The sequence below is a fragment of the Orcinus orca genome, chromosome 14 (genome assembly GCF_937001465.1).
Source record: "Orcinus orca chromosome 14, mOrcOrc1.1, whole genome shotgun sequence".
In the NCBI taxonomy this organism is placed as follows: Eukaryota; Metazoa; Chordata; class Mammalia; order Artiodactyla; family Delphinidae; genus Orcinus; species Orcinus orca.
In genome coordinates this window covers 83,974,573-84,118,751 of record NC_064572.1, presented here as the reverse complement: position 1 = coordinate 84,118,751, position 144,179 = coordinate 83,974,573, and the positions used below count along the sequence as shown (strand labels likewise).

Below are 144,179 nucleotides of genomic sequence, written 5' to 3'. Positions count from 1 at the left end.
CACCCTTTGAAATATCCTTTGTAATAAATCTGCAGTAGTTAGTAAACCATCTTCCTGAGTTCTGTGAGCTGTTCTAGCAAATGATCCAACCCAAGGAGTGGGTTGTGAGAACCTCCGATTTAGAGCTGGTCAGTCAGAAGCACAAGCAGAGACCTGGGTCTGAAGTGGGAGCAGTTTGTGGGACTGAGCCTTCCATCCTCGGGATATGACGCTACCTCCCAGTAGAGAGTGTCAGACTTGAGTTCACTTGTAGGACACCTAGCTGAGAACTGGAGAATTGCTTGGTGTGGAAAACCCACACATTGGGTAACCAGAGTGCAGACGTGTGGTGATGAGAGCAGAGGAGGAAAAGAGGAGGTTTCCTTCCACACTGACTTAGCTTTGTTCATTGAACACTATAGTTCAGTTTAAAACATGATTTTTTTCCTTTTTAAATTTACAAATAGTAATTAATTAGTTAACTATATAATGCTGCTGATAAGGGTGCGGTGAAACAAATGTATTCAAATATTGCTAAATGGCATTGAAATTTGGTTCACATCTTTTGAGAAGTACTTGGTTGGCATGTATTCAAAAGCTTTGCCAAAATAGTTGTACCCTTTGGCCCACTAATCCCTTTGCTGGTAAAATCTGTCCAAGCTGTTTCGAAGAAAACTTACAGAGAAGTTATAAATACAAGGCAAAGAACAATTCTTCCTGAACCTTTTGAGACTAAGTTGCTGATAATGATGCCTTACCATCCAAAGCCACAGGTCTAGGGAGGGCAGGGCTGGGACCCAGCTCCCTCTCGTCTCCCTACACCAGCCTCCAAGGGGCGACTTTCTCCATGTCATTTGTAAGGCATGTGCCTTTGTATTTGCACATTTTAAAAACAACACAGGAACCGGACTTCAATAACCATGTAAAGAAATATATTTTGTTGTTGTTGTTTTCCAGTGAATAAAATTGGCCTGCATACAGAAGGAGAAAACTGTGGAAATGCAGAAAAGCTTGCAGAGTACATTTGTTCTAGTAAGTAGAACAAGGTCGCCCCAAATAAAGCCCATTTATTTTTGTTGGTCGGTCTCACAACCAGCGCCTCGGGAAAGGGCCACCTCCTCGGTGATGATGCTGATACTGTGGCTGATGGGTGTGTGCCGCTCCAAGACCATGGCTGCCTTGTATCTGCATCTGTCTGTGCTGGTCTGAGATCCAGCCTACTGCCCTCCACCACCTCCACCCAAGGACTTGAGACAACTTGAACGTGACACAGAATAAAAGGGCTGGTGACAAAACCAGAAGCAAGACCCTCTGCAGGGATTGTAAGGGGAGTGGAAGCAGCAGAAGCTGCCGGCACCGTCCCTCTGTCTGCCGGCTCCCCGCCTTCCTGGTAGGAGTCTCTTCCCTGTCCGAATTCCCCCCCCACAAAGCCCGCTCCCCCTAAAGAGCCCACTCAGCCCCCCATAAGCTCATCACTGGGCAGCATATGGGCTGAGACTTAAAATGGCAAGGGTTCTGGGGATACTTGTATTTAAATAAGGATTAAGCTTTAACTATGAACGTTTCGGCTTCTGACGAAACATGGGCCAAGATTTTTGGAGCAGAACTCTCCGAGAGAGAGGACGGAGAGGCTCGATATGTACTTGCAGGGGAGCCCCACCTCCAAGTTGTGTGCCCCAGCCTCTCCCCTACACGTCTGATCCAACTGCACACACATGCTCTTGTGTCCTTGTCACTTGGATCCCTCCCTGAGAGATGTGTGACATCAGACCCCCATGTGAAAGATGACACAGAACCAGCTTGCCTTCTGTCACTGAGAGGGAATCAGAGCTTCGCTCCTCGGGGTCAGGGGGTGTGGAACTGTCTGCGAGGGCCAGATACGCCGTCTTTGCGGCCACATCCTCTGCCCGTCGTAGCACGAGAGCAGCCGTAGACCATGGGCTGGGTTCTGACCTGGGTTTGCGGTTTGCAGACCCTTTCTAGAGCTTGCTGAGCTAGAAGACAGGGCCAGGTTGGCTGCTGACGCCTGAGGTTTTGCTCTGAGGTGGTCCCAGGAGAGGGGTGTCTTCTCTGCCCCTGGGGTGGTGGTTTCAGGGTGGGCAGGGGGCAAGGACACCTTAACCAGGAATTTTTACGGCTTCTGGGGCCGTGGTGCGTGGTTTTGTGTCTGGGCGTGGTGTGTAAGGACATTTCTTCTCCAGGTAACGATCTCTAAGGTCTTAGGAGGCCTTCCTGTCACGAGCCAGTGCTGTTGATGAAGGTTCTCGAGCTCGTGTGTTTCTGTTGACCCCTAGGAGCTGGACCTGAAAAAGTCGCACATCCTCCACTTCCCCGTGGACCAGGCCCCCTGGAGCTCAGGCAGGGGATGGCAGAGGAACTTCCCAGGTTCCCAGTTGGCTCTCCTTTCTCCACTTTTCTTTTAAGAATAATTTTATTTCCTCTTTCCTGGGTCACTGTATGCGCTGTGTTAACATCGAGGACGAGACGTTCCTGGGTGGTCAGCGTGTTCCTGGCGCGCCCCCTGCCTCGCCTCATTGGGTCCTCACTACCGTCCACTGCAGGCTGCACAGTCCAGTATGGCAGCCAGGAGCCACATGTGCCTATTTAAATTTAAATTAATTTAAATTAATCGAAATAAAAATGTGGCTCCCCCGTCGCACCAGGCACAGGCCACAGCTCAGCCGTCACTGGCGGCTCAGGCACCGCAGGGGCAGCCTAGGGGCACCCAGCATCACCCAGCGCTCTTTTCGACGGTGCTGTTGTCCAGGCTACGGGGACCGAGTGACCATCCAAGGTCCCAGAGCTGGGAGGGGACAGGCGGGAGGGCAGACTCCACACGGCACGGCCCGTGTTCACCCCGTGGGTCCTAATGAGTCTTCAGTTCGCACTTGGAATAGCAACCACATGAGAGTCCGTCTGACGCTGGCAGGACGCTCTCCTCGGTTCTCCCCAGGCGTTAATGATTTTCTCCCCCAGTCAGCTCTGAAGCTTGATCTTTAAAAGCCAAGAATCTACTTCCAGTGCTTGGAGTAAACAGGCCAGTTCATAGTTATTGCTCATTTATTTTACTTAAACACTTATTTATTCTGTCACAGGCACTGTTATAAGCACCTAAAGCCATTAGCTCATTTAATCTGAAAGCTCGTCGTTCTGACAGACAGTTCTTCCCTCCTGGGATATCTCCGCCAAGGGAAAAGGAAGTATCAATACAAGTTAAGTGGTCCAAGGTAGAAGACAATTTCAACATTTTGAGAGAGAGCGAAAGAGGGGGAGGGTGTCAGAGGCAGACAGATCGTGCGGGTTATTTGAACTGTCCCCCTGGACTTGCGCTGAGCTGACCAAGGGCTCGTCCCTGCAGCCTCGCCCACTTGCTGGGCTCTCCTTCTGTCGCCCAGTCAGTCTCGTGGTCCTAATTACCTACGTTAGGTGCCCACCGCCTGCACAACTGGACCCTCCCTCACAGCAGGCCTGAGAGGGCGCGGTCATCGCAGTCCTGGAGGGTGTGAGAGTTCTACAGACACTCACATCTCCTCCAGCGAAATGACATTTACGTGCTCAGTCTAGTTCTTAATCACCAGTAGTGACTGTGTACAGAGCTCCCGCTCCAGCTGCATAACATCCTCTTAGGACTTTCAACACAGCTGCTGTCCTCAGCCCGACAGCCCAGCGGGCCAGGCCCCCTTCCCGTTAAAGGAACGCGGAGCAGAGCGTCTGAGCCCCGTGGTTCACCATCCCGCGTCGGGTTAGACCCCTGCCGGGCCCCTGTCGCTCCCTGTCGTCCTGGGGACACCTCATCTCTCACCCCTGTGTAATCAACCGGCTTTTACATTGGCCTATTTAGCTTTGGCCTGTTTGGGTTAAAAATCAGTAGGCAGTGAGGTCATCCCAAAAAGGAAATTTTTTAAAAATAATGAATCATTTATTTTCCATAAACGATCTTATGACAAAGAGGAAGGGTTGGGTGGTTGAGCTATGCCGTTTTCGGAGATGCTGTCAGTTCACATGGTGATGAGATGGGCCAGAGAGGTCCTCATCCACCAGAGTTTGTTTCCCGTAAATGTACCCAGTAATCTGCTCCATTGTTCAGTCATGGAAGAGTCCCGCGAGGAGTTCTGCTCAGGACATAATCCATTCGGGAGTGCTTTGGCTTCTTGGAGGAGGTTAGCACCCAGGAAGTACAGTCACGGGATGTCTCTCCTCTCCTGCGGCAGGTCTCAACCAGGACATTTTCAGGTTTTCCTCCCTTGTGCTGCTATGGTGGTGCTTTGCCATGAAGCCAGCTGAGCTGGTTGGTCCTGCTCGGCCTGCCTCTCCCCCAGGCACTGGGGGTGCAGTGGGAAAAAGATGCCTGCCCTGCACCAGGATGTGCGTCCAACTCCCCATCTCCCTAGTAGTGACCAGCAATCAGAGAACACAGATGAGCAGCTCAGTGCTCTGCTGGACCCGCAGAAGAAAGGCTGTGAAGGGCCGATTCTGGAATCTTCCGGAAGCCCCTTGCACACCCCTGGGGTTGAGGCTGCAGGAAAATAGGCCCCTGGTTTGGCTGCTGTCCTACAGCTGCCCCACAGCAGGTGCTGGGAAGGGTCTGTGGGAGCCGCTTTGGCCCCTAGGCTCCTGGACACCCCACCACCAAACACACACACGGACACGCAGACACTGGAGGGACACCTGGGCTCTGGTTCAGAATAGCACCTGGTCATGGGTTTGAAAGTGTGTCACAAGGGATGGCACCTATACTGCGTGAAAACATTTCCTCACACTGGAAAAGAGAAAGCGGTGAGCATCTATTATCTACAGTATATTTAAAAGTTTTCCAATTGCTTGTGTTCTTTTATGTCGGTACTGATACTTACAGAGCCGTTTAAATAAAGCACTCGCCGGTTTGTAATTATTGGACAACTTGAAATAAGGACGCCTACAGTCATTCCTGTTGTTTAGCTGGGCCTTCGTGGAGATGGTGCCGGAGGGGGAGAGCTTGCCTTGTTCCCCGCTCTGATTGCAGGCACCGAAAGGGGATGTGTTCAGAGAGATCTTCCAGATGTGAGGAAATGCGTCTTTGTGCCTGACCAGCACTCGCTCCAGCTCCTTACATCTGATGGACAGACGGAAGGGGAGAGCGGTCGCCTCCACTAAAGTGCTTTGTTCTCACAGTGCGGAGGATTCCCATCTGACCGCCCATCAGTTTTGCTGGGAGGTGGTGTCTCACACGCTGTCTCCACGGCTCTGCAGAGTGAGGCCTGCGGCTGAGTCTCCCAGGGCGGAGATGCGCGCGGGGACAAGAGGCTGGGGCCCTGCGCGGCCGGCCCTCGGCCCTCGGGCTCCTGGCCTGGCGGCCGAGAAGCGTCCTTACAGCTTGTCTTCGCTGCGGCGGCTGCTGTTTCCTGCCTCCTTGCAGCGGGAGCCCAGGCTCCAAACGCCTCCCGGCCCATCCGGGCTCCTCCAGAAGCAGAAACGGTTGCTCCAAGGCCACCACCAGGCCTGACCTCTAACCTGACTCTGGTCACTGCACTCTAAGTGGTGACTGCTGCCCGGAGCCGCCACGACGGGAGGGGCTTAGGGAGCAGGGGTGACAGCAGCCCCGGGCTCTTGCGGATGTTAGTAGTCTAGCGCTGTTGCCCACGTGTCCCCCCTGAGCTTCCTCCCGCTCACGGTCCTGGAACCAAAGACGCAGGGCAGGGCCCGGGGCTGTGTCTCCATCTACAGAGTCTGCCTGTTTATTCGCAGGGGAGTCGTCAGCACTGCCTCTTCTGTTTCCCTGTGGAACCCTCAAAAGAGAAATCCTGCCGAAAATGCTCAAGGACAAAGGTGACTCCCCCTCCTCTCTGGGGTCCACCGAGAGCCTTCGCGGTGGCGGAGTGTCAGCCCTGGGGACCTACAGGGAGAGCAGGCCTGGGATGGACCGGCCAGGCCAGAAGGTGCAGGGTGCAGTCCTCCCTCCTGCTTCAGATCCGCTCCCATCCACCCGCTCAGCTCAGCTGGCAGCATGCAGAGGGGCACGGAGCCTTCCCCGGGAGGACGGGTGGGCAGTGACATGGTGGCGACCCTGGGGCGGGCACTTGTGGAAACCAGTCCAAGCGTGGAGCTGATCTCATCACGCACTCAAAGCAGCGTCTGCCAGCCCAGCCAACCTAGGCTCGCTCCAAGTCCATCGCCCCGGGCTCCATCCCAAGGTGCCAGGGACCAAGGTGTCCAGGCCCTAGTAGGCTCGTGGCTTCAGCCTGCAGGCTGGTAAAACTCCCTCCAAGCTCTGCCTGCAGCCCTGGCCCTCAGTGTGGGATTCCACACGGACAGCATCCGTGGGGGAGCGTCCCGGGCCAATCCCGCGGGCAACCCACACAAACACGGGAACAAAAGACGTCTGTGGTATGAAGGAAGGCTGAGTTTTCGGGATCCTCATCCTTCCTCTGCCATCTCAGCCTCCTCTACCGCGTGAGCCACTCCGCAGTGTTAAGCAGGGTGCAGAGGGCCGGCCGAGTCTGCTGGCACTGAGCCCACACCTCTCAGCTCCCGGCGGCTTGTTCCGGGAGGGTCCTGCAGCACCGGGCGGTCTCCACTACCTGTGCCCCGCAGTGTGTTCCCAGGGCAGTGAAGTCTGTCTTCTGGCTTGTGTCCCGATTGTGTCCAGGGATTCCCGTGGAGAGCTTAACCGTCTACCAGACGATCCCACACCCAGGGATCCAGGGGAACCTCAACAGCTACTATTCCCAGCAGGTGTGTGGGGTTTCCAGGGAGCTGGGCGGGCAGGGCAGAGGGGCGCAGGCCTCCCGACGCTGGTTCTGCCATCCCCAGCTGTGCCACTTTGAGGAGGCCATCTGTTGGCTCCATCTCTGTATCTGGGAAGTCGGAATAGACCCATCTCTAAGGTTTTTACAAGGATTAAGGGAGATAATTTACACAAAGCCCTTTGCACAGCCTGGGGTCAACAGTGGCTTGATGTCATTCTTCATGGTGTGGGGCACTGGTGGAGCTGCAGGGCAGAGGCTGGAGAGGGGCTGGGCCCACGCTGGGAAGGCCTTCAGGGCCCACGGGGGAGTCTGGATTGAATTTGGGAGGCCGCGGGAACCTTTGGAGGCTTCAGTCAGAAGGGTGCACGGTTCTTGTTTGGGCTGATTGAGGTTTTCCACATCTGTATCCAGTAAGACGCCTCCCCTTCCTCTCCCAGGACAGGCTTCTGAATGCCTGGCTGGTACTCGGAGACCCTGTTAGCACAAACCAAAGCTTTCAGAAAGGCCAAGTGGGCCAGTCTGTCTGCTGTCTGCTCCATTTCCGGAAGGGATGGGGCATTGATGGGGAGCGGGGCTGCTGCCTTACTTGATCAGCGCGCTTTGGCCACACAAGCTAGAGGCATTGTCCACTCTCCTGGGCGCTGGGTCCACGGTGCCTGTGTCCTCTGATCTGGGGGCCTGCAGAGCGACCAAGGAACAGCACCCAGCCTCTCCCATCACACCCCTCTCTAAACAGTTCCCGACCTGAACTCCGCCTCCGTGGAGCCCAGAACGCCAGCATCAGTGGGGACCCTCCTGCTGTGAATGTACCTGGGCTGCCTGGGGCTGCTTCCTGGGGCTCTGGGGGCTGATGGTGCCGGGTAGAGGAGCATCTCTTTGCTCTGCCCCAAGGCAAGGGATTGACCTTGTTCTCTCTGCCTGCAGGGCATTCCCGCCAGCATCACGTTTTTCAGTCCCTCTGGCCTGACACACAGTCTCAAGCATATTCAAGAGTTATCTGGTGACAACATTGACCAGATTAAGGTGAGGTATTCAGTGGGCTTTTGATCTTTTTCAGATGCTCTTTTTTTTTTTTTTTTTAACTTTTACTAACTAGCCTAGAGTTTCCATGTGAAGTCAAAGCACTCCTGACCTCACAGACACCCTGATAGAAGCTCTGTAGAAAAGGCAGGGCTGGACTACCCTGGTGGTCCACTGGTTAACACTCTGCACTTCCATTGCAGAGGGCTCGGGTTCCATCCCTGGTCCGGGAAGTTCCACATGCTGCACGGAATGGCCAAAAAAAAAAAAAAAGGCCGGGCTTTAGGAGTCCCAGGCCCCGCTTGCAGCTCAGCAGTGCCACTTCCTGGCTGGTGCTCTTGGACTAGTTGCTTAACCTCTCTGAGCCTGTCTCCTCATTTGTAGCATGAGGATAATTATCCCTTTGTGGCTTTTATAGACATGTGTATGGTCTTCCCTGATAGGTTATTCTCAGGATTAGATGGAAGAATTCAGGCAAAGTCCTTAGCTCAGGGCCTGGCACAGGTATTAGCATCCTTTCCCTTTTTCCCCATCTAACCGTCTTGAAATTGTTCTAAAAGTGATTCCCCTTTTCATGTCTTTTAATTCAAAGGATTTCCATTCGCACCTTTAGGGACTGTTTGTTAGGAGTCTACAAGTAGTCACAGCGCTGTGGTGCCTGTGATGGGGATGTTCTTAAAGGGCTCAAGGGGGACTGAGGAGGGGGCGTGGGTATGACTGGGAGTGCCCAGGACAGGCCGCTAGCATTGCGGGCACTCACACAGCCAGGAGTGAAGGCCCTTACCTTTCATGACAGGTGCAGCTCACAGCACCCCTGGGGGGGGTCAGGACTGTCTCAGTAGTATACACACTGCCGGCCCCTCCCTCCACCCCGGCTGGCACGCTCACTCCGGTCAGTGCCCAAGGACGGAGCACGGGCATCAGCACTGAGCTATCGGGGGCATTTCTCAGGGACACTGTCTGCAGCCCGGGTCCAGCCCTGCAGGCAGGCTGCATGGGCCCAACCAGGCCCGTGGTGGTGAGTCCGAGAGCGGAGCTCTCCAGACGCCCTCTCTCCTGTGACCAGACGATTTCAGAGGGAATAAAAGGCTCACGGGGAAAAGTCATTTTGTGACCAAGCTGCTTCTCCTGAAATTATGTCTGCTGTTTGCTGGTTCCCAATCTCAGGGAGTTTCTTTCCTCCTTCCTTCCTTCCTCCTTCCTTCCTTCCTTCTTTCTTCCTTCCCTCCCCTCCCCTCCCCTCCCTCCCCTCCCCTCCCCTCCCTCCCCTCCCCTCCCCTCCCTCCCCTCCCCTCCCCTCCCTCCCCTCCCCTCCCCTCCCTCCCCTCCCCTCCCTCCCCTCCCCTCCCCCCTCCCCCTCCCCTCCCCCCTTTCCCCTCCCCTCCCCTCCCCTCCCCCCCTCCCCTCCCCCCTTTCCCCTCCCCTCCCCTCCCCTCCCCTCCCTTCCCTTCCCTTCCCTTCCCTTCTTTCTTTCCTTTCTTTCTTTCTTTCCTTTTTTTTTTAAACATCTTTATTGGAGTATAATTGCTTTACATTGTTGTGTTAGTTTCTGCTGTATAACAAAGTGAATCAGCTATATATACATATGTCCCCATATCTTCTCCCTCTTGCATCTCCCTCCCTCCCACCCTCCCTATCCCACCCCTCTAGGTGGTCACAGAGCACCAAGCTGATCTCCCTGTGCCATGCGGCTGCTTCCCACTAGCTATCTGTTTTACATTTGGTAGTGTATATATGTCCATGCCACTCTCTCACTTTGTCCCAGCTTACCCTTCCCCCTCCCTGTGTCCTCAAGTCCATTCTCTACATCTGCATCTTTATTCCTGTCCTGCCCCCCTAGGTTCTTCAGAACCTTTTTTTTTTTTTTAGATTCCATATATATGTGGTAGCATATGGTATTTGTTTTTCTCTTTCTGACTTCACTCTGTATGACAGACTCTAGGTCCATCCACCTCACTACAAATAACTCAATTTCGTTTCTTTTTATGGCTGAGTAATATTCCATTGTATATATGTGCCACATCTTCTTTATCCATTCATCTGTTGATGGACACTTAGGTTGCTTCCATGTCCTGGCTATTGTAATTAGAGCTGCAGTGAACACTGTGGTACATGACTCTTTGAATTATGGTTTTTTCAGGGTATATGCCCAGTAGTGGGATTGCTGGGTCATATGGTAATTCTATTTTTAGTTTTTTAAGGAACCTCCCTACTGTTCTCCATAGTGGCTGTATCAGTTTACATTCCCACCAACAGTGCAAGAGGGTTCCCTTTTCTCCACACCCTCTCCAGCATTTATTGTTTGTAGATTTTTTGATGATGGCCATTCTGACTGGTATGAGGTGATACCTCATTGTAGTTTTGATCTGCATTTCTCTAATGATTAGTGACGTTGAGCATCCTTTCGTGTGTTTGTTGGCAATCTGTATCTCTCCTTTGGAGAAATGTCTATTTAGGTCTTCTGCCCATTTTTGGATTGGGTGGTTTGTATTTTTGATATTGAGCTGCATGAGCTGCTTATAAATTTTGGAGAGTAATCCTTTGTCAGTTGCTTAATTTGCAAATATTTTCTCCCATTCTGAGGGTTGTCTTTTCGTCTTGTTTATGGTTTCCTTTGCTGTGCAAAAGCTTTTAAGTTTCATTAGGTCCCATTTGTTTATTTTTGTTTTTATTTCCATTTCTCTAGGAGGTGGGTCAAAAAGGATCTTGCTGTGATTTATGTGATAACAGTGTTCTGCCTATGTTTTCCTCTAAGAGTTTTATAGTGTCTGGCCTTACATTTAGGTCTTTAATCCATTTTGAGTTTATATTTGTGTATGGTGTTAGGGAGTGTTCTAATTTCATTCTTTTACATGCAGCTGTCCAGTTTTCCCCCAAGCTACAGTAATCAAGACAGTATGGTACTGGCACAAAAACAGAACTATCGATCAATGGAACAGGATAGAAAGCCCAGAGATAAACGCACGCACATATGGTCACCTTATCTTTGATAAAGGAGGCAAGAATATACAAGGGAGAAAAGACCACCTTTCTTTCTTTTTTAATGTTTCTTTTTTAAAAACACAGCCTTTTTTTTTTTGGCCGTGCTGCAGGGCTTTGTGGGATTTTAGTTCCCCAACCAGGGGGCGAACCTGGGCCCTCAGCAGTGGGAGCGCAGAGTCCTAACCACTGGACCACCAGGGAATTCCCTAAAAAATAGCTTTATTGAGATATAATTCACATACGATAAAACTCACTTTTTATGAATTACATATGTACCCTTTTAAAGTGTACAATTCAGTGGTTTTTTGTAAATTCACAGAGGCGCGCCACCATCACCCTCTCGGTGCAGAACATTTCAGAGCCACGAAAGAAACCGCATATCCATTAGAGTCACTCCCCAGCCCCCTAGCAACCACTAATCCAATCTCTGTCTCTGCAGATCTGCCTATTCTGGACTTTTCATATAAATGGAATCATACCGTATATAGCCTTTTGAGACTGGCTTTTTTCAGTTGGCATAATGGTTTCAGGATTTACCCATACCGTCATGTGTCAGTACTTCCTTCCTCTGTATTGCCAGGTAACAGTCCATTCTATGAATATACCAGAAGGAGTTTCTTGTGGTTTTGGTTTGGATTCCCCTAATGGCCAGTGATGTTGAGCATCTTTTCATGTGCTGTTGGCCATTTTTATATCTTCTTTAGAGAAATGTCTACTCACATCCTTGCCACTTTTTAACTAGGTTGCCTTTTTGTTCAGTTGTAAGAGTTCTTTTTTTCTGGATACAAGTCCCTTATCAGATATGTGATTTGCAGAAACGTTCTCCCATTCTGTGAGTTGTCGTTTCACTTTTTTAACGGTGTTCTTTGAAGCACAAAAGTTTTCTTTATCTAGTTTTTATTTTATTATTTGTGCTTTTCATCATGTATCTAAGAAAACATTGCCTAATGCAAGGTCATTGAAGATTCACTCCTATGTTTTCTTCTAGTTTTATGGTTTTAGCTCTTACATTTAGGTCTTTGATCCATTTGGAGTTAATTTTTGTTTATGATGTGAGGTAGGGGTCCAGCTTCATTTTTTTTCCTCAGGGAGTTTCTTGAGGGGTGGCTGCTTCATGGGGGGGAGCGTGGGAGCTACAGGAGCCCGAGCTTCTGTGAGACAGCAGCCTCCTTCCCCTCATTCCCACACGCGCTGGGGAGGAGTGTCAGGCCACAGCGTCCTGAGGTTGTGCAAGGGCGGTATCTTGTTCACACTACCGCCAGCCTGCCTGGGGAGGGGGGCAGGGGGGTGCTGGGCAGGGGCTGCCATTGTCGGGGGGCTCACCTTCACAGACCACTCCCAGGCGGGTCCATGTCCACGGTGCTAGTCCAGAGGGGCGTGGGGATGAGCACGTTCTCTGCCAGAAGCTGTCAATCTTCTCAGTTCACCCCTGCGCTGGCAACTGAGAGGCAGGGTAATTGTGCCCCTTTCACAGATGAGGAAACCGAGGATCAAAAAGGCTAAGTGATTTGTAATGACAGCTAGCGAGGGCCAGAGTCACAACGAAAAATCCTGTTCAGCACAAAGTGAGGCTCTGGATGGGACCTTCAGACACGAGCTTGTCTGGAGAGGGGCGTCCTGCTGACGAGGCCCAGGCCGTTGGAGCTTCTAATCTGGGATAACGATGGTCCTACAGGTAGCAGCCGCTGACGGTCGCTGGGCGTTTGTCTGTGCCAGGCACGGGGCCATGCAGGTGGTTACACGCATTGCTCAGCTAATCCTCAGGGCAGCCTGAGGAGGAAACCTCTTAACCTTTCTGCTTCACGGAGGAGGGGACGGAGGCCCAGAGAGGGCAGGTCACTTGCTGAGGCCACCGTCCTGTGGAGCTGCGATGTGAACCCGACCCTCTGGCTCCGGGCCCTGGTCCTGACCGCTCTGCTTTCCTAGGGCCCAGCCACCACCCCATGCTGCACGCAGAGCCCCTTTCAGACTGTGTTCAGTGCTCCACCCGGCCCCGCCCGTGGCAGGCGCTGATTGATTCCAGGCCTCTCCTGCCCGCCCCCCCCCCCCGCCCCCCCAAGCCCGGGCCGCAGGGCTAGCGAGAGCTCGCTCAGGCCGATGGTGAGGCTGTCAAGAGACGGAGGCTTTTTGCAGGCGGTAGAGCTGGGTTCACATCAGGAGGTGTCATCTCATTTATAAGCTCTCACGTGAGGAGCGATGTCCTAACAGACAGGAGGCAACAGGCCCTGATCCCGTCGCCCCCTGCGGGTGCACTGAGGCCCCTCTGTCTTCTCCCTGCAGTTCGTGGCCATTGGGCCCACCACAGCCCACGCCCTGGCCGCGCAGGGCCTGCCCGTGAGCTGCACCGCAGAGAGCCCCACGCCGCAAGCCCTGGCTGCGGGCATCAGGACGGCGCTCCAGTCCCATGGATGCTGAGTCAGAGGCCCCAGCGCCCTCCCTGGGCGGAGCTGCCCCTGTGGGTCCCGGGCCAGGTGCTACCGCGTCCCGGTGGAGCCGGGCATCAGGCAGGGGCTCCTGGGAAACCGCCCCCTCACACTTCTGCCTCACGCCCGGGGGAGCCCCCGCCAACACCGAGGCTGGGCCGGGACCCGGGGCCGCGTCAGGCCCACGTGCGCCTGACGTCCCTTCGTGGAGTCCAGCTCGGACCCCCGCCCAGCGCACGCGGCTCCTGTGGCAGCAGAAGGAAATCAAATAAAGTGCACTGGCCACTCCTGCTGACTGTGCCTTGTTACTTGCTGTCTGTGGTTTCAGTGCAAAGCTGTGTTTGGCGCCCACGTTCTGAGAACTGACAAACCTGGTATGAATAATAAAGTTTGCTGTGTGTGAAGGAGTTTTATTCATCTTACAGAAGGACCTCGAAATTCCTGCTTTGTGGACAACTGTAATTCGAATACAGAGAGGCTTTCTTTCCTTCAGAGACAGAAAAACCGCATCAGGCCGCCGGGCTTCCCAGAGGCTGGCGAGGGGGCTCCCGTACTTCGAGGGGCTCCCGTGCAGATGCAGGGCCTGCAGGGAGGTTTCGGGAATCCGTCCCCGAACCTTATTCCCATTTTTATAAGCTTGGCCTGGCTTCTGAGCTGGGTTGAATGAAACCCGTGTCTGTCTGTCAGTCACGTGAGCTTGTGGTAGGAAAGATCCCTGTGCTCCCCGCACATGGCGGGTCCCGTTGGAAGGCGTTTTCTGTTGAGCGACTCCAGCCCCGTGCAGGGGCTTTGCCTCTCTGATGTCCATTCCCGTTAACAGCCCTCGGGAGTAGATGTCACTAGTATTCCCATTTCTCTGGTGAAGAAGAGGAGACTCAAGAAGTTAAGTGACAGAACCAGGATGAATTTAGAAGGGGTTTGTGGACTCAGCACGTAGACCAGGACCGGTGACGTTCATACACCACCTCACGTCAGATGGACATTAGGTCGGGGGGGGGGGGGGGGGCGGCCGTCTGTTCCTGACGTGGGGGCAGGGGAGGGGTGTGTCAGGGGTCGGGCTGCAGGGCTGCCTTAGGTGGTCTGCCCACCACTTTGGTGGTGCTGAGTGCAGGGGGCATGTGCAATACCCTGTTTTTGCTCCCGGCTCTTCAGAAGTGGCAGTTGGGTTTTGGGGGTCTTTTTGTATCTCGTTGCCCAGAATTTGCCCCAACGGCACATGCACGCAGTTATTTTTAGTCCCTTATAGTTTCTTTGTATTTTGTTGCTCAAGGACACGTTTGTCCAGGTGCAAGCACTGCAGCAAAGGGTCCCAGGGCCCAGAGACCAGCCTGCCGGGTCCCATAAAAGACTGTCCTTTGGGGTCGATGATGCCCAGACTGGGTGAGCCGGTCCCCTGATCACGTGCTTGGGGGTCAGGGCAAGGTCAAGTTGCTATAGAAACGGTGGTTTCTGTACTTTTGGCTAAGGCAGAGTTGCAAGCACAAACCTTGAGCATTATGAGCAGAACTGAAAATTCTAAAGCTATGTATAAAAATCCTTTTAACAATGCTGAACCACGGGAGTCTGCTTTGTTACTTTGCTAAGTGCAATGAACATAGTTTTCCTTTCCTTTGTAATTGTTTCCGTTTCTTTCCATTATTCTCAAGGATTGAAGCCAGTGCCGTGGCCTCAGAACCCTTCTGAGACCAGGGGTGTGGCTGGCGCAGGAAGCAGAGGGAATCTGTTCTGACCTGGGGTGGAGCCCCGTGCGTGCCTCACCGTATCACTGAATATGTGCAGGACCGAGGGCGGGGGGGCTCATCCTCTCCAGTCGAAAGCAAAGGTGGAATTGGACAAAATGGTTACAAACAACCATTTCAGGGCTCTGGAATTTGACCTGAGTCAGACGACAAATCGAGAAGCGTTTATTCTTGAAAACCCGCCCTTTGGGCCAGACCAGCGGGAGTGGCCTCGTGGCCTAGAGATGCCCCTCACCCCTGTGCACCCACTGCTGGGACCCTAGATTCCAGCAGGAGGAGAAAACCAGGGTTTTTTCAGTGCAAGGTGGTGAACCCTGTAGGAAGGGAATTGGAAAACCTGCAGCGTTGCTAGTCTGAGCTTGTGGTCCCAGTTGGGATGAGCCACAGACCAATCAGAAATGGAACAGGGACCTCGTGGGGATGAGAGCTCCACAGAAGGACTGACTGGGTTAGCCGACTGGGAGGAGTGCTTGTGTGCAGTGCAGTGCCGGCCCGACACAGACCAGGGGGATGCAGGGTGCGGGCCAGAGGGAACTTGTGGGGCCACGGGTGTGTCCTATAACCGATCGTGGCGTTGGTCGCACAGGGAGGCCATTTGTCCCGGAGGATTGCGTAAAATAATTTGGAGAGCGCTGCGTTATACACACGTTTTTCTCTGTATTATCGAAGTGAAATAGGTTAGACCACGAATCAGGAACTCTGACTGCACATGAGAACCACGTGACATGCTTCTGCAAAGGGAGTTGCTTCGCCCACCCCCATTCTACTTAATTGTTTCCTAGGGCAAAGCCCAAGCAGCAGAAGTTTTAGAAGCCCTCCAGGTGGTTCCCATCTGCAACCACGTTTGAAAACCATCGCACCTGGCCAGGGGGCAGTCCCCGGGCGAGTCTAGAAGCTGGAGAAGTACGAAACAGGCGCCGGGCAGCGGGGCAGCGGAGGAGGAGACGAGAAACCCGGCTGGAGGCGGGCGGGGAGACAAAGGTGAGAAGGGGTGCGTGGGCTGCAGAAGAGGGGCCACATCACCCCACGGGGGCAGGGGCGGGAGGCGGCCCAGGGAGGGTGAGAGCGGGGCTGGGCACAGGCGACAAGGATTTGCTAAATGTCTTTCATCCGCATGGCAGCCTGAAGTGACCTTTTGGAGAGGAGGTGACCAGGGTTTAAGGAGAGGCGGGGCAGATTTGGAAAGATGGAGGTCAGTTTGGGATTTGGAAGGGTTGCTGCCGACTCAGTCCATCAGAGGGAGGTGAGCCGGGCATCGAGGGTGCAGGTTTCCTGGCCGTCGCTGTGAGTGGGGAACCTGGGCTTTGGCAGCTGGGCTGGGGGGCTCCTGTTAGCAGTTTAGAACGTGAGGGCTGGTAGGCAAACGTGAGTTTTAAAGTGACTGGGGAAGGACCCCCTGGTTCTGCAGATACTGGGGACGGCAGAAGGCAGCGTCTCAGTAACGTTCAGCTCCGGAAAGTTAAACCCAGAGAGGCCACACGTGGTTCTGCTCACCCCTTCCCAGAGGCTGACAGTTCCTCCTAATGCCCAGAGTTCTGCTGGTTCGTTGTCTGTGGGCTGGTAGGAGAGAGTGAATGGCAACCTCAGGACAGGAGCTCGACAGGCACAGGTCCAGCCTGGGAAGGGTTAGCTTTGAGGTTGTGGAGCCGGCATGAGGCACGAGTCCCACACGACCCTGATAGAGCCCCCAGCCCCAAGTTTCCTGTGTCCTTCCTGAAGATCAGAAGGGACAGAACATGAGGTGGGAGAGGACAGATCAGGGAGCAGACACTGAACAGAGGTGCTGTAGAGGGTTAGCCATGTTCTGCGTTCGCTCTTTACGTGGGCTCTTGTGCGCCCACCCCAGCCGGTGCCGCGGAGTGTTGGTGCAGGAAGACCTTTGGGAAGAGAGTAAAGCGTCGTGCGGGAATCTGCGCGCCAAACCAGTGCTGGGCCTCGGGCCTGGGGTGGTCAGCAGTGCGTTGAAGGTGTTCCCTTTGGACCTTAGAGCTGAGCTCATAATTATGGGATGCGTTCTCGGGCGCTGTTCCAAGTTTTAGATGCTTTAACTCATTAGTTACATGTAATAACTCACCTAACGAGTTAAAATAATGGCTCCGTGCCAACTATAGGTTAAATGTTGATGCAATTATGTTAATTGTGAATGGAAGGTAAAATAAAAACATTGCGATGTATATGGTTTTTTTAGAAAATAAACTAGCAGGAAATCATTTTACTAAAAATTCTAATGTGTAACATATTCTTAACAATAAGCCAAATAATGCCATTCAGGATTTACTGCTGTGTCTGAGAGGTTTATCCAGTGCAAAGGTGACGTCGGGTCACGACCTCTGACACCTAATGAGTCTGGGCCACGTGCTGGGAACCTGGGGGTCAGAGACAGCACGGCTCCTGCCGTCAAGGGGCTGCAAACACTGTGAAGGGACAAAGTCGGGAGGCAGCTGAGCTCAGCAGAGCTGGTCTGTACTTCACTCGGCAGGACTGTGGCCGGGAGAGGGGGGCGGTCCACGGCGTCACTCTCCGAGGCTCTGTCGCCAGGAGCCTGACAGTGGGGTCCCAGGATGGCCGTCTTCGAAACCGAGTCGCCTGCCTTTTGTGTCAGTGTCATTGATTGTCATATTTTCCTTCAGAGATTTTATTTAAAAAATTAGATTTCTTTTTTTTTTTCCTTAAATCCATTTCTTAGAATTGCCAGAGGTTCTTGGCTGGGCAATGGTATCATGTGACTTCAGCCCTCGATCATACCTCTCTGCCCCTCTCCCGAATCCTGACCCAATCCTTTCCTCCCCAAACATTTTATAAATGAGAAGGGACGTGGCACCAGGGCTGACCGGTCTGACCATCAGTGCCTGGTGTGCGCCAGCTCCAGGCAGGAGGTGCAGGCGAGAAGGGCAGGCAGCGTGCAGGCCGCCAGACTGGGCTCCTGGGGTCCCATCTCCCTCACAGGTTTAACTTCCCCAAACTGGAAACGTTCACTTTACCTCCTGGAAAATTGCTCCTCGGCGCCAGATAAAGTGAAAAACATTTTGGAAAGAGCTGCAAGTTAACGATGTTGACCTGCACCCCACGGCCAGGTCAGCCAGGAGCTCCACACAGCTCAGCTTCCCCAGTCCTGTAGGCCCCCCTCCCCGTCCCCGAGGACACCCCGAGAGCTCCCCAACTCAGGCAAGAGGAGGTCAGCTGGGCCCGTCCTCTGGGTGAACAGAGGCAGAGACTCGTTCACACAGTCTTCAGTCTGCAGTGTGTGGAATTAGCCAGCTGAGGGTAAACTCAATGAGGCCAAGTGACAGCAAAGCAGGACAGAGCCACCTGGCTGAGAACATTCTACTTATGAGCTCACAGCCCCAAACCAGAAGGGGAAGAAACCAGGATTCTACATGCACTGCCTCTGTCGTCTCAAACTCTCCCGCTGTTCCTGACCTCACCCGGGGTGCGGCCACGGGGCAAGGGATGACCCCGCTCAGCACAGAGCCCCAGGATCCCCTTTGGGGGGGCTGTTAGCCACTCTTACCCTCGTTGCTCACTTCAGTGCCCTAGTCACTCTGCAGCTAAGACACATGACACAGCACATCAGCAGGCTTGCAACGACCAGTAAGCCTCCGGCCATGGTGACCATAATCTTGAAGTCAAGCCTCTCAGTTATCCTGAGGTCAAGCACACACCCGGGCAGAGAAGCGCCGGGGGCAGTGAATGTGCCCTCACCGTGCCCCAGCCACTTAGCAACCTCAGCATGCCTCCTTCAGTGGAGGGAGCGTGAGCCCAAACCAGAGCCTTCTGCGTGTAAAACGTGGATAAATCTTCCTAAGCTGCTCCCAGGTGGGTAAAGGGTTTATTTGTGGATGAAAAGGGACTGAAATGCGAAGTCTAGAGAGAAGGAAGTCAGAAGGACACATGGTGGGAGGACTCTTTCTCCCCCTCTCACAGGCAGTAACGCGCAGTTGCAAATCAGACAGACCTACATTTGAGCCAGTGGCTTCGCTCCCAGACCCTGGGCCTCCTGAGATATGTTCACTTTCAGAGTCAGGCTTAAAAATCTCCTGTGGGAATAACTAAGGGAATGTCTTTTTTTTCAAAAATGTTGTGTGTGCAATGCTGAGAATGTGCAAACCCACTTTGTAAATGATACGTGTTTTAGGGGAAAAACAATGTCAGTTCTCCCAATGACAAGTAGGTCATGCCATCTTAGCATTTAAGGAAATTCTAGAAGCTCCCCGCCAAACCCTTCCCCTGGCTCCGAGGTGGAGAGTGTCCTGCACAGACAGACCAGGAGCCACCTTCGCCAGGAGCCCCTCTCCCTTATTCTCTCTTTATCGTAGGTCACACGCCTCCCTCAGCTATTTTTCTTCTGAAATCCAACTGATTTCCTCAAAATCCAGTTTACCTGGAATAAGCAATTTGGTTAATCAAACACCATGAACCTTGAGAAGCCAGTCCCTTCAAAGGCTCGGTAATCACTGGAGAGGAGAGAGGTAACTCCCTGAGAAAAGCCAACGATTGGAATGGTAAGCCACACCTCCCTGAGTCCAGGCGTCCTGAGCTGCGTGAAACCAAATAAAAATAAATTTAAAATAAAATGAATTGTAGGGAACAAGACCCTTCAGTAATAAATCCCCTGCTCCTATGATCCTAAGAAGGATCTCATTGTCATCTAGAGGGAGACCTGACTTCCAGATGTGCCGTCTTCCGCCAGAGCTCAAGGGAGGGACAGGCAGGTTCTGGGGCTTTGAGACCCGTCGGGACGCAGGCTGTGTGACATCAGCCTTCAGAACACCAGCTCCCAATCACAGACTTCTCAGTTCTGTCCTGCATTTAGGTTGATTTCCGCCTCCCAGGAAGTGCAGAATGTCCGGATGAAATTTGTGCATCATTTTGTTCTAAGTCTTGCAGCTTTGCAGGTTCTGGTTTCCCTCAGAGAAAATATTTAGGGTTTGTCTTCTAATCAAAACATAGTTTGAGATTTTGATAAAAAGATGGAAGAAAAACCTGCCACGTGGTGGGGAGTCAGTGTCCTTAGACCCAAGAGTTATGGCCACATGGTGGACACTATGTAGCCACTTATCACAACTCAGATCTGTGTTCACTGACATATATTGATCTGATTAAGTAAATTGATAAATATAGCTGACATATAGTTGATATATATAACTATATATTGATACATAATTTTTGTTTGGTTTTTTTGTTTGTTTGGTTTTTTGTTTTGGCTGTGCCACATGGCATGCGGGATCTTAGTTCCCTGACCAGGGATTGAACCCATGCTCCCTGCACTGGAAGCACAGAGTCTTAACCACTGGACCACCAGGGAAGTCCCTATAACTATATCCATAGTTTTATAAATGACTATATATATATACACAAAACATACAATTGACATATATGTCAGAGTTCTATATATGGTTATCTATGTTATACAGAGAGCATACAACTGACAGTATAGTTGAGAACTGTATACTGACATCGATAACGTACCATGCGGTGAGAAGAAGCTAGAGTTTGGTTCTGGTCACGTTTCTCCGATCACAAGGTATGGAGAGCCTGCCAAGCCAGTTCCACTAGACGAGGGGGTCCATTTAGCTACACGAGGGCTCCTTACGGAAGCCCAGGGGCAGGAGGGGAGCAAAGTGGACCTCACGGGCACAGGCGTGGGTCTCTCTCTGGCTCTGTGTAAATGTCGCATATCAGAGTCACATGGGAAGTACAAGATGCCGGCGCGACACCTTACGTAATTTTATTCTGCCCTTCATCTTCTTAGTTTTTGTTTTACAGAAAGTTTTTAGCTTCTGATCAAAAGCTAATTTCAAATTTAATAAAGAACGAGAACACAGCTGAAAGTGTGAATGCTGCCTGGGTAAATGTGATAAGATTAAAGGGTTATTGCTAAGTTTTCAGGCACAATAATGGTAGGTCAGATGCTTTTCTTTTTCTTCAGTCTGTCTTGGGAGGTGAGGCCAGGGTACAGACTCAGGAAGCAGAAGGAGGGCCTCAGAGCTGAGCAGGAATGAGGTGCGGCTGCGAGACAGCTGCGCCCTGGGAGGGGCGGCAGGGCCCTCACCCCGGCTGAGGCCGGGCTGGAGAGACCCGCCAGCCTGGGTGCATGGAACACCAGGGTCGGGGGGACTTCACTGACCAGGATCAGTGGCAGTTTCTGAGCAGGAAGGGGCAGTGTTTGGCCGGGAGACAGAAGCTGAGGTGGGGCCTGCGGTGACACAGAGAAGGCGGCCGGGGGCCTTCCCCGGCCTCCGTGCCGGGGGCGGAGGCTGGCCACCTGTGCAGACCAGATGCACACAGTCTAATCACACACACAGTTTTGTGGTTGCTGCTTTTCCTTCCTCTGGCCACCCAGAAATAAGTCGTGGGCCCTCCCTCGGCCTGAATCCTAGTAGTAGAACCACATTTCTTTAATTGCTCCGGAGCCAAGCTGAAAGAACTTTGCACACAACTGTTGCCATAAGAGACCTGTGCATGAATCCGGTTGTCCTTTTCCTTCACATCACACAGAGGAGGAATTAGTTCAGTGACATAAAGAAATGGCCTCAGAGCGGACTTTGATGGTTCGGATCTTTCGGAGTTGTAAGCACATCTTTCTGTGCCTTAAGAAGTCCAGAATTTATATTGGGAACACTCAAAGAATCTCAATTACAGAATTAGGTCATCACGGGGGTTTCTATAATTACAGCTGTATTTCATTCTTGGAGCTTTAAAAAACATCTTAAATTTAACTTGCTGTGAATACTCCAGATTCAAAAATCATTCCAGTTGGAGTGAATCATACCTTTAGCCAGACATGTCACACTCTTCTCAGTGGTAGACCTTTCAAATATATTGAATATTTGGTTGCTAAGGAATGTAACTGCTTGTGATGCTTTGTGCGTTGTGACCTCAAAAGTGTCTAACTCAGTGGATTTATTCTATTGCACACTGACAATATACCAGATACTCAGGGCAAGGAACAAATAAGGACCACTTAAAATAATCCTACGCTGTTTCAGAGCATGAAATTAGCATTTGGATCTTAAAATGAAACGAAGCAAAATTACAAAATATTCACAGGACAGTGGGTAAAGTCACCTGGGTAAAATTTGGGAGTCCCGGGCTGTATCACTGCTTCAACCTAGGCTTCTGAATCGGGGTGAATTGCTTCAACTCTATTCCAGTTTCCTCATTTGCAAAAATGGGGCTGGTGGTGGAACTAGATGACTCTAAAGCTCTGGAATAAAGAAGAATCCAATAATAAGCATCATGATGTTTTTCTTTAAAAAGAGAGGATATATTAACTAGGATAGGAAAATGATCTGGGACAATCCACGGGCCCCTAACATGTAAAAGGAAAATCTTGAGACTATAAAGGAAGGAGAAGAAAAATAAGATGCCGATGTGAAGAAGACTGCATGGTTTTTGTTGTTTTGTTTTTGCTTTTGATGAGCACCAGTGGGCTGGGAGCTGCAGCGAAGATGTGAAAGAGAAATCGACTCCTGGGGTTAAATCTAGAGGTGATTCAAGGCCTGGGGAGTCGTTGCTTTGAGCAGAGGCCACTCGGATGGATGCTGCAAGTCCTGCTTTCTCCTGGAATCAGAGAACAGCACGGATGGCTGGGGCCCACACTGAAAGCTGTCTCTCTCGTTTCCTGTGACTTAATGGTAATAGAACACATTAAAACTTGTTTGGCTCTCAGAAAATCAATACCAGAGATATGACAGTGACAAGGACCAGGCCCAGACAGAAGATGAACAGGGAAGAAGCTGCCCCAGATTGATTTCAGAAGGATTTCCTGGCATCCCAAGTCCCTGGACGATGCCTTTTATGACCGAAGAAAGCAGTTCATTTACTTCTTCAAAGGGTCCCTCGTAATAGAAGGCTTTCCAGCCTGGTATTGCTTCTGTCATCCTTGACTGAAATTTGTCAGATGACCAAGTTCTTAGTTAAAAGCTGTTTTCAATTACTGCAGACCTATATATACAGCCATGGCAGATCATCCCATCATACAGAAAATTATTAAGAACTTCAAGCCCAAAATATTTGGTGCAAAGCCACAGATTTGCTTACCTCATTGCTATAAATTAACCTAAAAATCAATGACTTCCAGAAAAGCCAGTCTTAACTTTGCTTTGCAAGTGTTTGCATCGATGTGAATAGAAGTCAAGTCCTTGACCCTTATCCGATGAAGATTATTAAGGTTTTTTCCAGAAACAGAGCCACAAAGCCATTCTGTCAATGTAGACTCAGCTGACTACTCCTGTACTCACCGCTCGCCTTCTGCAAAGGCAGCACGTGCTGGAAAGTTGTCAATAGCAGGGACAAACAACAGATTCCTGGCTGCCTTCAAGTGGCTTATTTCCCAAGCAGTCTAGCTCAGAGCAGTGGCTTGACGTCTGTGACGTTGATTCCTGCATCCTGAACTCGTAATGAGAAAAATAGGCAAATGGAGAGCCAGAGGATTTCTAAGAGAAAAAGTCCGATTTCTTTTACAAAGAAAACAAACCAGACTTTTAGTAACTGAAGCAAATATGCCTCCTTAACTTAAAACCCAATGGGAAAAGCATTACTTGAGCTTTTAAATTACTTGGAAAATCAAATTTCTCAGCAAATAATTTTACAAAAATTTTAGGAAAGGTTAGAAAAAGCATCCTGAGGAATACCTGTCTGCCTTCCACTCTGTCTAGGGCTCTGTAGCCGCGTTTCCCAACACCCACCGTCTGTCCCTCCACCCACCTCGGCCCCAATTTCACTGAGAGACAGGAAGGCAGCCATAGCCATGGGTCCAATCACGGGAGAGGCCACTCACCCCCTGAACCCCAAGGGCATGGAAATGATTTTACTGCACTAAAAACTCAGGGATTCAATGGAAAAGAGCACAGAATTTGAATTAACTACACTCCAAAATCCCTGTCCTAACAATTTATCTTTTTCTAATACTTGACAGTGTACAAAAGGTTTTCATGTGTATTTCTCTCTTGCTCTTCACAACTCTTGTCAGTGGCAGGACAGATACTGCTGTGCACGTTTCTAGATAAAGAAACTGAAGTTCCCCAGTTGTGTCTCTGGCCAAAGGTCGACCGCCAGTCGCTCCTGACCCTGCTTCTCCTCATCCCAGCCTAGTGCCCTTGCACTCTCTCCTTTCACGAGGTGCTCTTCTGTTTGAATATACACACCTGCATCCCAAATGGCCCTGAACAGAACAGCTTTCCAGCTCGCTGTAATTCCTATAATGTGCTCCTCCCTCTTCAAGGCAGGAAACACTTTATATGGCAGCTTATTTATGTTCCGAGGGGTTAGACTACCAAAATAAGACTCTTGAAGCTAATTGGATAACTTTATTTTTCCTGTATCAGTTATCTTAGCCATCATGCTCCTTTAACTTTACATAATACATTATATGGCCACCATTACCTGTTCTTAACATAAACAAACCCCCCCAAAATTAATGTAATAAGGACAAAATGTGGGCACTGAAGTTAAACTGAAAAAGAACTCTCAACGATCAGGCCACAAATACCCCATACTTCTAAAGACGCAGCTAAAACACAGGCACTTTAAAAAGCTTTAATTTAAATTAAAATCAGCAAGTGACAAAAACATTTTAAAAGGATCTTTTCTTCCCCTGTAGGAACTTGCATGTTATTGCTCTGACAAATGAAGAGAGCTGGAATTGATATCTTCTTGCTTAAAAGCACATCTTCCTCTTGACTGAAACGCTGTTTGCTAAGGAGAGAGGTAAGATGAGCGACTCTAATACCGTGAACTCCAGCTTCTTTCTGCCTAAGTAGAATATCCTTTGGAATTCATTAACCCCCAAATTAGATATAATCAATGGACATGTCCGGGTTTAACTAACAAGAGTTTTATTCTGTGTGTGCACTTGCCACAAGGGGAAACAGAATGACAGCTGTCCTGATATGAGACATCGTTGATTTTGTACAACTGCTTTACAATTTAGGCAAAACTTTGAATGCTTCAGTGATTAGCTGATGCAGATCTGTCCCGAGGACAATGCAAACTGCATAATTACAAGGAAGTGGACAAATGGCAAGTGATAATTCTGCCGGGCTATGAGAGCTGCCAACTCACCAGTGTAAACATCTGAAAATCTCAGTGTACGAAAAAGGAGTCTGTAAAAATTCAGCTTAAAACAAGTTTATTCCAGACAGTTTTCTAGTCTAGTTCATATTTCTTCAGAAGGGTGTGGCTAGTGAGTGGAGGGGGGCTGCACAGTGAAAATCATCTGCACGTAGCACCGAGGCGGGTCGGCAGCAGCATGTCTTCCCACACTCAGGCCAGGCCAGTGGACTTGGTGGCGGGGCAAGCTCTTGTCTACAGAGGCATCAGGCACGTAAATCCAAACCATCAACCCAACAGGACAGAGGATGCTGGATCTGTAGGTTACGGTATCTTTTGAAACTGAGATCAATTAACTGTGACAAGTACAGACAGCCTTGCATGCTGTAGGCACTGGAAAAAGAGAGTATGTTTTAAGCAACTGGACAAGAGCCATATAGCAGCAAGTAGTAAGTATAATATTCTAGTGAGAATTTAGTGGATGGCAGAATTTTATTTTTAATGATGTTTTAATCTTCACTTTGTAAAATTTATTAATTAAACCAGTTCACATCAAAACTCAATGTGAAGAATGTGAAATGGAAAAGTACAAAGACATTTTAAATAAATAATTTATTTATTCAAAATAGTTTTCTTACCTTATTCACAGTTTCAAGTTTAAAATGAAAAAAAAGGGGGGGAGAGTACCAATTCTTGATCAACTGTCATACAAAGTCAGAGAAAAGCAGATCCGTTCAGAACATGCACTGAAGAGAGAACTGTGCAATGGCTAGTCTTCGAAAAATCCTGTACTGAAGCTTAAAAAGGGCAGGCTTTTTCTGTGCAATTGAGAAGGGAACACTGTGGATGTACAGGAAGTTTCTTTAACTGACCTGAACCACTAAAATCATTGGATAAAAGTTCCCTTGACCAAAGTAACATTTATCCAAGATAATTATCTCTTAAACCCATGTAGCTTAACATACTTCAAAAATATTTAAAAGTGTTAACTGCCTCACAGCAAGTCTATTAATACTGAGGTACCACATGCTTCTCAGAGAAACGAAGGTGGGAGCTCTAGGTCTGATTCTGATGTTGGCACCTCCAACGAGGAAGCCAAAGAACTCAACCATGACTGTTTGCCACGGGAAATGAGAACTCTTTCCATGCCGTGCCTGTTTTAAGTGGATATTTCCCTCATGTTTAATGAAACGAAGCACCAAATGGACACATAGCTCCCGAGTGCAGAAGGCACTGACAGCATCTCTGCGGATGCAGCCCCAGGCGGGAGTCACTGAAGAGCACCACCGTCTCCGCCGCTGCCACGAGCCAGCTGGTCCAGCAAATGGACGAGAACATCAATTCTTTCCAGGAGAGATGCGTTTTTGTTCGCAGTAGCTCTTAGAAGCTGGGAGTAAATCTGCTTGTTGGTTTTGAGGACTACATCTTCTTCAAGGTTACTACTGGGTTAAAAAGAGAGGGAGATGAAGCAAAGAGTGATGCCCACCAACAGCTGTAAAAGAAATCCAAAAACTGAACACGGGCAGCCCTGTCATCACTTTTCAGGTGGAAGCAGGTGTTCTATTAATGCCGACTCCATTGACTGCTTATGGGCCTGTTTTTAAACATTTATTTCAAACATCAATTAAAGCCAATGATTATTCTTTTTATAAATATTCGACTACCTACTATGTACCAGGAACTACTCGTGGTCATGAACAAAACAGACCCAGAGCCCCTGCCTTCATGGAATCCACATTCTACTGAGGGAAGAGCTGGGGGAAGACATGTCGAGACGGTGAAGAGAACAGACTGTGAGATGACACATGCTGTGAAGAAAACACAGTGGGGCCAGGCCAGGGCGAGAAGCCACGCGGTACAGCTTCTGGGCACACACCTAGAGCGACTGTGGGACTGCTCCCCTGGAGCGAGCACTGCCGGAGACGGACGCACTGCCCCTCGTCTAGCTGAAATGATGTGCAGCTTCTGTGTGAAGAGTGCCCCTCAGCTGGAGAGTTCTAGAGGGAATTTCCATTTCAAAACTGTCTTAACAAAAATTTCTTAAGTTTGCAGTTTATTTTGAAAATATCTCCCCGGTAGGGTAGATCAATGGATTATATTTATGTTACTGAAAAAGACTAGTAATCACGGCAGTTCATTTCTAGCATCCTTTTTATTTTTTGAGTCCGGATATAATAAATGCAGAGCCCTGGCCACACATACAGAGAACAGCTGAGAGTGCGCACATGCACACGAGATCTGCCCGTGACCCTGTCCCCCCGGGAGAGCAAGGACTGGTATCCTTATTTTGTAATGAAAAACTAAATGATGTAAAAACTAAGCCCAGAAGGGTTAAATAATTTGGTTCAAGGTCAAAATGTTTTCTGACTTCAAATGCTATGTTCTTTCCACTCTCCAATATGCAAATCTTCCACCTTTGCCCTAGTGCCTGTTGGTCAGGCCTGCCGGAGAGCAAACCAGCAGCCTGGACCCTCCCTTCTGCTGCAGATCAAGGCTCAGGCTGTAGGGAGCCCCACTTCTCTCACAGCCCCACTACTGCTCTTCGACAGGACCCACCTCTTCCGCGCTGCGGCCGGCCTGACCACGGACGGGCCCAGGCTGGCAGCCAACGGGAGGCCGCCCACACCCCCCTCTTACAGACCCCTTTCTCCTTCCTGCTCGTTCTGACTTTCACCAGGCACATCTCCTCTCTCCACCCCACGCCCACCCAGCACCACCCACAGCACAGTAAAAATGACCGTTCAAAACATATTCACTGTCTGCAGTTCGGGCCTAAGATGGATATGTTTTAGGGTTTTTTTGGGTTTTTTGTGGGGGGCAGGTTAACATTCACAAACCTCTGATAACCTTATAAGACATTTAAACTCCTATCTGACAGTAATCAAGGCAATAGCACTTAACAATTAGAAACACTGTCTGAAATATGAATTGGTCTCTGTGGGCAATGACATCACACTGTCATTTCAGCTGATGCCTAAGGATAATTGATGGGCTTCTGAGATCGTAAATATAAAACCCTTTGATTTGTTCTGATCATAATTCTGAATGTTAAATCTTTATCTTCCAATTTCTACAAATCATTCTCTTCCTTAAGCAACTCTCATCAACAGTTAATGAAACCTGCCCAGGTCCACAAAATAAATAACTCCGGGAATAGTGATATTCATATTTATGAGAGGACCTCATACACTCGTCAGGGGAATGCACTGGGATGGCTCAGCCACCTGTTCACAACCTGGGTCTGATTGCTGATTGACTGCTACCTGATGTTAAATATTTTCAATATTACTTCTTTATCTCAGGGCTCATACAGAGCCCTGACAGAGCAGTGGAATAGCAGCTCCAAGACTCACATCCTTGGAGGACGATTATTGGGCTGTCTGTCCACCTGTCAGTGATCACTGTGCTGGTCGCCACTCTGTTCTGGCCTGCAGGGGTGAACCCTTGGACCCCGTTCCGCAGGGGCTCTGCCCTCACCCCGACACTGACTATGCTGGTTGGTCCAAGAGCAGGCGCTGCTCAAAGCCGCTTCTCTAGGAACCAGGTTCAGGCCCAGGACTAATTCAGTCTCTCTTCTCTATCATTTAGTCTCACTGTGCTTCCATTTCTCTATATCTTCTTTTCTCTCTTTCTCTCTCTATACTGCAAAAACTTAAGTATTGTCAACAGCCATATCGTTCAATCTAGAAACTGGGAAACTGAAAAAGGCAACCTGAAGTAAAAGAAAGGAATTTATCTTATGCCATTAAGTTCTCTATAATGTACTTCACATTTTATTGAACCGTATGTAATTGCCAGTATTTGACCATTTTAAAATTGACCATGCTTAATAAAAATTGACATGAAGTATAGTTCTAGCTGTGTTATTTAGGATTTACAATGGTATTGTCCTTTTCCATTTTATAATTGGTTTTTGTTCATGTTTATTTTTCCTGCAGAAATAAACATTATGGTATCTACACACACACACACACACACACACACACACACACACACACACACACACAAAGTTAATGAAACCATGAACTCTATTCTGAGCCGTCCTATCATTTCTTAGGGTTACCTTTTTCCCAAAAGAAGGTAACCTACATTCTTTTATTTTCCTTTTCACTATTCTTAACCAAATGTTAGACGGACATACGTGGCCAGGAAAACCCATAAATCTAAAGGGTCTGTTCTCTGACTATGGCAGAGGGCATCCAAACCCTCAGAGACTACTTCTATTTTTTATACTTTTTCATTATATTAAACCCCAAAGCCAGCAAAAGGTCAAGAGGCTAAAGCAGTGAATATTAAAATGCAGTACAAGCGCAAATAAATTCTTGATCCAAAAAGAAAAAAAAACCCAACAGACAAAACTAGTGTTTCTGGCAGGACAGTGCTGACACAGCCGTCGTAAGTACCTACACAATCTCAAAAGGAAAACAAAAATTGTTTTAAATTAAATGCATCTTAATTTTCTTAGATTTCTTTCCAATTCTTTAGGATTCTAAGAATTAAATTACCAAGCTCAGTTTATTCTATTCTTTTTTTTTTTGGTGGGAGGGAAGGGAAGAAACAGTCAAAATAAAAACATATGATTATTTCCTTTCTTTTAAAGGCTAATTTTGATTTCCCTTTACCCCAAAAAGGAATGTTCATTAATTCCTGGTGAAATAACTGGGCTTGCAGCACAGGATGTTCTCCTCTCCACAAAAAAATTATAGATGTTCACATGTGTATCAGTGAAACATGAGAGAAACAGTCATTGACTTACTAGTCAATATGTCTCTATGTTGTGCAACCTGTCAACATACTAACCGTATTAACACATGCAGCACATTTAAGTGTTTTATTTAATAAACCTTAAGAAACTAACAGAGACTAGCTAAATAGGACTTTATGCATCACGTGTAAAAAGTTTAGGTTAAAACTTTTTAACTAGAATAGTAATAACTTGAATAAACAGAACGTTAGAGGACCCTCCACTAAAATAAAAATGACTTAGGTCATATACATATGACTGTTAACGAGTATAAAGGATACTATAAGACTGAACTGTTACGTGTTAGCCAATTGCTTAAACCATGGATTTGTGAAAACCAATGAATCACTGTGTTTCTCACATCTCATATATATTTATACTGCCACTTTGTGGAAACCAGTAAAAAATTTCTCAAAATTTACCCACTGCTGTTAAAAAGGAAAAACCATGAGTTTTCCCAACTGTGCGTCACTACACGCACAGCTCCTTTGCCTTTTGGTTCTTCAGAAGATGGGTGTGTCGGCTACCCTTGCTGTGTACCAGTAACAGGACATGGAGTAGCCGCCCAGGGTTAACAATGGGGCTGAGACGGCAGTGCACCTAATACCCAGGGCTCCTCTCAAAACGAACGCTCTTCTTAGACCAGAGAGAACTACTCAAAAACAATTAGGAGAGGGAGTTTCTGCTTAGGATGTAGAGAGCTGGAAAAAGTATCATTCCCACCCTTACGAAAAAAACAGCAATAAACGCAGGACAACCTACAAGATCACGACTTTGCTTGAACCCATCAGAGAGCTGGGGTTGCAGGGCCACCAACCAGTCTGAAAACTAAGGACAGAGAGGCTAACACTGGGCGAGACAGGAAAGTTCTTTCTCACCTGGGGCGGACACAGCTGGACGCGGCAAGAAGAATTCAGCTAAAATCCTTAATGAGCTGGTAGAGGTCGAGAGAGGGCTGGTGAGGGAGGGGCTTGCAAGAGCCCCAGCAGGAGCTGACGTGAGAGCCTGATGAGAGTCCCAGGCCACGCTCCCGTGGTGCAGGCCTGGGCGAGGGGAACAGCTGCTGCAGCAGCGGTGGGAGGGGGCGGGGCAGGCAACCCAAACCCACCGGACCCTTCTCCGCAGGAACCAGAAGCCTGAATATGTGGGGCGGGGCTGGGGAGGGAGCAGCGCTGGTGGTGAAGGTCAGTGCAGACAGGGGAAGGGAAGGGAAGAAACACTAGCCCTGGGGGAGGGGCGGGAGCAGGGGGAAGGCCATACCCGACACTCAGGGACACAGGGTCTGCCCCAGACTGAGGCTTACCCCAAAACAAGTGCGAAGCCAGGCCAACTCCCCCTCCCCTCCCTAACAGCTACAAAGCACGGAGGGACCAGCGAGTGGAATACAGCTGGGAGCTGTTAAGAGCATGAAGACAGGCCCTCTCTGAGATGCTACAGGAAGAAAAAGACCAAACGTGAAGATGGAGAAGGCGGTACAAGAGGCCTCCACAGAGCTGCTCCACACCGACCCAGGCACTGCCAGAGGGGCACGGGAGGTAACCAAGGCAACAAGAAAATCTCAACCACAGCTGAACACCAGACCTGAAAAATGAACTCAAACTCCCCACACTGAAGGCCTAGCATGAGACAGGTGTACAAACTTGCCAGGCTTAATAATCATTTCCCTTAGTCTACTATCCTACAGGAGATGCCCAGTTTCCCACAAACAATTACAAGATGTAGAAAGGCAAGGAAACCACACACTGCCAGGAGTCAAAGAAGCAACAGAACCAGACTCAGACACGACACAGATGTTGGAACCATCTGATAGGGGATTTAAAATGACAATGATTAAAAGGCTCAAATGGAAAATGTGGACGACATGCAGCATCAGATTGGTAACTTCAGCAGAGAGAGGGAAACTATAAGAAAGAACCAAGGGAAATACTAGAAATGAGGAACACAGTGACAGAGACAAAGAATGCCTTCAACAAGTCCAACCGTATAGGACACAAAACTGAGTCAACAAACAGTGAACTTGCAGACAGGTCAAGAGAAATCGCCTAAGCTGAAACACAAAAAGAAAAAACCTGTAAAGAACAGAACACCTAAAAGCTGTGGAACACTATCAAACAGTTTAATATAGGTATAAGTGGAACCAAAGAAAAAGAGAAATTGGAGAAGATATAAAAACACTGAGGAGGGAAAAAAAAATCATACCACCTAGGCATATAATGCCCACACTGCTGGGGGAAGAGAAGGAAGAAATCTTGAGGGCAGCTAGAGCGAAAAAGGTACATGACATACAGAAGACCAAAGATCAGAACAGCAGACTTTGTCAGAAAATGGGCAAACCAGAAGGCAATGCAGCAACATCTCTGAAGTGTGGAAAGAACTCTACACCCAGCCAAAAGATCTTCTAAAACCTGAAGAAGTAATAAAGACTTTCACAAGAAAGGAGGAATTCCTTGCTAGCACACCTACACTATAAAAAATGATAAAGGAAGTTTTTCATGTAGAAAGAATATGATACCACACAAAAAAATGGTCTATCTACACAGAAGTTAAGAGCACTAGAAATGGAATAAATAAAGGCAAAAAAATTCCTTGTTCTCTTTATATAAACAAAAGGCATACTATCTAAGCAAAAACAGTAGAGTGTATTGTTTGTTTATTACATGTAAAAGTAAAATGAATGATAACAGTACAAATGATGGAAGGGAAAAACTGGGAGCATATTGTTTTAAAGTCTTCACACATGTGAAGCAGTATAATATTATCTGAAGGTGGCCTCCGATTAAGAATGTAAATGCTGGGTCAACCACCAAAACTTTACAAAGTGGTATAAATAATAAATCAATAGTGAAATAAAAAGGAATCATAGAAAATGTTCAATTAACTCAAGGAAGAAAAAGACAAACACAAAACAGCTAGCAAGATGATAGATTTAAATCTAACTACATCAATAATCACATTAAATGTGACTGGTCTAAAAATACCACCTATAGGGCTTCCCTGGTGGCACAGTGGTTGAGAGTCTGCCTGCCGATGCAGGGAACACGGGTTTGTGCCCCAGTCTGGGTAGATCCCACATGCCGCGGAGCGGCTGGGCCCGTAAGCCATGGCCGCTGGGTCTGCGCGTCCGGAGCCTGTGCCCCGCAACGGGAGAGGCCACAACAGTGAGAGGCCCGTGTACCACAAAAAAAAAAAAAACAATACCACCTATAAGTTTGGATTGAAAAAGCAAGACTCAACTATATGCGATCTATAAGAGACTCACATTTAAGTTAAAAGACATAGATAAGTCAAAAGCAAAAGATGGAAAAAGACATTAACCAAAAACACCTGAGCAGCTATATTAATATCAAAGATGGACATCACATGTTATATAAGGGGCTCAGTTCTCCAAGATATAACAGTCCTAAATGTGTATGTGACTAATAGAGCCTCAAAATATGTGAAACAAAACTGAAAGAATCGAAAGGAGAGACAGATGAATCCACACAATTGTCACTAAAAAATTCAACATGCTTCTCTCAGTAACTGACCGAACAAGTGGACAGAAAGTGTGAATACAGAAGACCTGAGCAACAGGCTGAACCAACTAAACCTAACCGACATTTACACAACACTCCACCAAACAGTAAGCTACTCATAATTTTCAAGTGCACATGGAACACCTGCCAAAGCAAACCATATTCTTGGCCATAAAACAAATCTAAACAACTGTGAAAGAAGAGAAATCATATGCAGTTATGATCTCAGCCCACAGTGCAATTAAAGTAAAGCAATCAATAATGGAAAGGTATCTGGAAAGCCCCAATATTCAGACAGTAAGCAGCATGCCTCTAAACAATACATGGATCAAGGAGGACATCTCAGGGGATATAAAAAAATTACTGTGAACTGAATGAAAAGGAAAATATATCAAAATTTGTGAGACACAGCAAACGCAGTGCTTAGAAGAAAATTTATAGTGGCAAATACTTATATTTAAAAAGAAAAAGGGTCTCAAATCAGTAATTTAGGCTTCCACTTTAAGAAACCAGAAAAAGGGACTTCCCTGGTGGCACAGTGGTTAAGAATCTGCCTGCCAATGCAGGGGACACAGGTTCAAGCCCTGGTCCAGGAAAATCCCACATGCCGTGGAGCAACTAAGCCTGTGCGCCACAACTACTGAGCCCATGCACCTAAAGCCTGTGCTCCAAGAGAAGCCACTGCATGAGAAGCCCATGCACCGCAAAGAAGAGTAGCCCCCGCTCGCCCAAACTAGAGAAAGCCTGCCCACAGCAACAAAGACCCAACACAGCAATAAATAAATAAATAAAGCAGATTAAACCCAAAATAAACAAAAGCAAGGAAATATAAGTGTAGAAATCGATGACATTGAAAATAAAAAAAAAATGGGGGAAGAGAAACCAAACCAAAAGCTAGTTCTTTGAAAAGATCAATAAAATTGGTAAACTTCTAACCAGACCAAAAAAAAAGAGAAGATAAAACTAATATCAGGAATGAGAGAAGGGCTATCACTAAAAACTCCTTTAGATATTAAAAGGCTAATACGGGAATACTGTGAACCTATATATTTGACAACAGATGAAACTCAAGAAGAAAAAAAGACAACTTGAATAATATTATATCTATGAAATGAAATTGAACTAATTGTTAAAACCTTTCATAAAGCCAACTCTACGTTAAAATGGTTTCACCAATAAATTCCAATCTCTTTCAAAAAACAGGAGAGGGAACACTTGCCAATTGATTTTATGAGGCCAGCATTGCTCAAATACCAAAACCAGATAAAACCATCACAAGAGAAGTATAGACTAATACCCCTTAGGAACAGACACAAAAATTCTCAACACAATATTAGCAAATGGAATCCAACAATACATAAAAAAAACAATACACCACAACAAAGTACTAGTTTATCCCGGGGATTCAAAGCTGGTTTAACATTAAAAAAAAAAAAAAAAAAAAATCAGGGCTTCCCTGGTGGCGCAGGGGTTGAGAGTTCGCCTGCCGATGCAGGGGACACGAGTTCGTGCCCCTGTCCAGGAAGATCCCACATGCCGCGGAGCGGCTGGGCCCGTGAGCCATGGCCGCTGAGACTGCGCGTTCGGAGCCTGTGCTCCGCAGCGGGAGAGGCCCCAACAGTGAGAGGCCCGCGTACCGCAAAAAAAAAAAAAAAAAAAAATCAATGTAATCCACTATATTAACAGATTAAAGATGGAAAATGATAGTCATTTCAATGTATATAGCACAAGCATCTGACAAAAATTTAACATTCATTCATGATAGAAACTCTCAGCAAACTAGGAATAGAAGGGAACATCCTCAACTTGATCTACAAACACCTGTAGCTGATGTCACACTTCATAGCAGGAGACAGAATGCTTTCTCCCTGAGATACTAAGGAACTGAAATCAGGAGAGGAATTAACTATAAAGAGGCAGCAAGAGGGAATTTTTGGATTGATGGAACTGCTCTGTGCCATGATTTTGTCAGCAGACATACATATCTATGCATCTGTCAAAGCTTGAAGAACTGTACACCACAAAGGATGAATTTTACTATATATAAATAAAACATAAAAAGAGACAAAAAATTATCTGTATCCCAATTTTATAAACTGGTAAAATACGCACAGGATAACTGATAAGAATGAATATATTAGGATAAATGATTCTCCTTTTTCTATTTTTCAAATTTTGTAATATGGCTGGATTATACTTATACTAAAAAAATGAAAGGCATATTGTTTATATTATTTTCCTGATCTAGTATTTACTACCAGAATTTCAAATTAAATTAATAATCCCAACATAATAACTCTGGAAAACAACATAATTGTATAAGATGTTATAGGTGTATTTGCTGAGATGCTCACTCTTCTCTTCACTAGTTTCTTGGGTAGAGAGACTTTGATGTTCTGTCACCTACTTTTAATGATGCGCTTGGCCCTGAGTATCTAAACTATAGTTCTGACTTCCCATTAAACACAATGCTCAGAAGAGTTACAAGAAACAGTCAAGGTCTTCATTCCAGGTCATTCATCTCTCTCAGGGAAAATATTACAACCTATAGGGTATTTATCCTTAGGCAGTAAGATTTCTTTGTTTCTATAATCTCAACACGTAGTAGGCCACATGGAGATGATTCTCACTCAATTTAACAAATCACAAAAGAGCACCACTTAAAACACACAACAAAGAATGGGGCCCATCCTTTTACAGTATCAGTAATAAAAAGTATATAGGTAAGGTGCTTGGAAAGAAATTTCCAAAAAATTTACCTTGTTTTCTTTTTAGTTGACGACAGCAGTTTGATGGACTGAAGAAGAAGGAATGACAAGCGAGATTCAAATATACCCAGGAGTTTTATCACTTCTTCTCGATTGAGACTAGGAGAAGAATCAGCAGCTGGAGGGGTCTCTTCACTCTTAGGCTAGAAACAACAAAACGTTATTTCACCTAAGCTACCTCACAGTTTCATACTAAAGTGATGGAACCGCCATTTCAATAATCCAGTAAACTTTTAAACCAAAAGCAAAAAAGAGCAAACCTGAGATGATTTTTCCCTCGGGGACAGCCTGCTGGCAGCCTCATCACGGCCTCCTCCTCCCTCCCCTGAGAACATTTTGATAGACTAAACCACATTAAAAAAATGTCTCAGACCTAAAAGGCACTTACGTAGTAGAAACTAATCCTGAACAAAAACCTCCTGACTTTCCAACGTCAGACGCTCAAGGAGCAAGATGGAAATGGGTACTGTATGGTTTGAGAACCAGAGTTTGGAAATAGGCTGGAGGCCACTGGGACTCAGGGAAGCTTTCAGCAGAAGGCAGCATGAATGTGGGAACACCTGGCAAACTGGAAAGGCCTTCCCAAGGAGCCTGCTTAAGCCCAATCACCGTTCAACTGCAGACAGTTTAGTGGAAATTATAAAAGAAGGCACAGACCTTTCTCTTAAAAAAACAAACAGGGCTTCCCTGGTGGCGCAGTGGTTGAGAGTCCGCCTGCCGATGCAGGGTACACGGGTTCGTGCCCCGGTCCAGGAAGATCCCACATGCCGCGGAGCGGCTAGGCCCGTGAGCTGTGGCCACTGGGCCTGCGCATCCGGAGCCTGTGCTCCGCAACGGGAGAGGCCACAACAGTGAGAGGCCCGTGTACCGCAAAAAAAAAAAAAAAAAAGCAAAACTTAATAGACTTTATACTCCCAGGGCCTTATTATTAACCAAGGTCTATGTGGTTATTTAAAGAAATAATTTTTTTTTAATAAATTTATTTATTTTATTTTTGGCTATGTTGGGTCTTCGTTGCTGCGTTCGGGCTTTCTCTAGTTGCGGCGAGCGGGGGCTAATCTTCGTTGCGGTGCGCGGGCTTCTCATTGTGGTGGCTTCTCTTGTTGTGGAACACCGGCTCTAGGCGCACAGGCCTCAGCAGTTGTGGCACGTGGACTCAGCAGTTGTGGCTTGCGGGCTCTAGAGCTCAGGCTCAGTAGTTGTGGCACACAGGCTTAGTTGCTCCGCGACATGTGGGATCTTCCCGGGCCAGGGCTCGAACACGTGTCCCTTGCATTTGGCAGGCAGATTCTTAACCACTGTGCCACCAGGGAAGCCCACAAGAAATAATTTTAAAATATAAAAGATGAACTTGTAAATTTGAGTTTAATAATTCCACCAAGAAAATGTAATAATCACTGTTAACAGGTTTTTATGCAGAGCATATGTATTTATGTATCTGTACACACACAATGCATATAGACACATATATACACATACACGCATCCCATATGCCCACTATACACATCATGTAGCATTTAGTTTAAGACACATAAAAAACAATGATAAATCTTGTTTCCATTTACCTGGTCAAATTCCTCTACAAGCTCCTTTCTGATGAGCTGGAATGCATGCTTAGTTCTCACCATTATATCAAGAGCCCCAGAAAGTGTTTTTAATTTTCCAATATTGCTATTCTGACCTAGAGTGTCAAACACAAAATGATCATTCCTTTAAATATAAATCTAGAAACCCATCCAATGTCAATGTATTAATGAAAATTCCGATTTTCAAATGCTGTAAAGGTAGCTCATGAGAATCCCAAGAAATCTTCTAAATCCGACTTTTGTCTAGTAATTATCCCTAAAGAAAAATAGTAAGACTTGACAAGGCAATAAACAATCATTGTTTCCCTGCCTCACTATCTGGTTTTACAGTCACAGTATTAAACATTTTTTAAAAAGGAAATTAAGCACACTTACCATCTTAGCAGATTTGTTCCCAGTATCTACTTTTTTTTTTTTTTTTAATAAAAACGATGCCTGCTCATTCTAAGGAATTCAAACATGGCAGAAAATTCAAAGATGCAAATTGGAAAAGAAGATCACCCCAGACTGCCCCCAGAAAGAGCTACTATTAATCCTGGGTGACCACCCAAGACATTCAGCTAGGCACTATATACTGGCAAAAAGTTTAAAAAGATGCTTTTAGTAAAAAGTATTTCTAAAAACTGTTCTGAATAGGTAATACACTGTCAAAATGTATAAGGTACAAATGGGCATACACTGAAAGCCACGGAAGTGACAGTGCCGTCAGTTTCTCGTCCATCCTTCCAGAGATACTATATAAAGAGTCATGCATATGTTAAATATTAAATTTATTTTAATTTTATAGAAGAAAACAACTGAAAAGAAACCAATGGAATTGCTGTACTTCAAATAAATGTCTCTTGTTTCTTTACCACACAAGAGATATTTCTCAAAAGATCCCTGTGCAGAGGGGAGCAGGTGAACAAGACCAAGGAGGGACTTTAGAAAAAATCACTCAGTGGTGGAGGGCCAGCTTACTCCGCCGTGGGAAATGATAAATGAAGCGCCTCGCTTTCGCCCTCCCTGCCCTCCCACTTCATCGCCACCTTGCTCAGGATCTGCAGTTAAAGTCTGTTCTAGAACCACAATCCAAAGCTGCCAGTCTTGGTTCTTCGTTCAAGGGGACTCAGTGAGGCCCACCACTTCTCCATCACCGCTTCTCCACTCCCATCTTGTTCATGATGCTTAAAATCTTTAATTGTCTAAACTAACTTGTCATAATTTTTTTTCAAGTAAGAAATCCTGGGCTATATTTCAGTATATCTACTCATTAAACATAAGCTAATGCATTTCTCTAAGTTTTAAAAAGCATTTCAAAAGATGTCCCTACCCAAAGACATTAACTACGGGCAAATTCAAAAGAAAACAACATTGCTTACATCCAAGAGAGATCCATAGGCTGCCTCACTCTAAGGCAACCCAACACTAAGCCAATGCATACAAACCTGCAAAATAAAGAAGTGAGACTTACTGGTCATCTGAAATTCTGCAAATGCTACTCTTTCTAACTGTACTCTAAGTAGTTCACATGGAGCATCTTTCAGAAGCTGAAAAAGCTTTACAGCTTTGCTGTAATGAAGATCTGCTAGCACCCGGTGCTGCTTCCTAAGATATTCATCACCAACCTAGAACCAAAAATAAAATAAATCCTAAGGCTTTGATTTCACAATAACTACTTAACCAAGTCTCTGGACCACTAAATACTTTTTAGTGTTTTGTTACAAGTCTTAGAGTTTTAGCTCTTACATTTAGGGTCTTTAATCCATTTTGTTTATTTTTATATGTTATGTGAGGGAGGAGTCCAACCCTATCCTTCTGCACGCAGATGTCCAGTTGTCCCAGCATGATTTGCTGAACAGACAATTCTTCCCCCAGTGAATTGTCTTCGAATTCTCTCAAGCTTGCTTTTGCCGTGAGGATATTAGGCCATCTGGACAAATGTGAATTTAGGTTGGGGGCCCTCTGTGGCAAGGGGAAAAGAGTCTAGGGCCTCCTCAGAGTGGAAAAAACCCTCTCCAGATTCAGCTGGACCTCAAAGGACAGTATTTCCAGGATAAAGGCATCCCAGAAGTAAACCCGCACCCAAGGAACTGCAAGATAATTTGTCTTGGTGCTGAGCTAAGAAAGGGACAACAACAAAACAATAAAAAAATATCCCTGAGAAACTATAAGCACAAGACTCCTAGCAGAAGCAAGGCAACCTCTCTGAAGGAGGGCACCTTCAGCTCAGGCCTCAAATTATCCTTAGAAATACATGCATTTGAGCACCAGGATTCAGGTACAAGACTGTTCATCATATTATTGCTAATAGCCTCAAACTAGAACAACCCCAAAGTTCACTAATCATAGAATGGATAAATAAACTGTGATATATTCATTTAATGAATACTATTGAGCTGAGAAAATGAACAGCTACGTGTATCAACCTGGAAGAATCTCCAAAACATGATGTTAACTAAAAAGCAGTAAGCCACAGAAGAATATGTACAGTATGACTTGTTCTATAAAGTTCACAACCAGGTAAAATGTAAACATGCTGTTTAAGTGGTAAAGCACAGAAAAGGTACAGACATAATAGAAAATCTGGGACAGTAGTTAATCTAGGTGGTAAAAGACAGAAAAGGTACAGACATAATAGAAAATCAGGGACAGTAGTTAATGTGGGTGGGTACTGAGAGAGACTCAACAGGGAGGGGTACACAGGGGATCCCTGAAGGAGTCTTCCATTTCTTAACCTCAAGGTGAGGTACACAGGGGTTTCCTTTGTTTTTCTTTAAACTGTATAAATGCTTCACATACATTTTCTATGTGCTTTTATATGCATGCTCTATTTCAAAATAAAAAGTTTTTTAAATGAGCAATGCATACTTTAAAATTGACATAGAACCGTTACTATAAAGTCTAACTACATTTTAAAAAAATCTAAATAATACACCCAGGCAAACACATAATTTTGCAAACTAAGACCCAATTATAATAAAAAAATACATAGCATAGGAGAGGGGGGAAAAATACCCACAGTCCAAGTTTTTCTCAAATGGCTAAAAGAATAGATGGCATTTTAAATGTCTACAGAAATGTAAGAAAAGCACCAGAACACCTTTAAATGGACTTGGCACTTAACTTGAATCGAAATGGCAATACCTGATTCCTCAGACAACTGTGGTACATGGACGCCAGCCTGTGATGGATGGTTGCAGCTCGGTACTGACAAAGAGGCTGTCGAGCAGACACCAAGTCCACGTCACAGTATTTCAGGGACTTCATCATAGCCTCACTGACTTCTTTTTCAATCTGTGTATTTTTTTTAAGGGGGAGGAAAAAAATGACAATCCCATAATCTTATGTAAGAATCTTAAAAACATTTAAATACTGCTTGTCAAGAAAAAGACTATAACAGATGCTCAATATGTGTCAAACAAAGGAATAAGTAAGGTTAAGACTTCTTTATAATCCAGCAAATATTACCTGCTCTTGAGCTTTTCTAGATAACGGAGCATAATCTTGCTGTAGAGTTGCCATAGTAAAATAAGTAGTGGACAATTCCCAATTCACTGAGTCCCAAACAGCTGAGTGTGTGTCTCGTGTTCCCAAGGATCTTAGAGCTTTCAAGTAGTAATCAACAGCCTGCAAGGGAGGAAAGAGGACCATTGTGACTCAGTTTAAATATACACCATAAAGTAAAACATGTCTCACAATCACCCCAACATTAATTTGAGAGAATTTATAAAAGACCAATATCATGAGGAAAGGAAAAAAGTAAATCAGTGACACAGTTTCAATGAAGAAAGTGATTTAAAGTGGACTACATGTTGCCCACATTTCCTCTCGAGTCTATCATCAGCCCAGCTGAGTGTCTTATGACTCATGTGAAGCATAAGGATGCATTTTTTTCATTTGTTTTCCTTTCTTTCTAAATGAGAATTACAGCTTATATAACTAGCAAACTAGAAAAAATAATCTGACAAGTCTATGGATAAAAAATTTGCTGGGTTTGATTGTATAAAGAAGCAACCCTTCCCACCTCTGTCACCACCATGCTGAAATACATGGTCATTGTATGTAATCAAATAAAATCACACTGAATTCCATCACCCAGCAATAATTTCTACATTTCTGGTGTATACTTATCCACTTTTTCTGTGTATATGTAGGCTTAAAGAAAAACAAGGTCACTTTTTTTTTTTAAGTTCTCTATGCAATGAACATTGCTCACTAATGTAATTTAAACAGCTTCAAAGTTCTCGACTAAATGAGTGTTCTTGTACCTCCCCCAACGCTGGATATTACCATTTGCCAAAAAATGTTCACAATTTGATTAAAAAAACTTGATTTTTAAATTTCATAAAAGTTTAAATTTTGAAATTTTTCTTACATATTAACCATTTACTTTTTTTTTTTTTTTTTTTACATGTATGACTTTTTTGTTCAAGGTTATTTGTTCTTCTATTGGGGCAGTTTATTTTCAATGATTCTTAATTGTTCTTTATATATTAAGGATTTATTAACCTCTGATCTGTCATGTATGCTCTAAGTATTTTCCCTGGATTGTGGACTGCTTCTCAATTTTGCTTTCTGTTGTGCATTTAAAAAATAATTTTTAGGGCTTCCCTGGTGGCGCAGTGGTTGAGAGTCCGCCTGCTGATGCAGGGGACACGGGTTCGTGCCCCGGTCTGGGAAGATCCCACATGCCACGGAGCGGCTGGGCCCGTGAGCCATGGCCACTGAGCCTGCGCGTCCGGAGCCTGTGCTCCGCAACGGGAGAGGCCACAACAGTGAGAGGCCCGCGTACCGCAAAAAAAAAAAAAAACAAAAAAACAATTTTTATGCATTTGAATTTATCCATCTTTTATGTCGCAATTTTTGCTCTTTGTGTTACGCTGCAAAAGTCCTTTCCCATCCTATCAGAGAACCGTCTACCTGTATTTTCCTCTGGGACTTCCAGAGTTTCACTTCTCTGTGTCGATCTTTAATCCATCTGACGTGCTCTCACTACACCCATGTAATTTACTGAACAATTATCTTTCCCTGCCTGTCATCTTCACTACTAAATTCTCAGTATTCTTCCAGTTTCTAAGTGTTTTAATGATCTGTCTAGTCCTGTGCCATCACCACAGCTGTTAATTATTTTAGTTTTATAACCTTTTAGTGGAGCTGTGGCAAAGTGTAAAGGACAATCAGGTGTGAATAGATGAGGTCCAACATGTAAGCAAGTTACCTTATTGTAATACAAGCCTTCTTCTGGAGAAAATTCACGTTTAAATTCATCACCTGCACCACAGTGAGCCTGTGCACAAATTCGCATGAGTCGTCCCGTGTTACATAATAAAAGGGCAGCATTTGTGACATCGTCAATTGACTCAAAGTTGTGAATTCCCTTTTCAAAACAAGAAAAGCTTTTTTTCCACAACTGCTGCTCTGCAGTAGACACAGTTTTGCTCACTTCACAAAAAAAGAAAGAAAACAATTGTGTAAGCAGATATCAGCGTAAACCCACCAGTGTCTCTCGATGAGATGATGAGAGCGTGGCAGTGACAGGATGTCTAGTGGACCACCAGCCACCTGGACCCACTGCAGCGCACTATTCTCATCACACCTGTGTCCCCCCCGCCCCCCGCCCCAAATTCATGTTGAGGCCCTAACCACAAATGTTGACTAAGGTCTCATTTATGAGGGCATAAGGTGGGACCCTGATCCAAAATGACTGGTGTTCTCATAAGAGAGAGAGACGTCAGGAACACACACACAGAAAAGACCAGGTGAGGACACAGCAAGAAAGTGGCCACCTGCAAGCCAAGAAGAGAAGTCTCAGAGAAATCCAACCTTGGACTTCCAGCTCCACATTGTGAGAAATAAATTTCTGTTGTTGAAACCACCTAGTCTATGGCAGCCGGGCAGACTGACACAACACTCGGAGTCCTCTTCTCTATTAACCAGATGATATTAAAGCAGGCATATAAAAACATCGAGCAAAGCACTATTGCATAAAGATTCAAAAGACATGGTCCCATGAATTTCAAGAGGCACAGTCTGTGTCTTCTCTAATTCTCCTAGGTTTCTGACAACCACTTTTCATACACCTTCACCAACTTCCTCCTCCAGAGGCACCTTAAAAGCATAGGTTCTTATATCTCAATTTGAAAAACGTATTATATACGTATAAATAACAACAACAAAAAAGCACAGGTTCTCCCACCAGCAATGACCTCTGTACCCCTGTGGCAAGTACAGCTCACAGATCAACAGGCACACAATAACTTATTCAACCTACCTGCTGTCCTCAGTTTTATCTCGGCCCTTTTGGTTTCCCATGCTGTGTGTACAGCCTCTACAGTTTCACCCATTCTCATGGCTTCAACTATCACGCCTATGTGAATGGTTCCCAACCTATGCCTTGCTAACCCAAAGAGCTCTAAGCACACATTTCTAACTGACTACTAAATCATACCATTCACGTACATGTCCACTGGCTTCTCAAACTCAACATGGGCGCAGATGAATCCATCCCCCTCTGCCTGAATCACTGAAGGCCACTCGCTGCTCCTCTAAACACCCACTGGACACTATATCTTTGGCTCCTTCCTAACGCTGCCTACTCCGGTCGAGACATCCCACCTTTCCCACATCTGCCTGCTGCAATCATATCATGTTGCAATCTGCCCAAACTACACCTTCTTCCCACAAGCCTTCCAAGAAAGCCACAACTTCAAGGAACGTCTTCCTTTCCCCACTCCTCTACTGTTCGGCATTTGTACTTATAGCATTTTTCAGAGATTTGTATTCATATCTGGCTTCCCAGCTTGGAGAACTATGTCTTAGCCAATTACATATCCAGTATAGAGCCTAGCACATGGCTGACTGTCCAACTCACTTCTGAAGTGATCAGATGGAGGACGGAGGACAGTGAAATGATGACTCCCAAGGGGAAATAATGTCTTTTCCTACTTTTATTCCTTGAGAATTTAATAATAAAAGATTCTTTAATAGTGCACCCCTTTATGACATAAAATCAAATGCCACAGTTCTTGGCTTGAACCATGTAAAATCAGCATGATTTTCTAAGAGAACGGGCAATAAAGACAGGACCCCAGAGACGTACTCACCTACTCTCTCACTCTGTAATGCGGCAGCCTGATTCATGTAAAAGACACCGATTTCATTTCTAATGTTACCCATTCTCTTCAATACTTGTATATACTGTTCTGGATTTTGACTTTTTAAGTCACTAAACTGCAAGATTTCATTAGCAGCCTCATAACATTTACAACTAACTGAAAGTTGACTTTCTAAGTCCGTAGACAAATCAGTTGCCCATGCAAATCCTTAAAAGAAAAAAAAGGAAACATCACCATGAATCATATGAACCCTTATTCCTTAGTATCTAAGTAATCTAATACTTTTAAGACAAAATAACATATAGTAAAATTATGCTTATACCATAATATGCAATATAGTATAAACATAGTAAGATTCAGTTAATACAACTAAAATTTTACATTTCAAAAGAAAAGATCTCTGAATTTATTTTAAAAACTATATTTTCTTGGGACATTAATGTTGGATTAAAAGAAATACTTTCCTGCCTAAAAACAACTCCCAAGACCCAGATTTTACCAGGTCCACTGCTTATTGGTACAGACCTAAAGTTGTCCACTGATACAAGGTAAACCAGTTTTTCCTTTTTAATTACTGGAAACAGTTCTTGAAATAAAGTTCGGATTGCTACAAAGGCTAGTTATGTACATTAGAGTTTGCCAATGTAAGTTTATGTCACTGAAGAAGCTGACAGATAAGCTCTCAAAGACTTAAACGTGCCCTCTAGTGGAGACTGGAGTAAACTCAGGTGCAGGGCCCAAAAATTCAAGGGAGAAAAAGGGTAGTACTCCTGCTGATAACTTTCAAGGAGCACATCACTCTTACAAAGAAGTAAATTATATGAAATTAACATGATGGGAATGGCAAAAACAAACTTAAGGATTTTATCACCATGTTTATTAAAATAAAATGATTATTTGAGAAACTCAGAAGGGGAGAAGGGGAGAAAGAGGGCAAAAAAAACCCACAATAATACATTTCCTCCGCCAGTATACCTCTCTAGATGTTAACAGTCCAAAGTTTTTTGGGATGTGGATATAAAGTGATATAAACGATTTAAGAGCATAATAAAACAACTCCATACATTACAAAAGCACCTAATGTCTCACTTACTGCCCTAATTGCAAGGTGCTTATATATAACTGTACTGAGCTAAGAGGGAGGGATACTGCTCTGCAGACTAAATTCTCCTATCTTCCAAAAACAGACAGCTGTGAACTACATTTAAAAAATAATGATCACTGGGGCTTCCCTGGTGGCGCAGTGGTTGAGAGTCCTCCTGCCGACGCAGGGGACACGGGTTCGTGCCCCGGTCCGGGAAGATCCCACATGCTGCGGAGTGGCTGGGCCCGTGAGCCATGGCCACTGATCCTGCGCGTCCGGAGCCTGTGCTCCGCAAGGGGAGAGGCCACAACAGTGAGAGCCCCACGTACCGCAAAAAAAAATAAAATAAAAAAATAATGATCACTGTATCTTAGCCCTCAGGAACCATTCAAAAGGTGAACCATTCAAAAAGTAATTCATCCACTTTTACCAACTGTTACTCCTTTTCAAAAGAAAATCATGGCTTGGTTAGCTGACTAAAGGGTTTCCCAGAAAAACCTTACAAAGAGAGAAGTGTAAAAAGTCAATACGATTGTCTCCAGAGACTATTTTTTAATTAGTTCTAGTTGTATAATTACTAATTATAAAATACTTCAAAACCACTTTATACACAAATACACAGGATCATGTTCAATTTAACATTAAGAAATGAAACAAAACAGCAATACCGAAACACTAACATTTCTGGCATTTTTCTGAATCAAACGATGAGTCTCACTGGCATACCTTGACAACTGGACTCCCTGTGGAGGCTGTGTAATATTTCCTGGTCTTCTTTTGTTTGGTAATTAAACTCTTCAAGGTGTGCCGCTCTATTATTTGCATTCTGGGCCAGCATTAGCTGGATATCACCACAGAGTGTTAAATATTGAGAAAGAAATAGCAGCACTTCAGAAAGCATATTGGTGCAGAGGCAGCAATAAGTATCTATGTGGAAAGGGTAGGAAGGAGAAAAAACACAGCACATTAAAAATGAAGGAATACAGTAAAAATTAAGAAAATCTGTTACCAGCTGAAAGCTTTGTACCAGTGTATCTAAGTTTATTTTATGTCACATATCACATATGACTTCATGTATTTCAAAATGAAGCGATGTTAAACCAAAGTGGAAAATACTAGGAAACATATACAAGATTAGAAAAAAAAATTTTAGTTAAATTTAAAACAGAAATAGGATTAAAATTTCACTGATTCAGATGCCTTCTCCGTTCTCTCCTCCCAATGCCTATTAAATATTTTCATTTATAGTAACTTACCATGGCTCTGCAAAGCTAATTTAATGTATCGTAACGCTCTTCCATATTTCTGAAGACTCATGGCAGCATCAGACAAAACATAATAGGCCTTTGATGACTTGAGAATCAGCTGGAGTTTCATTTTATGTTGCCAAGAACCAGGGATCATTCCAGACTGACTGGAATAATTACCCTTCTGAAGGGAGCCCACTACGACATGAGGGAAAAAAGGCAGCACATTTTATTTGAATATAAGTCTCACTGTAAAAAAATTTTGCTTCTTGATAAAAACCCTCCAGGCCTAGGTACTATTAATAGCTACAACAAAACTGGTAAATACTGTATCTTACTACTTAAATGCAATGAAGTAGAATAGCAGTGTTTTGACATTCTCACTTGGGACTTCCAAAGGCCTGCTTCTCCGTAGCTGTCAACTCTGTCACTCTTTCAGGGTCACTAACATAACTAAGCTCATGACTGACATCTACGTCCTTTCTCTAGTCTATGCGTCGACCTGCCAAAAAGTTCACCTTCCTAAAGCACAGCTTTAATCACAGTGGAACTCCTGTTCTAAAACATTAAAATGGCTTCTCACCACTTATTCAATCATGTCTCAGCATCTCAGCCCACTTCCTAAGCTCCATTTTGTTTAGCCTTACCTCCTTGTACTCCACGCCTACTCTCCACCAACCAAAATCAAGGTGCAGCTTGTTGCCTACATAGACCCTGTTTTCCCTGTATCCCATCTGGGTTTACTGCTTCCTCCACCAGGAATACTTTCTGAAGTCCAGCCCATTACTACCCTCTTCAGCCAACAAATGACCACTTCTGTGCCAAGCACCGTGCTAGGCACCAGAAACAGTGACATGAAGTTATATGGCCTCTGTCCTTGAAGACCCCACAGACCAAGGGTGGAGATGGGCCAATAACATAAACCACAACAAAATATATTAAGTGCAATGACAGAGAGAAGAGCAAAATGCTGTGGGAACCCACCCCCCATCATCTCCCAGCTTCAAGATGTCTCATTTTATTTTATTTTTTTTAAAGATGTCTCATTTTTTGATCAGCTCCAACACTTGAGTCTTTCAAAGCAATGAAAAGTACTTAGTCTCTTATGGTTTTATTTGTGCATGTATTTCTTTTTCCTCTGCTACTGTTATGCATTTTCTATATGCGAGGCATTGTGAGAAAACCAAAAATGAAGAAGATGAAGTTTTGCTCACAAGTGTGTTCGTGTGTGTGTGTGTAAAACCATTAGACACAGCTGATGATGACTGAGGCAGGCCTCAGTTAAGTGCTCACAGGACAGAGTGGTGAGGGAACCAAGTAATTCTGGGGATAGAGGTTAGGACGGAGACCTTAAACAAGAGCAGGATTTTCAACAGCTGAGATGCGGAGGAAGGAGGAGACAGAAAAGGCATTTCAGAGGAGAGAACACCATGAAGGAAGCACAGAGACAGGGGTCTCGAGTGCTGGTGTGGTCCTCCTCATTGTGGGTAGACTCAGGCTGGCACATAGGAAGCACTACATAAATGCTGGGGAAATGAATCCTGCCACGCACACTGCCCCCCGCCCCCTTATGTTCATGAAGGGAAGAAAAGACCTTTTAGAAAGCACTTGATACTATTTTAAACATACTGGCTTTCAAAACACTTTTTAAAATAACTGAAACTGATTTAAAAAAACAAAGGGAGGGGGATATGGTTGGAAAAAGAAATACAACTTAGATTAAAATAAATGAGAAATTCAGGACTTTGACTTCAAAGTCCACATGTTCCTCATGAAGTGATGTCCTTGAGGAACAAATCAGACCCTTTATAAGTGACTCCTGCAGCTTATCCAAGTGCCGTAAGGAGACAACGGCTACCACTCCTAAGGTGCTCATTATGTGCACTGTTCTAAGCACGTTACATACATTAACTCACTGAATCCGTGTAAGAGCCCTTTAAAGTAGGGACTATTATTGTCTCTACTTTGAGAGAAAACAAGGCTCAAAAAAGTCAAACAACCTGCCCTAGTGAAGCTGAGATCTGAAGCTGTGCGGTTTGGTTCCTAAGTCCTTGTGCTTAAACCCTTGACTGCATCTACTGAAGTGGGGCTTTCTCAGGAGAACCCCACCGTGCTGAAGGCATTAGTTCCTCACAGCAGGTAACAGGAGGAAGCAGGTTCCTTATGTTCTTCTTAGAACTATCTATAAAGGATCGAAATTATCCTGTTTTATTTTATATTTCAATTGAAAGGATATCTTCCCCCACTTTCCATTCACATGATATCCTTTTTCTGAATTCCTTTCAATGAATGCCTTAATTGACCTAAGTCTGCTGTTGAAAAGGCCTACTATATTATTCCGCTGAAAAGGCCTTATTTGCACTTCAATTCAACTTACTTTTGTCCAAAAACAAGGCCATCTGCTTCTCCAGACCCTCAGGACCCCCCCTTGTGGATTCATCTTCATATTTTAGTGGGATTGGGGTGTTGGGGTCAGCGGCAGGGAGGTCACTTTCTTTTTTGATGCTGCTGTCCACAGATTTTAAACCCTTTAAAAGAAAAGAAACATTTACTATACGTGTCACTGAACACCAACTGGAAACTAAATATAAGGCAATATCTGGACTACTAGATACATTTAGGAGAATTTAAATTTTGAAAACAGACTTTAAAAAACTACTACATTTGACCTGAAAATTAGGAGACATTAATTTTCAACTTATGCTTAAAGGGGGGGAAAATCACAGTAGAATATCATTCAGAATAACATGTAGGCACCAATAAACAAACACTATTTGCATATCAAGTACAAGTTTTACTGAAACGGTGCAGTCTACACTGAAACTTACCTCCAGAACGTAGGTAAGCACAAGTCTACAGCGCTCTTCTGTGTCATGGCAAACTGGAAATGCACAACTGGGCTTCAGAAACAAACATTTAAAATTATTAATATGCACTGATATGACAAATTCCATCTCCTGGGAATTACTAAAACTCTACAAGTCAATAATTTTGAAATTTTCTGTATATTCAGCTTAGTGAGGTATCTGACATTTTAAGGCTAATGCACTGTTTAATTGCAGAGTAAACTGATATAAGCATCAACAAAAATCTTGCTTAAAAAGATCTTCCAGCATACATGTTGCTTTAAGTACTTAAAATTCAAAAAAATAATTCTATTACAACAAAAAAAGCAAGAATGAAAGTAGTAATGTTTTAAATAAATGTATACCTAATCCGATGGGTGAGCTTGACTCCTAATCAGCACTAGTTCTTGGTAACACACAGTTAATAATATCATCAATTTAGCAATAAGTTAACAAGTATTGCCAATGATCTCACTGTATAATTTATATACTTAATTAGGAGGAGAACCAGTTAACAGCCTCCATCTACTAAGTGATATCATGTGTAAGAGCTTCTGCTAGGCATTCCATTTGGTGAATTTTATGAGGCTGGAATTACCATTCTCGTTATACAGAGAAATAAACACAGATGTTAAGTAATGTGTTCAAGCACTCAGTGAGCGAATGCTGAGGCCGGGGCTCTGGAGCCATGCTGTCTGTACTTCAAAAAGTACTGAGATAAGGCAAAGCTACCATGAAAGACATGTTTATATGAATACTATGACTGTATTTCTGAGTGCTTTCAATATTGATAGAAAGTGCTGTCTCTGTAAAAAACAAAAAAAAAAATCTGTAAGCATACCATTCTCCAAATGTAATCACATTCTGTTACAATGCAGTTTCCCAAATACAGGTACCTTTTATAATCAATGTTTTTGTTTATAATCAGAAACATTTTTTTACTGTACTGCGGGGTTCAAGCTGCAAGTGCACTAAAATTCAGAAAGACGGTTTATGAGAGACAGAAAAAAAGGCAGTGGGGCTAAGGTAAATGAGAGGAGAAATGAAGGAAGAGAAGGTCAGAAGGACAGGCAATGTTTTGGGGTGACACAGAGGTGTCCTCTAAAAACCTATTTGGATATAAAATTTCCACCTGAAAGTTAAACTCAGAGCTTAAATTAAGAGATTATCTATAAATATGACAGGAAATTATAATTTAGAAAAATGAAACGTAATTACACTGTCTAGAAAAAGATGGATGGTATGACAGTCAACACAATTGACACCAAGAGAAACCAAAAGGGCAGGAAGCTCTTTGGGTCTTTCGGGCTGTGACCAGAGAAGAGACATGTCCAATCCAGCTGACATGGCCACAGTCACTGAAAAGCACCATCCTGTAGCACAGGGACAATGTGCCAGATTTCTCCACATATGGATCAATAATGAGCCACCCATGTGCTCTGATTCTACGTGCACCAAGCAACCTACACATTCAGTCTCCCAGCAACACAGCAACCGGGAAGAAGTACCATGGTGAGCAGCCAGGGCTGCACACTGGTCACTGGAAAGGAAAATCTCCCACATAAAAATTAACATATTGATGTGGTTTACACATCAGCCCACCATAGGTCTGCACGTGGATCAGTTACCCTGGGACAACTATAAAACCAAGTTTCAGAATTCATAGAGCTAATGATTACTAGACCCTAGACCATAAAAGATTTACTGAAGTAATGCCACCTTTTGAGATGCTAACTGTATTCAATTAACGATTATTTGTTTTTCCATTGATGAAATTTTAATACAAATTTCAATATGCTTACTCTGATTTGATGAATGGATTTGTATTTTTCTGGAACTGACAATTCTCCAACAGACTTAATTATAGCTACTGCTTTGTTATCATCTGATGGATCAGAACAGGTGCTGTAGGATACGTTTTCATCGCTGTCTGGCATCTCCTCCTCCTCTTCACTATAACTTTCATCAGAATTCTCATTTAATGGAGATTCTGAACTTTCTTTTTTAGGTTCATCCAATTGGAAGAGTTCTGAAAGCATGTAATTGGCTGAAGCAATAATCTTATAAAAAGAAAAAAATATAAGTAACTCATCAAAATTGAGCATTCTAAAGTGGAATGAATTTTACTACTGTACTAACAAATTTTAAGAGACCTGCAGACAGGCTGTTTCCACCACAGACTGTTAATACACACTGAAATGTTCCTGTTTCAAAGTACCAATACTCTGAATGTACTCTGTAAAATCCTCATGGGTTGATATGTTTATTTCCTAAAATTATTCCATTCCCAGCCCTCTCTCTTAAGAAAAAGTGGCAAATGTATTTCACTGGAGACAAGTTTTCACGTATAAAGTGTCATAACTAAAATGTTAGCAACACATCACTCCATATCAACCAAGAAACAAGAATTTCTCTTTACAAGCTATGAACTAATTAGTTTATCTTTAATAGGCAACTAATATTTACTATACGACCTATGGTTCCAGGGGGAAAACCTCCACTAGCTTAATGAGGGAAAAGTCCAGAAAATCTGGTTTCTCTTAAAATTAGCATTTATATATTAGCATTTATTCTACTCTACTGTTTAGGTAATTCTTAGTCTCAGACATGCAATAATCTTAACACTATTTTTAACTTATTAACCACCATCACCTTAATCAGCAATTAGACATTTAAGCCAGAAATTGCTTTGCCATTTTTCTTCAAAAACAGTTTATCTTGGTTTGGGCTCTAGGATAATCTTTATCTCCAAACTGCACGTGGCCACAATTAAAAGGAACTTGGATCTTTAAAAAAAAAAAAATCACAGATACTACATATCTCTTCTGATTTAAACAGGACACAACTATCCTTACACTGAAACATACAGTTGTCAAATTCAGACACCTGAGGGTAATAAGGGTGGTGTAAAACCATGGGCACAGAACTGAGGTTGTTTTAGAAGATGCTTTTATATACTGAGGTACAGGATGTGGACCTTATTCATACTGACATTCATGTAAATGGATCTTTCAAGAGACTATAGTTTTCTACCTTTTAACAGTGATAATACAAAGGAAAAACAGCACTACTTTATTAAAATTGTGTGAATTGTAAATTTATAGAACAGTGCTATCCAAGAGAAATGTGAGCCAGACACAAAATTTAAAATTTTCTAGTGGCTACATTAAAAAAAAGTAAAAACTGGTTGAAATCAATTTTTTCTTTTCTTTTTTTTTTTTGCGGTACGTGGGCCTCACTGTTGTGGCCTCTCCCGTTGCGGAGCACACGCTCCGGACGCGCAGGCTCAGCAGCCATGGCTCACGGGCCCAGCCACTCCGCGGCATGTGGGATCTTCCCGGACCAGGGCACGAACCTGCATCGGCAGGCGGACTCTCAACCACTGCGCCACCAGGGAAGCCCGAAATCAATTTTTAATATTACACTTGATTCAATAAACAAAATATTTCATCATGTAATGTGTACACACATGCGCACACACACTCTTCAAGATTCAGTGTGTATTCTACATTGAAAGCACATCTCGATTCAGATGAAGCACACTTTAGTGCTCAAGAGCCACACGTGGTACCTGGCTACCAAACTGGATCCATTGGGCAGTTGCAGACTATGAATTAGGCAGTTTTAATGTCTAGGCAACAATTCTCTATCGGAATGCCAGAATTCTTTTAGAGAGCATATGTTAGTCTTACTTGAGGATGCCTGCCTTTGTCCAGCAATTTAACACAATTCAGAAGCAGGGTTCTAACAGTCCCATAGTGTTTCTTATTTTGATTCTTCTTCATCATCATGTTGCAAGCAACCCTAAAAGAAGTTCATATCAAATTTACTCCCCATTCATCGTTCTCTACAAGACTCAAGTCTAGGCACGCTCTTCTTTCCTTCCAGTGGAATAAGGGCCATAAGAAACAACTAAATGTTGTGTTTTATATACCTGCCCTCCCCCTTCCCCATTTATTTTGGAACAGTATATAGGTGTATATATACATACATACACACACTTTTTTTAAACTATGAAAATCTAAAAGGTATTTAAAACCTTGGCGTAGATAATGTGGCTATACACTTAAGAATTGTAAGTAAGGCTAATTCTTCATCTTAACTTCTTAAAGCACTCACTTATATAAGAGAATAGCCACTGGCATTGTGAATGGATTTTGGTATTTGTCTTCAGTTTCTTCACAAAGAGTAGTGAGATCATAGAGCTTCACTATATCACTGCCACTTGCTGGGAAAAAACAAAAAAACCAAAAAAACCAAATAAACCTCACTTTACAGTTGCCACTCAAATCAATTACTATTCATTCAAGAATTAGCTTACCTTTAAATAGCCAATAGGTATGTCCTTCTTTGGTACAATTAGATTTCAAAAATGATAAAATATTCTGTGCAATATCTTTTATGACTTTAGTAGAAAAATTAGAGTTTTCCAAATTGGGAATCTCTTCTGTCTTTATCATTTCATACTTCTGTAAAACAGATAGAAGATAGTTTAAGAGAAAACCTACACAGCAACACTTCGCTTATGAAAAAGCGACCAAACATACGAATCCCGCAACTAGAGACCTACGCAGCATGAGCGTTTAAGGCACTGGTTTTTGGTCTTTTTTCTGCCCTGATACTCCAAAGAAATCTGACCCATCCCTGCCAGCAATGTGGTGGTTTACCACAGGAATAATTCTCAAGGGGGAGTCATCACCTGATTTTGAACCACACACTTAGGCAGGATCTCATTTCTGTCCTAACCATGGAACAAGTCACACTGTACACTTTCTTCTATTCTACCCTAATGGTTTTCCACTGGGAAGGTGGTAAATGAAGGCAGACTTCGCCCAGTAAACTTTCTCAAAATATGTATTTCTGGCTTTTTCTTTCCCCTGACACTATAGTCATCTGGGCAGTGTCTCCAGTATATCCTCTTTTCCCCTTGAGCTATGGAGTCTATTCCTTTACAGAAATGGAGCATGGCGTGTGGAGGCAACAGTAAGAGTAAAGGCTGCAAGGCTATTACTATCACGATTTTTTTTTTTTTTTTCCCGGTATGTGGGCCTCTCACTGCTGTGGCCTCTCCCATTGCGAAGCACAGGCTTCGGATGCGCAGGCTCAGCGGCCATAGCTCATGGGCCCAGCCGCTCCACAGCATGTGGGATCTTCCCAGACCGGGGCATGAACCCGTGTCCCCTGCATCGGCAGGCGGACTCTCAACCACTGCGCCACCAGGGAAGACCACTATCACAATTTTTAAAGCGCCTCCGTAGCTTTAGCTTGTCTTCTGCTTACACTTCCCTAAAGGCCACTTACCATATTTTCTGAAGTACTCTAAGACTAGAAACTACAAATCAGTTGGAAAATTGACCAGATCAAAACAGAAGTGATCTCACCCTTCTCTGATCATCCAGACTCCTGTGTCACTACACTGTGAATCCTTCACCCACTGTCTCCAATTTTTCTCTTTGCACATTCTTATTTCCCATTAGGTTAAACCGTTCTGAGTAGTGACCAAACCTTATTGTTTTTCCTCCAACATTTCTGATGGGGACAAAGTCCCTCATAAATAGAATATGCTCAATAACAATTTGCTATATAAACTATTTACTTTTATGCAATGCTGGGGCCTTTCCTTAAAACTTTGCATAAACTGAGTAGGTATTTGTATACTGAATAAACACCTCTACTGTTAGGACACTTTCAGGTAATTACTGTGGGTTCCTGGCATTAAAATTACAGTTCTCTGGCTACAAATATAGATTTTAGTACTGTATTATGACCTGCCCACAAATTACCTGTAAAATTAGACTCCTATAACATCTAGAATTCTGATATCACCAACTCAAACGTGAAAACACTCAAATTTGAGTTTATCCATAGCTATCTTCCTTGCCAAAATACACCTTAGTATTTAACAGTCTTAAAAACTTTAGTGAGGTACTTTCTCCTCCAATCTGTATTTGAGAGATTATTTTAAAAGTCGCACTGTATCTATCTTACCTGTACAATTCCATTTACATGAAAACACATGACAAGCTCTGGTACATTGCATATCAAGTTGTCCAACCAATAGTCGATTCCAGTTAGCACATTAATTGGTTTGTTGTTATCCCTAAAAATACACATTTCTAGTGTTATTTGATTTAATTAAGCTGTTCCATAGTCAATCACCTGAGACTTATTTCCCCCATTAAAATATTTTAATCTATTCTCCCTAGTTGGAGAATGCCATTTATGCTTTCTCTTCTGATGAGACACGCACATGTAGCTTATGTGGTGTGTTGTACTTAACATCCTTCCACAAGCTTTTCTTGGACTTCTAATGGGTGTCCATCAGTTTTCAGTAAGAATAGGAGGAACTATGACAGTGGATGACGGGGAGCCTACTGCACGCTCTTCACACAACCTGAAGTGAAAGACTGACCAGCATGCATCATAGTGCCCAAGTCAGAATTCACATGGACTAGCATGAACACATACACCTGGAACATTAAAAAAATGCTCACAATTAGTTAACAGAAAGCTGGTAGACCATCTCCTTGACTAGTTAAATAGACTACATTATATTCTCACAAGTTGTAGATTCAGACTTAAGACTAGGTCAGCACAGCAGATCTCTGACTCCACTCACTGAGGACTAGAATGAAAAGCCATCCAGAGGGCTTTCAGCATTTGCTGAAACACTCCTTCCTCACTGCAGCCATTTCAACTGGTGGGGCAAGAAGGGAAGTGAAAACAACTAGAAAAGACAACGATGCTGGAATGGAGAGGCGAAAGCAGACGGAAGGCTGATCTAAAGGGACACGAGCCTGGTTACCTGAGGCGCAGGCTGACTGCTGGGTATCTGCCTCCTCCAAATATAGGCATGTTGGAGCCAACCAGCATATGTATGTCTTCAAACGTCCATAAAATATTCCGAGCAAAATCATTTTTAAGACCCTGTGATTTAAAATCAAATAGAAAGATTATATAATAAACAGGAGATCAGTAATCTCCCCCCATGATCCACAGAAAGACTAGAAAAAGGAAAAGACAAGGGAGACAAGGTAAATTAAAGCCACAGAGCTATAAGATCACAGAGATGCTTAGAAAGATTCAGGATCAAGTGGATTTCTTCCCCTATGAATCCAATTTAGACTAGTTTTTAAATGACGAAGTAGACTGGGGATTAGGTGTCTCACCTTGGACACCACGAAAAGCATACCTGACTGTTCTCCCCGTCATTGAATAAAGTAGTCAGGTTTTGTTCTTTAGGTGCTGAGGCCACATGCCCCACTATGTATGAGGGTTCAAGAGGCTCACCTCCCTGTGAAAAGTGCAAGGATAAGGAGTGATTCTGCTGCCGTAATTACTTTAAAATGGCCTACTGTTAAAGAGTATCACCTAAACATTCAAAGCACACACATCAAATCTACTCTTGTAAATCAGGGCTAATACAAATCATTAACTCTCATCACTGGGTGACATATTTGAGCTCCTAATTACCGGTTACTAGAATAAGCTAATCACATTTAGATCTTATTCAAATAACAATGAAAGATTATTTTAAGCTTTCCAAGCTTTTTTCCTCTTTTTTTGGGTGAATCAGAAGAGCACTGCTCTTTCAGCACACCCCATCCCTACTGGATTAAAAAATTCCTAAGAAACCTCAGCCGTATTTTTGAGACACTGGTCATCAGAACAGCCTCCAGTTTCACATTTCCTAGTGTGTGTTTCACAGAAGTCTAGTCCCTGGGTGAAAAATTTCTGGAGTCAGGTTTGAAAAACACTGCTTACCAACGATTTGCTTTTGGAGAGTAACAATTCTTATTACCATTAAAAAGCCCCTAAGAGGTCCTGCACTGGAAAAACCTACTTCGCCTCTGTATAATCCAATGTTCTCACATGTATCTGATCTCATAACACTTTCTTATTCTTATTAGATTCTGTGGAATATATTTTGAAAACACATAGGAAGAGGAATCTTTGACATGGGTAAACACAGTCCACCACTCAACTTTCCAACCATAAGGGCAGTTGCCATTAAAAAACATTACTTTAAACCTTTAAGAAACATTACTTTAAACCAAGATGAGCATGCATATGTGCATGCACATGTGAGTATGTGTGTGCATTGCTTATTCCTATGTGTGTGCTAACAGGCCTAGCACCTGCCTGCAAAGTACGTATAACTGCAAGCATGGGGGGGAATCTCCAGTGCTTCTGCTATGTCTTTTCTTCTTTTCAAAGGGTCCTTAAAGGATTTCCAACATTTATTATATTGTTTATTTACACAGACAAGTTATCAACCCCCCAAACTGTATTTGCCAGGTAGCTGCTTTAGTGGGAGTTTGGGCTCTAGTTTATAATGTCCTCAATAAAGGTTTGGCTCACGGCCATACCACAGAGACCTACTTAAACTCTATTAATGCTTAACACAGGCCTCAAACTAGCCGTTTTAGTGTTGGGAGCAAGAATTCATGAGGTGATAGCTTATGAACAAAAATACATCTCTAAATGTTGAAATTTAAAGATTTATATATGTTATAAAAAGTATTCTGTAAAAGATTATTTTTAGGCAGGGTAGCTCTACTTAGGAATATGCCATTGCTAAGACAACCCGACTGCTTACAGGGCCCTTCTAAATGTGGGGGATACATGGGCACACTGGAGTAATGCTGTGAGAACAGGCCTCTGAAGTCAGAAATATCAGGGTTTAAACCCTAGCTGGAACTTCATCAGCTCTGTGGCCACAGACAAACATCTACTTTTTATGAGCTTTATTTACTTATTTGTAAAATGATACCATCAACACAATACATATGCAGCTCCAAGGATGAAACAAATTTATACGCCACACGTGGAGTAAAGTACACGGCCTAAGAGGCATTAAGTAGATTCCAGTTCACTTCCTCCACATGCAGGTCTGCATATTCTCAAAAGCCTCCAAGGTTTTTCAAAGTAATCCTTAAAGGACAGATGATAACACTCATAAAGGAGGAAATGGGTGGTAGAAGACTAGTATTTCTATTATGTGGTCTTTTTATAATGTATTTTGAAGTCAAGGAATACTAAGTAATTTTTCAGAAACTCCTTTAGTGAAGTATAATCACATATAGGAAAGTACATAAAACAAATAATACAGAATATAGTATAATGACTAGTTAGAAAGCAAATTACCTATGTAACCACTACCCAAGTCATGACATGGGACCCTCCTAGCACCCAGCACCCATGTCCCTTCTCATTTATGTAACATACCCACCTCCTACAGTTATCACTAGATGGACTTGCATGGTAATTACTCCCTTCCTTTTCCTTCCAGTTTTCCCAACTTTGGAAAAAATTTAAGGTCACTACAGTTTAACGAGGCATCTCTATCTGAAAACCTACTAAAACTAAAATCAAGTTAAAGCTATTTGTCCCCTATAACCTTATAAGTTGTGAGGATAGATAGTATCTGGACAAATGCTGAATGTTCAACGTGTGAGAATACACAGCAAGAGGAAAAACACAATTTACCAAGTTAAAGATCTTATTTTTACCTTCCTCAAGCTTGTCAATATATTTTCCTAAAAATAAACATGCACAATTTACATCTATGGAGTTATTTTATTCTTTGATAGACACAATAAGGACAAAAACAAATGAACAATAAGAACCAAGAATATAAGAGACAAAAGAGGTAACAGTCTACTCTCTCTTCCTTTCTAAAAGCTTTATAACATTAATGTAGGTTAAGTCTTAGCAACTTCATCTAGAAAATCTGCAGGGCTATTTCAGGCCTACCAATCTGACTAAAAGTTAAGGTAGAAGATCAGTATTTAAATTACAAACAGGCCTGTGAGTCTCAATATCTGATAGGCATTTAATATTTCTACAGTTTAAATATACTGTATCTCCTTATGACTTTAAGGAGATAATCAGTATCGATAAGCATATTGATAAGCTATCTTAAATGTGGTAAAAACTTTTAAATGTTTTTGAATTATTTCTTAAAAAACATCAGATCTAGCCATTCACGATATCCCTTGTAAATTCCATATTGAAAAACTAAAGAAAGTACTTTTTGTAACTGTGAAGACATAAATTGATGGAATATTTTTCACTCCAGTTCGTCTATTTTTATTAACAGAATAATTGATTTTGTCTCCTTAAATGAGTTTGCTGAATTAGCATCTAAGTACTAACTAACCTGACTGGAAGCACTGGGGTCTTCAGAGACTGAAGAAGGCATTTCAAAGGGGGCAGGCCAAGAAGCCCCATCCGAATCATTTGTCTGATCTGCGCTGGATGATTTCTGCTGTTTTGCAGTAGATGGGACAGGCTGAGCAGCTCCATCACCATTGATACTGGCCAAATCAGAAAGAAAAAATACCACACTGTTACTAAGTTAACTTTATGTAACAGGCCACCGGTTTTTAAAAACCAGATTCTATAATCAAGCACAAATCTCGTTAAAAAAGCAATATAGGGCAAATGTCAACAATAATAGCGGCAAAACTTAAATTACTTTTGCTGGCTTCAAATTATGTTTTAGATCAGAATTTCATTTTTCCTCTTAAGATAAAAATAAACAAGTAGCCAAGTACCTGTAATATAAAAACTTCGAAAGAATAGCCTTCTGATACCAGTGTTCTTTGCTTTTTTTCTTCCTCTGCCACTTCTGATCAATAAGTCTTTGATAAAACTCTTTTAACCACGTCCAATCACCAGTCTAAATAACATAAGAAATTGATAAATTAACCAAGCTTGCAGTCAAAACAATTCCTTACCTATTGCCCTCTTATAGGAAATACTTTTTATTTTTTAAATTCCACTTCATAAACCTACACTCGTAAAACATCTACCTTTCTAGACTCAGTCCCTATCAACTCTTTTAGGAAATCTCCCTGTCCTCCTCCTCTCTTTAAGCCAGACAAGGAGAGGTGACTCTCTCTATAACATGTTCTTCAGTGCCTGGAATCAGTCCCACTATGCACACTGCATTAAAATTATCTGTGTGTTTATAACCCCCAAATTATAAGCTGTTAGGAAGCAAGGACTGTGATTCTCAAGATCCTGCCCAGTGGCTAACATATACAGACTGAACTGAACTGTGGTCTTTTCAAATGGAAAAACATTTATTTTAAATGTCAATTTAAATCACTGTAACTTATTTTCCTATATTAAAGCACTGCGGGAATATTCTTTAAAGAGTAGACTATGGGAGTGGCAAGACCATGAACTATTTGCAACCATGAACTATTTATAATGACAAGGTAAATACAGAAGTACAGAGTAAGCTTTCAGAAACTGCAATATTATTATATTATTATACTTTACAAAATAATGGGGGGAATAGTCATTTACCACATACAGTTTGAGAAGCTCTACTTTAAGAGAACCAATTAATTCTAATATTACTATATATTCATAGGAATAATTTTTTAAACATTTTTCACATTTCCTGGCAGCCATGTTTCATGAAAATGTCTTTAATGGAGACATCAAAGGACTTTTCAAAAATTTAACCAGTCCCTGAAATTTCAGATTTTTCACAACTTTCTTCATTCACTTCACCCTTTTCCTTGCAAGAATCCTGGCTGTTGGTTTCAATGAAGTAAGTTTCTTCACCGTTCTCTTTTCTATTTTTTCTTTATTAAAGCTTTTTTATCTTCAGTGAACCTTTTCACTTCTTGGTTGAAGTATTCAACCACATTTCCACTTTGGCCTTTCTTTTTCTTTTTCTTTTTTTTTTTTTTTTTTTTTTTTTGCGGTATGCGGGCCTCTCACTGCTGTGGCCTCTCCCGTCGCGGAGCACAGGCTCCGGACGCGCAGGCTCAGCAGCCATGGCTCACGGGCCCAGCCGCTCCGCGGCACGTGGGATCCTCCTGGACCGGGGCACGAACCCGTGTCCCGTGCATCGGCAGGCGGACTCTCAACCACTGCGCCACCAGGGAAGCCCCACTTTGGCCTTTCTTTGAAACAAAATCACATTTCTAGTTCCCTTAAGTTGTTAAAATAGTGTTTTCCTTGTTATTTTTCACGTATTACCTGAGATGATCTCATAAAGAGTTCTTGAATATCTAACTCGTCTAACAAGAGAGTCCTTCCTATGCGGTGCACTGCCATGCTCACGTGCGATTTGCTGTAGGGAATCTTCAGAAGCTTTTTTATGTTCTTGAAAAAAATCAAGAGGAAAAAACAATTTAGAAAGACCTTTGTAGTGTGATCTGGAATCTTTCAAATTTTAACTTCACTCAACTTTAAAGCATAATAAACCTTATTTCCTTAAGGTCATACAAACTGTATTTTACACAAAGAGCTACCTATAAACACATAGAAGACAGAGTTTTAGAACCAGAATCACCTACATTTTACCAGTCACCCTGTGTTAATGTAAATGACAGTCAAAGATTTATTTGTACACAATGGAATTTCATAAAGTATGTACAGGTCACACTGTTGCACTGACCCAGGCTTTTAGCATCTCAGATAAAATTGGCCAACTAAGGATCAACAGATTTTACCAAAAGTATCACATCTAATTCTCAACTAGTAACATTACATAACCCAACATTATAATTGCTATCATCAAAACTGCTATCATTAAAACACAACCATCAATACTAATATTAATTACCACTGCCACTATTTGGGGGGTTGCTCCCTCCTCTTTGAGGAAAGATGCAGTGAACAGTGTTACTTTAATAAAAAAGATATTCAATAATCAGATAGTTGTAGCTTATTTCATCACTAATTTTTCAAGACTGCAGACAAAGCAGGCTATAAATCCCCAGCACAAACATCCCAACTACATTTGCAATAAGAACACTTACTTCAGAGTCAGAGACAACATCCACATCGTTTCCCACTGAATCAATAAAGTCGTATGCCATCCCAAAGCTGAAGGAGAAAACAAAGGCCACAAAAATCACATTCAGGGTGGTGCAGGTATTGTTTATAATAGAATACTACATTTCATCGTTTCTTGGATACACGTTTTTCACATTCTAACACCTCCGAAATCAGTATGCCTATCACCATTACAGTTGGCTAGTTTTTCCTTCTTAATGGTACATAAAATAATGGGGTCACTTAACAGACATAGAAAACAGACTTGTGGTCCCCATGGGGGAGGGGGAGAGGGAGAGGGATGGATTGGGAGTTTGGGATTAGCAGATGCAACCTATTATATATAGAATGGATAAACAACAAGATCCTACTATAGAGCACAGGAACTAAATCAATATCCTGTGATAAACCACAATGAAAAAGAATATGTACATATGTGTGTGTACGTGTGTGTGTGTGTGTGTGTGTATACATATAACTGAATCACTCTGCTGTACACCAGAAACTAACATAACATTGTAAATCAACTATAGTTCAAGAAAAAATAAATTAAAAAAAATTAAAATAATGGGGTGACTTAAAAATCAATAGCATCTTGGATTTGATAAAAGATAGTAATAACAGAATAGTAATAGAAGCAATTAATAGTAAATATTTAGAATAAAAACAATTAACAATTATTTTTATTTTTGTAGTCATGAAGTCTAAAAAATATCCAATAGAAAACAGTCAGTTAGAGTTATTATTATTTTTAGGTGGGGAGATGAGAAAAATAGCAACAGAAACATTTATCAGAATTTTTGTCTCTGGGATTATGTTCCCAGTGATATACACTACTACCCTTTTAAAAAATATATGAGAAAAAAATGCACATGAAACCAATTCAACCAGAAAGAGAAAAAACAGCTAACTGAGCACCCAACTTGTGCCAGGTACCACATGAGGCACATCTATAATCTGCAAGCCTGAAAGGCAGCCGATGTCACCATTTTTCAGTTTGTAGGAGGCAGAGAGTCAAGATACTTATTTAGGACTGCCTCACTTCAAAGCATGCTGACGATTTACCATGTGGTCTAGGCAAGTTACTTAACCTTTCCAAGCTTCAGTTTTCTGCAGGAAAGTTAGTTAACAGTACCAAACTCAAAGGGTTGTTGTGAGAATGAAATGAGATAAACATATAAAGTACTCAGCACAGTGTCTGTACACAGTCAATATAATTATCATTTAAATCACTTTATAACATTTAATTCTGTTGACCTACAATTTATTAAGCCATTCTTCTAAAAGAAGATATGCAGACTATTTCCAATTTTTTTTTTGCTAGTATAAATAGTGCTACAAACAAGCAACATTTTACAAATATAACTTTTACCTTCTGAGACATTAGGATAATTTCCAAACTACTGGCACATAAGGTACTAATGTATTTATGGCTCTTGCTATATGTTATGCAGAAATATGTTAGGTTCAATCGCTGAGAGGAAAAAAGAGAACCCCATACATTAAACGGTCCACAAGAATATGGACATCATTATATTTTTCTCTGTAAGACCCAGGCCACTCTCTCAACTTTAAATACCACCACCAAGTGTCAAAGTCAAGGGGGTACATCACTCGACATGCTGTGTTTTTACATCACTGCTTTTTCAGCCCAGACAATCCACCACCATTTAATGAAAAATTCCACAAGACAGGTTAGGCAGTGTTAAGGGTTTTCCTCATCATGTGCCACCCTGATTCTCTGCATTCACACATTCAAAAGGTATGTAAATTGGCTAAAATTAAAATAGCTAATGGAATTTTAGTGGTCAAAACTCATCTTTGTTAATAACATGATGCAGACTTGAAAGAAGCATATGCGATTGATATCTTCTTATTTTAACAGAGTCCTATTATCAGGGGGATAAAGGACATTGAAAGTCAAATACAATCTTTTACCAAAGCGAAATCTTGGCACGTTGATGAGCATTACAAATTAAACTGAACAGCGAGTATTAAGAGTTTTAAGGTGGAGGGTTGAGGGACTGGTAAAAATGCCATCAGTTAATATTTACCTTGAAAATGGCTTGCTTTTCCTACTGTTGCCAAGAATGGTAGTTCCTGCTGGTCCTAGTTTGGCACTCTCTCGTAACCAGTTGGCAGGTGGGAGTTTCAAGTCTGTTTTCTCTTGGAGGCGTGCAAATGCTGTCCGAGGAGGGGCAGAAGAGTATTTCACCACAGCTCGGCTCTTCACTTCATTGCCTCCAAGAAATAAAGCTGATCCCTGATTAAAACATTAAATGAAATTTTAATATACACTACTAGGAATAAAAATACCCCACCTTAATAATAATAAAAACCCTACCACATCAGGCTTACAAGAACATATACTACATGTTACTAACAGCAGTTAATAAATGTGAGCGTAAATGTGTACCATTTACTTAGCTCTTTTTCACATAATTTCAAAGAAAAAAAGATGAGTCAAGGAGTGTGATGGGTTATTAGCTAGGAAACAGGCCAACCGAACTATCTTTTAAAACATTCATAAAAAAGTGTAGAAGCAGAAACCAAGGAGTCAAGAGTAGCACGTTAACTAAATGCAAAATTTAATAAAACCTCTGTTCAATATTAAAGATGTATTTCAATGTCAATAACATACATCATTTACAAAGTAGTTTGTGGTGAGATATCTGGGCCTTTTTTGTTTTTAAGTAAGCGTTTAGCAACTGATTAGTCAGTTTACGACACAAATACTCTGAATGTCTAACTTCATAGCAAGTCCCTGGGGGGTGCGCACAGATTTCACTTGCACATCCCCAAGAAAACTCAGGGTCTGAGTTAACTCTTCCAACCTTCCTTCACGTAGCCCCGCTTTGGCCTGGCAAACACTTTGCGCCCTTCTAACATTAATTAGCTCAGTGCCATCTCGGTGAGCTTGCTCTCTTCTCCCTTCGGCTCTGCAATGCTGTGCCGACTTGGGAACCACACATTTACACGTACGCTTCTTGAGAGCGGAGGTCGTGTCTAACTCACCTGTCGGTTATCTTCGACTGGGAAGCCAGGACTGCTTTTGATACAAATGATCTGCAAGTAAATGCCTGAGTACACCGACAGGCACAAGGACTTCCACTCCGTTTGGGGGGCCGTCGGGAAGGCGTGGAGAAGGCGCCAGAAGCCGCCGGGAACCGTGACATCCCTCCCGGGCCGAGCGGGCCCGCAGCCCACGGAGCCCTGCAGGTCCCGCCCCACCGCGGACTCACCTGTGCAGAAGGTTCCTCGGACTCTCCTTGGGACAAGAGGCTGAGCCCTCCCCGAGCAGCGGCCCCGGCCGGCGGAGCCTCGGTCCTGGCCTCCTTAGAGTCCCCCATCACCTCGGTCCAGGTGAGGCGAGGTGAGGCGACGCGAGGCGACGCAAGTCTCGACCCGAGAAGCCGTAACAAGTTGCCGGGCCCAGAGGCGCTGCTGGCCAGCAGAGCAGGAGCCAGATACGCCCCGCACTTCCGGCCTCTGACAGGAAGAACTGGAACGAACGCGTTCAAATCTCGCGACTTTTGCTCCAGAGGCCCGGCCCCGCCTCCCCCGGTAGATACCAGCTTCGCGGCGGGGGCGGGAACTGTCGTGCGCTGATGTCTGCCAGAGTTTCTGCGGGAAAGTACTTCTCGCGTTATCTGACTCCCAGGCTCCACCCCTTGCACGCCGGTCTTTGTTGGCCAACCTTCCTCGGAACTTGGGCTTTGGGCGGAGTCAAAGTCGCAGAGGTCTTCTCTGCGTGGGCGGGGAAGAGCGGCCGTAGTTGTAACCAGCGGCTCCTGTTATGTAAAGTAGTGAAGTGTCAGCGCTCTTCCCGCCACAGCTTTCAGTGCCCCTTCGGTTTGCAGTCGGGCTCACAGGCCCAGGAAGGGAAAGACATGCCCAGGTGAGGGGCCGTCCAGACTCAAGCCAGCCCGGCCTCGGCGTACTGTCCGCTCATCGTAGTGCGTGCCTGGGCCTCGCGGTCCCGAGTGTAGGAGCGGCGGGGCTCCGCGGGGAGAGGAGGCCCTCCGCCTTTGCTGAAGGAATGGATTTCAGAGGAGACGGCACCGCCAGAGGTGCAGAGTTTGCTGTTTAGTGACGCCTGGAGCATCTACGGAGAGCCCCGTATTTGTCGGGCCCCAGGGAACTAGCAAAGGGCATTCCGGTGGTCCAGGGACTTCTCGAGCGTTAAAGGGCTCAGGAAACACCTGGGGATCTAGTTGACATGCAGATTTTGATTCAGTTGGTCTGAGAGGGGCCTTAGATCTACATCTCTACCAGACCCCCAGGAGATGATGCCAGTGCTTTGAGTAGCAAAGAGGTAGAGAAATAGACAAGGTCTGTTTAAAGCTTCGAAGGTGCTCGGCTCTCTTAACCTCTGAGCCGAAACCCAGTATCGTATCATTACATGCAGCCACAGCCTTCATAAAACTGTTTTGTTTTGCAGTAAAATATTGAAAGTTTCTTGAAAAATTAGTTTTGCCTTGGCAATTATTTGGCTCTCTCAATTTGTAATTTACATCAGGTGCTGATAATACACTAATTATCTGCAGATTTAGAAGTCCTTGTAACTTAACGAACTCAATTTACAAATTGTTTTCAATTGTAACAAAACATTTTTATGATTTATATTTAACAGTGAATTTAATATCATAGTATATTTTGTAGAACTTAAATCAACATGTATTGGTTTTGATATCTATAATTTTCTGTTTGTATTTTGCAGTCAATTTTTTCATTTTTTGCAAGTAACACATTGTTATTTTACATTATAGTAAAAAGTTGAACACAACTTAAAGGTCTAAGGACATTAGGAGGATGGTTAAGTCTACTTTTGGTACATAATACCATTAACTTGTGCAACTATTATCAATAAATTGTTTTTAAAGAATATTCAAGAACATTTAAATTGCACATTGTATGTTAATATAAGTGTACCTGTACTGTAAGATCGTGTGCGATGTTGTGATAAAAAAAAAGTAAAGCAAACCTGTGATAAGATCTTAATTTCACAAACATGTTTATTTCTGTGTCAATGTCCATAAAAACATATCTCTACGGGGTAAAATGAAATGATTTAAAATTTATTCTTTAAAGCTTCATTTTCCTGTTTTTCTTTCTGATTATGCATTATTTTATAGTAAAATGTCATTTTATTAAGCTTTTATACATATATAATTTCGCTTCTAATCATCTTTGAATTCTGTTGTTTTATTGTATAATTCTGTGTTTGCAAGAAGGGATTTCCTGATGTAGCAGTGATTCTTTCTTCAGGACTCACATATACTGCAGGCCTCTTGAGAAGTAAGTGCCTGAACCCTTGTTGATAATGCTTCGGGAGAAAATGTGCTGGAAACAGCCTGTGAAAAGGCAGCGAGAAGAGTGAAACACAGAGAACCGGGAACGCAGCACAGAAAAAGAGAGGTCAGCGGCAGAGGGGACTATGGGAGCGGGCGTTGGGCTGGGGGAACCAGGGACGCCCAGGAACTGTTTGTGGAAGGAAACCTGAGGAGGGACCAGATATTCTGGGGCCTCTCACAGGGCAGGACTAGAGAGATTTAGGTAGTGAAGGAGGATGATCCCTGATGGCAGGAGAAACTGAGCACATCTGAATTACATAAAGTTTACACATTCTTCTAGCTCTAAGTGCTTATTAATTTTTTTCTTTTCCCTCTTCAGAAACGTTTATGTGCTGTGGGTTTAAGTTAATATAATTGTTTTTAATGTCTGTGATTGAAATATAATGTGGGAAAACATGGATCATTACTTCCAGAACTTCACATTTTAAGACACTTATTTATGTTCATTTTTATATTTTCCCAGTGTCTGCCTTCCCCTCCTTCCCTGCCCCCCAGGTCCCAGCGCCCGTCAAGGTGTACTTCATCATCTGTGGCTTGCTCTGCCCTGCAGGGGCAGTTATCCTGGATCTTGTAACCAATCAGTGCTCTCACATGTTTACCTGTCTTCCCAGTGCCTGACGCCATCACCACTAAAGAGATGTTTACTGAATGAATGAACTGCTTATAGTTTGATGCTTCCACAAGTTGTCCCATTACCTGTGTCTGCTGGTGCTTTTCCTTTGCCTAGAATACCTTTCCCTTCCTCACCTGGCTCATTCCTAAAGACTCATCCGTCACAGGTATCATCCCTAAAAAGTCTCTCCTGATACCTCCCTCTCCTTACCCCATAGGGTCCCTTTCTTTGTTCCCAAAACTTGTATGTAGCTTTTTCCTGCACTTGCCCCCTTATAGAAAAATTACGTACTTGTATCTACGTCCCTTGCTGACTGTGAGCTCCTCAAGGGCTAATGTTCTGTCTAATCATCTGTTTCACCAATGCCAACGCAGCACCAGCCCACAGAACTGTTTTAGCCCTCGGGCTAATGCAGCTAAAATGACTGGTGCCAACAGGCTTTTAAAATGCTTATCAAAATGTTCGAGACATAAAAACAATGTTGTTGGCTCCAAGATATACATATTTTTAATCTTGCAAAATGAAAGCTACAATGTTTAATGAAGTAGCTACAAAATTTGCAGTGTCAATGTCATTAATTATTAAAGTTAGTATTCACACAGTTTGTTCCATTCTAAAACTACTTGTATGTTAGATTTTCTCTGCTTACAAAAATCCTCCCAGAACCCAAGATGATTTCAGAGAAATGCCAATCAAAAATTCATTTAGTTGTAGCACACAGTACTTTCCAAAGCAAAATGAGAAATCTTTTCTAAAACTTTTACAGTTGCATGTAAGGCAGATATGCTTAGGGCCCTTGGAATTCCCGAACAGCCCCGCCTGCAGAGAAGGAAACTTCAGGGAGTGCTTAGACTGAGGCTTGGGCCCTTCGGTCTGTTTGCCACCATCCCCTCCATGACCTAGTGTCTTAACCTACTCAGCCTCGCTTGTGTACTTTGCCTGCTGGTCACTGAAAGTCCCTGGTTTTCTGATTCCTGGTCCTGGACTTTGAGCTGGAAGAGAGATTTGAGATTATCTGAGCCAATCCTGTCCCTCTTTAGATGAGAGCAGTGCAGTCCAGAAAGGAGGATAGAATTGACGTGTTGAATATCGTGCAAAGGTAGTTTAAATAGCAAAGGCAGGACTGGTACCCAGGTCCCGGAGTACTAGTAAGTACACTTAGTCTTTAAAACAGTCAAATTGCAAACACTGGCCAGTGGAACTTTAATTTGCTTCCGAATCACCTGAGGAACTTGTTAAGCGAGCAAATCCTCTAACCACCTCCAGATGCTAAGTCAGTATTGCTAGGCCAGTGCTGGGGAATCTATGTTTTTGGTGAGTTACTAGTGTCTGACCACCTTGGCCTGCAGACCACAACTTAGAACAGTGATCTCCAAGGATTATCCCCTGGGGTGCAGGAAGAACTGTGGCTTCTGTTTTGTTTTGTTTTTTTAATCTGGAAAGTAAAGGCAAAATTAAGCCTTACTAATGCTTAACATACAGGTTGACACAGGTGCCCTTCCTTGGGCCATGGTCAGCTGGTGTATCAGTCCAGTATGATTGGGTTATGCAGCCAAAACAAATGATTCCCAGATGTCAGTGACTTAAACTAGGGATGCCAAATAAAATAAATAAATTTAAGATAAACAGAAAAAATTGGGGGTAAGAATTTCCAAATATTTAGTAGCAGTATGTCACATGTGACATTTGGGACAGACTTTCACTGGTCCAGGTAATTTTTACTCCAGAACCCAGGTTGATGAAGCAACCTGCATCTGGAACTAGTAGGGGTGGTGGGGCAACAAAGAGATTGGTGAACCATGAACTAGCTCCTAAAGCTCCGGCTCAGAAGTGAAAAACATACTGCCTCTCACTTTTTTTGGCCAAAATGATACACGTGGCCAAGCTTAGCATCCAGGTGGTGGTGAAGACTAATGGCCCCCTAAGGAAGGACATTGGGTGTCTGTGGACCATTATGCAGTCTACCACGGCATTTAGTGGCTTGGATGGGCCACTGGATGCCATCCACAGGGTAAAATATGACAAAACAAGACCTTTAGGGACTTCACTGGCGGTCCAGTGATTAAGACTTTGCCTTCCAATGCAGGGGGTGTGGGTTCGATACCTGGTTGGGGAGCTAAGATCCCACGGGTCTCACAGCCAAAAAAACCAAAATGTAAAACAGAAGCAATATTGTAACAAATTCAATGAAGACTTAAAAAAAAAAAAAGACCTTTAGAAGAATCTTTTCAGAGTTTTGTAATAAGATGGGGGTGACCTTGAAAATCTCATGTACCACACAGATCACAGATCATCTTGTGACAAAGCACTTGAAAGAACTGTCAAGCTTAAAAAATGAGTTACTATATTTTGTTTTACAGAAAGTATTCCACATTTACTCATCTTTTCTGTGATGACAAGTAGCTGTCATTAGGATGGTGTAGGAGAGAGTTTCACAAAAATAAACAGACTTAATCTGTTCCTTCATGATAATGGTGATGTTTTTAACAATGAGTGAGAAACTCATTGGTTTTCAAAAGAACTGAATCCTATGGAGAGAGCATTTCTGAAAATAGAGGTTTGCAGATCTTTCCAGTGTTACATGATTTTGTTGCTAAGAGTGACATGTATCGCTTATTAAAAAAAAAAAAGGCAAATATCCACACAAAACTTAGAAACTGAAATTTCTCACCTCTTTAAAAAGCTCTCCCAGATGGAGAGTTTTGGGATCCACGTTGTAATTGTTTTCTTTGATACTGCTAGTTGGCCTACTCAGAACGCCCAGACTGATCTCTTTGTCAGTCTCCAACTGATTTGTTTACCCCCAAAATGTGCATGTAAGATTCACTGTTCCCAGCTGCCAGCAGGGTTTTTCCTCTCTCCTCTATTTTATACATCCTGTTTTTAATTGTGTTCCATGACAACAGTCAATTGACCTTTCTTCCTCATGTACAAATAAATGAATTGCATGTAAAACAACTAGCTAAGCATCTCTGAATTATTCCTTGACACCATTTAATTGGTTTGTAAAAGGAGGATTGGTGGACTTCAGAGACGATGGAGATTTAGCCAAATTTCATTTAAAACCTTTGCATGATTTGTGGAAACAATTGAAATGAGCAGTTTGACTTCGTAAGCGGTGTGATTCTTCCTAGTTAGTTTACTTATCTTTTGAGATACTTTAAGCAATGACAGCCATTAAAACCAAGTTTTAAAATAAACGGAACTTAGAAGCACACTTCAAATTGTTATATCACAGCGTTTTCAGCCAAGAGTCACAAAAATAAACCTATTTGACCACTTTACTCTCTTTAAAAAAATGCTAGCGAGAGCAGAACTAGTTTGCAATCAATAAATAAAATTAAAATATTTAAAATATTGTTTTAGACTTTGAACATTTTCTACTTTTGTATTTTTATGCTAATGTATTACTGCCAGTATATTATTTACAAATAAATTAAGATGCATATATTGGGGCTACATGTTCAGAATTTTTTTCAACTAATAATAGTATATGATAAGAGTTTATAGACCACTGCCTTTAGAACCAAAAACCACATGGTAGCTACTCTTTAGGTCAAGAACAGTTAGTAAATTAATAATCTATATTTTCCTTTACACTTTAATTTGACCAGAGTAGAAAAATTTTAGAGTATAAGGTAATGCAAACCTTGATGTGCCATTTACCAGTGTCATAGCAAGGAGCCCTTGGTTACAATTACAGGATACCTTACATACTTATTCTTGATAATTATTTAATTGTTGTTCTGTAGACTAATAACATTTAAGCAAAATACTTGAAACTATTTGGAAATCATTTCGACTGCATTTGAACTCAATGCAGATACTTTTCTAGATACACGATGAACTCAAATTCTTTTGCAAGCTATTAGCCTTGACTTTCAGAATCCAACACAGATGATCGTAGGGGCAGGTTGTCTCTGCTGGGTGTTACTTTCCCAGCAGAAACGTCCTTAGAGTCTTTGTGAGTTTTATCCTCCTAAGCTGATTATTACCCTAACCGAATCCTAGCAAAAGTTCCAAACTCACTAACGACTGCTCTCCAGGCACCTCAATGGTGGCTGGAGCACGAGTGGTGATTCATGCTGGGCACACACCTTAGGCTGAGGGTGAGAAGGAAAGAATTCTCAAATGAACCTTCAAATCAATCCCTCAGGCAGGCCTCTGCCTTTCCAGTTAAGGGCTTGGCCTTTGCAGACCCTAATGAATCATTTAGCCATTAAGCATTTCCAAGGAAGTTTCCAGTGGAGAGAACAAAAGGAAGGCATCACTTAGTGCAAAAGTGTCCAGTGTCAGAACTGGACCTTTTTACTAAACATTTCTATATTTGTCTTCCTGTGGGCGTTGAAGAGATCTATGTTACCTTGTCAGTGTAATGCAGTCACAAGGCTGCGCCCAGGAATGGAATCCGCTGCAGGAGCATGTTGGACAGAATGGTAACTACTGGATGGACCATGAGTGTTATCCACATATGACAGTTTTTTACATATTTATTTACATTTTGTTCTCTCCAGGAAATGAAGCCAGAATCCACAGATGTCATTATCCATCTGCACGCTTTTGTTTACTACCCAGAAGGCAAGAATATTGCATCTTAAAAGTGTCCGGACTTTTGTTCTTTCTTATCACAAATGACTTGAGAAGATCTGACCATTCACAGTTACCCAGAGTGGAAGTGCCAAAGACATGCTTCCTGGAGCGCTTTGAGATTCAGGTACAAAAGGCATTTTATAAGCACAGAGTGAAAAAGCATCATTTATATTCATTTGCTGCTGTGGCATTTCTCTCTGGAATCTTCCTCGTGTCTGTCCACATTGTGCAAAAGGACTGGGCTCATCTACATTACAAATATCTCTCCTTTAATGGTCTGGAAGTAGGAAAGGGACTGCGTAAGAGTGAGCTCTCATGTTGGAGGGTCTCCCGCTTGTTTATCCCTAAAACTGGTTGGACATGGTCGCTGTGGATGTCATGAATTATTTTGGAAAGACCTGAGTATGAACTCAGTACAGTGCTTTGTGCATCTTGGCTGCAGTGAATGTGTATTATCTGACTTCAGTGACTCATGGGAGAATCACAGCCTTAGGGAAGAGCTTCTGAGGGGTCATTTAGAATGGAGCCATTCTGGACAGACGGTGGTCAGTTCTCTACTAGCTTCCGGAGTGGAGAAGTTTCCACCATGATGGCTTCTTTGACCCGTGGCAGATCCTTTCTTGCAGGGTCCCTGCTTGGTATGATTTGAGAAGCATCAAGGACTTTCTGCCCCAGAAGATCTCGGTGTGTGACATCACACACATGGATGAGGGTTTGCCAACTGTATTAGTTAAAGTAGAGCCTGGCTTGGAGGGGCTCCCATGCCCCTCTGGGAATGTTCTAGAACATGGGGCATTACCCAAGAGACAGAGCCTGGGATGGTGTTACTCAGGTCAAAGGTCTGAGCGTGGGGGGCCATATAAATGAGTGGTGGGGCGGTGTGTATAGATGCAGGAGAGGTGCTTGGAGAGCAGGAGTGCTGCTACCAGGAGAGATGGTTCCCAAAGGGAGAGACCCATGTGCCAAGCCCTTCTCTTTTTCCTCTGCCCAGGGTCCCTTCTGAATCTGCAAATCAGCTGCTGCTTCTCCTCCTCCTTTGCCTTCTTCTTCAAATCTTTTCATCACAAAAATTTCAAATATATACCTAAGCAGAGAGAACAGTAAAATGAACCCCCATGTACCCATCACCATTATCCACCTTGAAAAATGACCAACACCATCCAGTCTCCTTCCACACACCCTCCCCTTCCTCAGATGATTATTGAAATTAGCTCATACTTTTTTTAAAAAAATAAATTTATTTGTTTATTTTTGCCTGCGTTGGGTCTTCGTTGCTGCGCACGGGATTTCTCTAGTTGCGGTGACCCGGAGCTACTCTTCGTTGCGGTGCGCAGACTTCTCATTGCGGTGGCTTCTCGTTGCAGAGCATGGGCGCTAGGTGCACAGGCTTCAGTAGTTGTGGCACATGGGCTCATTAGTTGTGGCTCGTGGTCTCTAGAGCACAGGCTCAGTAGTCGTGGCGCACAGGCCTAGTTGCTCCGTGGCATGTGGGATCTTCCCGGACCAGGGCTGGAACCCGTGTCCCCTGCATTGGCAGGCGGATTCTTAACCACTGGGCCACGAGGGAAGCCCTCCTTAATTATTTTTAATTTAATGCTCCCTGTTGCATTTTTCTGGCCATCACTGTCTTAAGTCAGTCTCCTGGATTGGCTATGAAAAGACACCTTTCTCAAGGGAGCCCTAAGCAGACACATTTCTCAAGGGAGAAATGTTGAGACTGGCCAAACGACATAGGCTTAATTCAGTTCCACCCGACAGGCACGCGTCTAGTCCTAGGCACAGTGCTGGGTTAAGGATGTCGGCAGAACAGGGTTCCTAACCTCAAGGGCATATGATCTAGTTCTGGGAAGAGGACAAGGGCTGTAGCAAGTAGTCAGCAATAGGAGGCGGGATGTCACCACTGAGGAAGGGAAAAGACCAGGTGTGGGGGACCTTCCAGGTTGAGATAGACACACTGGGCTGGGAGGGGTGAGGGTTCAGGGAGGTCAGCAAGGGCCATGGAGCCTGAGGTGTTGAGGAGGGACTTGGAGGGTTGAGTGTGGGGTGGAACAGTGAAGGAAAAACACTTGCCAAAACGTGGAGGTGGGAATAGCTGAGGGAGCTGTGGGAGTACCCCAGTTGGCTGGAACACAAGGTGCAAGGGGCTTGGTGGGAGGAATGGGGGAAGGAGGGGTGGTGGGGGGAGGGGGGCAATTGGTTCTTCCTAGGTTAAGAACTAGATAATACTTATTTCTAAGTAACAAAAACCAAAACTGGATTTTTAGGGCATGGCTATGAAAAACTTACTGCAGACCACACTTAGGAAACCGGAAGAAATCAAGGTGGGCTTAATGGAAGTTAGGCAGCAGGGGTGGTATAAGAAAACTCAGGTAGCTGCCTGAAATAAAGTGGACCCAGCTTCCACTAGCCAGGCGATGCATTTTTTAAACATATAAATGAGGCTTATTGTGATTCCCCACTACATAAAATGTAAGTATAACTGTGGTCTTTTTTTTGCTGCTGAGTTCTGAGAAAATATGGGGTTTTTTGTCTCTGCCAGTGAAATAAATACATGGACAGAAAATTCCTAGCATTGCTTCCATGTAAGGGAGGGCAAAGAAGATGGTGAGCTTTGGCAAAACGTTTGTGTTTTGCAAATGAAACAGAACAGTAACTTGATTTTTCAAAAGAATAAGGTTTTCATTACAAATGTGGGCCCGTTTATGTTGGAAAATTCAAATGTAGCAAAACGCAAAAAGGCAAGAAAATGCACCGTCCCACTATCCAAAGAACATAATTTTTAATGTTTTTGTGTCATATGACGATTTGGGAACATGTTTTTGATACTGAATGACTTCGGTAATTCACCCCGCCCCCCTCCCCACCCCATTCATTGTGCTTATCAAGTGTTGGCATTAGTATTTCTATCTCTGTTGACTTTAAGAGTCAATCCTCCTTTGAGCTCAGATTGCAGATGGAATACAGGGGATCATCTCGATACTGAATGAGAGAGAAAGTTTATTCTCAGATATGCATGAAACCAGCCCTGTGCTTGTGTTTTGGTTTTTGTTTTGTTTTTCATTTGTTTGGTTTGGTTTTTTTTTGCAGGGCCTGGGGAAGACTGTAAATGGAGTCTGCAGAGCGTATGGCTAAATATCTAAGTTATATATTAAGCCAACAAATTATTAAATAAAATATGTCCTATCCTCCTTCCTTGGCTAGTACAACTTCATCACAGCCACCCCTTGGAGACTATTAAAATGTTCTATCCTCTGACCCTTCTAACAGGTGCCCCCTGGCCACCCCTTGGGCATAGGGGTACAAACACCAGGTCCTCTGGGCGTCAGGCCTAGGAAGCACACTGTGTGGGCCCCGAAGCAGGCTTGGAGCCATTAGGGCAGGCTCTCAGCAGCTCCAGGTGGGCCTGTGTCCCTGTGTGTTGCAGGGGGGTTAGGGCAGGGGTGGCCAGAGGAAAGCCAGAGCAGGTGCCCCTCTGACTCTGATTTGAGTGAATTATTCCATGTGTCCATGTACAGGTGGTATGCTGGGTGCTGGGAACGCAAAGGTGAGTGCAAACAGTTTAGTGGGGGCATATGCAGAAGCTGTCAAGGAAGTTCCCCCTCTCAAATGTGAACTTGCAACTATGACTTGACCCAGGCAGTAAAGTCAGGGAGGAGGTAACTAGGCAAAAAGGGCAGAGAAGAGAATTCCAGGCAGAGGGAAAACATAGGTGAAGTCCAGGTATCAGCGGAGAGAGGCACAGCCATTGTGAGGCAGGGGAACACGGTGGTAAGGCTGGGATGGGAGCCACAGGAGCTTGAGATGGGAGGCGGGGCTGGAGAGGCAGGTGCACACTGACCAGGGGAGGTCTCCGTGACCTTGTTAAGGAATTTCTCAGGATCCTCAGTGAAAGGCTTTGAGCAAAGGGTCACAGGATCAGGGTAAACAAGGCTACACCATCTTGAATTGATCCTGGCTAGACATAATGGTTCTTTGGACCAGTGGGATAGTGATGGAGATGGAGAATGGCAGACAGGCTCCAGGGAGATTTGGAAAGTAAAATGGCCAGGACTTTGGGGGGATTGGATTAGGGGCAAGTGGGAAATACATATCAGGGGAAATTGGTCAAAAAAATGGGGTGGACGATCTGGGAACACTGAAAGGAGGTGAGGTTGGAGGGGTAGGTCATGAGTTGGCTCTGGGACATATAGGTTTGAGGTACCTTTGGGGCACCTAGGACGGTCCTCAGCAGGCAAGAGGATATACCGCTTGAGCAGTAAAAAGAGGTCAGGGCTGCAGACTTAGGTGTGCGAGTCATCTCCACAGAGGTGGTGAGCCAACCTTAACCTTAGGGTTAGGATTAGGGTCCACGGATGTGATGTCTGGGGAGAGACTGTCCACTCACCTGACAGAAATTAAACAACCCAAGCTTTCTGATGCAGATGAGAACCTTAAGAGTGGAATCACACCAACTGGAACAAAAATGACAAAAACCTTCTAGCAGCCTTGCTCATGACATTGGTCACTGTAAACAGGCTTGTCATGCACAAATCACCTGCAACAACAAAGAGGATTAGGGATGAGTTGGTCACTGTTGCATGGGGACTTGTTGTGCTTGTGAGTTTAAATCGGATTCCTGTTACTTGCACACCATTTTGCCATGTGTATTTGTAAATATATCTTGCTGGCATATTTTATGCTTCAGTTAATTTAGTTGACATCTAATTTAGTTGACATATAAAAATAAAATCAATTTTCAGACAAAATACCCATAAAATAAGTGGAATGCAATAATAGGTTTCAAGAAATTTAAATGTAATATATTTAGGCTTCTATTCTAAAGCAATTTCATCTAGAATGGTAGATATTGTAGATGTAATTTTTTCCTGAATCTCTGTCAATTATACAATAATAAATGTGGCTACTATATACCCAGAAATTTATTTTTTTAACATCTTTATTGGAGTATAATTGCTTTACAATGTTGTGGTAGTTTCTGCTGTATAACAAAGTGAATCAGCTATATGTATACATATATCCCCATATCTCCTCCCTCTTGGGTCTCCCTCCCACCCTCCCTATCCCTCCCTTCTAGGTGGTCACAAAGCACTGAGCTGATCTCCCTGTGCTATACAGCTGCTTCCCACTAGCTATCTGTTTTACATTTGGTAGTGTATATATGTCCATGCCACTCTCTCACCTTATCCAGCTTACCCTTCCCCCTCCCTGTGTCCTCAAGTCCATTCTCTACATCTGCATCTTTATTCCTGTTCTGCCCCTAGGTTCTTCAGAACCTTTTTTTTTTTTTTTTAAGATTCCATATATATGTGGTAGCATACGGTATTTGTTTTTCTCTTTCTGACTTCACTCTGTATGACAGACTCTAGGTCCATCCACCTTACTACAAATAACTCAATTTCGTTTCTTTTTATGGCGGAGTAATATTCCATTGTATATATGTGCCATGTCTTCTTTATCCATTCATCTGTCTATCGACACTTAGGTTGCTTCCATGTCCCGGCTATTGTAAATAAAGCTGGGATGAACATTGTGGTACTTGACTCTCTTTGAATTGTGGTTTTCTCAGGGTATATGACCAGTAGTGGGATTGCTGGGTCATACGGTAGTTCTATTTTTACATTTTTGAGGAACCTCCATACTGTTCTCCATAGTGGCTGTATCAATATACATTCCCACCAACAGTGCAAGAGGGTTCCCTTTCCTCCACACCCTCTCCAGCATTTATTGTTTGTAGATTTTTTTTTTTTTTCAGTATGCGGGCCTCTCACTGTCGTGGCCTCTCCCGTTGCGGAGCACAGGCTCCAGACGCGCAGGCCCAGCAGCCATGGCTCATGGGCCCAGCCGCTCCGCGGCATGTGGGATCTTCCCGGACCGGGGCACGAACCCGCGTCCCCTGCATCGGCAGGCAGACTCCCAACCACTGCGCCACCAGGGAAGCCCTGTTTGTAGATTTTTTGATGATGGCCATTCTGACTGGTGTGAGGTGATACCTCATTGTAGTTTTGATTTGCATTTCTCTAATTATTAGTGATGTTGAGCATCCTTTCATGTGTTTGTTGGTAATCTGTATCTCTTCTTTGGAGAAATGTCTATTTAGGCCTTCTGACCATTTTTGGATTGGGTTGATTCTTTTTTTGATATTGAGCTGCATGAGCTACTTGTAAATTTTGGAGATTAATCCTTTGTCAGTTGCTTCATTTGCAAATATTTTCTCCCATTCTGAGGGTTGTCTTTTCGTCTTGTTTATGGTTTCCTTTGCTGTGCAAAAGCTTTTAAGTTTCATTAGGTCCCATTTGTTTATTTTTGTTTTTATTTCCATTTCTCTAGGAGGTGGGTCAAAAAGGATCTTGCTGCGATTTATGTGATAGAGTGTTCTGCCTATGTTTTCCTCTGAGAGTTTTATAGTGTCTGGCCTTACATTTAGGTCTTTAATCCATTTTGAGTTTATTTTTGTGTATGGTGCTAGGGAGTGTTCTAATTTCATTCTTTTATATGTAGCTGTCCAGTTTTCCCAGCACCACTTATTGAAGAGGCTGTCTTTTCTCCATTGTATATTCTTGCCTCCTTTATCAAAAGTAAGGTGACCATATGTGCATGGGTTTATCTCTGGGCTTTCTATCCTGTTCCATTGATCGATGTTTCTGTTTTTTTGCCAGTACCATACTGGCTTGATTACTGTAGCTTTGTAGTATAGTCTGAAGTCAGGGAGTCTGATTCCTCCAGCTCCGTTTTTCTTTCTCAAGATTGCTTTGGCTATTCGGGGTCTTTTGTGTTTCCATACAAATTGTGAAATTTTTTGTTCCAGTTCTGTGAAAAATGCCATTGGTAGTTTGATAGGGATTGCATTGAATCTGTAGATTGCCTTGGGTAGTATAGTCATTTTCACAATGTTGATTCTTCCATTCCAAGAGCATGGTATATCTCTCCATCTGTTTGTATCATCTTTAATTTCTTTCATCAGTGTCTTATAGTTTTGTGCATACAGGTCTTTTGTCTCCTTAGGTAGGTTTATTCCTAGGTATTTTATTCTTTTTGTTGCAGTGGTAAATGGGAGTGTTTCCTTAATTTCTCTTCCAGTTTTTTCATCATTAGTGTATAGGAATGCAAGAGATTTCTGTGCATTAATTTTGTATCTTGCTACTTTACCAAATTCATTGATTAGCTCTAGTAGTTTTTTGGTGGCATCTTTAGGATTCTCTATGTATAATATCATGTCATCTGCAAACAGTAACAGCTTTACATCTTCTTTTCCGATTTGAATTCCTTTTATTTCTTTTTCTTCTTTGATTGCTATGGCTAAAATTTCCAAAACTATGTTGAATAATAGTGGTGAGAGTGGACAACCTTGTCTTGTTCCTCATCTTAGGGGAAATGGTTTCAGTTTTTCACCATTGAGAACGATGTTGGCTGTGGGTTTCTCACATATGGCCTTTTTTATGTTGAGGTAAGTTCCCTCTATGCCTACTTTCTGGAGGGTTTTTATCATAAATGAGTGTTGAATTATGTTGAAAGCTTTTTCTGCATCTATTGAGATTATCATGTGGTTTCTCTCCTTCATTTTGTTAATATGGTTTATCACATTGATTGATTTGCATGTATTGAAGAATCCTTGTATTCCTGGGATAAACCCCACTTGATCATGGTGGATGATGCTTTTAATGTGCTGTTGGAATCTGTTTGCTAGTATTTTGTTGAGGATTTTTGCATCTATGTTCATCAGTGATATCAGCCTGTAGTTTTATTTCTTTGTGACATCTTTGTCTAGTTTTGGTATCAGGGCGATGGTGGCCTCGTAGAAAGAGTTTGGGAGTGTTCCTCCCTCTGCTATATTTTGGAAGAGTTTGAGAAGTATAGGTGTTAGCTCTTCTCTAAATGTTTTATAGAATTCGCCTGTGAAGCCATCTGGTCCTGGGCTTTTATTTGTTGGAAGATTTTTAATCACTGTCTCAATTTCATTACTTGTGATTGGTCTGTTTATATTTTCTATTTCTTCCTGGTTCAGTCTCAGAGGTTGTACTTTTCTAAGAATTTGTCCATTTCTTCCAGTTGTCCATTTTATTGGCATATAGTTGGTTGTATTAATCTCCCATGATCCTTTGTATTTCTGCAGTGTCAGTTGTTACTTCTCCTTTTTCATCTCTAATTCTATTGATTTGAGTCTTCTCCCTTTTTTTCTTGATGAATCTGGCTAACAGTTTATCAATTTTGTTTATCTTCTCAAAAAAACGCGTTTAGTTTTATTGATCTTTGCTTTTGTTTCCCTCATTTCTTTTTCATTTATTTCTGATCTGATCTTTATGATTTCTTTCCTTCTGCTAACTTTGGGATTTTTTTGTTTTTCTTTCTCTAATTGCTTTAAGTGTAAGGTTAGGTTGTTTATTTGGGATGTTTCTTGTTTCTTGAGGTAGGATTGTATTGCTATAAACTTCCCTCTTACAAATGCTTTTGCTACATCCCATAGGTCTTGTGTCATCATGTTTTCATTGTCATTTCTTTCTTGGTGTTTTTTTATTTCCTCTTTGATTTCTTCACTGATCTCTTGGTTATTTAGTAGTGTATTGTTTAGCCTGCATGTGTTTGTATTTTATACAGATTTTTTCCTGTAATTGATATCTAGTCTCATAGCGTTGTGGTCAGAAAAGATACTTGATACAATTTCAATTTTCTTAAATTTACCAAGGCTTGATTTGTGACCCAAGATATAATCTATCCTAGAGAATGTTCCATGAGCACTTGAGAAAAAAGTGTATTCTGTTGTTTTTAGATGGAACGTCCTATAAATATCAGTTAAGTCCATCTTATTTAATGCATCATTTAAAGCTTGTGTTTCCTTATTTATTTTCATTTTGAATGATCTGTCCATTGGTGAAAGTGGGATGTTAAAGTCCCCTACTATGATTGTGTTACTGTCAATTTCCCCTTTTATGGTTGTTAGCATTTGCCTTACGTATTGAGGTGCTCCTATGTTGGGTGCATAATTATTTACAATTGTTATATCTTCTTATTGGATTGATCCCTTGATCATTAGGTAGTTTCCTTCTTTGTCTCTTGTAAGAGTTTTTATTTTAAAGTCTATTTTGTCTGATATGAGAATTGCTACTCCAGCTTTCTTTTGATTTCCATTTGCATGGAATATCTTTTTCCATCCCCTCACTTTCAGTCTGTATGTGTCCCTAGGTCTGAAGTGGGTCTCTTGTAGACAGCATATATACGGGTCTTGTTTTTGTTTCCATTCAGCCAGTCTGTGTCTTTTGGTTGGAGCATTTAATCCATTTACATTTAAGGTAGTTATCGATATGTATGTTCCTATTCCCATTTTCTTAACTGTTTTGGGTTTGTTATTGTAGGTCTTTTCCTTCTCTTGTGTTTCCTGTCTAGAGAAGTTCCTTTAGCATTTGTTGTAGAGCTGGTTTGGTGGTGCTGAATTCTCTTAGCTTTTGCTTATCTGTAAAGGTTTTCATTTCTCTGTCGAATCTGAATGAGATCCTTAATGGGTAGAGTAATCTTGGTTGTAGGTTTTTCCCTTTCATCACTTTAAATATGTCCTGCCACTCCCTTCTGGCTTGCAGAGTTTCTGCTGAAAGATCAGCTGTTAACCTTATGGGGATTCCCTTGTATGTTATTTGTTGCTTTTCCCTTGCTGCTTTTAATATTTTTTCTTTGTATTTAATTTTTGAGAATTTGATTAATATGTATCTTGGCGTGTTTCTCCTTGTGTTTATCCTGTATGGGACTGTCTACGCTTCCTGGACTTGACTGACTATTTCCTTTCCCATATTAGGGAAGTTTTCAACTATAATCTCTTCAGATATTTTCTCAGACCCTTTCTTTTTCTCTTCTTCTGGGACCCCTATAATTCAAATGTTGGTGCATTTAATGTTGTCCCAGAGGTCTCTGAGACTGTCCTCAATTATTTTAATTCTTTTCTCTTTATTCTGCTCTGTGGTAGTTATTTCCACTATTTTATCTTCCAGATCACTTATCTGTTCTTCTGCCTCAGTTATTCTGCTGTTGATTCCTTCTAGATAATTTTTATTTTCATTTATTGTGTTGTTCATCATTGTTTATTTGCTCTTTAGTTCTTATAGGTACTTGTTAAACGTTTCTTGTATTTTCTTCATTCTACTTCCAAGATTTTGGATCATGTTTACTATCATTACTGTGAATTCTTTTTCAGGTAGACTGCCTATTTCCTCTTCATTTGTTTGGTCTGATGAGTTTTTACCTTGCTACTTCATCTGCTGTGTGTTTCTCTGTTTTCTCATTTTGCTTAACTTACTGTGTTTGGCGTCTCCTTTTCCCAGGCTGCAGGTTTGTAGTTCCCGTTGTTTTTGGTGTCTGCCCCCGTGGCTAAGGTTGGTTCAGTGGGTTGTGTAGGGCTTCCTGGTGGAGAGGACTGGTGCCTGTGTTCTGGTGGATGAGGCTTGATCTTGTCTTTCTGGTGGGAAGGACTGCATCCGGTGGTGTGTTTTGGGGTGTCTGTGACCTTATGATTTTAGGTAGCCTCTCTGCTAATGGGTGGGGTTGTATTCCTGTCTTTCTAGTTGTTTGTCATAGGGTGTCCAGCACTATAGATTGCTGGTTGTTGAGTGGAGCTGGGTCTTAGCATTGAGATGGAGATCTCTGGAAGAGCTTTTGCTGTTTGATATTATGTGGAGCCGGGAGGTTTCTGGTGGACCAGTGTCCTGAACTCAGGTCTCCCACCTCAGAGACACAGGCCTGACTCCCAGCCGGAGCAGCAAGACCCTATCAGCCACATGGCTCAGAAGAAAAGGGAGATAAGAAGAAAGAAAGCAGAAAGAAAGGAAGAGAGAGAGAGAGAGAGGGAGGGAGGGAGGGAGGGGAAGGAAGGAAGGAAGAAAGAAAGAATAAAGTTAAATTACTAAAATAAAAAAAAAATTTAATTATTGAAAATAAAAAAAGTTCAAAGTAATTTAAAAGAGAAAAAGAAAGAAAGAAAGAAGAGAGCAACCAAACCAAAAAACAGATCCACTAATGATAACACGCGCTAAAAACTATACTAAAAACACCAAAAACAAACAAACAAAAAAACGGACAGACAAAACCCTAGGACAAATGGTAAAAGCAAACCTATGCAGACAAAATAACACAAAGAAGCATACACATACACACTCACAAAAAGAGAAAAAGGGAAAAAATATATCTATATATATAAAAAAAGGAAGAGAGCAACCAAATCAATAAACAAATCTACCAATGATAATAAACTCTAAATACTAAACTAAGACAGACATAAAACCAGAAACAAATTAGATGCAGAAAGCAAACCCCAAGTCTACAGTTGCTCCCAAAGTCCAGCGCCTCAAGTTTGGGATGATTTGTTGTCTATTCAGGTATTCCACAGATACAGGGTACATCAAGTTGATTGTGGAGATTTAATCCACTCCTCCTGAGGCTTCTGGGAGAGATTTCCCTTTCTTTTCTTTGTTCGCACAGCTCCCGGGGTTCAGCTGTGGATTTGGACCTGCCTCTGTGTGTAGGTCGCCTGAGGGCATCTGTTCTTCGCTCAGACAGGACGGGGTTAGAGTAGCACCTGATTCAGGGGCTCTGGCTTACTCAGGCCAGGGGGACGGAGGGGTATGGAATGTAGGGAGAGCCTGCGGCAGCAGAGGCTGGCATGACATTGCACCAGCCTGAGACGTGCTGTGTGTTCTCCCGGGGAAGTTACCCCTGGATCATGGGACCCTGGCAGTGGCGGGCTGCACAGGCTCCCAGGAGGGGAGGTGTGGATAGTGCCCTGTGCTTGCACACAGGCTTCTTGGTGGCGGCAGCAGCAGTAGCCTTAGCATTTCGTGTCCGTCTCTGGGGTCCGCGCTGATAGCCACAGTTTGCGCCCCTCTCTGGAGCCTGTTTAGGTGGTGCTCTGATACCCTCTCCTCACGTACCCTGAAACAATGGTCTCTTGCCTCTTAGGCAGGTCCAGACTTTTTCCTGGACTCCCTCCCGGCCAGCTGTGGCGCACTAGCCTCCTTCAGGTTGTGTTCACGCCAACCCCAGTCCTCTCCCTGGGATCCGACCTCCGAAGCCTGAGCCTCAGCTCCCAGCCCCTCCCCGCCCCGGCAGGGGAGCAGACAAGCCTCTCGGGCTGTTGAGTTCTGGTCGGCATGAATACTCTGTGCGGGAATATCTCTGCTTTGCCCTCTGCACCCCTGTTGCTGCGCTCTCCTCTGTGGCTCCGAAGCTTCCCTGCTGCTACCCCCCATCTCTGCCGGTGAAGGGGATCCCTAGCATGTGGAAACTTTTCCTCCTTCATGGCTCCCTCCCAGAGGTGCAGGTCCTGTCCCTATTCTTTTGTCTCTTTCTTTTTTCTTTTGCCCTATCCAGGTATGTGGGGAGTTTCTTGCCTTTTGGGAAGTCTGAGGTCTTCTGCCAGCATTCAGTAGGTGTTTTTTAGGAGTTGTTCCACATGTAGATGTATTTCTGATGTATTTGTGGGGAGGAAGGTGATCTCTACATCTCCTCCGCCATCTTGAAATTCTCTCTGAGAAATTTATTGCTTGGAGTAGTTTGTAATGAAACATGAAATTTTCTGTGGATGTTTCCTTTAAAATGTCAAAAAACCTAAATACAAATACTTTGTGTGTTGATGTTTGGCTGTATTTAAGCCATGACAATGATTATTACTTTGGATATAAACACTATCAAATTTTCATTGGGTGAGTTCTTTTTAAATTAATGTTGAGTTATGTTCTGTTTATTATCCTGTTTGCTTATGTTTCCTGCCATTTTCCATTTGTCTGTTTGAATCCTCTTTTTTAATAGTGAGTTAGCAACTGATAATGTGTATTGATTTCAGTTTTGCTTCTAATTTACATTTTTATCTCTTTGGTTGATGTGTTTGGCTTAATCATTTCATTTTTATAAGCAGCTGCACAATTTGTTAATTTAGCTAGATGATTAAATTTGGCTTTTAAAGAAAGTTTGTTTTAGAAAATGGTCCCTGAAGTAAATTAGCATTTGGTATTTCCAGCATGTCAAAGGGGCTGGTCTCTTGAAGATAACTAGACATGTAACTCTAAAATTTAAAAGTGGTATTATAATTTTGAAACCTCTAAATATATAGATCTATATTATCCAGTAGGTGGTGCAAATCGACTCCATTTCAAATGGAAATGTAATTTAAAATTGTGATGTAACTATTTTCACTGTAAAAATAATATTTCAACATGTTTTCTAACTGAAAAATTGTTTTCCTCTATTTCTAAAGGAAGCTTGATTTACTGTCTCAGTGCTCATTTTTTTTGTTTTATTCCACAGGTACCATTATGGTGATGATCACTGTGACAGGGGAGCTGAGAGGGAAAATTGGGGGGGGGAGCTGCAAAAACCAGGGAGACCTGTTAAAAATTATAATACAAGAGATATTTGGGAAACACTCCTGTTTACCACTGCAACAAAAAGAATAAAATACCTAGGAATAAACCTACCTAAGGAGACAAAAGACCTAGGAAACTATAAAACACTGTTGAAAGAAATTAAAGATGATACAAACAGATGGAGAGATATACCACGTTCTTGGATTGGAAGAGTTAACGTTGTGAAAGTGACTATACTACCCAAAGCAATCTGCAGATTCAATGCAATCCCTATCAAACTACCAATGGCAGTTTTCACAGAATTAGAACAAAAAATTTTACAATTCACATGGAAACACAAAAGACCCCGAATAGCCAAAGCAATCTTGAGAAAGAAAAACGGAGCTGGAGGAATCAGGCTTCCTGACTTCAGACTATACTACAAAGCTACAGTAATCAAGACAGTATGGTACTGGCACAAAAACAGAAATATCGATCAGCGGAACAGGATAGAAAGCCCAGAGATAAACCCATGCACATAAGGTCACCTTATTTTTGATGAAGGAGGCAAGAATATACAATGGAGAAAAGACAGCCTCTTCAATAAGTGGTGCTGGGAAAACTGGACAGCTACATGTAAAAGAATGAAATTAGAACACTCCCTAGCACCGTACACAAAAATAAACTCAAAATGGATTAAAGACCTAAATGTAAAGCCAGACACTATAAAACTCTTAGAGGCAAACATAGGCAGAACACTCTATCACATAAATCGCAGCAAGATCCTTTTTGACCCACCTCCTAGAGAAATGGAAATAAAAACAAAAATAAACAAATGGGACCTAATGAAACTTAAAAGCTTCTGCACAGCAAAGGAAACCATAAACAAGACGAAAAGACAACCCTCAGAATGGGAGAAAATATTTGCAAATGAAGCAACTGACAAAGGATTAATCTCCAAAATTTACAAGCAGCTCATGCAGCTCAATATCAAAAAAACAAACAACCCAATCCAAAATGGGCAGAAGACCTAAATAGACATTTCTCCAAAGAAGATGTACAGATTGCCAACAAACACGTGAAAGGATGCTCAACATCACTAATCATTAGAGAAATGCACATGAAAGCTACAATGAGGTATCACTTCACACCGGTCAGAATGGCCATCATCAAAAAATCTACAAAGAATAAATGCTGGAGAGGGTGTTGAGAAAGGGGAACGCTCTTGCACTGTTGGTGGGTATGTATATTGATACAGCCCCTATGGAGAACAACAGTATGGAGGTTCCTTAAAAAACTAAAAATAGAACTACCATACGACCCAGCAATCCCACTACTGAGCATATACCCTGAGAAAACCATAATTCAAAAAGAGTCATGTACCACATGGTTCCTTGCAGCTCTAATTACAATAGCCAGGACATGGAAGCAACCTAAGTGTCCATCGACAGATGAATGGATAAAGAAGACGTGGCACGTATATACAATGGAATATTACTCAGCCATAAAAAGAAATGAAATTGAGTTATTTGTAGTGAGGTGAATGGAGCTAGAGTCTGTCATACAGAGTGAAGTAAGTCAGAAAGAGAAAAATACCGTATGCTAACACATATATATGGAATCTAAAAAAATAATGGTTCTGAAGAACCTAGGTGCAGGACAGAAATAAAGATGCTGGCGTAGAGAGTGGACTTGAGGACACAGAGATGGGGAATGGTAAGCTGGGACGAAGTGAGAAAGTGGCATGGACATATGTACACTACCAAATATAAAGTAGATAGCTAGCGGGAAGCAGCCACATAGCGCAGGGAGATCAGCTTGGTGCCTTGTGACCACCTAGAGGGGAGGGATAGGGAGGTTGGCAGGGAGACGCAAGAGTGAGGAGATATGGGGATATATGTATACATATAGCTGATTCACTTTGTTATACAGCAGAAATTACCACAACATTGTAAAGCAATTATACTCCAATAAAGATGTTAAAAAAAATTATAATACAAAGACAAGTCATTTGCTTCTGTGATTCAGTTCCATAATAAAATGAGCATAATGTCAGTATCAGTGTTATTCCAGTAGCTTTTATGCCCACATGATGAACTGAATGCCATATTTCATCTTTTGTAGAAATTGGGGGTTTTCCACTCCCAGGAATCTGATATTCTCACACTAGCACATAAAATATGTATACAAGCATATTTTTAAAAGTAATTTTTTACTTGTATCACAGTAATACACATGCATTAAAGGCAGCAAAGTAGAATGATTAGGAGCAGGGATTCTGGAGCCAGCCCGCCTGGGTTGGAGCCCTCTCCACCTCCCTCGATCTGTTTTCTTCCTTTCAAAATGTGGAACAGACACCTACCTTGTAGTGGTATGAGAATTAAATGAGCATATACAGAAAGTGTTTAAAGCAGGCCTGTAGGAGTGTGAACACTGTACCTTTTAAAGTCAAACAGTGCAAAAAGGGCTGTAATAAAAAGGAGCAGTCTCTGGCCACATTCCTCCCGTCTCCCCATATCGCTTCCAGGTAAGTGCTCACAACTCCCGGCTGTTGCTCCTGTTGGTTACCACTGTAACTCCAAATATTATTCTTACACAAATATTTCTTTTAATCCATTTAATCCATTTTTAAGTGTGCAGTTCAGTGGCGTTAAGCACATCCACAATGTTGTGGGACCATCACCACCATCCAACTCCACAGCTTTTTTACCTTCCCAAACAGAAACTCTGTGCCCATTAAACAATAGCTCTCCACTCCCCCATCCCCTCAGCCCCTCATAACCTCTATTTTCTGTCTCTATGAATTTGCCTATTCTAGGTATCTCATAGAAGTGGAACCACAATATTTGTCCTTTTGTGACTGGCTTATCTCACCGAGCATAAAGTCTTCAGAACTCATCCATGTTGCAGCAGGTGTCAGAGCTTCCTTCCTTCTTAAGGTTGAGTAATATTCCATTCTATGTATATGCCACATTTTGTTTATGCATTCCTCTGCCTGTGAATTTAGGTTGTTTCCACCTTTGGGCTGCTGCAAATGCTGCTGTGAATGTGGATATCCAAATATCCGTCTGAGCCTCTGCTCCGTTGTTTGGGATGGCTGTTTCTTTTTTTTTTTTTTTTTTTTTTTTTTTTTTGCGGTACGCGGGCCTCTCACGGCTGTGGCCTCTCCCGTTGCGGAGCACAGGCTCCAGACGCGCAGGCTCAGCGGCCATGGCTCACGGGCCCAGCCCCAGCCGCTCCTCGGCATGTGGCATCCTCCTGGACTGGGGCACGAACCCGTGTCCCCTGGCTCGGCAGGCGGACCCTCAATCACTGCGCCACCAGGGAAGCCCTGGATGGCTCTTTCTTGGTTAATCATTTTTTAACATTATCTTTTAATTTCCAGACATGTTAAATCAGACATGTGAGGACTTAATTACAACAACTCCCTACTTTTCTACACACTCCCCACCCCCACCCTCGCATAGTTTTGGTTAAACAAACAACCAGTGTTTTGTCTGTTGTAACTTTACAAATGTTGTCAGCTGCTGAGCGAGACGTGCTCCAGTCCCTTGTCTATTTTCCAGAATACTTTTTTTTTTTTTCTGGAGTTAACAGTGACATCAACTTTACATTTGCTCAGTTTTCTATGTACTATCATCACTACATTTTCCTTAGTGCCCTGCTACATGTTTACTGATAACAAGCTCCACTGGGGCAGGCATAAGGTTCTTTTTTGTTTTGTTTTGTTTTTCTTCTTTTTGCAGAAGCCCAATATCCTCCTGCTCCAGTCTGGAGTGGATGTTTCTTTGCACCACTGCATCTTGTGTCTTCCCTTCTTTCTCCTGCTATTTCCCGCATCCCATCTGTGTAGTTCGAAGCACATATTTCAATAGTTTCCTGAGAAAATTTACATGGGATATAAAAATGTTGAGTTCTTGCATGTGTTAAAAATATATTTGTTTTACCCTTACTATTTGGGAAGATAGTTTGGCTGGGAATAGAAACCTGAATTGAAAAATCATTCAGAATAAGGCACCCTTGTTATTGGTTTTAGCTTTCAGTGCTGCTGCTGAGAAATGGTTATGCTACTTGGATTCCTTTTTTTTTTTTTCTCTGTTTTATTTTGAAAAATTTCAAGCCTACTATTAAAAAAACCTAAAGAACAGAACAATGAACACCTGAATACTCCACACCTAGCCTCATTATTATTAACATTTTGCCACATCAGCTTCCTCTGATTTTGTCTTTTTCTCTCCTGGTCAGTTGGTCTGTCATCCATCCATCCACTTATATTTCTATCTCTCTATGCATATATTCACATATATATCTATATGAGTATAATTTCCTTTGTTGAATATTTGGAAGGTACAGGTATTGTGATGCCTCCATCCTAAATACTTCAGCATAGCTCTTCTCAGAACAAGGACGTTCACCTATATTTGCATAATATTATTATCATAAAATAAAATCCAATATAGAGTCTGTATTTGAATTCCCCAATGGTCTCATGTCATCCTTTATAGCTGCCTTTCTTCTTTTGCTGATCCAGGATCAAATTGCGGCTGTCACATCACACGTGCTCATTGGAATGGACTCTATCTGTGCCCCGCCCCTGTCTGGAGACCATTCAGTGTGCTCTGGCCAACTTGTGGCTGCCAGAAGCTGTGTCCCTGTGCCTAAGGGCTTTTCTCCAGATTAGCTGTGATTATTAGCCTTTCACTGAATTGCCCATTTTTAGTCCTGTGCTCCTTCACCTCCATGTCTCATGTCTCACCTATGAAGGCTCTCGGGTTCATTTTATCTGGAGGATAAGCCTCTGCTCGCCTGCTGGTGATGTCAGAGTGGAGACGGGAGGAATAGTTGCTTGGCTACATAGGGTGGGAAAGGAGTGAGGGTTTAACCCTTCTGTCTACAACTTTTCAACCAATCCTCTGTTTTCAGCCCCTGACTTGCCCTGCCCCCACTTTCCACACTATTTGTGTCTCCCAGTTCTGTGTGTGTCACCTGGCTAACTTCCTAGTGGCACCTGAGATGTAGCAGCTGCTCTTTGCTGCATCCGCTACTGTCTCTCCACCTGCTTTGTATATTCCAAAAAAATCTGCTGCATCTTTCTTTCCTTATTGTCTCCTCTTTAGTGCTCTTCGCTCTTGTGGGTCTACACCTTTGAAAAATTCCTTTATTGGAGGGATTCCAGAAGGAGAGGAAATAGAAGCATGTGGTAAATTGGCCATGTTGACCCAGAAATTTGTCTGTAGCATATTTTTAGTAGAAAAATACCTGTCATTTATTCAAGAGTATTAAGCACCTGCCGTGTACCAGGATGTGGGGGTGAGAGCAAAACCAAAGGTAATTCCTGGGTTTATGAAGCTAGTAGAACACATGACATATTACAAACTGTGATGGGAGCTTTGAAGGAAGGTTCAGGTTTCTACACTTACCTGGGTGAACCGACTTGGTCTAGAGGATGTGATGTTTAAGATCTGAAGGATGAATAGGAGTCAGGGAGATAAAGGGGTAAAGGTGGGCATGGGGCAGAGCAGTGTACTAAGGTCAATGGGAGCAGATGGAGGTCTGTGGAGGGAATGCAGAAAGGGAGGGGAAGATGGTGCGAGATGCAGCCAGAGGCAAGGGCAGGGGCCAGAGCGGCCAGGGGTCCCTGGATCCAGGAAAGGCTGTCTTTGTGCTCAGCGTAGTGGAGACCTCTGAAGGGGCTTTAAGAGTTGACATGGTTTGATTTACATTTTCAAAGCCCACGGGGTGCAGGATGGCTTGGTGAGGAGGGCGGTGTGGATGTGGGGATTCCTGGAGGGAGGCAGCCACCCAGTTGAGAAGTCGTGTCACTTAAACCAGGGTGTTGGAAGCAGAGTTCGAGAGAGGTGGATGGATTAGAGAGATATGCCGAGACTCGGGGATGGCTTGGATTTGGGGAGTGGAGGAAAGGACGGTACGAGGATGACACCCAAGCCTTTGGTGTGTGGAACTGGACGAATGGTGGTGCCACTCACAGAGGCCAGAAGCTCTGCAATATAACTAGATGTTAGATCAGAAAAAACTGAATTGTCCAGCAATAGAACAAGCAAATGGATTGTCACAGAGGCAGAGTTGGAGCAGCTATGGCTTCAACCAATGGGAAGCCAGAAAGTTGAGCAGACTAAGGAGAAAGAACGCGGGTGGTGATTATAGAAGATAGGGTCAGGGTCAAGGTCAAAGAACTGGTGATCAATGAAAGAGCCTCTCAACCAATCCCAATCCCAGTTTTTAGAGGACACGATTAGAGAAGGGGGCTCAGAAGGAAAATTCAAGGATGTTGGGTAAGTCGCTCCTTTTATCTTTTTATTTTTTGATTGGGGTATAGTCGCTTTACAATGTTGTGTTAGTTTCTGCTGTACAATGAAGTGAATCAGCTATATGTGTACATATATCCCCTCCCCCTTGGACCTGCCTCCCCCCTCCCCCCATCTCACTCATCTAGGTTATCACAGAGCACCCACTGAGCTCCCTGTGCTATACAGCAGGTTCCCGCTAGCTATTTGTTTTACACACGGCAGTGTATATATGTCAATCCCAATTTCCCAATTCATCCCACCCTCCTTTCTCCTCTGCCCTGTGTCCACACATCCGTTCTCTACATCTGCGTCTCTATTCCTGCTCTGAAAATAGGTTCATCTGTACCATTTTTCTAGATTCCACATGTAAGTCTCTCCTTTTAAAACGTGATGTCTCCATTTCCGAGGGAAGTTGGTCATCCCAGATGGCCACAAGGAAGAGATGGCTTGGCCTCCAACACTGAATTATTCAGGTGGGTTGTACCTGATGCCACTTGTCTGGAATGGGGGGGCAGGCTAGGCAGAGCCAAGCGGCCTCTACACAGAGAGGGGCAATGGGCTTCAGTCAGATGCAGGGAGGGTCTGTGCTCTGAGCAGGTATTGAGGTGCCTCTCTGCTTCAGCCCTCCCAGGCTCTCAGCTCCAGCTCCAACTTCATCCCCATCCTGTACCACCCTCTGTCCGCCAGGGTTCAGCGGGAAACAGAGCTCGCTCCAGACGGTTTAGTGAAAATGCGTTAATGAAGGCATCACTCATGAACCCACGTGGGACTACAAGCCTTCATCCCTACCACCAGGGGACCAAAGGCATAAAGGAGGGAGTGGTGTTCTGGAGCTCAGTGAAGACTGGAACCAGGGCAGAGGTGGAAGGAAAATAGAGGTTACCAGGGAAATTATGCCAGAACAGGAAGGAAGTAGGGAAGAGATATCCCAGGTTTTCCCACCTTTCTCTTCTCCCGCGTCCTATCACTCAAACCTGCCAGAAAGCCAGAAGGCAAAGGAGCCCAGGTGATGCTGTTGGCAGGGTCAGCCCTCTGGACAAGTCAGACAAGGATGGAGAATGGACCAGGGAAGGGGGCAGGTGGAGAACCCCTACCCACATCCCATCCTGACCTGCCAGCAAAGCTGCCTGTGCTCTGCAGTGGCCACAGTCCACACAGCTGCTGCTGGGAGATGCCTCCCTCTGAGGGTAACCTCAGCTTGGGACCTGCCCAGACCTCAATGTGCGCCCCAGATCTGGCGGGGAGGCTCGCATATACCCACACTCAGAATGAGCACGGAAACTTCTCCCAAGGCCAAATGGAAATGGCTTTTGGATCACCCACCATTTGGCTGGATTATCTGTACCATTGCCTCCGTCCATTACTGAGGAGAGCCAGGAGGGTCTGGACTGTCCTTGGAGTTCCAGGATGACCTTGTGGAGAGCTGATTACAGTCTGTGTGCGGAAAAAGAAGATGTCTGACTGTCATTTTTTCCCTCTCTCTGGTTCAGCGAAGCTTGATCTTTGGCCTGTGGCTAGATCCCATATTGAAGAGCCTGTCACTGCTGGTGATTTTGCTTGGAAGACCTCAATTCAGACTGAAGCAAGCCTTTCCATTAGCAAAGCTGTACAGAATCCATATTTGCCTTTGAGACTTACAGGCTCCCCGTGTGGTGCTTGGGGGGCCCCTTCTGCACAGCACTGCTCCTCGCCCTCAACCCACTCACATGCCACCTGGCTGCACCCCACTACCTCCAAGTCATAAGAAGAACAGATGCCAACACAGCTGCAGGGGGTCTCATGTCTGAACCAGGAAGAGAATGAGAGGCAGAATCCAAGGTCAGGGCCTGGGAGAATCCTGGAGAAGCCATCTTTGAGAATTAGGATGTCTTCTTGGTGGGCTTTTCTGGTTGGCCCGGAGAGCATCTACCTCTGCCACAGCCTCCTTTACATCCCAAAGCCCCGACTCTATGGAGCGGCCTCCAGAGCCTCAGAACGGGTCCTTAGCTCTGGTCCTGCCCATCTCTGATTTCCTAGGCCCCCTCCTCGTTCTGCCCTCACCACCACTGAGTTCCCATGGGCCTCTTGACAAAATTCATGCACTTTGGGGGACCAGTAACATATAGTCAAAAGAGCTAACATTTATTTCCACCTAACTATGTGTCAGGCACTTTTTTGTGTGCATTTGACCTGCATCAACAGCTTCAATCCTTACAGTAACCCAAAGCGGTAGGTACTAGTTTTTTATTTCCATTTTACAGGTGATAAAACTGATGCACAAAGAGATTAAGTAACTTGCTCAAGGTCACACGCCAAGTAAGTGGCGGTGCTGGGCTGCAAGCACCCCATGCCGTGTTCTCACCCACCGGCCAGCGCTGCCTCCAGACGCCATCCCTGCGTGGGTTTCCCCAGGGTTTTTGCCACTGCTTATACATTTCTAAATGTTGGAAGTTTTGTCCTACAGAGAAATATTGAGAAATACAGAGAAATATTGAGGTACTAGCATTCAGGTGGCTTTTGCTTCACTGTACAACTTAGAGAACACACAACAGATAATTCAAGATACACTTTTAAAAACTCTGTTTTCCTCCACTGGATTGGGTTAGAACAGAGGTTGGCAATTTTTTCAGACCGAAGAGTCCAACTGCACTAAAATCCAGAAAACATGGTCAACAAAGATGCAGGATGAAAATGCCTATTTTGTTTAACAGAGAAATATGTTACTTTAAATGATATTGATAGGGTGATTAATAATGGAATGAATTAAATATGGAAGTTATCAACTCTGGTCCTTAAGACTGAGCCTTGGCCTTGATCACTTGGCCAGTGCCCTTGGGGCCTGCCTTAACCCCCTGTCAGGTGGAAGTCTGTCAGGTGATCTATTAACTATAAAAATTAACGCTTGTATCAAAGAAATCATGGCAAAAGCTTTTCAGTAGTGGAGAGGAGGGGTACCCCAAATTGACCTGATCTACCTTTTTGGGGTCTGATTCCTGAGGATGTGAAGCACTGACAGTTTCAGATTGTATTCAGAAGAGCCCGTGAAGACGTTTGAGCATGTCTTAACATTCCTGCTTAAAGACCTCAGCAGCTAGAGAGCTTCCAGAGCTACTGCTGGAACTTGGAACTGCATTATTCCTCACTGTTTGACTTCAAGGTCTTACTGTTAAAAGTCTGGGTTAAGGGCAAGGGTCAGGCTGCTGCTGACTTTAAGCTTCATATGATTTTACTTTCCATAATGCAAAGCTTATTAAGGTGGATTCCACTAGAGCTGACGGGAGAACTTTGCCTGCCACCAGTGTGGACGCATTCCTCATTCAGGCCGTGGGCCCTCTAGAGTATGAACCACTGATAACTGACCATGGTACCTTCAGCACCTAACGCAATGTGGAGGATTGCCTGTAAAACACTTTCCTGGAACACATGTAAATTCATGATTTGACCATAGTCAGTCTAGCCCTCTCTGCTCTAAGCAGACATCATGGATTCTCTATATAGCTTAATTTACATGCCCTTCTCCTTGTCCGGGCCTGAATTGTTGCAAGATATTGATCATGCATTACTTGCTTTGCTATACCTTCTTTTAAAATTCTTTTAGCTTTGTTTCCTACCACAATAACAATACATGCTCATTATGGAAATTTGGAAAAGCTCAATGAAGAAAAAAAAGAAATTCAATTAATTCTAAAATTTTAGTGTAACTTTCCATGAATGTGTATGTACATTTTTACAAAAGAGGATCACCCTGTAGAAGTATTTACCTTTCTTTCTGACTGTACAATGCAATGTAAACATTTTTCTGTTGTCATTCTTCTATGTTTTTCATGACGGCATTGGGTTCAACTTTATGTTTCGATTTTTTTTTCTCTAACAAATAGTATAATGAGCGTACTTCGGGATACATCTTTGTGCAAACATGTGGGTATTTCCTTGTGGTAAATTTTCAGAAGTAAAATTACTGGATCATAAACATGGATGTTTTTAAGGCTTTTGGAGAGCTATTGCAACCAAATCACTCTTTGCTGCCAGTAGTAATTTCTTAATTCTTAGTCCTGATGTCAGTGCTGGCAGCATCACTGGACAGGGTCTAAAGTGCTCCCGACTGCCCAGTGGGGTATGTGTTACCAAGAGGTGACCTTTGTAGATGCGACTTTCTGCTTCAGTGGTCCTTTGTTCCTTACAGATGAACTGGTCTTTAAGGGTTCGATGCTTCCCATGGCTTTTTGTTCAAATGTCTCTTTTAAAATTGATGTTGAATGCAACCTCCAACTGGAGATCATGTACTGTCTGTTGCTCGATCACTCAGCTTCCATTCTTGTGGATTTCCCACTGAACCAACCTCATTGATTTCTCCTCAAGGATGGCCTGTAGGTAAGGGCTCCCTTACCTGAGAGTACAACCTTCTCTCTAGAGGCCAACTTTGTGAGGGCTTTGCCATGTGGAACTATTCTACCCACAGGGATTATTTTGCCTTAGACAATGCCCTGCTCTCCAGGATTGGCCATGGGGATCTTGCTGGGAAGTGAGTTGAGGTGTTTCAGCACGGCAGTTTTTTAAAACTGGGGTCTGACTGTTCTCTGCGGCCTTTTCAGATGCCAGCAACAGTTGGCCACAGTAGGAGATGCTCACTGGAATGTTCCCGGGCTGTCCGTGCACAAGTCACAGTTGCTCTGGCCAATGGGAAATGAGAGCTAATTTGCTCTAAGGGCCCTAATTGGCTGATGGTGCAGTTCCGTGCCTACTATTTTAAGGCTGTGTTTCTGGCCCCAGCTTGGCAGGCTTGCTTGAGACATCTGGCAACAATGATCAGAATGCCTCTTTTTTCAAGGAGGCTCACCATCGATTCATCTATGGACTCACAAGGAAAGGCTCATTTAGTAGAGCCAACATGTTTCAAAGAAAAGTATATTTTCATTAACTAGCCTCAAAGCAGTAATTACATGTTCAGAGAACTCAGTAAAAATTTATTTCTAAATATTTGGCAGTGAAATGTTGAAGGCAGCGCGTGAGTACGTGTGAGTGTGTGTGTGCGCGCACACACGTGTCTAACATGTTGCGTGTGTTTTAAATAAACCCAGCGTCTAAAAGGAAGCAGGAAATACAATTGTAGACTTTGAAATTTAATTTTTAGCAACAGGATGTGTTTCTAAATACTGCTAATATATCAAAAGGAAAATGTGTGTTTAAAGGCTTTAAAATTGTTATCAAAGCAATTGTAAAGCAAATGAGGTGGCTTTTATTTTTTATTTTTTTACAGTGGTGGTGTCTGAACACTGGAAACCAAATTTCAACCGAGGATCAAAAGCAACGGTGATGTCTTTGCATGAGATGCAGCTGAACTTCGATGCTCCCGCAATCTGATTCACAGTTTATAATCACAGTTATCACAGAACCATTAAAAGCCTATTAACTTGAATTCCCACAATTCCTTGAGGGCAAGGGCAAAGAGAGAGCAACGTAACTTTGAATGTAAATGTAACACAAGGTTCGAACAGAGAGAATCTCTTTTAACTGTGCCAGCGGAAGATGTCGTATGGATGCATCTACCCTAGCAGATGGCTGATGTAAGAATACAACGTGAAGTCTTAGGAGGCTCGGGGTGTTATGAAAACGATTTCTCTGTGAAGCGACTGGTAAAGTGTCTGTCCGCCCCAGACCTCTTTCTGGGAGGAGGAAGAGGAGGTGACTTGTTAAAATGTGTTAACTGCACGCTGGGTTGGCTGGACAAACACTATGCGGTGTCTGATCGAATCAGCCTGAAAAGAATCCTCGGCCCCATTCAGCGGGAGCAAAAGCCCAACTGCTGTCCAAGCCCTCGTCATGTGAGAAATCTGATTTCATGTTTTTCCACCCTTCAGTGCCTGTGCTGACATTTCCCCTAACAATGCTATTATGTGCTGTACAGCCAGACAGTGCAGTCAGTAAGCTGTCCTGAGACTTCGGATAAAACGGAGAGCTCTTATCTCACTGCAAAACAATTAGAGACCTCGTGCAGCCGTGAGCTGTGTGCATGCCAACATACCAACGCTGGTCTGTTCCCAAATTTCTGAGCCCTCCCTGGAGACATACACGCCTGCACATTAGGATGCTCACTCTAAATGGCCCACATGCGTGTGCCCCTGGCGAGCTGGACGTGGTCCTTGTCTCACCTTTGTGAAGGAGTATTGGAATCACCTGAGGAAGGAAAGCGCGTTCTCTCTGCCGTCTCCAGCGCTGGTTCTGAAATAACTAATTCCAATTAATCCGTCCTCACCTCATATGAGTTCTTCCTGCAGGAACTGCCCACATTCACTGCCCAGTTTGATCCTGTTCCCACGATGGAGAAAGCAAATGGCTTGGTCCCGAGGGAGCAGGTTATTGACTACGTACTTAATTAGGCACACAGCCCCGATGGGGTCATTCTGCCACTGTCAAAACGACTGGACCATGGCATGGCGGAACCATGAATTTGGTTTACTATCATTTGCCACCGTTGAATCAATGGGGTAGGAATCTAAATGAAACGTTAAGACAACCACACTGCAGCCTGTTTATATAACTGTGCAAAGAAACAGCATGTGTCTCAGGGTCCTCTGGGGGAAAACCTCTACTTCCCTACTTCCGTATCAGGCACACTGAGGTTGGTGTTATGCCTTCTAGAACGGTTTTAAGCGCCGAAGGGAAAACCTCCTAGGAAAATAGGATATAAACTCTTTTAGCCTCCTACTTGAGTTTCCAAATCTTTAAAAGTCTAAAAGGACAGTGATCCTTGCCCAAGAATTAGGCTGCAATTCTTCTCTGTAGGTACAAGGTCAAATGGGCCCAGGGGTGCCCTGAATCCTCTGTCTTTTCACAGAAAGACCGAGAAAGCCTCAAGCACTGACCAGGGCCTTGAGATTCTCCAGGGTGGTGCTTCTCAAACTTTATGTGCACACAGATCACCCGGGCATCTTGTTAAAATGCAGATTCAGATTCAGTAGGTCTGGGCATGGACCTGAGACTCTGCATTCCTAATAAACTCCCAAGTGGTGCTTGGGTTGCTGGTCCAAGGACCACACCTGGAGCAGTGAGGCCTTGGTGGTGGGAAGGTTCCTTACCTCGCAGCCAACTTAGAAGGAAGTAGGGAAGAAAAGACCTTGCGAAGGCAACATCGCAAGCCTTGACGCTGTGTCCATTTCCTATCTGCCTTTGCAAGGACCCCCGGTGACAGAAATACCCTGGAATGTGAAGAAAGAGCAAGCAAGAAAGGACAAATTGGTGGTCATCCACGCAATTAACTGAATTGATGAACCTCGGATCCCAGTCGAGCTGGAGAAATCGGGGTGTAACGTCAGGACTCAGCCCACGTCTGTCATTTATGACTTTGTCTTATTATCTTTGTAACAAGGCTCTTTTATTAGCTCACAGTTTGCTGCCAAGGTGATGAAATCGCCATTATGTTTTATGGTACACGGTAAGAGGAGAGAGGGGATCTTAAAAGACCTACAGATCTCTTCTTCGTTGAGGGACCTCACCTCCTCTCTCTCCTCCCTGCGTGGGATGGAGATGAACTTACCATCACGTTCCAAGACACTGTTCATTTCCTCTTCAGCTGAAAAATATATATGGCTGTTTTGCTTTATGATTGTGGAGGCCGGCATTTTCCATTCCAGTGCTCTCTGTTCTGAACCACACTTGTAATTACTGCTGTCTTTTATTCTGTGTCTTCGGAGGACTGTCCCGTTCAAACTGCGAGAGGACAAAAGCTGCTGTCTTTCCAGGGGTGGAAACAATAGCATCGAGTCTTCATGTAAACCTCAACAAACACGGAAACACAGAAGTGAAAATAGGAATAACAAACGCATCCAGTGGAGAAATGGAAATCAAACTAAATATTTCCACCTGTCTTTTTCAGAATTTGGAGAAAGAATAAACTCAGCACGCCTGCTGCATCCTAAGGGTGAGTCTTATTTCTAAGGTGATTTTTCTAAAAAAGCAAAAGTTCTTAACTGGCGTGTTGTTGTTACCTGTTCCTCAAGTCTCTGTCTGTTACCGACATTGGCCAGATGGTCAAGGTCACAAAGGGCAAGGTGCCGGTCCACAGCTCTTGGGTGGCCTGGAGGCCCTGAATGGCCCGCCTTCTGCTTTTTCCTCTATCATCTCCACCCTGCGCGGTCCTCTGACCTCCTTTTGGTTCCTGAGTGAGTCAAGCTCCACCCAATATCAGGGCCTCTGACGGGCTTTCCCCCTACCTGGCACGTGCTCCCCTCAGTTCATTGAAGTCATTCTTCATTTCTTCATCACCTTCCTGGTCACCCTTCAGATTCGTGCAGGTCCCACTGTCACATGGTCTTGAGCACCCAGTACCTCTCATAACTATAACCAATTATCTGTGTGGTAATGTCTGTCTCCCCACAAGAGAGCCAGCTTCGTGAGGACAGCGACAGTATTTACTGTGACCTTAACTGTGTCCAGTACAATTTGCTAGATGGCAGCAATTTTCTGAGTGAACAATTCTCCAAGTTACCAATGAACCAAAAGCTTCTCTAGACACGATTTGAAAAGTTTATAGCGATTCACGTTTCAGCAAGGTTATCAAAAATTGTCATTACCTGGGCAATGTCTCACATCCTTACCGACTCATGCGTGTCAGCAGAGTCAAGCGTTTTTATAAATGTTACTGTTTCTACCTTTCAGCTGCACAAACTTCCAGGTTGGTCAAGTTCTCCTTCTTGTCTTTCAATTCGTCTTACTTGTCTTGATCCAGGAATTGTTTTCTTGAGTGGAAGGGAGAGAGATGCAGTTGATTTTCCAGACAGTTTGCAACATAGGGTAAAACAAGCAAACAAAAAATGTGCTTCACGTGACAGGTGCCTGAGTACTTTTCAAGATGATGTGCAAATGGGTCGTTCATCCATTGTAATTTCCATGAGTTCCGTACGAATCATGAACCATAATAAAAACGTACAATTGAGTCACCTCAATTCTGTTGCTATTTGCAGAAAGAATCCAGATAGTTTACCTTGCAGGGTGAAAAGAAAATGTGTTTTATAATTGAGATGCCTGAGAATTTCTCAGATGCTCAACATTTTACTTGCAGATGGCTCGGCTTTTCCCATATGCAAGTTAAGTCGTCCGGGATTTGTGGACGTGAAGGTGGAGGTAAAACTTTAGGTGGCATGATGAACTGCAGCATGCCTGTGTGCAGGTCTGAGAGTTGTGCGGGCAGCACACCTGGGCACGTGGCCGATGCGTGTGTGAAAACACACCCGTGGTTCCACCACTTTCCCACCAAAGACAGGAACTTGCTAATTAAAACAAGGAATGGGGCTTCCCTGGTGGCGCAGTGGTTGAGAGTCTGCCTGCCGAGGCAGGGGACACGGGTTCGTGTCCCGGTCTGGGAAGATCCCACATGCCGCGGAGGGGCTGGGCCCATAAGCCATGGCCGCTGAGCCTGTGCGTCTGGAGCCTGCGCTCCTCAACGGGAGAGGCCACAGCAGTGAGAGGCCCGCGTACCGCAAAATAAATAAATAAAAAAATAAAAAATAAAACAAGGAATGGCACAGTGCACTAAAAACACGTGGAAGAGATAGGCACAGCTGCTTTTCATAAGGTCCTTAACACTTCGGATGTAAAAGATCTAAAAGTCAAAGTACACGACAGCTGTCATTTCGAAAAATACATTGGGTGGAACAATTAGATACAAAGGTTGTAGATAACTCACTGAAAATAATTTTTGGTTAATCAATAATTGGGGGTCCTAGTCATCTGATGTATTGGCAAATCCATGATTTACTACTTATGAAAAGTTGATTTTGGTGATTGTCTTACCACTGTTTGAACACAGTGCTGGCACACAGTGGCTGTTCCCGTCAGTATTTGTTGAATGAACGTGCCCGTGTCTCAGCACTGCCTTCACAGCTACCTTTAACAGGCGGTGTTGCATCACTGCATTCTGAGCAGGGCCCAGCTCGTGCAAAGACCCAAAGCAGGATGGAGCTCCACCCTCCGGTGTTCTCGGCCCCAGTGATCTTAGTGCCCTGAGTGCTACAAGACTTGTTTTCAGAATGGGTCTCCAAGTTCAGCTCAGTAATTCAAACCTCCAAAAAGAATAACATCAACAATGAACAACCCCACCCCGATCTGCAGCTAGGAAATCCTAGCTGAAGAAAACTTGAATTTCATTTTTCCTGGCCGGGTTTTCTTTATTTGCTTTTGATTTTCTTGGACAAATCTTTTAGAATTTTAAACAATCGTTCAACAGGGGAAAATTGGAATACACCTTAACCAGTGATTGTATACCTTGTTTAATAGAGCATAAGACTAAATACAGAGGAGATGAAGAATATATTTAGAAACGGGATTTTAGATCTAAAGGATTTTCTGCTCCATCGGTGGAGACAAAGGGAATGTCTGTGAAATACTATGGTTTGGAAATGGCACCGTTGCTAGGCCTTTAGTCTCAGTCTTCAGCTCCCTCCCTCCTTATTGCTTTACTCTCAGTCTCTTGATGTGGGAGAAGCAGCATTCTGCACTCATCCTTCCCCTCCATTTGTGCAGCGCTCCCTGGCATGACATCTGCTGGGGAGGGAGGGGCCCCCCCACCGGAGGAGCACATGATGGTAGTCATTTGACCCTTGGCCTGCCAGAGCTCACAGTGAGGAGGGATCATGGCTAAGAGGCCCAGTTTCATGCAGATTAAAGAAAGGGAGTTAAAAGCAATCCTAGAAAATTCACTGCCCAGTAATTTAATGTGGTCAGGGAAGTGCAGTGAAACGAATCCTGTTTGATGCTGGCATTGAAATCGGCCTCAGTACGTCTGGGTTCTAGTTTGGACTTTGCTACAAATTAGCTGTGTGACTATGGGTGCGTCCCTCCACCTCTCTGAGACTCCCTTTCCTCATCTGTAAGTGGAGATGGTTACTAACACCTGCTCAGTTTCAGTCTGTGTTCCACCTCAGGCATCTCATCCAGGAGCACAGCTCTCTGGGCCGTCGGTGCTGGCCAGAGGAGAGGTCCCATATCACTAACACGGCAACTCTTGTTAGGACACCCTTGTCGATGATTAGGGGAAGACGGTCTTGAGGACACAATTTCTTAGCAAAAAACAGAGTTGGACAAATTCTCCCATTGGTGTTTACTCTTATTTTCACATGGAGTAGCCAAGAGAATTGTCAAGACACAGAATTTAAAAAAGGAAGGAAGGGGCTTCCCTGGTGGCGCAGTGGTTGAGAGTCCGCCTGCTGATGCAGGGGACACGGGTTCGTACCCTGGTCCGGGAAGATCCCACATGCCGCGGGCGGCTGGGCCCGTGAGCCATGGCCGCTGAGCCTGCGTGTCCGGAGCCTGTGCTCTGCAACAGGAGAGGCCACAACAGTGAGAGGCCCGCATACCGCAAAAAAAAAAAAAAAAAGGGAGGGAGGGAGGGAGGGAGGGAGGGGAAAGAAAAGCAGAAATCACGTAACTGAGTAGAAGTGAGGTAGGACTTGAGTGTCCGGGCCCCAAGAGGAAGGTCAGCTCTCAGGAGCCACCTCTGCAGCTTGGAGGACGCCAGGTGGCCCTCGAAAGGCTTGCGAGCCCTGGAGCTGTCCCGTGACCCGGCGCCCCCTCCACTGGGTACGTGGCTCTGTTTCCTCATTTGTAAACCCCAAAGGTTCATGGAGAAAAAGTAAAACACGTGAGAGCGCTCAGCACAGCACCTGGTATTTACTAACTACTCATGATTGCTGCTTCCTCATGGCCTCAGCAGCGTGCAGTAGGGGAGTCACAGTGGGTGAGCTGGGACGTGCAGGCAGCCAGGAAAGGAGCACGTGGGGAGGCCTGAGTCTTGGCTGGGTGTAGACAAGGCAGAGTCAACTCACTGCTCTGAAAACTGAGAGGTTGGAATAGATGGTTACCGTGAGGATATTCAACTCAGAAGTCATCAGAGGATTTGGAAGGTACAGAGTTTGCCATTATCTCAAGACTGTCTGGTCCACACCTGTGTGATTTGTGTGTATGGCTTTCTCACCTGGGACCTGGAGGCTTACACACTGGGGAGCGGCAGCTGCAAGGGACCCGAGGCAGGAGCCCTTGGGGGGCTTGGAACACCCGCACTCCTCCCCCATTGTGATGGGTGGGCTCTGATGCTATGACAACAGGGACCACTCCCGGACTTCCCCTCCTGGTAGAGGCTGAGAATTAAAGGTCAGGAGCAAGGAGGAGTGGCTTCCCAGGTATAGAACTCATGAGGCGATGAAGGGATAAGAGAGCCAACCTCAGCCCCCTTCAGTTTCCTGCAGAAAATGGCCAAAGGGAGACGCTTCAACCCACCTTTAGACAAGGATGGAAGATGGGTAAGAAGGATGATGCCCTCTCTCATCTTTCTCAGGCCACGTGGGTGTGGTCAGGATACTTCTGCTACTTACCGTAGTATGACGTCTGACAAATCACTTCACCCAGCCTCAGTTCCTTCATCTGTGAAATGGGAATCTCATAGTATCCTTGGGAGGATCAAATGAAATTAATCTGAGTGTAAAGCGCTCAGCAGGCTGGCAACTTGTGACTGTTCACTAAGCAGTCACTGGTGTGCGCTCTGCGTTTTCTCTTTTCTATAACATCTATCTTCTGACACACTATATAATTTATTATATAAACTCCATGAGGCTGGTTATCTTTGTCTTTTCTTTTCCCCACTGGTTGTATCACAGAAAATAGCGGTACTAGCCTCTTCTAGGGCAGTAATACATAGAAATTTTTTTAAAAATTTGTTTGTTTAAAAGGAAAAAGAAAAATGGAAAACATCTTGGAAACTTTGGGCCTGAAGGCTTTAAAAACCCTAAGCAACTTAGTCTTTCTAAATCTCAGTCTATTTGTCTGTTAAATGGAAGCATAATATACTAAGGTTAGAGGCCATGGTGGGGATTAATGAGATAATTCATACAAAGGTGCTTAGTATAATGCAATGGAAACATAGTAACCACTCAATACTTGCTATTATATAGATAATATATAACATATGTAGATATGTAATATATCTATGCATATATGTCCACCATGCAGAACCCACGGATACTGAAGGGCAACTAAGGGACCTGAGCATCCTTGGATTTTGATACCCACAAGGTGGGATGGGGGGAACCAATCCCCCACAGATTCCAAGGGATATATATTTATACTGATATTCTTTCTTGTATACCCTGCTCCATTACACAGATTTAAAGTAATGAATGGAAAATATTCACAATAAAGTAGTAAAGTATATAAAAATAAGAATTCAGAACCAGTTTAAATATAATTTAAGAGGCTGAGACTGGGAAAATGTGTCACATAGACATGCAGGCCATATGGCCTAAACAGTAGCTATTTGGATATAACATTTGACTCTGAGTTTCATGGCAGCCAAAGTAAAATGGGAAATAACGTGAACTACATACACTAATTGGTTAGGAAGAGACAACATAAGCTTCTCAGACTTAATAGCTTGGTCTCTTTTTATCACCTACAGTATCAGTTAGGGCTGTGTGTGACTGAATATTATAAAAAGCTGACTACGGTGCCTTATGCAGACAGGGGTCTGTGTTTCTCTAGTAACAATCAGTCCAGAGGGAGGCAGTTCAGGGCTGGTACAGATGCCCTAGGGCGTTGTCAAAGGCCCAGGTTCTTTTCAGCCTCCTGTCCTGTTATCCTTAGTGCAGTGTGTCAACTCAGGCAGGTAAATCAACGGATTTACCGGAAAGAGGAAAGTCAACGGATAAATAGATGGAAGGCAGCTGTCAGCTAAGTTTGCCCCCTTTTCTAGGGGAAACAGTCTCTTTCCCACGAGCCCCACCCACAGACTTCTGCTTTCATTTCAACTGGTCACATGGCCAATTTAGATGCAAGGGAGTTTGGGGGGGTATTTTTTAACCAACCACGTTGCCACCCCAAACAAAGTCAGGGTTCTGTTATAAGGCAGAAATCGAGAAAGAACGTTGCATCTCCTATTGGTGTCCCAGGAATGTACCTGGGCCCAGTTTAAGTGGGGAGCCTTTGGTGTGGGTCCTTTCTGCTGCCGGCACCTAAGAGCATAAAAAGAATAGTGCTGACGTGAAGTTTCCCAAAGTAAATTGTTGGGAAAATTAAAGAAATTGTTGGCTTTGCATCAGCAGCAGCCCATTTGGGAGACGAATTGCCACATTGGAGGTGACAGTCGTTTCGCAGTTGACCTTGCTGGTGGTAATCTGGCTGTTACTAGGTAGAAAAGGCTCTCTGCACACACTTTCACCTTCCTATTTAATATTTCAGTCATTGAGTGATTGAATGCAGCAAAAATTTCACTGCCAACTAGTTAAAAAGCTGTATTTCACGGTTACAATATCTAACAGAAGGGTTTATTTCACAGCTATCATGTTATAGCCATTAAGTATATATTTTAAAAGAGTGAAATTAAAATGCTAGAGACATTTTTTTTTTACAGTGATTTAGTCCACAGACTTGCAGAATACAAATGAACTCAAGTCAGTTGTCATTTAGCTGGTGACAGGGATCCTTCGTGATGTAGAAAAACTCTCCACCTTGGCCTGATTTTCCATAACTTGGAAAATCAGATTGGAGGAGGGGAAAAGGGAAAGGTTCTGAGTCTGGAGGCCCTCCGTATTATTTCTATTTACTTAAAAATTGTTTAAAAGCATTAAAAAATATATAATGAATTAGAAAAATATATATGAATTAGAAATGTATAGGTTGATTTTGAAAAATTTCTGGGATATATTGTTAAGTGAGAAAAGCAAGGTATAAAATAGTGTGTATCATATGGTCCAATTTTTATAAAGCAGTGTAAGTCCCTTTTGTAGGTACGAGTGTTTGTAAAGTACCGTACGAGAGCTATTGTCATTACTATTGTTATCACTGTTATCTGGGGTGTTGGTGGGGGTGACAACAAGGGGAAGGAAACAGAAACCAAAAGTTACCATTAAATTATAAAAAGGCATTTATTGCAAATCTAAACCACAATGAGGGATCACCTCACACCAGTCAGAATGGGCATCATCAGAAAATCTACAAACAACAAATGCTGGAGAGGGTGTAGCGAAAAGGGAGCCCTCCTGCGCTGTTGGTGGGAATATAAATTGGTGCAGCCACTATGGAGGTTCCTTAAAAACCTAAAAATAGAATTACCATATGACCCAGCAATCCCACTACTGGGCATATACCCTGAGAAAACCATAATTCAAAAAGGCATATGCACCCCAATGTTCATTGCAGCACCATTTACAATAGCCAGGACATGGAAGCAACCTAAACGTCCATCGAAAGATGAATGGATAAAGAAGATGTGGCACATACATACAATGGAATATTACTCAGCCGTAAAAAGAAACGAAATTGGGTCATTTGTAGCGACGTGGATGGACCTAGAGACTGTCATACAGAGTGAAGTAAGTCAGAAAGAGAGAAACAAATATATATTAACGCATATATGTGGAATCTAGAAAAATGGTACAGATGGACCAGTTGGCAGGGCAGAAGTTGAGACACAGATGTAGAGAACAAACGTATGGACACCAAGGAAGGAAAGCAGGGTGGGTGGGGTGGGGGGATGAATTGGGATTGACATATACACACTAAAACGTATAAAATAGGTAACTAATAAGAACCTGCTGTATAAAAAATAGACAAAATTCAAATAAAAAAGTAAAATAGAGATCAGAAAAATAAATAAATACAAAGGTCAGATTTATAATTTTATAAATTTATAATTTTTGAAGCCACATTTATAATATGATCCTATATGTGCAAATTATGCATGTATATGGGTGTACAGTTGCACAAGGATGCATGACGAAGTTGGTCACCAAAGAGTTAAGGGGAGGACTTCCCTGGTGGCACAGTGGTTAAGAATCCGCCTGCCAATGCAGGGGACACAGGTTCGAGCCCTGGTCCAGGAAGATCCCACATGCCGTGGAGCAACTAAGCCCATGCGCCATAGCTACTGAGCCCGCGTGCTACAACTGCTGAAGCCTGCATGCCTGGAGCCTGTGCTCTGCAACAAGGGAAGCCACCGTAATGAGAAGCCCGCGCACTGCAAGGAAGATCCAACACAGCTTTAAAAAAAAAAAAAAAAAAAGAGTTAAGGGAAAAGAGTGATGGGATTTCAGGGGAATTCTACTTCCTTCCTTATGTTTTTCTTTATTGTTTGAACTTTTAAAAACCATAAGCATGTATTATAACTCTAATCAGAAGCAAATACAATTATTTTCGTTGGGAAAACGAGGCAATTAATAGATGCACTTCATTAAGAAACATATAAACGATGGCAAAAAAGTCTTCTTCCTTCCCTGGTGCCCTCCTCTGAGGTAACCCCGTCGCTTGGCCATGGAAGAGCCCGTCCACATGATGGTGTGTTGATTTGTGTGGTTGTCTCCTTGCCCTTGATCCCTGTTCCTGCTCTGCTCACCCCACAGGCAGCTATTCACACGTGTATAATGGGAGTTCTTTTACTGAGATGGGTTCTTGTAAATTATGTATTGTTGTTTTGTGTGCATGGATTATTTATTTACATAAATGGTGTTGGGTTATAGATCTCATTTTGTTTCTTCTTTCCACTCAGCACTGAGTTTACAAGAGCTCTCTGAGGCTATGTGTCATCTGGACAATTGGTTCTCCTTTTCTCTGCCAACAATGCCCCACCAAGTATACCACATAGATGACATAATCTCTCTACCTTTTGACATAAATAGTAGCATACTAAACACACTCTTGTGCAGAAATTAAACAAAAGCCATACTTATATGTGCAGTTATATCATGACTTGAGAAGAAATGGGAGAGAGTGGCAGTGTTAGCTAATATCATTATAATCCCAAAGAGAAGGAAGGACTGGCTTTGGGTGTGACAGTGGGTTTGGTGACAAGGGAGGGGACAGCTGTGAGCAAAAATAGAACCTGCCAACAGCTATTGAACACTCGCTGGGTGCGTGCATTTTCTCCCTTAATCACATCTACCTTATCAAATAAGTATTGTTATTTCCATTTCACAGATAAAGAAACTGGGGCCTGGAAAAATTAAGTCTCTTGCGGAAGGCTGACCTCATGGGAGAGAGAGCTGGGATTGGTCTCAGGGCGTTTGAATCTACTGTTTGTGACCCAGCATGTTATGCTTCCTCCCTTTTCAGGAATTTTCACTAAGAGTCACGGTCCTGCCTTCTGTTTGTATTGTAATTTCCAGTCATATTCCTCCCCTTGAGATCCCTGCTTCAAAGTCCACTTTGTTGGGGTGGCTTTTAAGAGGCGCTGTTTATATAAAATTGGGGTGAGCTACAGAGGCTGTCAAGCACCACTCGCATCCCTCTTCAGGGGGAATTCGGGAATGGACTACTTGCGCAGCTGCTGAAAGTGTGGCCTGGGAGGTCCACCCCTAGATATTCCGTGGCTGAAAAGAGCTGCTGCCCCAAGGTCACTTCCTGGGTCCCCACCATCCTCTTCTACCCAGTGACTGATTGACAAAGGCTCACAGGGGCCCAGTCCTCTCACTCCATCAGGCTGACTCTGAGAAGGCATCCATGTCTAGAGCTCCCTGTGGGGTTGGTCCAGGCCTTTGTTGGGACTCTGCCTCCCTAGGCCCAGTCCTGCTTCCTTCCCTTCTGTTCACAGAGAGATGCTAAAGCCCACCCCCAGCCATCCAAATAATCTTCCCACCCTCTACCATTCTCCATGCTCCATGGAGACTCAACGTGACCCTTCTCTCCTCCCCTTCCCCGTGTCCTGAGGTCCACTTCATACCTGCAGGAGGTAGGCTCACCCCTGTGAACATGGGCTGAATCCTTGGCCCCAAGTGCAGAGAGCTCCCTTACCACAAGGAAGATCTCAGATAATGCATTCTGTCTCCTCAGAGCACATCAACTCCCTCTCACGGGGCCACACCCTCCTCACCAGGCCTCGGAAACATTTCCAGGCTCCGAGCGGCAGGGTGGCCCCTGTAACTTGAAACAACCGGCAGTGGTGGCCTCGGGCCATGACAATATTTTTTGTCTTGGAAAGAATACTTGAAAATTACAAAAATTATGCCATTTCCATCGCATGCCAGAAGCACCCAAATTGCATTTTAATCCCTTTACAGAGGAAGCCCTGATACTTGGCTTAGAGATTCAGATGTGTCTGGTTTTAATCAAGGCGTGTGCTGTTTTTCCAGTTCCCTCACATTGGACAAATGCAAAAGACACCAGAATCCATCACACGTACCATGTTAAAAGAGTCCAATAGTCCACGTTTATCTCGGAGAGTGGAGGAGAAGCTACCACTGATCTACAAAGTGCGGGAGAAGGTGAGTCCTGAGAGCTGGCCGTGTGCCCCCCTGGCTCTTCAAGGGGGTGGCACCGCTGGCACCAGACAACTCTTTCTCAGAGGGAACTGCTCACTTGCTCTCCCTGGACCCCTAAACTCTGGTAGCATCCTACCTCATACGCTGGTCAGTACGATACCTCAGATAGTCTTGAGAAGGAAATACCTCTGGTCCAGACAATAAAGTTAGGCTCCTCTATGGATAGAGTTCTTTTCTTTTCTTTGTGAAGATTTTTTTTGGATGTAGACCATTTTTAAAGTCTTTATTGAATTTGTTACAATATTGCTTCTGTTTTATGTTTTTGGGTTTTTTTGGCCGTGAGCCATGTGGGATCTTAGCTCTCTGACCAGGGACTGAACTTGTACCCCCTGCATTGGAAGGTGAAGTCTTAACCACTGGACTGCCAGGGAAGTCCCTATGGACAGAGTTCTTAACACACACGTTCTTCCTTGCTGGCCAGTTCATGAGCAACTTTAGGGGCATGAGGTGGCCGGAGGGAGAAACAGGGTTAACTTCACATTTAGCCGCCCTGGACCAGAGAGCTCTGGTCTCCTAGAATCCATATTGGGCAGAAGAAGAAGGTGGCCTCAAAATTCTTTTCCAGCTTTCAATTCCATGCCTACAGACTTTCCCTTCCTTGTCTCTCAATAAAATGTTTTAAAGAGAATTTTTTTTTTTTTCTGTACGCAGGCCTCTTACCGTTGTGGCCTCTGCCATTGCGGAGCACAGGCTCCGGACGCGCAGGCTCAGCGGCCATGGCTCACGGGCCCAGCCGCTCCGCGGCGTGTGGGATCTTCCCGGACCTGGGCACGAACCCGCGTCCCCTGCATCGGCAGGCAGACTCCCAACCACTGCGCCACCAGGGAAGCCCTAAAGAGAATTTGTTATGATTTTCAGCAATCTGGCAATAAGGTTGAGTTTCAAAGCCTTGAGCTGATGCACACACCCAAGACCTCACCCTGTGCCGTGTGTGCCATCGCTGTCGATGAATTTAATTCTTCTTTTTTTAAATAAATGTATTTATTTTGTTTATTTTTGGCTGCTTTGTGTCTTCGTTGCTGCGCGAGGGCTTTCTCTAGCTGTGGCGAGCGGGGCTACTCTTCAGTGTGGTGCACAGGTTTCTCATTGCAGTGGCTTCTCTTGCTGCGGAGCACGGGCTCTAGGCGCACGGGCTTCAATAGCTGTGGCGCGTGGGCTCAGTAGTTGTGGCGCATGGGCTTAGTTGCTCTGAGGCGTGTGGGATCTTCCCGGACCAGGGCTTGAACCCGTGTCCCCTGCATTGGCAGGTGGATTCTTAAGCACTACGCCACCAGGGAAGCCCTGATGGGTTTAATTCTTACTTAGAGGTCACTTTGCCTCCTCCGTCTTCCTTCCATGCCCCTGTAGGTGTGTTCTGGAAGCATACTGGGGTTCTGATGTGTGCCTTTTCATCTCTTCCCTTGCTCTTTTCCAGCAAGCAGTGAATAACAACTTCCCCTTCTCTGTACACGACAATCGTCACAGCTGTCAGAACTCTGGATTCTACCTCGACTCTGTGAGTATTTCTCTCCAAGTTGCTAATAAAATGAGAAGCGACATTAGGGCTCTTGATTTTCTGAGACGTGTTGAAGATAGAGGACTGACCTCAAAATTGGAACAAGATTAAAGCCTCATAACAGGTTACTGGGGGGGAAGAAAGCATAAAATTCTCAGAGTCCCACGTAGCTTTCAAAATCTGCACCAGACTTCCTTCCACCTAGGTTTCTGTGAATTTCATGCTCATCAAGGTGCTTTCCCGTCAACTGTCTGATTTGTGAGATTTCTTGTGAAGATCTGTCATGGGAAGGACGGATTGCCTGTGTGTGTCTCTGGATGGCAGAGCCAGGATCCATGAGGAGTCAAAGGAATGGATGGGGAGCTTACATGATATAAAGGACTTCCTAATAACTGCAGTTGTCTTTTCTCTGGAGGTGGTGTTTCACTGAAGAAAATAAAGTCTGATAGCACTGGTTAGTGGTGGTTAACAAAGCACTGGGCAACGAAAAGAGATTGCGAGCGCATATGTAATTTAAAATTTTCTAATGGCCACATTAGTAAGAGTTGATGAGGAAGCCTGTGATCAGAGACCCAAAGGTGCTGCTTTCTTCATTGGGAATCCTCTGGGATAGGAAAGAATCTTTGGATCTCTCGGTGTAAGAACCATCCCACTGAGTGCTGGAGATGCAGCCTGGGGTGGATATGCTGAGGAGCCACCTGGGTGCAGAGAACCTACGTGGGGTCCCAGGGAGTCCAGGCTGTGGTCTCTCCGGTTCTGCCCTCCATGTCTCTAGAAGTCCAGTCCTCTTGGTGGGAGTGGAAGGCTCCGAGAACCAGGATGTTGTGAGTGTCAATTTATACCCTTCAACAGGTTGACAAAGGATGTTTCTTGTAAGGGTGGTCATACTGTGCATTTAGAGATAGGATGTCATGAAGGTGGTTTTACTAAAGACATCCGAACTGTGTGACCCTGAATATTTTTCTCCTAACCTTCTTGTGATTCTTCTCCAGGGCCTGGGACGTAAGAAGGTCTCCTCAGAAAAAAGGCAACACATTTCAAGAAATTTCAATCTTTGGGCATGTGACTATGTTCCATCTTGTCTCGATGGCTTTTCAAATAACCAAATATCATACGTCTATCAGGAAGCTGTGGTGGTCCCAATTTTCAGACGCTTTCCAAGACATTATGATGAGTTATGGAACACTTTTAAATTTATTCCCCAGCAAAGCTATACAGAGTATTTGAAAAAGAATCCAAAAGTAAGGTTCACGATTAACAAAACGGCCGGTTCTCCACTGGAGCCCTAACCCTTCCAGAAGATTCCTGATGAGTTTTGCAATATTGTTATTTCATCACACATTCTAAAAGTATGTATTTTCTGATCCAGCACTGAGGTTTGACATAAGATTTGTTTAGGATTAGAGAATATAGACTGTATGTGCCTCAATGCTGAGGTGAAGTTTTCTTGCAGTGATAACATAAAGAAACATAAAGTCCTTATATAGAGAAACCAGAAAGGCAACAGGTAATGTTGCCACTCCCCCACCTTTAAAGTATTTTTATGGTTTTAATAAGGTTGAAAAATATTCAAGTCCTTATAAAATAAAGATACGTGATGACATACACATTTTAAATGAATGTGTTTTAAACAAAAATGTGCTTAAATTTTGAAATTGCCACATTAACTTTTGGGAGAGGTTTTAAATTACATAATTAATATAGGCTTACATTTTTATCTTGAAATTTCAAACAAACAGAGAAAGCAGGAGTCCCCTTTGATTTCACCACATCTCTAATCCTTGTCCTGTCCCCAGAAGTAAGCTAACCATTTTTTAAAAATTTATTTATTTTATTTATTTATTTTTGGCTGTGTTGGGTCTTTGTTGCTGCATGCAGACTTTCTCCTAGTTGTGGCGAGCGGGGGCTACTCTTCCTTCCAGTGCACGGGCTTCTCACTGTGGTGGCTTCTCTTGTTGCGGAGCACAGGCTCTAGGCATGCGGGTTTCAATAGTTGTGGCACGCAGGCTCAGTAGTTGTGGTGCACAGGCTCAGCTGCTCCGTGGCATGTGGGATCTTCCTGGACCAGGGCTCGAACCCGTGTCCCCTGCATTGGCAGGCAGATTCTTAACCACCGTGCCACCAGGGAAGTCCCTAACCATTTGTTTTTGTTCTGTGCTTTTACAATCACATGCATGTGCATAACTATTAATACATTGAAATTTTGAACATAAACTGTGTTACACAGTACATATGTTCTTGAAGTACATAACTGATCTTGAAGTTCTTGCAGTGTCAGTATGGATAAACTACTGCACTGTATCCCCTAATATGGATGTACCATGTTTTAAAAAACTATCTTACTAATGAGCCTTTGAATTGTGTCTAATTTTTGACTGTCAGACGTGGTGCTACATGAACATGCTTTATCGGGCTCTTTGGGTGCATGTTTAAATGTGCTCTGGAATCATCTCTGAAAGTTACCTTCTTAGTGCCAAGTTGGCCCATAGGCACAGAGTATTAATAAACACCGCCAAACCACCTTCAAAACAGACTGGAACAATTAAACTTCCATCTACAGTATCTGTGAGTTTCTGTTTCTCTCCCCCCTCAAATTATCTTTTAGATATTTCAGGATATTTAAGGACAAAAAAATGGTATCTTGTTATTTTCTTATTTTGCATTTCTCTGATTATTAGTGAAGTTGGCCATCTTTTCCCACTCAGGGGCCATTTATGTTGCCCTTAAAATGAGCAATGTCACCATCATTCTATATCAAAATTTTCTTGTTTCTATTTAAATATTTTTCTTATAGACGAATTTTAGAATAAGTTTGTCAAGTAAATCCACTGGCAATTTGATAGGAACTTCCCTGAATTTAGATATTAATTTATAGGAAAATCCACATCTTTATACCGTGGTGTATCTCCCCATTTATTCAAATCTTATTTTATGTTCTTTGGTAAATCTTTATAACTCTTTTTACATAAGTATGGTATGTTTCTTTTCTGTGTTTATTCCTGTATATTTTGAAATGTGGCTATCTTGAATGCGTGTGTGTGTGTGTGTGTGTGTGTGTGTGTGTGTGTGTTTAAGTTACACTTTTAGGTTGGTTTTGTCTGATGCATAAAAAAGCTACTGATTTCTGTATGTGAATCTTATATTTATTTGACTACCTGGATAAACTTCTTACAATACATAAAAAATATTCTAATAAAATTAAAAAGTTCGAATAATTTTTCAGTTGATTCTTTTGGATTTTCTATGTGGATAATTATACCATTTGTGAAAGTGATAATTTTTATCATTTCTAGCATTTATACCTCCCCCTCATCTTATTGCACCAGGTACAATTTGAATATTAGCACAAATAGTACATATCCTTATTTTATGTCTGAATTTAATGGGACTGATTCTAATGTGTCACTCTGATGTCTGACTGTTGTTGTGGGTTTGAGATAGATAACCTTTATCTAATTAAGAATATTCTCTTATATTCATAGTTTCCTGGTTTTTTCCCCCCTAAGATATATATTTTTAAGTATATGTACATGGGAAAATTTCAAAGAAAATAAAAATAAACAGTGAAAAATAATTTCCCTCACATCCCTGACTTCCAGTCCCCATTTTCTCTCCTAGCACCAGTTCTGTCACCTTTTTTTTTAAGTTATTATTTTTTTAAATTGAAGTATAGTTGATTTACAGTGTTGTGTTAGTTTCTGGTGTACAGCAAAGTGATTCAGTCATATGTAAATTTATATGTATATTCTTTTTCATATTCTTTTCTATTATAGTTTATTACAAGATATTGAATATATTTCCCTGTGCTATACAGTAGGACCTTGTCATTTAGCTTTTTATATATGGTAGTTTGTATCTGCTAATCCTAAACTAGTAATTTATCCCTCCCTCACTTTGATAACCATAAGTTTGTTTTCCATGTCTATGTTTCTGTTTTGTAAATAAGTTCATTTGTATCATTTTTTTAGATTCCACATATTAGTGATATTATATGGTATTTGTCTTTGCCTGACTTACTTAATTTAGTATGATAATATCTAGGTCCATCTGTGTTGCTGCAAATGACATTATTTCATTCTTTTTTATGTTGAATAATATTCCATTGTATATATGAACCACATCTTCTTTATCCATTCATCTGCCTGTTGACATTTTTTTATGTGCATCCTTCTCTAGGTAGGCTCTGCATGGATTCTCTCTCTCTCTGTCTCTGTCTTTGTCTCTCTCTCACACACACACCCTTAACCAACACCAATTGTTCCATGCCACTGTTGCTTTCTGCCACAGCACTACCAACTACACTTTTGAATATGTCATTCCATATCAGTGCTTATAAATCTACTTCTTTTTCAAAAACATGACTGCCTGGTATTTCATTTCAAGGATATGTCATAGTCCCTAGAATCTTCTGATGGCCATTTAGGCAGTTTTCAGTCTCTTCCTACTATAAACAATCTAGAATAAACACATTTATAGGTAAACATTTGTATTCATCTATGAGTATTTCTAGATGTTAAACTCATAAAAATAAACTTGTTCAACTAAAGAGCATGTGGATTTTTAATTTTAATTCAAAGTTTCTAAAAGAGGCCGTGCTTCAGCTTACAATTTCACTAACAAAATATGAGATAGATGCGTTACAAGTGTTTTCTGTAGTTTGTTGTTGTTTGTTCCTCTTTGTTGATATATGTACATATACACACATATACATATATATTTCATGTTAATAGACTTTATTTCTTAGAACACTTTTAGGTTTATAAAAAGTTGAACAGAAAGCAGATGGTTCTCATATACCCACTCTCCCCACATTCTCACTGCCCACAGTTTCTCCTGTTATTAACATCTTGCATTGGTGTGGTGTATACCATATTTTAGCCCAGCATATATTATAATGTAGTAAAATGTATGAGTCTCCTACTTAATGGCTTCTGGATATCATGTCTTACTTAGGACTTCCTTTTTTTGAGATTATTAAATAATTTGAAGAGTTTTGTTGTAGTTCTTATTGTTCATGTAACAGGTGACATTATAGCAAATGGTATTTTGGCATTTATTGAGATGATCACATAAATTTTCGATATTAATCTGTTAATGTAATAACATATATTAATGGATTTTCTAATGTTGAGCCTTTTTAGCATTCTTAAGACAAACTCTAGTTGCTTATGATGTAATGTTCTTTTGATAAATTCAGGACTTCATATGCAAATATTTTATTTAGGATTTTAAAATGTATTTTTACTATGCTCTGACACTGCTTATATAAATTGCAAATGTCCATAGAATTTGCCATTTCCATGAAGTCTCTTGGACCTGTTGTTGTTACAGGTGCGGATCTTTTTTTTTTTTAATTTATTTTATTTTAGTTATTTTATTTTTGGCTGCATTGAGTCTTCCTTGCTGCACGCGGGCTTTCTCTAGTTGCAGCAAACAGGGGCTACTCTTCGTTGCGGTGCACGGGCTTCTCATTGCACTGGCTTCTCTTGTTGTGGAGCGCGGGCTCTAGGCATGTGGGCTTCAGTAGTTGTGGCACACGGTCTCTAGAGGGCAGGCTCAGTAGTTGTGGTGCACAGGCTTAGTTGCTCCACGGCATGTGGCATCTTCCTGGACCGGGGCTCGAACCTACATCCCCTGCATTGGCAGGCGGATTCTTAACCACTGCGCCACCAGGGAAGCCCCAGGTGTGGATCTTTGAAAATATTTTCAATATACTTCATGGAGATTGGTCTGTATGGTGTTTCTATTTCTTTTTTCCCTAATTTTGGACATTTTTAGTTTTTGAGGAAGTCATCTGTTTTATATGGATTTTAAAATTTTGGATGTTTTAACATATTCTTTTTAATGCTTTAAAGTTACATCCCGTCCTTTGACATGCTGAATGTTGCTCACATATCTTTGCTCTGTTCACCAAAACTACATTTTTGTTGCTGCTGTTTGCTTTTGATCTTGATAATTTATGCTTTCATGTTTACTAATTCTGTTCTTGGGCTTATTTTGATTTTTTTCTAGCTTCTCAAGGTGAAAGCATAACTCAATTCTTTGCAGACTTTCCTGTTTTCTTGTAAATGCAGGTAAGGCTATTTCTTTCAAATGCCACTGTGTAGCTACATCATGGGCCTCTCATGATTGTTTAAGTAGCTTGTAATTGTTTTCTTTTTTAATCCAAGAATTATTAAGCAGTGTGTTTTCTAATTTATTTTTTCTTTGTTTTTTTCATTGCCCATATTTTATTAATTGATTAATTTTTGCATTGTGGTCAGTGATTAAGACCTGTATGATTTCTGCTTACTGAAAACTTTTAAATGTTCTTGTGGCTTAACACATGGTCAGTTTTTGTAACTGTTCTACATGTATTTGAAAAGAATGTGCAATCTTCCATTTTAAAACCTTTTTTATTTGAAATAATTATAGATTCATAGAAAATTGTAAAAAAAATAGTATAGAGAAATTCTGTGTCTCTTTCACCCACTTTTCCCTGATGATAACATCTGGCATAAGTATAGTAAATGGGTGTATTAATTTTCTATTGCTGTGCAGCAAATTACCATAAACTTAGTGGCTTAAAACAACACCCATTTACTAGTTCCCTGTTCTGTAGATCAGAAGTCTGGGCACTTGTGGCTGGATTCTCTGCTCAGTCTCACAAGCTAAAACCAAGGGTTGACTGTACTGCACTTTCACCTGTGCTCCAGGGTCCTAATTCAACCTACGTGGTTGTGGCAGAATTCAGTTCCTTGTGGTTGTAGGACTGAGATCCCTGCTCACTTGCTAGCTATCAGCCAGTGGCCATTCTTAGCTCCTAGAAGTTGCTGTTTTCCTTGCTACATGGCCTCCTCCAGCTCCAAAGCCAGTGATGGAGTTCAAATCCCTCTCACATTTTGTGACCTCTCTCACCAGGAAGAGTCCAGTCTGTTTTTAAGGGATCACATGACTAGATCTGACCCACCCAGGATAATCTCCGTATGTTTTTTTGTTTATTTGCTTATTAACAATAAACATTTATTTCTCACAATTCTGGAGGTTGAGAAGTCCAAGATCACAGCAGGGCAGGTTCAGGGTTTGATGACTGTTTGTGCTCTCTTTAATGTCACGTGGCAGAAATGCAAACTCCATGACTTAAGGTCAATGGACTTGGGGCCTTAATTATATATGGAAAATCCCTTTTTCTATATAACTTAAGTATGGGAATTATATTGCATTATATTCACAGGTTCTGCCCACACTCACAGCCAGGGGATTACACAAAAATGAGGGTCAACAGGGTCATCTTAGAATCCTACCTACCACAAATATCACAACCAGGAGATTGATGTTGGTACAATCCACAGACCTTATTCAAATTTTACCAGCTTTACATGCATGTGCACGTGTGTGTGCACGTGTGTGTGTTTATATTTTTATGTGTGTAGCCTCCTTTTCTGGCTACTAAATTATATATAGATTATAGTTAGCTTGTTGATTGGCTAATCAAGTCTAACATTTACATGATATATATACTTGGAAATTGGGTGGGATATTTCACTTTTAGGATCCTCGGGTTTTTAATTTTATGATTTTGAGGGGGTTTTTTTGTTATAGAAAATTTTCTTCAATTATTTCTTTATTTTCTTACTTCCATTTTCTCCTTTTTTATTCTAGAATGCTTCTTAGACGGATATTGAAATATCTGGATCTCTCTTCCTTGACTCTCCAGTATTCCTTTTTATTTTCTATCTGCTTGTCTATTTGCACTGAATTCTGGAAGAGCCTCTAAACTTTGTGTTCCAGTTTACTAATTGGCTCTTCAGTGACCCATTCTGCTATTTAGCCAGTGTACTAAGATTGTCCTATAACCAAACAACAGTTTAATCTTCAAGGTCTCTATTTGGCTCTTACTTATGGATGCCATGTTTACTTCTGTCTGATAATAATTTTACTTATTCTAATATCTTATTTTTCTCCATTTTGTTGCCTCGGGTTTTGCTATGTCTGTTTGCCTTTCTAGTGTGGTGCAAACATTTAGTGACTTTTGGTTTTATGTGAACAGTGTGTATGTTCTTCCCACACTGTTGGCGTGAGGATGGGTGAGAGATAGGACACACCGCCTGGGGTGTGGCCACCAGCTCTGCTTCTGGGAGAGGGTTCCCAGTTCATCTCTTGCCCTCTTCCTAGCGCACTGCCCTGACCCCCAGCCCAGGTAACCATGCACTCTCAATCCTTTTGCTTTGGCACAGACTCAGATCCAACTCACTGCTTGGTACAGAGAATGTGATGAGGACCAACTCTGACAGATAATCTCTATAAGTAACCACACCACGTGCCCTGGATGCTGCCTCTTCCCAAATCCACTACCACCACACGAGGACCCTTGGAGCAGTTACCGAGTCTGGAGCATCCCTGACGTGCACACTTCACGCCTCCCTTCCCTCTCACAGAAAATCAAGATCACTTCTCATAAATAGAAAGTAACCTAAAAGTAAATGCAGTGAGGGGAAAAAAAACCTAATCCAAAGTGATTGAATTCCACCCAAACATCATTGCTTCCTCAAAACTTCTTGTCTGAGGCCTGCCCATGGATTTTTGAAAAGAGATGTTAGTAAGTGTGAAGAGGTTTAGACACGCCATCACCAAACCCAGGGCTTTCTCCCCAGCTCAAACAGAAGGTTTAGAATGGAATAGAAAAAGAAAAAAATTTCTTAATATGTAAGCCAATATTATTGAATGCTGCATCAGTGAGCCACCTAAAAGTGTCTCCTACACTTCAGGAAAGTGTTGGGAATGGATGTCCTCAAAGTTGTCTTCTGACACTGAAAGACTAGGTCTCTGTCCATACTGGTCGTGTCCCTCCCCTTGAGGGTGCTCACTGCTCTCAGTTTCATTTCAGGGCACCCGCATCCTTGTGGCATACAGGTGCCACGTGCAAGGCAGGCTCAGTGGATGTTAATCACAATTTGCAGGGAGTAATTTTTAAACCCTTAAACGTTGGTTTCTTTTCTGTAATATATGATTTCACATCTGGACAATCGAGTGGATAACAATTTTTTACCCTGAAAACTACATAATGTTTAGCAAACCAAATATTTTAGAGTCTTTGTGTTGACTTTGAAGTTACAGTGGTGACTTCCCATCTAAAAAGGAGGGCTGGGCTCACCTCGGCACCACCTCTGGTAGAATTCACTGTGGAAGAACTTCCAATCTTAGGAGAAAAATAGAAATGAGACAGTGGAATCATAGCCAACCCTGTCACAGCCTTTACAAAGTGTTTTTATATTCACTAAATAAAAATTTTTAAATGACACACTAAAATAAAGAGACTATCCAGTGACACATTATACATCTTAAATCATGGGCGTTTCCATTTACTGTTCCTTTTTTGAGGAAAAGTGTGGGTGATCCCTGTTGTCCCCAGTTTCAGAGAGATGCTTTGCTTTTGTTTTGGTTTGGTTTAATAGAATGCCAGATTCTATTCACAGGCAGATTTTATGATACCTGAGCCGCTTCTGATGTCCAGCGCTGCTTCTTGGATCCCTGATCCAGATGGTCAAAATAATTGAATGCTTGAAAATTTTGGGGGAGTTGCACTGTACCTGACTCTCAAGTCCACATCCCCACACACAGGGTTATATGACGTTAGCTCTGTCTGGGGTAAGTTCTCTGCTGGTCACAGTCTGATTCCCTGACATTCAGGACTGCTGTTCTTCACCAGGTACGTTTATTTCCTTTTCTTTTCCCAAGGTCTCCTCACAAACCCTCACTGACTGAACCCCTGTCTTGGCTCACCTTTCTCTGCTCAAATACCAACAATCTCCAACAAGAGTGACTCCAAATTCAACGTACTGGAGATGAAATTTTAAAAATTACCAAAAAGGTATATAGAACCAAGTCTGCGATTATGTGAAGCAGGGAAGTGAGGATGGGGTAGATCAGTCTCTACTCTTTGGGATCAAAGAGTAGATTTACTGTCTCTAGAAACACAAGTTAGATAATTTGCCCTTAGAACTAGTCTTTTTCCACTTAATTGTTTTCTACGTAAAAAAATAAATGACACCGTCCAATGACCTCACAGGTCTCGGTCCAGTGAACCAAGAACAAAAGGATACAGCACTTTAAGGAAGAGGTTGGTCTTAGGGGCTCCGGGGTTGATGCCCCAAATACAATAACCCACTTTGCAAAAATAAGTCTTTAATAGCTTGGCAAAATGTCAGAGAATGGACTTGAGGACACAGGGAAGGGGAAGGGGAAGCTGGGATGAAGTAAGAGAGAGTCATGGACATATATACACTACCAAATGTAAAATAGATAGCTAGTGGGAAGCAGCTGCATAGCACAGGGAGATCAGCTCGGTGCTTTGTGACCACCTAGAGGGGTGGGATAGGGAGGGTGGGAGGGAGACGCAAGAAGGAGGGGATATGGGGATATATGTTTATGTATAGGGGATTCACTTTGTTATACAGCAGAAACTAACACACCATTGTAAAGCAATTATACTCCAATGAAGATGTTCAAAAAAAAAAGGAAGAAACTTGGCAAAATGTCAATGACTTGCCTCGTTGGTTGTTTTAGTGTGTTGTTTTAAACAGAGGAACAAACAGCCAGTTAAAGAAACCCCAACTTACTAATCAGTTACATGCAGGTGTTTATAGATTTCTTCTGTTTTAATGAATTAGACTTGGCCTTGTGCCATCCTAGAAATGACTTAGACACTAAAAGAATGGCTGATGGCTTAGCAATAACATTTTGGAGTGATGCTGCCTTGTATCCATTCTAGACCCAAACCAGGAAGCTTCAGTTAATTACTGTGCGTGTTTTAGGCATGTGCATGACTATTTTTCTTTCTAGTTTATACTTGCAAAAATCAGATCTAAAGACCCTTAGACACGATAGTTTAAAGAGCAGAGTGATGATTTCCTGTATGAGACCAACTCTTAAGCTGTTTTTAGGCAGAGAAGCACACTCTCATTTGGTCTGTTTTGACTTTTATGACTAATTTTAAAGATTGCTCTGCGCCCTCTTTTTGTTTTGCATATTTTGTGGCTGTCTTTGGCCACGGCCATCTCTGTTCTGATGGCTCCACACTTGAATCAGATGTGGTGGCTGTGTTTCCCGTTCCATGGCTGATACGACAGCCATTGTGTGAACAATCTCCTCTCTTCAGGTTAGTGGTCAATTGTAACTCCGGTCAAAGCTCAGGACACATCACTGCTGGCCCATGGGTCAAGGGGAACAGACATTTCACTCAATTCAACATTTTTTTTTTTTTTTACCTACAGAATTGGTACCATATTGAGGCCTCGGAGGGGGGAGATAGGTGTGGGGGAGGAAGAGTTTGAAATGATAAGCTAAGTATAGGTTTCCCATATGTTCCGCTGAGTTCAGGGAAGAATCCATGCTGTTATGGTAACACCCTAAGAACCATAAAACAAGCAAGAAGAATAAATTTCCTCCTCTGAGCTCTTTGCTGCCACCCACAATCCTTGGTCCTAGCGTGGTGTGTTGAGCCAGCAATGGGGGAAGACCCCCTTCAGCTCGGCTCTGGGCTTTGGGATTTGACAGCACTGCTCAATCCTTGCTTTTCTCTGGGTGAAACGAGGCTGCCACTTCCCAAACACACAGGGTACTTTTTGTGGGAATCCTGGTGCCGCGCGGACTCGGAAGGGCTGCGTAAGTGTGAAATGCTGTACATTGCCTTTATAAGTACCTATCAAAACAAATGAAAACATCTCATTTAACACACAGTATTTAAGTAAACACATTACGGCTACACCAAAATAATCCTCCCAAATATTAAACAACAAATCAACCCCCTGTCAGAGCCTGACTCACTGAATAAATGGAATGAATAAAATTGTAACTCATGCGTTTGACTACGGCTCTATGAAATTGTTGAATCTGTTAGGTGTAGCGTGTGATTTCTGCACACAGTTACCAAAATAACTTCAAATGCTTTATTCTCTCTCCCAATTGAAATCAAACAGATCTGCAAGTTCCCAAATCGGGTAATACAGGCACAGGAGCGCAAATCACATTTTCTTCTCTTCTACCCCTCCTCCTGCCCAAATGGAAGCTAGCACCAGAATGTTCAGACGCAAGGACCATTATTTCCACTCCACCTGAGCACCGGTCGGCCTGCATCGTTTGTAGTGGACCATCCTAGTTCCCAGAAGAACAACTCCGCCCATTACCCATGTGCCATCCAGTTGTTCACAGGGTTATAAGTGACCATAGCGGAATACAGCCTTCTCTGCCCGAGAACACATTGCTATCTATTCCTTAGGCCTGAAAGAGAAACGCTGCACCTGTCTTAAATATTCTCCCACTGCTTATAACCTTCGTCTAAGCTTCTGTGACTGTTACCAGCCGTGAGTAGTATACCCAATCCTTCTCCAACAAATGTCTTTGCGGTTCCAAAAGAGCATGGGAAAGTCTCAACGTAATCCCACGGGAGAAATCTTATTGTTTCTCCAAAGCGTATTTTGTATCGAAACCAATGCCTAATATCTGTGACATTCTAGAGCGTTAAAGGAAGGATTTGGCTCTGCGGGTGCACAGCCGTCTGAGACTCCAGCATCTTCAGTCAATCAGAATAGTTCTGGTTAAAGCACATATGTTGGCCAACAGAATCAGGGCTGATTTCCAGCTCATTCCTAATATGCCCCTGCCCCCACCCCTGCCCCAAACACTCTCTCAATTGCCCCACTCCTTTTGGGCCACGTTCTCATGGGTACCATTGTGAATACACGTTAAGACATGCCCGAACACCCCATGTATTTACTTATCATTCAATGACTATTTTTCAAGCCCCTGCTTTGGGTGTTGGACTACAAGGGTGAGCAGCAACACACTCATCCTTGCTCAAAATGTATGCAATCTAGACTACCTGTCAGAGGACAAAATGCTGCAACCCCCTTGCAACAGCCAAGATTTCAAGCTAAGAATGCCAATTAAATGTCGATCAGGTGATAATAATGCTTTGAAAGGTCATAATTATAATTTTATTAAGCTGTGATCAGGGAGATAAGATAAATGTCATAGAAATGTGTTTAATATTGGTTACATATTACATTATAGAAAAATTATGAATTTGTGTATCTTGTGTACATTCAAATTTGGATATGTTTAAGGGCAAAAGCCGAGTCTATTTTTTTTTTTTATCTGCTGGATGAGGAATTGATTTTAATTCTTTCTCTGCTAATTAAAAGAGAATTAGAGGGACTCCCTTGGTGATGCAGTGGTTAAGACTCTATGCTCTCAATGCAGGGGGTCTGGGTTCGATCCCTGGTCAGGGAACTAGATCCCACATGCATGCTGCAACTAAGAGCTCGCATGCCACAACTAAGGAGCCCATGGCTGCAACTAAGGAGACCAAGTGCTGCAACTAAAGAGCCTGCAAGTCACAACTAAGACCCGGTGCAACCAAATAAATAATGAAATAAATAAAATAATAATCATCATAAAAATTTTTGAAAAGGAGAATTAGAAAAACAAACTACTAAAGCACTAAATACATTTTGATTACTTATGGATATAAGCAGTTATTTGCGTTTCATTCCTTTGCTTACTGAAAGTATAATGATAGGTGAAATTAAGAGTTAATAGTGTAATAGTGAGGGTTTATTTGGCAGATGGAATGAGGTCTGCTGTTTTCCCACCTTGTAGTTGGGAATGTGAAGTTACAGTGTTTGCTCTTGGGTAAAGTCATGCAGCATTTAGCCCCTATTCAAATAAATCGAGCTATTCAGGAATGGAAAAAGGCTCCAGCTGGGGTAGAAGGCGATGAGTGTGGTTGCAGCTGGGCTCCATTTAAGGTGCCTGGGGGGGCCAGGGAGAGCCCTCCAGCAGACAGCTGGGCAGGGAGGGTCAGCTCAGGATGGGGACCGGATATGAGGGAGGAGATGGGATGCTAGCTTGATTGAGGAAGGTTCAGCAGAAGGAATTTTTTTGGCTTAGAACAACACAAATTTATTATCTTACAGTTTTGGAGGTCAGAGTCCAAAATGGGTCTCAAGGGGAAAAAAATCAAGGTGGAGGCAGGGCTGTACTCCTTCCTGGAGGCCCTAGGGGAGAACCTATTTCCTTTCCCTTTCCAGCTTCTGGAACCTTGGTTTGTGGCCTCTTCCTCCTACCTCAAGGCCAGCAGTGTTGGGCTGAGTCTTTCCCACATGACCATCTATCTGGTTCTGTATTCAGATTCCCCCTCCAACCCCCCTATTTTTCTTTTTTAGGATTTTTTTAAACATAGTGAAGAGTGGCGCTTACAGACCAAGGCAAAGGAGAGAATGGAAGTGGACACACTAGGCTGCCTAAGGATGAAGGTGGAGTAGCTGAGGCTACTGGTGCATATTGGGTGGGGTGTGCTCCTGGAAGGGGGACCCGCTTCTCGGTGAGGGGCACATGGCGTGAGTGGGTGGGGGGAGGAGATGAGAGAAACCTTCAGCGGAAGAGGGAGGACTTGAGTCTCTCCGGAGTGACTGCTTCCTCATACGGAGGTGGAGGGTGGGTCTTCATCTGAGAAGAAGGTGCCTCAGGTGGGACCTTGGAGAAGGTGGGCGGGGCCACCAGCTGGAGGAGGCCCCGGAGCTGGGAGGTGGTCTGGATTTAGAGAGGGTCCGTGATCCTGCTTTGGGGTTTCCTAACAGGGTTCAGCAGATCTGGAGTGAGATGGGAGAAAATGATGGGAGGGGACTGAAAATCACTCCTGCAGGCAAGAGTGAGGAGATGGAGCCACGAGAAGGCCGGGGGCAAGCTTCCTGAGGCTGGTCGCCCAGTTAGTCGCCTGGGGAGGCTTCGGCAGTGCCAGGGCTGGGGTCCCACCCAGATCAGTTAAGTCAGGTGTCTGGGGTGGGAGCCAGCTTTGGTATATTTTAAACGCTCCCCAGGTGATTCCAGGGCCAGTCAGAGCTGAGAACTGCTGGTGGGACACAAGGAAATGCACCGTCAACATAGCAGAACTTTTGGAGAAGCTAGAAGGGGACTGAGGATGCCATGGAAGATGGGAGGAAATGAGAGGAACTCACCTGAGCACACACAGGAATGAGTGGTGGACATGTGCACACACGATGTGTGTGCACACAAGCAAGGTAAGACGGTGGCTCAGCACGTAGAGGAGGTTTATAGAACTGGAGCACAGGATTGAGAAAAGTGTATTTGTGAGTGTATTTGGATCTTTTAGAAAGATAGCAAAACTGAATCTCATTTGACTATTCATTTAACAAATCACCTTTATAAAATATTTGAGCAAACATGAGGAGTAAATATTTGAGTGTCCTAGAAGTTCAGGCTGCCCATCACTAAGGAGAGAGATTTAAAGAGTCCTGGAAACTGGGGTCCAGTCTGTGCTGCAAAGGAACTCCCAGCTCCGAAACTCATTCATGACTCAGAGAAGGAGCGTTGGCTGGTGTGCAAGGAAAACAGGAGGAAATGCGAGAAAGTAGGCGGGGTGCTGGGGCATGAGATGACACCAGGACATGATAAGGTTCTCAGGCCTGGATGATGGCAACATTTGGGGACAGAAGAAGACCATGCACCCCCCCGTCTCTGCTGTACCCCCAGACCCCAAGACACCACACCCGCCCAGCATACAGGCATTGTTGAAAGGGACTACCAAAAGCGCGTCCAGAATGTCTTTGCAGTGGACAGTTATGAAGGCTGGTCTTTGCTTACTGGGTTAGCGCAGTTTCGGTACACAGTTCGGTTATTTATTACCTTTGTGGAATCTGGCAAGTTACTCCTAAGTATGGTTTTCACATTCTTATACTGGGGCTACTTATAAAACTCACCTCCTAGGATTAAGGATTACATGAGAGGATGCATGCAAAGTGTTTTTCACAGTGTCAGGTGCAGGGTGAGAGTTCTGCGGGTAGGCACTCTGGCTACCTGGAAGGTTCCAATGGCCAGTCGGCAAGGCTGGCAGGGTGACCCCTCTGGGTCCCTTCTCCTGGGTGCATGGAGCTGTGGGGCGGTGCCCACTTGTTATCAAGACTCTTTGCCATTAAATCTTCACAAAATCGGGTCCCTAGTTAAATTCTCTTGCACCAAGAGTGGATTGCATTAGTTCCTAGAGAACTGAGGAACACTGGGTGGGTGTTGGGTCTTATGTGGTCTTGACCCCTCATCCTGCCTTGCTAAGGGAAGACCTGGCCATTCCACCCCGACCCCCAGCTGGAGGTAATGTTTCTCTTTTCTCCTCTGAGCTCCCTCACAGCCCTGAGCTCACTGCTTTGTTAAGTATCTGCTTCATTTTCCTCCTAGGCTGCAGGGCCTTAGGGACAGGCTCACATCCATCCCTTTCACCTTTACCTTGTCACAGCACTTAGTTCTCTGTCTGACCTTCACCACCGATTTATTGCACTAATGAACGAGGGAGTGTTTCAAAACACCAACCACTAAAACAAGTATATGCAGATCTGGGCATTTTTTAACCTTCTTAATTTTAACAAAATGGACATTTTCCATTCTAGAAGTGGCAATGATCATTTTGCTTTACAAAGCTGCCGCAGCTGCTTTACAAAGTAAAGATGGGTCTACAAAGATGACAACGTTTTACTGAGGTCATGTTGGTGGAAAAGAACTCTCCAATTTTTCTCCTCTGAAAATAGATTCCCTTTAGTTATTTATTTAATAGCTGTGATCACAGGTAGAGAAGATAACATTTTTTGCTCTAAAGTAAGTATATACGAAGAGATACATTTCATGAGAAAAAGTGCCCAAAGCAGAAACCGCTTTCCCCCTGGAACTCTGGTTACGATGAACAGCCCCAGTGGGCTCTCAGAGGAACATGTCATAACAACGTAGTCTCTCAGGGATGTCACAAAAACGTGCTGAGGTCAGACCACCTCCTCCATTCCGCATGAAAGAGACACACCAGAAAGCTGGAAACTGCCTTCCTGGGCTCTGCAGAATGAATCACCCCATCTATATTTTAAGTCCCCAAGCACTCAAGTGTACACAAGATTAATCAGATTCAGAACGTGGCTTTTAAAAATTCACATATGCAACAAACTCCCTTTACCCTTTCCCTTAAATGACTACAAAGATCAGTTCATTGTTCTTAAACATTCGGACAAAAACAACAACAACAAAAAACCCACGTAGGTAATTTTTTTAAACCAAAGAAACTAAAGGTACCTAATGCCCAAGGAGCAAACTGGAAACTTGAAAGCAGCTGGGCAAGTACTGATGGCCCCATAAAGCACTGCCCTGCCTCTGCCTGATGCCTAATTACTCATCGGTATGGCCTTTGTTCAGCCAGTGCCTGCTTTTACAATGCAGTCAAACAAGGTAGAACTGTGTCCATTTATGGGAAAGTCAAAGACCAATAAATAAAAAGTTTAATTTCCTGATTCCCTGAAGTCGATGGGGCTTAGAAAATACTCACCAATCCTTGCAATGAGTCTTTTAAAAAACCGTGTGAGCAGCACCTCGTATCAAATTTCATTGCTCATAAAAGAGAATCAGATTATGTTAAGTGAAATAACAGCAGGGTACGCAGTGTCGTGTGTTTACAACTACAAAACTATCTGCTTAGGGCAAAAGACTGGAAATTTACAATTGCTATGAGACGTTGTGATGGGGGCAGGATTTGGGGAGACTGTTTTCCCTGTTTTCTAAATTTTCTGCTGCTATTTTCGTTTCACAACAGCAACAAAAAATTAGACATCAATCGGTAAAACATTTAGTTAATTGTTTAGCAGATCTTACTCCTCAGAACTCCTCAGAGCATCACATGAGGCTTCCAACGTTAAGCGAATCAACTAAAAACCAAGAAATTCAATTAAGTATCGGAGGACTGAGCGTCTTAGCTTTCATCTGGAGGACGGTTGATTTTTACAGATGTCCAAAGTAACTCCATTAATAGAAAATAATCCTTCATCACGTCTCTCCACTTATTGAATTCTATCAGGTCATTAATAATATTTAGGAAACTTTTTCTCCCTCACTTTGATATGGAAAGATGAGGCAATGAACCGGGTGTATAATTCCTATCTCTCGTCATTTCCCACTGTTTAGAAAACGGCTTGGGAGAGACTAGCCGGATTGCTCACATGGACTGTTTACAGGGAGCAGACCCTGCATGAAAGTGGACAGAACATGCACTGACTTAATGCAGCCCACACTGTCAGGCTGAGCAGGTCAATGCCAGCTTTCCATCCAGGGACTGTGTCCAAGGGACTCACTGCTGGGCTGCTGCTGTGTCAGCTGACATGGAAGAGCTGGAGACGAGACATTTGCTGGGCTGGCTCTCTTGCCTCCTCCTTTCTGCTTTTCCCCATCACCTTCACTGGCTTCCCTTTTTTCCAACCATTTCTCAAATGGTGGTCCTTAGAGTTCCGCTCTTTGCCCTCTCCCTTCCCCTCCCTCCTCTCACTTGCATGCATTTTGTTGGTCAATTACTTAGGTAGACAACCATTTATTCAGCAAAACTGGCTGCACCCTCTCCAGGGGCACAGGAGCTTCAAGAAAAAGGAGAGTGGCTTCCCTCTGGGAGGGCACATTCCCGTGGGGAGGAAACATGCAGACCAGCAGAAATGATTTAACTTTAACTAGATACATGCCCCAAGGCAGGGCCTGGCTTGGACTGGCTCCTTACATGTCCCAGAAGCACGTACCTCAGCAAGTCCAAATGTTAGCTCAAGCTCCCCTCCCCCTTGTACCCCACATTTTGGTTAAAGACACCACCATCTATCTAGTCACCAAAGCCCAGACCTAGATGCCTCCCTCCCTTCTCTCACCCCCAGCATCCTGTCTTTCTGCCTTAGGAATGTCTCTTTAATAATTTCCTTCTTTCCGTTCCCACCACAACTGGGGCACAGCCATCCCTCACCTGTCGTCATCTTTCGTCATATGCTCTTGCCCCTCCATGGCCACCGGGCTCAGAGTAATTACTCTAAAACACACCTAACTGCATGGTGCCCTTGCTTGAAAAACATTCAAGGCTCCAGGCAGTGAATCAAGTTCACTTCCCTGCCGTAGCCCTCAGCCACTACTGTCAACCTCCACGTGCAGCCTCTAAACACACACTTCCTCCGCCACCTCTGGGCCTTGAGTGCCTGTCACTTCCCAAGCACATGGCGCTCACTGACACCGCCGAGCCTTGGTTCATGCTGTTCTGTCTACCTAGACCGCTTCCCCCACGTCCTATCAGAAGGAGCAATCCTGGGAAAAATCCTGTTCGTCTGTTGTTCGGGTCCCAAGTACTGTGCCATCTTCTCAGGATCCTCTCACTCCCCAGTCCTGCCCCTAGGGTGTCTCCTTTCTGATAAAAACACAGAAAGTATTCGCCATCAGGAGTGAGATCTCCAAGAGATCTTCTAGCTACACCAAGAGAGCTTCTAGCTACACCAAGAGAGCTTCTAGCTACACCAAGAGATCTTCTAGCTGCACCAAGAGAGCTTCTAGCTACAGAATCGTCCCGGCAAAGCTTGTGGGTAGGGATGACAATACCAGGCCTTGGTATTTCTGAGTACTAGGAAATTTTTTAAGATTAAAAAATACTCATTTTTAAAAATAAAAAAATCTGAATTAAGACTGAAGATATACTCAGATAATTATAGGCAGCAGTAAATTTGCAGATTAAATGAGGTTGCACTCATTGAGAAAGCATTCTGACCACACCTTTCCCGCCTAAAAAATTCCTTTCAGGGTATCTGATTGTTGCTCCAATGTCTGTTTCCAGGGTTACTAATGAAATTGAGGTGTGTGTGTTTTAATGTGTATTAGTAATTCGTATTTCTCCCAGAGTCCTTGATGAAATCCTCTTAAAGTGCAGGTGGAGGTGGGAGTAGGGAATGGGGGCAGAGGCCGCATGGGGGGAGACTTCTCAGAAGAGGAGAGTAGAGAGAAGTTCCCATTCCCTCCCTTCCTGGAGCCTGACCACCTCGCACCCATCTGTGCTAGAGCCCCTCCCCTGCCCTCCCTTTTTTCCTTCAAGAACAAAATCGTATACAATTTCACTTCTTCCCTGGGACGATTTACTCTCATTGGGACTTCTCCCTTGGTCCTTCTTCTAGAGACACTTGATCAGGAAGGATAGGGGCCTTCAATCCTAAATGCTGACCCACAGTTGGCTGGAGAGCGTGTTAGGACTAGGGGCAGAAGATGATGACAGTCATACCTCACATAAAAATAAAATACAATGTAGGTTCGTTATTGAAATGTTTGCAGTCAGTCTTCAAGACTGTCCCCAAAGATGCATGCCTCACTGTATTCATGCCCTGTGTAGTCCCCTCCCAGATTGAATCGGGGCTGGCTTCTTGTGACCAACAGAAATGGTGGAGGTGATCATACTGACTTCTGAGGCTAGGTCATAAAAATGGATAGAGCTTCTGCCTGGCATTCTCTCTCTCTGTCTCTTAGGACACTCGCTAGGCTCTGAAGAAGCCCAAACCGGCCCTCATGAAGAGCCCTGTGCTGATGAAACTGAGGCCCCCAACCTACAGCCAGCCTCCACCACCAGATCCGAGTAGGGAAGCCTTCAGATGTTTCCAGCCCTCAGTTTTTAAGTCTCCACACAAGACCCCAGAGAAACCATCCCCTTCCTGAATTCCTGACTCACCGAGTGGTTGTAGTGCACCATAATGTTTTGAGGTAATTTTTTATGCAGCCTCAGCAGCTGGACCAAGATAGTGAAAAGCCAGTAATTAGAAGTTTTCCCCAATATTGTGATCACCAAGTGTGAGCATGCCTCACAGGCTCTAAGGTCGAGCAGAGATGTCTGATAAATGCCTGTTGGAAAGAATAACTATTCACGGACGAGGCTCTGTAGTTAGATGTATAGACAGACAGCTACATAGGATATTGGTTAAGATACCCATGTTCAAAGTCTTAAAAATGCATGGTAGGCGACCATACAGATGAATACCACAAGAGGGCAGGTGTACATATGGAAATAGGGCTTTCATGGACTTAACCCTAGACTCTCATGTTGACTTTTTTTTTTTTTTTGCATTTCACTGATGATTTTGTCAGATATTGATCACTGCCTACATATGGGCTTCATTTTGAAGAAGTGAATCTACATTTCAAAACGCAACCATCTAGGAAAGACTTCAGTAGGAAAGGTCCCCTAACAGTTTATTTAACAAAGCCATATTTGTATTTCTTATAAAACATATTTTTGTAATGAAAACACCTACAATTTCATTACTAAGAAAAATTGAGCTGCTATTTTTAAATGTCAGTGGGATAAACATTTCCTGACTTTGTATCACTGCGTGAATGCAGATGTGCTATTTACTCAATCTCATTTATTTCATAATGGGATTAAATAATGCTTCATTATTTCATAATGAGCAAAGTAATATGTGATTTTGAAAAAAGAAGCAATTACACTTATTTTTCTTTCACCTCAGAACCCCCCTCCCTCAATGCATTCTGGCATTAAAATGAACTAATTTGTTGGGTAATTTAAAGTCGCCTCAATTTCTCCAGAAAGATGAAGAAATAGGCTTCTCAGACCCTGGGGTTTTACTGATTACAAATGTTTTACTCAAAATGTTTCTTGTAAACTCCAGATAGCCTCGCTCATGGAGTGCTTCTTACACAATATGCATTCAGTACGTTTTTTTTTTTTTTTTTTTTTTTGCGGTACGCGGGCCTCTCACTGTTGTGGCCTCTCCCATTGCAGAGCACAGGCTCCAGACGCGCAGGTTCAGCGGCCATGGCTCACGGGCCCAGCCGCTCCGCGGCATGTGGGATCCTCCTGGACCGGGGCACGAACCCATGTCCCCTGCATCGGCAGGCGGACTCTCAACCACTGTACCACCAGGGAAGCCCCATTCAGTACTTTTTTGTGGCTGGTCAGTGCACAGTTTAATTGCACTTATGGTACCAACAGCGCTGAAACGCTGAAGGCTTTAATGGGTCACTCACTTGCAATTTGACCCTCACCAACCCAGAGCCGCCGAGTGGAGGCCCTAGAGCTTAGTGGTAGAGTGTTGGTGTTGGGAGTCCTGTGACCTTGGACAACTCAGGAGCTGCTCTGAACCTCAGCTGTCTCATCTGTAAAATGGAGCTCTACTTCCGTTTTTCTCAAGAGGGTGTTGTGAGGATGGCATGAGATACGGATGTAAAGCACTTGACCTTGTGCCTGGCATATAGCGGGCTGTTCTACCTCCCCCCACCCCAGCTATGCCTCTCCTGTGACCACACAACACCTGTGGGGCACCTACTGCATGGCCTGGGACACAGCAGCACTTGGCAGACAGTTAGCTGTGATTACTGCCCTGCTTTTTGTTCTCTAAACATCTTTAAAAATGATTTCGAAAGTGAAGATGCTAAACAAGTGTTGCATCTCCATTACTAGCTGTGTACAAATGCATGCCCTCTCTACAGTCTTCTAGAAGATTCCTCCAGAACGGGTGTTCCTTTCCATGCTTCCATGCTGCATCTGAAGATACAACTATTACCACTGGAAAAACTCCCAGATCAATGAAGGCTTGAGTCCCATTTTCCTGGTGGGTGATGGTGGAGACGGACACACTGATCTATGACAAAAGGCAGTGACTTCCAAAGCAGCCCATCTACTGGTTTCCCCTCCGAAGGTTTGCTGCAAAGGGATTCTAGGAAGATTTCACACAACTGCCGCAAACCCACATCAGAGGCCACAATAACAAATTAGCTGTAGAGGGACATTAGCTGTGTTTCCATGTCCGAGGTGCTGAGGTGGGAATCATTTACGACAGAACATGCACTGTTTGCATTAAGCAGACCTGGCTTATGCTGTGACTCCAAATGGAGTTCTTTAAAGCTATGCTCTCTTCCAGGCCAGCACACAAAGTCAGATGTTTTTATACAGGAGAAGTCTTACAACAGCTGCATTTTTTCCCCTTCAACATGCCAAATGCTTCTTATCATTTCATGGTCCCAAATATATTTTACTATGAGTTTTTTTTTTTTTTAAAGCACCAGTAACTTGCATAACCTTTAACCTGTGAGTGTAAACATGCTAAATTTGGACAGGCAGTAAACTGTGACTCTAGTCTTAAAGCCACTTGGGTTAGCCTGGACAAATCTCTTAACCTCTCAGCTGGAGAATCTTTTAAGAGACTTTTGTGGCTTTAACATTCCCAGAGGCACACTGGGCACTTCCCAAATCCCACGCTGGGCGGGGTTGGTGCCCTCCTCTGGGCTCCAGGGTGCCCTGGGCTCACTTCTGTTGGGCGCTGCTCCTCTGACCCTGAGGCTCTCCTCACTGGTTAGTCTCCCACTCTACAGTGTGTTCCTCGAGCACAGGGACTGTGTCTTACCACTGTAGCATCTGTCATAGTTCAGGCAGCTGTAACAAGATATCATAGACTGGTATGTCTGAAACAGCAAACCTTTATTTATTTAAAAATTGGGACTCTTTTTTTTTTTTAAGATAGATTGTATTGATTTTATTTTATTTATTTATTTTGGCTGTGTTGGGTCTTCATTGCTGCATGTGGGCTTTCTCTAGTAGCAGCGAGTGGGGGTACTCTTCGTTGCGGTGCGCGGGCTTCTCATTGCAGTGGCTTCCCTTGTTGCAGAGCACGGGCTCTAGGTGCGCGGGCTTCAGTAGTTGTGGCACGTGGGCTCAGTGGCTCGCCGGCTCTAGAGCACAGGCTCAGTAGTTGTGGCGCACGGGCTTAGTTGCTCCGCTGCGTGTGGGATCTTCCCGGACCACGGATTGAACCCATGTCCCCTGCATTGGCAGGCAGATTCTTAACCACTGCACCATGAGGGAAGCCCAGCAAACATTTATTACTCATTGTTCTGGAGGCTGGGAAGCCAGCCCGGTTGGGTTCTAGTGAAAGCTCTCTTCCTGGTTTGCAGACAGCTGTCTTCTTCTTGTAACCTCACATGTCAGAGAGACAGAGAGAGAGAAAGAGAGAGCGAGCACTCTGGTCTCTCACTCTTCTTATAAGGGTGCCGACCACATCATGGAGGCTCCACCGCATGACCTCCCAAGGGCCTCACCTTCGAATACCATCACACTGGTGGTTAAGATTTCAGCACATGAATTCTGGGGGGGACACAAACATGCAGTCCACAACAGTATCCCAAGAGCCTCACACAGACCTGGACCATCTCCCAAGATCACAACATGAATGGTGCCCCCTGGAGTTGTACCATATGGTGGCCCATCTTATTAGCACTCAAATACTTGTTGAATAAGACATTTAATAAATGATAACATATTTCTGATTCAAAACTTTTTAAAATATTTTTATTCCAGTTAAGTTTGGTGTTGTTTCATAATAATGTAAAATGCAATGCTTAAATAGAAAAGGACATTTTAAATTAAAGTCATGCTTTCAAAGAACTTAAGTTAATAGATTTTTTTTTTTCTGAATGACTCTAAGCATGACTTAAATATTCTAACAGGCCAATGGTTTATTGATCAGAAAACTTAGGTATTAAATTACTGGCTGAATACTGCCCTAGGAATCCCATTTGTCTTTAGATTATAGGGTGATTAATTTGATAAATATCCAAGATATATTTTCATCTTTGTAACATCTAAAAGCATAATCTGATGTTCATTGTTCTTCTCTGCAGAGACGTTCTAAAGAAGGGTCTGATCCCCCAATTAAGCAATTGAAATTTTTTCCACGTGTCAATATGCCCCAAATTCAGATTAGTGAAAACATCTCCCTTACGTGTATTTTTTTAACCTTGTTCTCTCAAGATTCTTCCCCTACTGGAGACACAAAATTAAACAAATCCTGTTGACTCTGGAAAGTAACAAAGATGGATTTAAGTTAATCCAGTGCTTGAAGTGGGACCCGGGGCAGCTTGCCAAGATCATGTTATTCTTTTGTTTGGAATCCTACCATCCACCACCCACTGCCAGGAAGCTCCCTCCTTCCCTTCTTACTCTCCTCTATTCTTTCTTCCCATATAGCTGCCTGGGGTCCCAACCACCTGTGCCAAGCGGGAAAGAAGACCCCTGGGAGGTCACACAGGGGGAAGGGGGAGGCCCCTGGGCTCCGCAGACTCTGCCATCCTGGGGTAAGCCTGTGGGGACCTCAGGGCGGCTCAGTCTGTACGTAGATATATCAGTGTCAGGGCCTGACTGTAAGTGTTGGTACTGGGTTTAGTGATCTCACTGATGCTGCCTTGCAGCTCCTGGCTCAGCCGGCTAGCTCATCCCCTGGGAAATCTCCGCTCTCTGGTCACCGTCCTTTTCCCCACTTCATGGCCTCTCCTAGTGTGGCCTTCAGAGCCAGGGAGAATTCTCCATTTTGGCATCAGCCTTCTGCTCTAGCCTGTGAGCTCTCAGAGGGAGGGAAAGTTCACTTTCTTCTTCATATCTTTAATCTTGGTGCAGAGCAGGCCCTTCACTGGCTGGAAAAGTGAATGAATGAATGAGCAGAAACCAAAGGAGAGGGTGTGCACGGAAGTGCTTTGTAAACAGCAAAGCACTAGGCGAAGCACATGAACGTCAGTGACTATTCTCTACATCTGCCACAGCCAGGGCCTTGCCCAGCATGGAGCAGGAGCTCAGCACCACCTTTGGAAATGAAGTCTGGAAGGCTGAAGGGAGCCCACGGCGGCAGGCTGGGCCCCAGGAAGCAGAGACTCAGGTGCCGTCCAGTGTGCAGATGTTCGCTCGGGAGAGCTTTTGGGACCAGACCTCTGGGAGGGAGGAGAAGGAAGTGGGACTGGCAGAGGGAGAAGTTGGGCTGTGATGCTAATGGCCCTTGGCTGTCCCCATGGGGAGACCTGAGCTAGGATGGCCCTTCAGAGTTGTTCTGACTTGGGTCAAGATGGCCTGGCCTTTATCCCCTGCACTGATCAGACAGCGGATGTGGGTCGCCCAGGAAGGGGCATGACTTTGGGCCAGGCAGCCCTTCAATCTCCAAAGGTGTGTGCGGCGGGGGGGCGGGGGGGGCGGTATGTCTGGCAGCACTACAGAGTCTACTACACCTGCTCTTATGGAATCCATGACCCGAGGGAGCATACTTGGAGCTGAGGAAGCTGGGCTTGGTGAATCCTTCACCCACAGTGGAGGCCACCTTGAGCTTGAAAAACACAGCCTGGTGTATACATGGAGGGGGGCGGGTCTTTGCTGCTAAAGTGGCTCTGTACTAGGCCAGGTGCTGGGACCCTCAAACGTCCAAGGCTAGGCCTCTGGGATGCTGGAACGTTCTGTCTCTTGCTCTGAGTGTGGGGTTACATCAAGTGGTGCACTTATGACACTGACTTTCCTATATACGTTATGTAAACTACATCTCAGTAATGCTCTTCAAATTATTTTAAAAGTTTGCAAGAAATGTGTCATGTTCAATCTTCCAGTCTGCCTCCTGTTTCTCCTTTTAAAAGAGAAAACATCATGGAGGTTTTATGACGCACAATTCTGCCAACCCCAAGATGGAAACAAACACTTTAAAACTAAACTATGAACTGAGCCAGAACATCAAAATAATCTTTGGAACAAAAGCTGAATTTCACTTTACATTTGGACACCTCTCCATTCCCTACTCAAACCCTTTAACAGCCTCCCATCTCACTCAAAAGAAAAAATTAAAACTTTTTTTGTGGGGAGTTGGGATTGCAACTATTTTTAGTTTTTGTCACCAAACTTTCACTGTGCCTCTACTCTGCCAGCCACTGCTCTGGCTCTGGGCTTGGAAACAAGGGTGAATGAGGCCCAGTCCCTGCCCACAAGGGGCACACGGGAGCTTCCATGCACACGTGCCAGCTATGTGGTGGCTGAGCTGGGTGCATGTGTTGGGGGGAGACGAGGATCAGCAGGGACTTTCTGGGATGAGTTCTCCCTTGCCAGTTTGGAGAAATTGTGATCTAAATGGTCTGGCTTGTCTCCTGGAAACCCCATTTTGCTTGCGTCTGCTCTCCCAACTCCAGATCACCCTGGCCACTCCACGGTGATGGCTCCTATGTTGCCTCTGTGCGTTTGTACTCTTGCCTTTGTACGCCCTTCCTTATCTTTCTGTGCAAAAAGGCGCTTGCTCTCAGATCCCCGGGCTTGCTGCTGGAGGGCCAGTGGCTTCCCCTGGAATCCTCTGCACCCAAGCCTCCTCTCACAAAACCCTCGCTGCAGTGTCTCCAAGTTCCCTGTTCGGTGCTCCATTAAACTCATACAGAGTCAGCTACTGTTCTCTGGTCTCTTTTTTTTAAATGGCAGAACTGTACATCTCACCTTCTGGAAGGTTCCTTCCTCATCTCAGTCCTCTTAAACTTCCATTTAAGATTAGCCCACAATACCAAGGTGGGCGTGGGAGCGTGGGAGACCTGAGGGCCTGAGTGACACCTTCAGACTGAGCCTGACCAGCAACGACCCCCCCACCTCTTCCTTCAGCCCCACTGATCCCTTTTCTCTGGAAGGTGTAAAGAACCAGATCTTTTGTTTCCGTTCAGACCCCAAACAGCCTCAAAACCACAGGACACACGCTGGTGACGTTTTTGGGCTTTTCACTTTGTTGTCTGCCCTCTCGCAACACTCCCACAGCGTTGCTCCCAGCTCCAGGGGAAGGAGCATCCTGCCAACGACCTTTGGAGCATCAGGCGTTGTCCCCGTATCCTTTCACTATCGTTTGGGAAGTTCTCAGAGTAATACTGGGCAGCAGGGAGTCTTGGGAGATTAGGAAACTCAGCAGCCAGAGGGTGTTTTTTTTCCACAAACCCTGGAATTCATTTGCTTCTCTTGAGCCTGCTGCAATTCACAGCTGGGAACAGAGATCCAGGACTACAACATTTGTCCAGCTTAGAATAAAAAAGTCACTGCAGATAATTCTGAAAGGCTGAGACTTAAGAATTGATGATACCAAGAGGGAAAATAATCATTGCCATAGAAAACCTTCCAACCTGTCCACACACGTCAACCCAGCTGATTCTCTGTCCCCTCCAGAGCCCTGTCTCCAGAGCCGGAGCAAGGAGGCGACTGACTATTTGTAAATTCAAACTGCGTAGACTGCCATTGAAAGTAATTGACCTCAAATCTTTTCTTTAATGTGTTTTTAAATCCCTGGGTACATATTTGCCGATATAACAGTCATAGCGAGGCTGCGGAGAGCTGGAATGAACCTAAAATACTTTTCACACACCTACAGGGTCACTTCAAGCCTACCTATCAACTCTCTGTAGAGCCTCACACCTTGATGTTTCAGGGCCTGTGGAGGATTTGGTTGATTGGGGACTGACGCAAGCTTCCTCTCTCATTTTGAAATTGGCCAATCATAGGGGTGATTTCAAGTCAGCTTCATATTAAAGATGTTACAAAAAAAGAATGAGCTAATGCAGAAAGACAATTCCTCCCAACATTGTTAATGCTACATACAATGACGGCAAATGCGATGTCAAAAATCACCTATTGGGCTTCCCTGGTGGCGCAGTGGTTGAGAGTCCGCCTGCCGATGCAGGGGACGCGGGTTCGTGCCCCGGTCCGGGAGGATCCCACATGCCGCAGAGCGGCTGGGCCCGTGAGCCATGGCCGCTGAGCCTGCGCGTCCGGAGCCTGTGCTCCGCAACGGGAGAGGCCACAGCAGTGAGAGGCCCGCGTACCGCAAAAAAAAAAAAAAAAAAAAAAAAAAAAAAATCACCTATTGTAAAGAAATAAAAATGGCCAACAAGCACCGGAAAAGACGTTCAACATCACTAATCATCAGGCAAATGCAAATCAAAACCACCATGAGATCTCACCTCACACCCATCAAGATTACTACTATCAAAAAAATAGAAAATAGCAAGTGTTGGTGGGGATGTGGAGAAATGGGAATCCATGTGCACTGTTAATGGGAACGCAAAATGGTGCAGCTGCTGTGGAAAACAGTATGGTGGGTCCTCAAACAATTAAAAATAGAATTACCTTATGATCCAGCAATGCCACTTCTGGGTATATATCCTGAAGAATTGAAAACAGAGTCTTGAAGAGACATTTGTACACCCAAGTTCATAGCAGCACTATTCACAATAGTCAAAAGGGGAAGCAACCTAAGTGTCCATCAGTGGATGAATGAATAAAGAAAATGTGAAATATATATATATATTATATACACAATGGAATATTATTCAGCCTTAAGAAGGAAGGAAATCCTATCACATGCTGCATCATGCATGAACCTTGAGGACATTACAATAAGTGATATAAGCCAGTCACAAAAGAACAAATACTGAATGATTCCACTTATATGAGACCCCTAGAGCAGCCAAAATCCTAGAGACAGAAAGTAGAAGCATGGTTGCCAGGGCTGGGAAAATGGGGAGTTGTTAAATGGGGACAGAGTTTCAGTTTTGCAAGATGAAAAGTTGCATAGATTGGTTGCACAATGTGAATACACTTAACAAAACTCAACTGAATACTTAGAAATAGTTAAGATGGTATGTTTTATGTTATGTGTATTTTACCTTAATTTTTAAAAAATTACATGTGGTTGCCACCCCACTGTAATTGTCATTGAACATCCAGGAGTGTCCTGCTCAAGTGTGTGTCACCCAGGTGTGTTGAGTCCTTGACTGTATCTTCCTGACCCATGCCCACCATGGTCCCTGGACAGGGTCTGGCAAATAGGTGATTGGCACTCTTTTACTGAGGAAAAGAGGGAGAGAGGGAGGGAGGAAGGGAAAAAGGGATGAATAGAAAATCCACCAAAGATAAATTACAAATGGACAGTAACCAAATGAGAAAAGTTTCAGCTTCACTAGTAATCAAAGAAAAGCCCATTAAAGCAACAATGAGTTTCCATTTCTCACCATGAAATGAGCAAAGATTTTTATTATTGTAATTTAAATACTTAACGCTAGCAAGGATTTGCTGAGATGGATAACTTCAGACAGAATTGGTACATTTCTATAAGAAATGTAGTGGTACATATGAACAGCTCTTATAAAAATTCATATCATTTGACCCAATAATCCCCTATCTAAAAACATATCCTAAGGAATTGATAAGATACTTAGACAAAGATTTAGGGGCAAAGATGCTTATTACAGAGTCATTTATAATAGCTCAAAGACCAGAGCTAAATATCTGGCAAATGGAAAACTCCTGGGTACGAGATGAAAAATTTTGTAGTTACTAAAAATCATATCTTAGAAAAATATTGAATGATGTAAGAAATTGTTACAGTGATATATACATATAGATTATGCATGTAATAAGACTGGTTTTGTAAAAAAAAAAAAACACATTGAAAACAGAGAGGAAATATAATACATCAAAATGTAATGCTTGATTTCTAGATGAGGTGACTAGTATTGATTTTCCTGTACCTTTCTATATCACCTAAATATTCTAAAATAAGCATTTGATATTTTGTAATTAAGAAATATGATTTGAAAACCACACAAATTATGTCACCATCTAAGCATCTAAAAGGGCTCAGGGAAGGCAAAAATGACGAGGCATGTTCCCTGTCCTCAAGCAGCAGACAGCAGGGTGGGGAGACCTCCACCATGATGCTAGGAGCGTTGGTGTGTGGGTGACTGGACAGGGCGAGGGAAGTCTCTGCAGAGGGGCGGTGCTTGGGCAGCTGTGAAGGATTTGAACCTTTGTCTCTGCTTCCACTGGGCTTGGTAGTGCTTCCCGCTGCCTCTTCTTCCCTGATATCGCTCGCCTTGGGCACTCTGTTCTTACGGTGGGTTGACAGTGCTTTAGGGTTTATTCTCTCTGTGATCTATGTAGACTCAACTCAGCCAACACAGGATATTCTCCAAGGTTTATCTCCTTAATACCATGGCTGCAGCAGGCTTTCAAGTCAGTGCTTATTTAAGGCATCACTTGGCTTGCATCCACCCTGGCAAGGATCACTTTGCTCAGAGAGCAGGGTCTAGGAGGTGGCAGGTCCCACACTGCCTGAAGGGCCATTCCAACACAAGCCTGGAGTCCCAGGCTGCAGAGCTGGGAGGCAGGTGCCTTGATTGGAAAGTGGGGAAACACCCATAGTGGGACAGTGACTTGTCCCAGACAGGATGCCAGCTCAGGGTCAGAGCTGGGACTCGGTTCTAGCTTTCCTGACACCCAGGTGGTGTGCACCCTGGTGCTGCTGGAGGGGCATGACCCTCGTTTTCCACTGGAACACTGGACTCACTGCAGTGGTGCAAAAGGAGACCAGGGCAGGCTGCTGGGAACGTGGGGGTAGGTGGTGGCTGCTTTTAGTACTGGTATGAGAATGATGAAAATTATCTTTGTGTGCACATCAGGAGACCATCTAGATAGCTTTTGAAATTTAAAATTGAAAGAAATTGCAACCTAAATACAATATAGCCATCTTCTATTTTGGTTTTATATAGTTTTTTTCTTCTTGTTTATAAAAGAACCACAAGTCCTGGAAGTTCTAGCCAATGCAATAAATGAAAAATGTGAATTATGACTGGTAGAAATAAGACAAACTAAATTATTTTTAGATATTATGTTTGCTTGCTTATAAAGCCCAGGGGCACTACCTAGAGAATTATTGCAGAGAAGAGAATGACACTGTCAAATGAGCCAAGGCAGCCCCTTGTCTGGCTGCAGACTCATAAGAAGGATGGGTAGGATACAACTGTATAACTATAAAACTATAAACATAGATATGTGTATATATATGTGTGTGTGTGTGTGTATACATGCATATTAGTTAAGCTAAATAGATATAGGTAAGGGCCAGTAGGAATAAGTGGAAATTATCAGGTGTCCTAAACAAAGCTAGAATGGTAACACGAGTGGATGCAGGTGC

General features: G+C 43.6%; 3 protein-coding genes across 52 annotated transcripts in view; 2 read left to right on the top strand and 1 right to left on the bottom strand.

Moving 5' to 3' along the window:
- UROS (uroporphyrinogen III synthase) overlaps positions 1–13,417 on the top strand; it is a 34,348-nt gene extending 20,931 nt beyond the window's left edge. For 6 of the 14 annotated variants that reach the window (XM_033420755.2, XM_049696765.1, XM_033420753.2 and 3 more), the window contains 5 exons: positions 937–1,011; positions 5,704–5,784; positions 6,605–6,690; positions 7,629–7,727; positions 12,987–13,417. In XM_033420755.2, coding sequence (XP_033276646.2) covers positions 937–1,011; positions 5,704–5,784; positions 6,605–6,690; positions 7,629–7,727; positions 12,987–13,121 — 476 coding nt within the window. In that variant the 3' untranslated portion in view covers positions 13,122–13,417. The other 8 variants (XR_007471178.1, XM_049696763.1, XM_049696764.1 and 5 more) reach the window with 8 other exon arrangements.
- A 12,097-nt stretch (positions 13,418–25,514) lies between these two features.
- Positions 25,515–66,115, bottom strand: EDRF1 (erythroid differentiation regulatory factor 1). 8 transcript variants are annotated; one of them, XM_033420758.2, is made up of 26 exons: positions 65,855–66,108; positions 65,628–65,678; positions 64,667–64,875; positions 62,597–62,663; positions 61,812–61,937; positions 60,368–60,492; positions 59,971–60,127; positions 57,001–57,102; positions 56,614–56,735; positions 55,797–55,908; positions 54,130–54,277; positions 53,928–54,036; positions 53,501–53,612; positions 51,611–51,868; positions 49,791–49,862; positions 49,340–49,490; positions 46,972–47,160; positions 46,442–46,642; positions 44,620–44,838; positions 42,735–42,958; positions 40,985–41,143; positions 40,661–40,810; positions 38,988–39,141; positions 37,514–37,629; positions 35,940–36,091; positions 25,515–26,363 (listed from the first exon to the last, which is right to left on the bottom strand). In XM_033420758.2, exons 1-26 carry the CDS (start codon positions 65,960–65,962, stop codon positions 26,192–26,194), a joined length of 3,765 nt encoding a protein of 1,254 aa, XP_033276649.1. In that variant the 5' UTR covers positions 65,963–66,108; the 3' UTR covers positions 25,515–26,191. The 8 variants fall into 8 exon arrangements, 7 of the variants coding, with proteins under 7 accessions (XP_033276649.1, XP_033276650.1, XP_049552704.1 ...); XM_033420759.2 differs by having other exon boundaries at positions 25,515–26,360; XM_049696747.1 differs by lacking the exon at positions 57,001–57,102.
- A 188-nt stretch (positions 66,116–66,303) lies between these two features.
- TEX36 (testis expressed 36) lies at positions 66,304–117,555 on the top strand. Of its 30 annotated transcripts, XR_007471188.1 has the most exons (12): positions 66,307–66,510; positions 67,881–68,030; positions 68,578–68,745; positions 73,094–73,293; positions 86,448–87,725; positions 89,304–93,266; positions 93,416–95,001; positions 98,030–100,690; positions 110,880–111,011; positions 111,720–111,941; positions 112,483–112,563; positions 113,556–113,595. XR_007471188.1 is itself a non-coding variant. In XM_004265723.4 (4 exons), the coding sequence occupies exons 1-4, from the start codon at positions 105,015–105,017 to the stop codon at positions 113,850–113,852; spliced, it is 561 nt and encodes a 186-aa protein (XP_004265771.1). In that variant the 5' UTR covers positions 104,157–105,014; the 3' UTR covers positions 113,853–117,555. The 30 variants fall into 30 exon arrangements, 1 of the variants encoding a protein (XP_004265771.1); XR_007471194.1 differs by lacking the exons at positions 112,483–112,563; positions 113,556–113,595 and having other exon boundaries at positions 89,304–92,778; positions 93,151–93,266; positions 111,720–112,061; XR_007471185.1 differs by lacking the exons at positions 112,483–112,563; positions 113,556–113,595 and having other exon boundaries at positions 66,310–66,510; positions 89,304–89,424; positions 91,017–93,266; positions 111,720–112,061.
- Positions 117,556–144,179: the final 26,624 nt, after the last annotated feature.

Bases quoted from the DNA above. Each gene is read 5' to 3' on its own strand.
- TEX36 (XM_004265723.4), top strand. From the start codon at position 105,015: ATGGCCAAAGGGAGACGCTTCAACCCACCTTTAGACAAGGATGGAAGA. The intron at 105,066-110,879 runs GTAAGAAGGATG...CTGTTTTTCCAG, and splicing joins TAGACAAGGATGGAAGATGG to TTCCCTCACATTGGACAAAT. The intron at 111,012-112,482 runs GTGAGTCCTGAG...GCTCTTTTCCAG, and splicing joins TCTACAAAGTGCGGGAGAAG to CAAGCAGTGAATAACAACTT.
- EDRF1 (XM_033420758.2), bottom strand. From the start codon at position 65,962: ATGGGGGACTCTAAGGAGGCCAGGACCGAGGCTCCGCCGGCCGGGGCC. The intron at 64,876-65,627 runs GTGAGTTAGACA...TGTTTTAATCAG, and splicing joins CAGTCGAAGATAACCGACAG to GGATCAGCTTTATTTCTTGG. The intron at 49,863-51,610 runs GTAAGCATATTG...TTGTTTCTGAAG, and splicing joins AATCCATTCATCAAATCAGA to CCCAGTTGTGCATTTCCAGT.